Source organism: Nematostella vectensis, chromosome 13, assembly GCF_932526225.1.
Source record: "Nematostella vectensis chromosome 13, jaNemVect1.1, whole genome shotgun sequence".
Taxonomy (NCBI): domain Eukaryota; kingdom Metazoa; phylum Cnidaria; class Anthozoa; order Actiniaria; family Edwardsiidae; genus Nematostella; species Nematostella vectensis.
This window is the reverse complement of record NC_064046.1, coordinates 14,345,810-14,452,645: the sequence shown is the minus strand read 5'-3', so window position 1 is coordinate 14,452,645 and position 106,836 is coordinate 14,345,810. Positions and strand designations below refer to the sequence as shown.

General features: G+C 41.1%; 7 protein-coding genes and 2 long non-coding RNA genes across 12 annotated transcripts; 5 read left to right on the top strand and 4 right to left on the bottom strand.

Annotated features, from left to right (window-relative positions):
* The first annotated feature begins 1,587 nt into the window (after nt 1-1,587).
* On the top strand, nt 1,588-42,209 carry LOC5504201 (integrator complex subunit 8). 2 transcript variants are annotated; one of them, XM_048720999.1, is made up of 22 exons: nt 1,588-1,706; nt 1,843-1,910; nt 2,578-2,690; nt 3,217-3,277; nt 4,729-4,796; nt 5,977-6,033; nt 6,564-6,603; nt 6,924-7,229; nt 7,557-7,643; nt 7,833-8,003; nt 8,730-8,978; nt 9,385-9,473; nt 9,546-9,627; nt 9,730-9,817; nt 10,619-10,740; nt 10,948-11,058; nt 39,917-40,059; nt 40,215-40,267; nt 40,549-40,673; nt 41,203-41,287; nt 41,562-41,652; nt 42,053-42,209. In XM_048720999.1, the coding sequence occupies exons 1-22, from the start codon at nt 1,613-1,615 to the stop codon at nt 42,138-42,140; spliced, it is 2,391 nt and encodes a 796-aa protein (XP_048576956.1). In that variant the 5' UTR covers nt 1,588-1,612; the 3' UTR covers nt 42,141-42,209. The 2 variants fall into 2 exon arrangements, with proteins under 2 accessions (XP_048576956.1, XP_048576957.1); XM_048721000.1 differs by lacking the exon at nt 10,948-11,058.
* Nucleotides 42,210-42,356: 147 nt separating this feature from the next.
* LOC125558946 (integrator complex subunit 8-like) lies at nt 42,357-44,882 on the top strand. Its single transcript, XM_048720484.1, has 7 exons — nt 42,357-42,409; nt 42,716-42,834; nt 42,991-43,094; nt 43,192-43,242; nt 43,733-43,812; nt 44,526-44,569; nt 44,771-44,882. Exons 1-6 carry the CDS (start codon nt 42,357-42,359, stop codon nt 44,554-44,556), a joined length of 438 nt encoding a protein of 145 aa, XP_048576441.1. The 3' UTR covers nt 44,557-44,569; nt 44,771-44,882.
* Nucleotides 44,883-45,606: 724 nt separating this feature from the next.
* On the bottom strand, nt 45,607-49,755 carry LOC116604710 (kinesin-like protein KIN-12E). 2 transcript variants are annotated; one of them, XM_048721001.1, is made up of 14 exons: nt 49,364-49,755; nt 49,046-49,065; nt 48,751-48,816; nt 48,517-48,560; nt 48,116-48,164; nt 47,977-48,011; nt 47,794-47,845; nt 47,550-47,584; nt 47,390-47,432; nt 47,263-47,318; nt 47,134-47,188; nt 46,789-46,935; nt 46,456-46,716; nt 45,607-46,356 (listed from the first exon to the last, which is right to left on the bottom strand). In XM_048721001.1, exons 1-13 carry the CDS (start codon nt 49,425-49,427, stop codon nt 46,615-46,617), a joined length of 768 nt encoding a protein of 255 aa, XP_048576958.1. In that variant the 5' UTR covers nt 49,428-49,755; the 3' UTR covers nt 45,607-46,356; nt 46,456-46,614. The 2 variants fall into 2 exon arrangements, with proteins under 2 accessions (XP_048576958.1, XP_048576959.1); XM_048721002.1 differs by lacking the exon at nt 49,364-49,755 and adding an exon at nt 49,158-49,348.
* Nucleotides 49,756-49,898: 143 nt separating this feature from the next.
* LOC116611857 lies at nt 49,899-52,039 on the top strand. Its single transcript, XR_004293691.2, has 2 exons — nt 49,899-50,535; nt 51,062-52,039. It is a non-coding gene; the product is annotated as an uncharacterized LOC116611857 (long non-coding RNA).
* A 1,215-nt stretch (nt 52,040-53,254) lies between these two features.
* On the bottom strand, nt 53,255-55,629 carry LOC125559162. Its single transcript, XR_007306396.1, has 4 exons — nt 55,497-55,629; nt 55,271-55,400; nt 54,305-54,325; nt 53,255-53,432 (listed from the first exon to the last, which is right to left on the bottom strand). It is a non-coding gene; the product is annotated as an uncharacterized LOC125559162 (long non-coding RNA).
* A 55-nt stretch (nt 55,630-55,684) lies between these two features.
* LOC5504206 (EKC/KEOPS complex subunit TP53RK) lies at nt 55,685-57,017 on the top strand. The gene has a single exon (XM_001625076.3). The coding sequence runs from the start codon at nt 55,705-55,707 to the stop codon at nt 56,371-56,373; it is 669 nt and encodes a 222-aa protein (XP_001625126.2). The 5' UTR covers nt 55,685-55,704; the 3' UTR covers nt 56,374-57,017.
* A 16-nt stretch (nt 57,018-57,033) lies between these two features.
* Nucleotides 57,034-65,403, bottom strand: LOC5504213 (dehydrogenase/reductase SDR family member 4). The gene is made up of 9 exons (XM_032372466.2): nt 65,219-65,403; nt 64,972-65,149; nt 64,449-64,526; nt 63,780-63,803; nt 62,950-63,020; nt 59,993-60,044; nt 59,382-59,516; nt 58,795-58,850; nt 57,034-58,169 (listed from the first exon to the last, which is right to left on the bottom strand). The coding sequence occupies exons 1-9, from the start codon at nt 65,341-65,343 to the stop codon at nt 58,055-58,057; spliced, it is 834 nt and encodes a 277-aa protein (XP_032228357.2). The 5' UTR covers nt 65,344-65,403; the 3' UTR covers nt 57,034-58,054.
* A 593-nt stretch (nt 65,404-65,996) lies between these two features.
* Nucleotides 65,997-86,587, bottom strand: LOC5504214 (cleft lip and palate transmembrane protein 1-like protein). Of its 2 annotated transcripts, XM_032372463.2 has the most exons (17): nt 86,366-86,586; nt 86,097-86,197; nt 83,697-83,883; nt 82,925-83,049; nt 82,244-82,316; nt 79,872-79,989; nt 79,059-79,153; nt 78,371-78,455; nt 77,855-77,958; nt 76,787-76,852; nt 76,636-76,686; nt 76,298-76,380; nt 74,246-74,280; nt 74,032-74,087; nt 73,426-73,470; nt 67,358-67,473; nt 65,997-66,258 (listed from the first exon to the last, which is right to left on the bottom strand). In XM_032372463.2, exons 1-17 carry the CDS (start codon nt 86,522-86,524, stop codon nt 66,168-66,170), a joined length of 1,590 nt encoding a protein of 529 aa, XP_032228354.2. In that variant the 5' UTR covers nt 86,525-86,586; the 3' UTR covers nt 65,997-66,167. The 2 variants fall into 2 exon arrangements, 1 of the variants encoding a protein (XP_032228354.2); XR_007306395.1 differs by lacking the exon at nt 65,997-66,258 and having other exon boundaries at nt 67,377-67,473; nt 74,246-74,282; nt 76,299-76,380; nt 86,366-86,587.
* Nucleotides 86,588-86,629: 42 nt separating this feature from the next.
* Nucleotides 86,630-99,574, top strand: LOC5504217 (nucleolar protein 9). Its single transcript, XM_048721211.1, has 8 exons — nt 86,630-87,355; nt 87,705-88,026; nt 88,888-89,083; nt 89,699-89,992; nt 90,431-90,661; nt 91,510-91,659; nt 97,602-97,835; nt 98,821-99,574. Exons 1-8 carry the CDS (start codon nt 86,737-86,739, stop codon nt 99,028-99,030), a joined length of 2,256 nt encoding a protein of 751 aa, XP_048577168.1. The 5' UTR covers nt 86,630-86,736; the 3' UTR covers nt 99,031-99,574.
* The last annotated feature ends 7,262 nt before the right edge of the window (nt 99,575-106,836 follow it).

The window sequence follows — 106,836 nt, the reverse complement described above, 5'->3', positions numbered from 1 at the left end:
GTCCCTGATATGATGCCATTGTGAGCGCCGGACACCGTCTTTGTATTGGATCAGATGAGCCCCGTCGGCATGCTCGAAGTTAAGTAAGTGGTCGGTAAGTGGCTTCTTCACGGTCGCGGACTACGATCGAGGACTCGTCGCCATGGCGAGCGCACTTGCCTACGAAACGGACAGCGAGATCTTGACCCGCAGGATACTGCGAGTCTTCGCCGCCGGGACGGCGCGCGATGGAGTGGGGGGAACTTGATGGAGCCCTTTTTTCCGACGCTATACAACACCTCCCTCGCCTTGGCCACGACGATTTCACCCGAGTCTAACAGGTCCTTAAGCTCTGGCGTGGTGATCCAACCCTCGTTGTGTTTCAAGTGCTGCCCTACCCTCCCGGAAGTGTAGGGGTGGCAGGCCTCAGAGAACTCCCACTCGGTCAGCTGAATGGCCCCGGTTAGTTGAAGAACCTCGCTCAATGGTCGTCCCACAACATCCGCGATACGATACACGTTCGTAGGGAAGCCGTATTTCCGTACCAAATCAATGGCGTCCGAGGCGCCGCCGGAGAGACTGTCCTCGCATCCTAGGTACGCCGCACGCATGTCGATGTGCGCATGAGGCTACGCCCCTAAGTTTTCCTTGCTATTCCACACTTTGGACTCAACCTGCGCAGCTCGCCAGACGTCCCTGTATTTAAGAGGCGTTGGCCTGATGTTCTCTCTTTGGGTCCACTTCTTGAAGCGATACCCTATTGCGCCGCCCATCGAGTGCGTAGCTTCGGTGTACTCTTGGTAGGCTGGGTGATCGTCAGGGAGCCATTGAGGGTCATATCCTGTCTCGTCTGTAAACGCCCTGTCCCGATCGGTACAGTTCTGTCGGGAGCTCCGCCCAGGCGTGGTTATTGTGGCAAGGGATAGTGACCCTCGCCTTAGTCTTGTACTTCCCCGAGTCCCACAGAACGTTACCCAGGGCGTCCACGGCTACTAGCTTTACCTCGAGCTTCTTTTCCATCTCAAAGAGGTCTTCTTTGGTGCATCCAGTAGTGGCCAGCTTCTTGTCATATCGCTCGAGGATCTTGCCTCGTGTTTTGGTTAGATCAAGGGAGCGCGAGGTGCCGCGATTCCTCAAGAAGTCGGCAACATAACTCACAGCACAGTTAGCGAGGGTGTCACCCCCCTCTCGCTCAAACATTGGCCCAGGCTCACCATTTTGCTCAGGTAAAGGGCGAAGCTCGTATCTCACGTAGACAAGGTACTCTCGTCCTTTCTCCCAAATACCCGCATCGATGCCTTCATTCCGGAGAGGCACTTATTTCAAGAACCGTTTTATTTGTAGGCAAAAAATGCTGTTTTGACAACTGGCAAGGTGCAAATTTCGACCCCAACCATAAGAAAACAAGCTTTTTATGACAAAATTATGGGGGCAAGTTTTTTCCCTTTAACAGTCTCTCTCGTCATCGAGTCTAAAAAGTGAAATACGTTTAGGCGTGGCTATTACTCTGGGAGGTGGGGAGGGGGGGTGTTTACATTTTTCATGTCTGTTTGTCTGGACTGTCTTTTGGGAAAGGCACCACAGGAAACCCGTTGAAGATTACCGCTGTCAGCGCAGGCTCAACAGTAAAAATATGGCGGAGGTAAAGCATCCTCTCGCATGGTTTGAGTTCGTCTTTGATCCCACGGGAACTCTGTTAGAAAATCATCTCAAAGATGCCTTCGCAGGTGAGGATAATGGTATATTCATAATGATATATTTATATTATTAATTACGATTTGGCTATTGCGAAGGAAAGGTACTATTCATGTCCATGTTTCGCTGTACTAATGTGAAGGTGTTATTTTCCCTCCTCTGTGACAGTTCCTAGTGCTGCACAACTCATTGTACAGTTCCTGGAGCGTTCCAAAGTGCCACCATCTACAAACACGGTAACAATAAAAAATAACTTCACTAAATAAAATAACTTTGCCCAGTTCTCGAATGACAAAATTTGTTTATTAAATATTTTTTTGTGTAAATGTAATTTGTCATCAATTCATTTAGTAGTATACTATTTGAAAAGCACTAGTAAAAAAATATATTTGATACTGTATTGGACTATCTGATGAAGTTTGGCCGTCTGACAGTCACAAAACAAGTAAGTATGCTTTTTGGTGAAAAGATTCTCCCTTCTTTTAGCATTGTAATTCCAGTTTCAGATTAAATTTTCTGTGTTAAAAGTATTATGCTAATGCTGCTCAAGAAAACTAATAAAAGCATCATTTGATGCTGTGTTACATGGGCAATTTTTCCTGCAACTTGCAATGCAATAATAAAAAAACCCATGATGCACAGGGCAGTAGAAAGTACCAATACTGGTGCTTATTTCTTCCTGCTTGCAATACAACAAAACATTGCATTCTCAGTTGCAAAAAAGGAAAGTTAAATGCATAATTTACTTGCAACTTGCAATGCAACAAAACATTGCATTCTCAGTTGCAAAAAAGGAGAGTTAAATGCATAATTTACTTGCAACTTGCAATGCAACAAAAGTTGTGTTGCAAGTTTCAGGAAAAAGCTACCAAATGTAACATTTCTAAACATTTATTTCACCAGCCTGTCCCTGATGGGAGCCTGCCAACAGAGTCCAAGAGAAGCAGGCATTTGAAGCAACTTGCTTTACAGGTTGCCTATCATTTGGACTGGAACTTGGAAGCTCTGGAAAATGGGTGAGTCCAGTGGAACAAACAAAGCACATCTTCCAGGGTTTAACCCTGGAAAATAAAATACAAATAAATGTTGCATGCAGAAATCAAAAGTCCTTGAAAGTATCAAAGGATATTTTTCTAGTTTCATGGTATTTGGTCTGAATTACAAATAAATCTGCGATTCTGTTTGGGAACTGACTTACCAGCCGAACAGGTTTATATACATCACAACATGTGTTCAAACATCAGGGAAGTTGTAGATTTGATGATTGGTTTATCACATGATTTTGAGACAATAATTGTTCAAACATGCACACTATTGTAAGGGCATGTTGTACAGTATTTAAAATAAACGCAATTAGTGTAAATTTCTAGCTCTCATTTGATAAAAGTATAAAGCACAGCCGGCTAGTCATGATTGAAACCTTTTGAATACCTTACTAAGTAGGTTACTAATCACATGAATATGTACATCAAACAAAATGTTTGATAAGCCAGGCCTGAGAGGGAGTAAAACTAATAATACATCATACACTTCTTTTTATAGTTTAACATTGCAGTGGCAGGATTATCTGTTTTCTCAGCTTCTGAAGATTATACCCTCTGCTGTAAGTTGATCATTGAATAGTTCAAATCTTGTTAACTGGTTTCATTGTCCAGATCAATCGCCATGTACCAGATCACTCACCATGTACCAGATTACTCACCATGTACCAGATCACTCACCATGTACCAGATCACTCACCGTGTACCAGATCACTCACCGTGTACCAGATCGCTCACCATGTACCAGATCGCTCACCATGTACCAGATCGCTCACCATGTACCAGATCACTCACCATGTACCAGATCACTTACCATGTACCAGATTACTCACCATGTACCAGATCACTCACCGTGTACCAGATCACTCACCCACTCACCATGTACCAGATCACTCACCCACTCACCATGTACCAGATTACTCACCATGTACCAGATCTCTCACCATGTACCAGATCACTCACCATGTACCAAATCACTCACCATGTACCAGATCACTCACCGTGTACCAGATCACTCACCATGTACCAGATCACTCACCGTGTACCAGATCACTCACCATGTACCAGATCACTCACCATGTACCAGATTACTCACCATGTACCAGATCTCTCACCATGTACCAGATCACTCACCGTGTACCAGATCACTCACCGTGTACCAGATCACTCACCATGTACCAGATTACTCACCATGTACCAGATCACTCACCATGTACCAGATCACTCACCATGTACCAGATTACTCACCATGTACCAGATCACTCACCATGTACCAGATCACTCACCATGTACCAGATTACTCACCATGTACCAGATCTCTCACCATGTACCAGATCACTCACCATGTACCAGATCACTCACCGTGTACCAGATCGCTCACCATGTACCAGATCACTCACCATGTACCAGATCACTCACCATGTACCAGATCACTCACCGTGTACCAGATCTCTCACCATGTACCAGATCACTCACCATGTACCAGATCACTCACCATGTACCAGATCACTCACCATGTACCAGATCACTCACCATGTACCAGATTACTCACCATGTACCAGACCGCTCACCATGTACCAGATCACTCACCATGTACCAAATCACTCACCATGTACCAGATTATTCACCATGTACCAGATCTCTCACCATGTTCCAGATCACTCACCATGTACCAGATCACTCACCATGTACCAGATCACTTACCATGTACCAGATCACTCACCATGTACCAGATCACTCACCATGTTACTCACCATGTACCAGATCGTTTACCATGTACCAGATCACTCACCATGTACCAGATCACTCACCATGTACCAGATCGCTCACCATGTACCAGATCACTCACCATGTACCAGATCACTCACCGTGTACCAGATCACTCACCATGTACCAGATCACTCACCATGTACCAGATCACTCACCATGTACCAGATCACTCATCGTGTACCAAGATAACCCATTGTGTATCAGATTTCTTACCATGTACCCTTTCTTTCCTGGTAAATCCCAGTGTATAGATGGTGATCTGAATAGCATTGATCTCCGGTCAGCCATGGCGCTTATTATCTACCACAGATGGTAAGTAAACCTGACACAGTTTAAGAATGAAAGCAATTCTGCACTTTTTGTGTATTGTCATAATTTGGTTTTCTTAAAAGTACGGGTAACCAGGATCTGCCTGGGGGGATGCCCAGTGATGGAAGTGCTTCTGCAGGGATCAAAATCATATGGAGCACGATACAGAAACATATAAACATTGGAGGCACAGCCACGCCCTTACTGGTCATTTCCATATAGTGGGGCACATGCGCCTAGTGCCTCGGCCCCTGCTACGGCCAGGCCTAGGTAGATATCGTATGGGGACAAGTATAATTGTCCTAAAAAGGCCTTTTTTGCTGCTTGGTTGCTTGTACCCCTTAGCTAAGCACCTGGGGCCGGTTGCACAAAGCTTGGATAAGTTATCCGCCGGATAGGCGCTAACTGCCGGATAAAATTCTTATCCAGAGAATAGTTATCCGGCGGATAAAGTAGCATTGCACAAAGCCTGGATAGAAGGCTGCATAACTATCTGCTGAATAGCCATCATTACCACTAAATGACTTCCTGTTTCCATGGTAGATATGCAGAGCACTCGCTGTTTTTCCTTCGAACAAAATGGCAACCGTTGAAAGAGCTACTAAAGGTGTCACAAAACAAACAGTTTATCGAGGCAAAGTGCATGTAAATCACGGAATGATCACAGGGGATAGTGTTTTAGCCTCTTCCTGTCTTTGGGAGTCACATTTCTCGACAGAACAGACAATATAGTTTGATTTTAGTCCTGCCAAAGCTGCATGTAAGTTTGTAGTTCATTGTAAATTTACCAACAGTAAAATTCGTCGTTTGCATGTGTTTCAACTTTCACTGCGTCTAAAATTAATCTTAATTCTGACAAAAAAATTTGAAAGCAAGACGCCATTTTGTTTTTTCTTCACATTTATTTGGTAGATAAGATTTTATCCAACCTTTATCATCCAGATAACTTTATCCACTGGATAACTTTTATTCAGGCTTTGTGCAACCGAATCACGCCACTTGCATAACTTTTATCCGCTGGATAAGGATTTAACCGGTGGATAAGACTTATCCAGGATTTGTGCAACCGACCCCTGGTAAGTTACATGTTGAAAAGAATTATGCAAGCAGTGGCAGTTAAGGACAACCTTCATTCATCATTTCTACATCTAATATTAATTAATTATCCTTTTTATTACTCAAGGGTCATTAGGACTTTGGCACAGCACTTCCTTCCAAATGTGGGAAAAGTAAAAAACGGGTAAGATTCCATATACAATGTCCATTTTTAGGTACTCAAGAAGACTAACGAGAGGAAAGTTTGTTGAATAAAAGGCAATTGCAGGAAAAGTCAGTTAAATTCAATTAGACTACTTCCCATTAAAAAAAATAAATTGGCTGCCACAGATATTAATTATCCATACAAAAGAATAAATTGATATTAGTAATTATTAATAAATTCATATAGTAACTATTAATAGATATTGATATATTCAAAGAATTATTCTGTTTGATGGATTACCCTAAAATTTCCATTTTTCTGAGTAGTTGAAGACAAAAATGGTGCCAGGCATTTCTTTAGATACAGCTCCTTTGCAAAATTATTTTCTTATTCTGTTTTTAAAAGAGCTGAGATAAACTTTGTTATCATGTTATTAAGTGACAAAGCAATTATTGATAAGAAATGAGCTTTACAGAAACAGAAAAGTATTTTTTTGTTGTGCCAAGTATGCCCATAAAGACGGCTGGTATGGAGTGGGGACTAACTTGTAGAGTTCTTCTTTGCATCAGGACTTTGGAGGCTGCAACAAATGATGTCATTCTCAAAACGGTAGGTGATTTGAGTAAAGATAGTCCAAGGAAAAGGGCGGAGGAGGGGAATGCTTGGATATAACCATAACAGGCGGTGCAAGAGAACCGTACATCATTCCCCCTCAACCCCTCCTGATTATTATTTTTTGGAGAGGGCCTTGGCCCCCATTCACCCACAAACTATGTTATTGATTATTATACCTTTTGGTTGACTATTCTTCTCAGCCATGTTGTTGTGGGTCAACTCCTTACTTCTCTAAGTCTTATCCCAACTCATACACACCATCAATACACACCATCTTACTGTAGGATTGACTTAATGTATGTTTTATTTTTCAGTTGAAAGATCAGTTGCCTTCATCAATTCAGATCCTAGAGAAAGCCCTCACCATCACACAAGACTTGGAATTACCCTGCTCCCCTCAGCAGCAACAAGTGTCCCCCCAGATGACTCCGCCTTCCTTGTCTAGTTTAGCTGCTGCCCAGACAACACAGGGGGGTGCAACACATGGTGGTGCAACACAGGGTGAGAAGGAAGGAAAAGCTTCTTGTAATGGCATTGCAGATGGTGAGGTAGTGAAGTCAACTGTTAATGGAACAACCAGTAAGGTCAAGCAAGTAAAGAAGGAAGATATTATCGCACAGGCAAGTTTAAGATTGTTCATTTTTATATTTCACTGACAGATTTAGCTTCATAAGTGTACTTTTATGCAAAAGTACTCAATTGTATAAGGTAAATTAAATAGAACAAACTCAATTTCCTTACATAGAGAAATGTCATACAGAGCATTGTGTTTCAGTGTTCCAGGACCTGGGACTTGGCTGCTGCTGGCAAAAAAAAAAAAAAAAATGTCTGGCGACGTCAATTGTACAATACAAATACTAAACATTTCTAGCTACAGTACAGTTCTAAGTTAACTTTATCTCTGAGTGATTGCCTGTTATAAGAGGGATGTTGTCTGTTATTTTTAGGTGTCATTTGATTTGGGCACCTTGTACTTCTACCAGGAGAAGTTTGGAGATGCTCTAAAACTCTTCCAACACTGCAAAGAGGCAAAGGTAATTTATTAGATTACACATACAGCAAAATACAGTAAAAATGCTTCAGATGCTGTTGCAGGTATTTTGGATGAACAAGTTATAGATATAATGGATTTGTCATTGTATTAAAATATGAGATCCTAGAGGTTATTTTTTTTATATAACTTGGATTTGATGATTCAAATAAATGATCCTTTTCTCTTATAGCGCTGTAAGTCATCCTTGTATACAGTAGACGAATGCGAGCTGCATGGCTACCACATGGCTTGCTGTGGCATCCTTGGTGAAGATGTGAGGCACCAGTGGTCAAGGGTGGCAAGTCAGGGGAAGGTGCCCCTCCTGGAACAGGTGGAGCAAAGCAAGCGGTCTGGAAACAAGGTAAGAAATCTACCATCCAATGCACGCGTATCCATACCAGAGGTGGGGGGTGTTTAAGGGTGGCAAGTCAGGAGAAGGTGCCCCTCCTGGAACAGGTGGAGCAAAGCAAGCGGTCTGGAAACAAGGTAAGAAATCTACCATCCAATGCACGCGTATCCATACCAGAGGTGGGGGGTGTTTAAGGGTGGCAAGTCAGGGGAAGGTTCCCCTCCTGGAATAGGTGGAGCAAAGCAAGCGGTCTGGAAACAAGGTAAGAAATCTACCATCCAATGCAGGCGTATCCATACCAGTGGTGGGGGGAGGTGGGGGGGGTGTAAGGGTGGCAAGTCAGGGGAAGGTGCGGCTCCTGGAACAGCAAGAGCAAAGCAAGCAGAAAAGTTAGAATCTACCATCAAATGTGGAAGTACCTGTACCTGGGGGATTAAGTTGGGGCTCAGAGGAGGCAAGTCAAGGGAACGTTCCACTGTTGGAAAGAGTGAAAAAGAAACAATCAAGAAACAGTGGACACAAATTACCATCCAACACGTCTGAGGGCGATTATCAGGGGTGTTGTTTGAGGGGGTGGGTGGGGGGTTCTGGGTGAATAAGAAAAGTTCAAAGCTGGACTTCATCATTTTAGTTGGATACAGTAGCTAATGAGTGTACAAAAGTTTAGAAATGAAATTAGAAATTAAGACTATTTTCTTGATTTTCTTTAGTAACTCATCTAACTCCATCTGTTTTCAGGACCTGGTGACCCTGCTGCTTCAAGACAACATCCATACTGAGCTCCCTATGGACTACCGGCTCTACCTTGCTGCAGAAGTCCCAAAGTCCCCTGCTGACAGCCTTGCCACGGGAGAGTCTGTTACGCTAGCATGTCAGGTTCAAGCATGTAACACACTCAGACTTATCATGGAAGGGAAAGCCATTCAGCATGAATTCTGGGACAGCTTGAAAACCTGTTCAACAGAAGAGCTTCGGTGTTTATTATCGGTAAGTTGGGAATTGCACCTCTTTTTGTTTTGGTCACACATCTTCAAAACGGTCCTTCTTTCATAGTTTATTTTGACATCAGTACTTTATTGGATGCTATTAGATTGAGTTACTGTACACTTGAAAATCATATTTAAGAGTCCATTTGGTATTGTATAGCTGAAGGGGACATCTTAGCTGCAATCTTTTGTTTTGTTTTCTTTACAATGGCTCGAGACTGGAATAATGCTTCTGTTGATTATACGGAAAAATCTACTTTGATCGATTTTAATATTTTCAAATGAATGCTAATAGCTTCAACCAAAACCATCTAGAAATTATTGTTATCTGAACTTTCCCACCTGATTTGCTTCCTAATACATTTTTTTTTACACTTTTTGATAATTCTAAATTTCTTTCTCGCTAGCTCTGTGTCAAGTCTACAGAAATTATCAAGTCAACCCCTTTAATAGCAGATAAAGACCAACATATAAGAGTTTTGAAATCGTTTGTCAGGTAGGATTATTTTCAGAAGAAAAAGCCTAGATGATGTCACAAAGGGTTGAATTTTGTTAGCCTGTTTTTCAGTCTTGTTTGTAACAGTGCAACAAAAGTGAATGGTGCTGAAGTACTTCAGGATGAGAAATTCAGTTTGTTTGCTCCAGCAAAGGTATTTAAGTTTGAACTTATTTTGCAGTTTATTTAAAGGGAAATTAGTCCTACATCAGCTTGCCCTCTCACCTTTTTACAATGATTTTACATTTTCCTATAGAAACCTGATGAGGTTGGTGATCTCAAGAGAAAAATGCCAAGGGAACCATTACAATTCAAACAATTACTGGAAGATTTTGTGTCAACAGGTATGCTTAACATTAAACATTTTGTTAAATAGGATGTATTGTAGATGGGTTCATCAACCTGTCTGCTATTTACTGTAGCTTCAACATCTCCCGTTTTGACTCACTTCCCTTGATCAATGGATAATAGTAGCTCATTGAAAACTGCTTCTTATCTTTTCTCAGCTTGTACTTGTCCTCTTTTCACCTAACCTTCACCACACCTTACTCCTCTTGTCATATCTTACTCACTTCTAACAACCTTGCTTCAATTAAGTCCTCTCATCTTACTCCCTTTTATCAACTATCTTTGCTTGACCTTATCATCTTCTTACAGTTGTTCCTCACTACAACTTGTCTCACATCAAGTTGTATCACTTCTCATTTCACCTTCCTTCTTTTCATTACTTCACCTCACATCAGCTCGCCTCGCCTCACCTCACCATACTTACAACTCACCTAATCTCAAACTTGCACCTCTTATCAACCTACTTCTCCACACCATGCCCCACCTTATATCTTTTCACCTTACATTACAGAACCTCTTCTCACTTCTATTGCCTTAAATCATTATTTCTTGCCCCACCTGATATTATCACCTCATTTTACATTTTCCCTTGCCACCTCACATCATCCCTTTTTGTTCCACCTCTCTTTTACCTTTTCTCACTTCAACTAACCTCAACTTAACTTAACTCACTATACATCATAGTTTCACCTCGCTTTTACCTGACTTCACCATCACACTCTAAAATACCTCTATCACAGCTCACTACAGTGGGTTCAACACAGCTAATTTTATTTTGTTATAATTATTATTCTCAGGCGCTGATCTAGAGTATAGTAATGCAATAGCCAGACTTAGAGCATGTTATGATGCACAGGAAATTTCCGCTTTAGTGGACAAGCTGCGTCAGCTCAAACCCAACAGAAACCTACACAATGAGGTATGTAGTCGGTTTCTTTTGTTATATAGCTTGACAAATAAAAATATAATCGTGGTACTGTGACATAGCTTTTGTGGCTTTCTAGTTCCTACAAAGTTCATATAACCTTTATTTAAACGTAATCTGACAAAGAATGGGATCCTTTTTGAGACATGGATAAGACTCAGGTTCAAGCCAGAACACCATCTAACAACATTTTACCCACAGAATTTCACATGCATGCTGTACAAAGCCTCGTTAGATGAAGTCAAAGACTCAAAACTGCAAGATATTCTTCATGTGTTGCTGACGAAAGCGATTCACTGCTCTACTATCAAGGTTACCTTAACATACCATGTCATTGAAAATACAGTCAATAATAATAAAAATAATCATCATAATAATCATACTTTAGTAGGCACAGATAATCTGGCAGGTTAGCCCATACAGGAGATGCATATTTCGAGGATAGGCCTCACAATACTACAATAAACTAGGACAATATCAGACTTAGGGGCGCCAGGATAGGGCTCACAATACTACAATAAACTAGAACAATATCAGACTTAGGGGCGACAGGATAGGGCTCACAATACTATAATAAACTAGGACAATATCAGACTTAGGGGCGCCAGGATAGGGCTCACAATACCACAATAAACTAGGACAATATCAGACTTAGGGGCGCCAGGATAGGCCTCACAATACTACAATAAACTAGGACAATATCAGACTTAGGGGCGCCAGGATAGGGCTCACAATACTACAATAAACTAGGACAATATCAGACTTAGGGGCGCCAGGATTGGGCTCACAATACTACAATAAACTAGGACAATATCAGACTTAGGGGCGCCAGGATAGGGCTCACAATACTACAATAAACTAGGACAATATCAGGCTTAGGGGCGCCAGGATAGGGCTCACAATACTACAATAAACTAGGACAATATCAGACTTAGGGGCACCAGGATAGGGCTCACAATACTACAATAAACTAGGACAATATCAGACTTAGGGGCGCCAGGATAGGGCTCACAATACCACAATAAACTAGGACAATATCAGACTTAGGGGCGCCAGGATAGGGCTCACAATACTACAATAAACTAGGACAATATCAGACTTAGGGGCACCAGGATAGGCCTCACAATACTACAATAAACTAGGACAATATCAGACTTAGGGGCGCCAGGGTAGGGCTCACAATACTACAATAAACTAGGACAATATCAGGCTTAGGGGCGCCAGGATAGGCCTCACAATACTACAATAAACTAGGACAATATCAGACTTAGGGGCACCAGGATAGGCCTCACAATACTACAATAAACTAGGACAATATCAGACTTAGGGGCGCCAGGATAGGGCTCACAATACTACAATAAACTAGGACAATATCAGACTTAGGGGCGCCAGGATAGGGCTCACAATACTACAATAAACTAGGACAATATCAGACTTAGGGGCGCCAGGATAGGCCTCACAATACTACAATAAACTAGGACAATATCAGACTTAGGGGCGCCAGGATAGGGCTCACAATACTACAATAAACTAGGACAATATCAGACTTAGGGGCGCCAGGATAGGCCTCACAATACTACAATAAACTAGGACAATATCAGACTTAGGGGCGCCAGGATAGGGCTCACAATACTACAATAAACTAGGACAATATCAGACTTAGGGGCGCCAGGATAGGGCTCACAATACTACAATAAACTAGGACAATATCAGACTTAGGGGCGCCAGGATAGGGCTCACAATACTACAATAAACTAGGACAATATCAGGCTTAGGGGCGCCAGGATAGGGCTCACAATACTACAATAAACTAGGACAATATCAGACTTAGGGGCACCAGGATAGGGCTCACAATACTACAATAAACTAGGACAATATCAGACTTAGGGGCGCCAGGATAGGGCTCACAATACCACAATAAACTAGGACAATATCAGACTTAGGGGCGCCAGGATAGGCCTCACTATACTACAATAAACTAGGACAATATCAGACTTAGGGGCACCAGGATAGGCCTCACAATACTACAATAAACTAGGACAATATCAGACTTAGGGGCGCCAGGATAGGGCTCACAATACTACAATAAACTAGGACAATATCAGACTTAGGGGCGCCAGGATAGGCCTCACAATACTACAATAAACTAGGACAATATCAGACTTAGGGGCGCCAGGATAGGGCTCACAATACTACAATAAACTAGGACAATATCAGACTTAGGGGCGCCAGGATAGGCCTCACAATACTACAATAAACTAGGACAATATCAGACTTAGGGGCACCAGGATAGGCCTCACAATACTACAATAAACTAGGACAATATCAGACTTAGGGGGGCCAGGATAGGGCTCACAATACTACAATAAACTAGGACAATATCAGACTTAGGGGCGCCAGGATAGGGCTCACAATACTACAATAAACTAGGACAATATCAGACTTAGGGGCGCCAGGATAGGGCTCACAATACTACAATAAACTAGGACAATATCAGACTTAGGGGCGCCAGGGTAGGCCTCACAATACTACAATAAACTAGGACAATATCAGACTTAGGGGCGCCAGGATAGGCCTCACAATACTACAATAAACTAGGACAATATCAGGCTTAGGGGCGCCAGGATAGGGCTCACAATACCACAATAAACTAGGACAATATCAGGCTTAGGGGCGCCAGGATAGGCCTCACAATACTACAATAAACTAGGACAATATCAGACTTAGGGGGGCCAGGATAGGCCTCACAATACTACAATAAACTAGGACAATATCAGACTTAGGGGCGCCAGGATAGGGCTCACAATACTACAATAGACTAGGACAATATCAGACTTAGGGGCGCCAGGATAGGCCTCACAATACTACAATAAACTATGACAATATCAGACTTAGGGGCGCCAGGATAGGGCTCACAATACTACAATAAACTAGGACAATATCAGACTTAGGGGGGCCAGGATAGGGCTCACAATACTACAATAAACTAGGACAATATCAGACTTAGGGGGGGCAGGATAGGCCTCACAATACTACAATAAACTAGGACAATATCAGACTTAAGGGCACCAGGATAGGGCTCACAATACTACAATAAACTAGGACAATATCAGGCTTAGGGGCGCCAGGATAGGCCTCACAATACTACAATAAACTAGGACAATATCAGACTTAGGGGCGCCAGGATAGGGCTCACAATACTACAATAAACTAGGACAATATCAGACTTAGGGGCGCCAGGATAGGGCTCACAATACTACAATAAACTAGGACAATATCAGACTTAGGGGCACCAGGATAGGCCTCACAATACTACAATAAACTAGGACAATATCAGACTTAGGGGTGCCAGGATAGGGCTCACAATACTACAATAAACTAGGACAATATCAGACTTAGAGGCACCAGGACAGGGCTCACAATACTACAATAAACTAGGACAATATCAGACTTAGGGGCGCCAGGATAGGGCTCACAATACTACAATAAACTAGGACAATATCAGACTTAGGGGCGCCAGGATAGGGCTCACAATACTACAATAAACTAGGACAATATCAGACTTAGGGGCACCAGGATAGGGCTTACAATACTACAATAAACTAGGACAATATCAGGCTTAGGGGCACCAGGATAGGGCTCACAATACTACAATAAACTAGGACAATATCAGACTTAGGGGCGCCAGGATAGGCCTCACAATACTACAATAAACTAGGACAATATCAGGCTTAGGGGCACCAGGATAGGGCTCACAATACTACAATAAACTAGGACAATATCAGACTTAGAGGCACCAGGACAGGGCTCACAATACTACAATAAACTAGGACAATATCAGACTTAGGGGCGCCAGGATAGGCCTCACAATACTACAATAAACTAGGACAATATCAGACTTAGGGGGGCCAGGATAGGGCCCACAATACTACAATAAACTAGGACAATATCAGACTTAGGGGCGCCAGGATAGGGCTCACAATACTACAATAAACTAGGACAATATCAGGCTTAGGGGCGCCAGGATAGGGCTCACAATACTACAATAAACTAGGACAATATCAGACTTAGGGGCGCCAGGATAGGCCTCACAATACTACAATAAACTAGGACAATATCAGACTTAGGGGGGGCAGGATAGGCCTCACAATACTACAATAAACTAGGACAATATCAGACTTAGGGGCGCCAGGATAGGGCTCACAATACTACAATAAACTAGGACAATATCAGACTTAGGGGGGGCAGGATAGGCCTCACAATACTACAATAAACTAGGACAATATCAGACGTAGGGGCGCCAGGATAGGGCTCACAATACTACAATAAACTAGGACAATATCAGACTTAGGGGCGCCAGGATAGGCCTCACAATACTACAATAAACTAGGACAATATCAGACTTAGGGGCACCAGGATAGGCCTCACAATACTACAATAAACTAGGACAATATCAGACTTAGGGGCACCAGGATAGGCCTCACAATACTACAATAAACTAGGACAATATCAGACTTAGGGGCGCAAAGATAGGCCTCACAATACTACAATAAACTAGGACAATATCAGGCTTAGGGGCGCCAGGATAGGCCTCACAATACTACAATAAACTAGGACAATATCAGGCTTAGGGGCGCCAGTATAGGGCTCACAATACTACAATAAACTAGGACAATATCAGACTTAGGGGCGCCAGGATAGGGCTCACAATACTACAATAAACTAGGACAATATCAGACTTAGGGGCGCCAGGATAGGGCTCACAATACTACAATAAACTAGGACAATATCAGGCTTAGGGGCGCCAGGATAGGCCTCACAATACTACAATAAACTAGGACAATATCAGACTTAGGGGCACCAGGATAGGCCTCACAATACTACAATAAACTAGGACAATATCAGACTTAGGGGCGCCAGGATAGGGCTCACAATACTACAATAAACTAGGACAATATCAGACTTAGGGGCACCAGGATAGGCCTCACAATACTACAATAAACTAGGACAATATCAGGCTTAGGGGGGCCAGGATAGGCCTCACAATACTACAATAAACTAGGACAATATCAGACTTAGGGGCGCCAGGATAGGGCTCACAATACTACAATAGACTAGGACAATATCAGACTTAGGGGCGCCAGGATAGGGCTCACAATACTACAATAGACTAGGACAATATCAGACTTAGGGGCACCAGGATAGGCCTCACAATACTACAATAAACTAGGACAATATCAGACTTAGGGGCGCCAGGATAGGCCTCACAATACTACAATAAACTAGGACAATATCAGACTTAGGGGCACCAGGATAGGCCTCACAATACTACAATAAACTAGGACAATATCAGACTTAGGGGCGCCAGGATAGGCCTCACAATACTACAATAAACTAGGACAATATCAGACTTAGGGACACCAGGATAGGGCTCACAATACTACAATAGACTAGGACAATATCAGACTTAGGGGCGCCAGGATAGGGCTCACAATACTACAATAGACTAGGACAATATCAGACTTAGGGGCGCCAGGATAGGGCTCACAATACTACAATAGACTAGGACAATATCAGACTTAGGGGGGCCAGGATAGGCCTCACAATACTACAATAAACTAGGACAATATCAGACTTAGGGGCGCCAGGATAGGCCTCACAATACTACAATAGACTAGGACAATATCAGACTTAGGGACACCAGGATAGGGCTCACAATACTACAATAAACTAGGACAATATCAGACTTAGGGGCGCCAGGATAGGGCTCACAATACTACAATAAACTAGGACAATATCAGACTTAGGGGCGCCAGGATAGGGCTCACAATACTACAATAAACTAGGACAATATCAGACTTAGAGGCACCAGGATAGGCCTCACAATACTACAATAAACTAGGACAATATCAGACTTAGGGGGGCCAGGATAGGGCTCACAATACTACAATAAACTAGGACAATATCAGACTTAGGGGCGCCAGGATAGGGCTCACAATACTACAATAAACTAGGACAATATCAGACTTAGGGGCGCCAGGATAGGGCTCACAATACTACAATAAACTAGGACAATATCAGACTTAGGGGCGCCAGGATAGGCCTCACAATACTACAATAAACTAGGACAATATCAGACTTAGGGGCGCCAGGATAGGCCTCACAATACTACAATAAACTAGGACAATATCAGACTTAGGGGGGGCAGGATAGGCCTCACAATACTACAATAAACTAGGACAATATCAGACTTAGGGGCACCAGGATAGGCCTCACAATACTACAATAAACTAGGACAATATCAGACTTAGGGGCAACAGGATAGGGCTCACAATACTACAATAAACTAGGACAATATCAGACTTAAGGGCGCCAGGATAGGGCTCACAATACTACAATAAACTAGGACAATATCAGGCTTAGGGGGGCCAGGATAGGCCTCACAATACTACAATAAACTAGGACAATATCAGGCTTAGGGGTACCAGGATAGGCCTCACAATACTACAATAAACTAGGACAATATCAGACTTAGGGGCACCAGGATAGGCCTCACAATACTACAATAAACTAGGACAATATCAGACTTAGGGGCACCAGGATGGGGCTCACAATACTACAATAAACTAGGACAATATCAGACTTAGGGGCGCCAGGATAGGCCTCACAATACTACAATAAACTAGGACAATATCAGGCTTAGGGGCGCCAGGATAGGCCTCACAATACTACAATAAACTAGGACAATATCAGACTTACGGGCGCCAGGATAGGCCTCACAATACTACAATAAACTAGGACAATATCAGACCTAGGGGCGCCAGGATAGGCCTCACAATACTACAATAAACTAGGACAATATCAGACTTAGGGGCGCCAGGATATGGCTCACAATACTACAATAAACTAGGACAATATCAGACTTAGGGGCACCAGGATAGGCCTCACAATACTACAATAAACTAGGACAATATCAGACTTAGGGGGGCCAGGATAGGGCTCACAATACTACAATAAACTAGGACAATATCAGGCTTAGGGGCGCCAGGATAGGGCTCACAATACTACAATAAACTAGGACAATATCAGACTTAGGGGTACCAGGATAGGCCTCACAATACTACAATAAACTAGGACAATATCAGACTTAGGGGCGCCAGGATAGGGCTCACAATACTACAATAAACTAGGACAATATCAGACTTAGGGGCACCAGGATAGGGCTCACAATACTACAATAAACTAGGACAATATCAGGCTTAGGGGCGCCAGGATAGGGCTCACAATACTACAATAAACTAGGACAATATCAGACTTAGGGGCGCCAGGATAGGGCTCACAATACTACAATAAACTAGGACAATATCAGGCTTAGGGGCGCCAGGATAGGCCTCACAATACTACAATAAACTAGGACAATATCAGACTTAGGGGCGCCAGGATAGGCCTCACAATACTACAATAAACTAAGACAATATCAGACTTAGGGGCGCCAGGATAGGCCTCACAATACTACAATAAACTAGGACAATATCAGACTTAGGGGGGCCAGGATAGGGCTCACAATACTACAATAGACTAGGACAATATCAGGCTTAGGGGCGCCAGGATAGGCCTCACAATACTACAATAAACTAGGACAATATCAGGCTTAGGGGCGCCAGGATAGGGCTCACAATACTACAATAAACTAGGACAATATCAGACTTAGGGGGGCCAGGATAAGCCTCACAATACTACAATAAACTAGGACAATATCAGACTTAGGGGCGCCAGGATAGGCCTCACAATACTACAATAGACTAGGACAATATCAGACTTAGGGGCACCAGGATAGGCCTCACAATACTACAATAAACTAGGACAATATCAGACTTAGGGGGGCCAGGATAGGCCTCACAATACTACAATAAACTAGGACAATATCAGGCTTAGGGGCGCCAGGATAGGGCTTACAATACTACAATAAACTAGGACAATATCAGACTTAGGGGGGCCAGGATAGGCCTCACAATACTACAATAAACTAGGACAATATCAGACTTAGGGGGGCCAGGATAGGCCTCACAATACTACAATAAACTAGGACAATATCAGGCTTAGGGGCGCCAGGATAGGGCTTACAATACTACAATAAACTAGGACAATATCAGACTTAGGGGGGCCAGGATAGGCCTCACAATACTACAATAAACTAGGACAATATCAGACTTAGGGGCGCCAGGATAGGGCTTACAATACTACAATAAACTAGGACAATATCAGACTTAGGGGGGCCAGGATAGGGCTCACAATACTACAATAAACTAGGACAATATCAGGCTTAGGGGCGCCAGGATAGGGCTTACAATACTACAATAAACTAGGACAATATCAGACTTAGGGGCGCCAGGATAGGGCTCACAATACTACAATAAACTAGGACAATATCAGGCTTAGAGGCGCCAGGATAGGGCTCACAATACTACAATAAACTAGGACAATATCAGACTTAGGGGCGCCAGGATAGGGCTTACAATACTACAATAAACTAGGACAATATCAGACTTAGGGGGGCCAGGATAGGCCTCACAATACTACAATAAACTAGGACAATATCAGACTTAGGGGCGCCAGGATAGGGCTCACAATACTACAATAAACTAGGACAATATCAGACTTAGGGGCGCCAGGATAGGGCTCACAATACTACAATAAACTAGGACAATATCAGACTTAGGGGCGCCAGGATAGGGCTCACAATACTACAATAAACTAGGACAATATCAGACATAGGGGCGCCAGGATAGGGCTCACAATACTACAATAAACTAGGACAATATCAGACTTAGGGGCACCAGGATAGGCCTCACAATACTACAATAAACTAGGACAATATCAGACTTAGGGGCGCCAGGATAGGCCTCACAATACTACAATAAACTAGGACAATATCAGACTTAGAGGCGCCAGGATAGGGCTCACAATACTACAATAAACTAGGACAATATCAGACTTAGGGGGGCCAGGATAGGCCTCACAATATTACAATAGACTAGGACAATATCAGACTTAGGGGCGCCAGGATAGGCCTCACAATACTACAATAAACTAGGACAATATCAGACTTAGGGGCGCCAGGATAGGGCTCACAATACTACAATAAACTAGGACAATATCAGACTTAGGGGCGACAGGATAGGCCTCACAATACTACAATAGACTAGGACAATATCAGACTTAGGGGGGCCAGGATAGGCCTCACAATATTACAATAGACTAGGACAATATCAGACTTAGGGGCGCCAGGATAGGCCTCACAATACTACAATAAACTAGGACAATATCAGACTTAGGGGCGACAGGATAGGCCTCACAATACTACAATAGACTAGGACAATATCAGACTTAGGGGCACCAGGATAGGCCTCACAATACTACAATAGACTAGGACAATATCAGACTTAGGGGCGACAGGATAGGCCTCACAATACTACAATAGACTAGGACAATATCAGACTTAGGGGGGCCAGGATAGGCCTCACAATACTACAATAAACTAGGACAATATCAGACTTAGGGGCGACAGGATAGGCCTCACAATACTACAATAGACTAGGACAATATCAGACTTTGGGGGGCCAGGATAGGCCTCACAATATTACAATAGACTAGGACAATATCAGACTTAGGGGCGCCAGGATAGGGCTCACAATACTACAATAAACTAGGACAATATCAGACTTAGGGGCACCAGGATAGGGCTCACAATACTACAATAGACTAGGACAATATCAGACTTAGGGGCACCAGGATAGGGCTCACAATACTACAATAAACTAGGACAATATCAGACTTAGGGGCGCCAGGATAGGCCTCACAATACTACAATAAACTAGGACAATATCAGACTTAGGGGCGCCAGGATAGGGCTCACAATACTACAATAAACTAGGACAATATCAGACTTAGGGGCGCCAGGATAGGCCTCACAATACTACAATAAACTAGGACAATATCAGACTTAGGGGCACCAGGATAGGCCTCACAATACTACAATAAACTAGGACAATATCAGACTTAGGGGGGCCAGGATAGGGCTCACAATACTACAATAAACTAGGACAATATCAGACTTAGGGGCGCCAGGATAGGGCTCACAATACTACAATAAACTAGGACAATATCAGACTTAGGGGCGCCAGGATAGGGCTCACAATACTACAATAAACTAGGACAATATCAGACTTAGGGGCGCCAGGGTAGGCCTCACAATACTACAATAAACTAGGACAATATCAGACTTAGGGGCGCCAGGATAGGCCTCACAATACTACAATAAACTAGGACAATATCAGGCTTAGGGGCGCCAGGATAGGGCTCACAATACCACAATAAACTAGGACAATATCAGGCTTAGGGGCGCCAGGATAGGCCTCACAATACTACAATAAACTAGGACAATATCAGACTTAGGGGGGCCAGGATAGGCCTCACAATACTACAATAAACTAGGACAATATCAGACTTAGGGGCGCCAGGATAGGGCTCACAATACTACAATAGACTAGGACAATATCAGACTTAGGGGCGCCAGGATAGGCCTCACAATACTACAATAAACTATGACAATATCAGACTTAGGGGCGCCAGGATAGGGCTCACAATACTACAATAAACTAGGACAATATCAGACTTAGGGGCGCCAGGATAGGCCTCACAATACTACAATAAACTAGGACAATATCAGACTTAGGGGCGCCAGGATAGGGCTCACAATACTACAATAAACTAGGACAATATCAGGCTTAGGGGCACCAGGATAGGGCTCACAATACTACAATAAACTAGGACAATATCAGACTTAGGGGCGCCAGGATAGGCCTCACAATACTACAATAAACTAGGACAATATCAGACTTAGGGGCGCCAGGATAGGGCTCACAATACTACAATAAACTAGGACAATATCAGACTTAGGGGGGCCAGGATAGGGCTCACAATACTACAATAAACTAGGACAATATCAGACTTAGGGGCACCAGGATAGGCCTCACAATACTACAATAAACTAGGACAATATCAGACTTAGGGGCGCCAGGATAGGCCTCACAATACTACAATAAACTAGGACAATATCAGACTTAGGGGCGCCAGGATAGGGCTCACAATACTACAATAAACTAGGACAATATCAGACTTAGGGGGGCCAGGATAGGGCTCACAATACTACAATAAACTAGGACAATATCAGACTTAGGGGGGGCAGGATAGGCCTCACAATACTACAATAAACTAGGACAATATCAGACTTAGGGGCGCCAGGATAGGCCTCACAATACTACAATAAACTAGGACAATATCAGACTTAAGGGCACCAGGATAGGGCTCACAATACTACAATAAACTAGGACAATATCAGGCTTAGGGGCGCCAGGATAGGCCTCACAATACTACAATAAACTAGGACAATATCAGACTTAGGGGCGCCAGGATAGGGCTCACAATACTACAATAAACTAGGACAATATCAGACTTAGGGGCGCCAGGATAGGGCTCACAATACTACAATAAACTAGGACAATATCAGACTTAGGGGCACCAGGATAGGCCTCACAATACTACAATAAACTAGGACAATATCAGACTTAGGGGTGCCAGGATAGGGCTCACAATACTACAATAAACTAGGACAATATCAGACTTACGGGCGCCAGGATAGGGCTCACAATACTACAATAAACTAGGACAATATCAGGCTTAGGGGCGCCAGGATAGGCCTCACAATACTACAATAAACTAGGACAATATCAGACTTAGGGGCGCCAGGATAGGGCTCACAATATTACAATAAACTAGGACAATATCAGACTTAGGGGCGCCAGGATAGGGCTCACAATACTACAATAGACTAGGACAATATCAGGCTTAGGGGCGACAGGATAGGCCTCACAATACTACAATTAACTAGGACAATATCAGACTTAGGGGCGCCAGGATAGGCCTCACAATACTACAATAAACTAGGACAATATCAGACTTAGGGGCGCCAGGATAGGCCTCACAATACTACAATAAACTAGGACAATATCAGGCTTAGGGGCGCCAGGATAGGCCTCACAATACTACAATAAACTAGGACAATATCAGGCTTAGGGGCACCAGGATAGGGCTCACAATACTACAATAAACTAGGACAATATCAGACTTAGAGGCACCAGGACAGGGCTCACAATACTACAATAAACTAGGACAATATCAGACTTAGGGGCGCCAGGATAGGCCTCACAATACTACAATAAACTAGGACAATATCAGACTTAGGGGCGCCAGGATAGGGCTCACAATACTACAATAAACTAGGACAATATCAGACTTAGGGGCACCAGGATAGGGCTTACAATACTACAATAAACTAGGACAATATCAGGCTTAGGGGCACCAGGATAGGGCTCACAATACTACAATAAACTAGGACAATATCAGACTTAGGGGCGCCAGGATAGGCCTCACAATACTACAATAAACTAGGACAATATCAGGCTTAGGGGCACCAGGATAGGGCTCACAATACTACAATAAACTAGGACAATATCAGACTTAGAGGCACCAGGACAGGGCTCACAATACTACAATAAACTAGGACAATATCAGACTTAGGGGCGCCAGGATAGGCCTCACAATACTACAATAAACTAGGACAATATCAGACTTAGGGGGGCCAGGATAGGGCCCACAATACTACAATAAACTAGGACAATATCAGACTTAGGGGCGCCAGGATAGGGCTCACAATACTACAATAAACTAGGACAATATCAGGCTTAGGGGCGCCAGGATAGGGCTCACAATACTACAATAAACTAGGACAATATCAGACTTAGGGGCGCCAGGATAGGCCTCACAATACTACAATAAACTAGGACAATATCAGACTTAGGGGGGGCAGGATAGGCCTCACAATACTACAATAAACTAGGACAATATCAGACTTAGGGGCGCCAGGATAGGGCTCACAATACTACAATAAACTAGGACAATATCAGACTTAGGGGGGGCAGGATAGGCCTCACAATACTACAATAAACTAGGACAATATCAGACGTAGGGGCGCCAGGATAGGGCTCACAATACTACAATAAACTAGGACAATATCAGACTTAGGGGCGCCAGGATAGGCCTCACAATACTACAATAAACTAGGACAATATCAGACTTAGGGGCACCAGGATAGGCCTCACAATACTACAATAAACTAGGACAATATCAGACTTAGGGGCACCAGGATAGGCCTCACAATACTACAATAAACTAGGACAATATCAGACTTAGGGGCGCCAGGATAGGCCTCACAATACTACAATAAACTAGGACAATATCAGACTTAGAGGCGCCAGGATAGGGCTCACAATACTACAATAAACTAGGACAATATCAGACTTAGGGGGGCCAGGATAGGCCTCACAATATTACAATAGACTAGGACAATATCAGACTTAGGGGCGCCAGGATAGGCCTCACAATACTACAATAAACTAGGACAATATCAGACTTAGGGGCGCCAGGATAGGGCTCACAATACTACAATAAACTAGGACAATATCAGACTTAGGGGCGACAGGATAGGCCTCACAATACTACAATAGACTAGGACAATATCAGACTTAGGGGGGCCAGGATAGGCCTCACAATATTACAATAGACTAGGACAATATCAGACTTAGGGGCGCCAGGATAGGCCTCACAATACTACAATAAACTAGGACAATATCAGACTTAGGGGCGACAGGATAGGCCTCACAATACTACAATAGACTAGGACAATATCAGACTTAGGGGCACCAGGATAGGCCTCACAATACTACAATAGACTAGGACAATATCAGACTTAGGGGCGACAGGATAGGCCTCACAATACTACAATAGACTAGGACAATATCAGACTTAGGGGGGCCAGGATAGGCCTCACAATACTACAATAAACTAGGACAATATCAGACTTAGGGGCGACAGGATAGGCCTCACAATACTACAATAGACTAGGACAATATCAGACTTTGGGGGGCCAGGATAGGCCTCACAATATTACAATAGACTAGGACAATATCAGACTTAGGGGCGCCAGGATAGGGCTCACAATACTACAATAAACTAGGACAATATCAGACTTAGGGGCACCAGGATAGGGCTCACAATACTACAATAGACTAGGACAATATCAGACTTAGGGGGGCCAGGATAGGCCTCACAATACTACAATAAACTAGGACAATATCAGACTTAGGGGCGCCAGGATAGGGCTCACAATACTACAATAAACTAGGACAATATCAGACTTAGGGGCGCAAAGATAGGCCTCACAATACTACAATAAACTAGGACAATATCAGACTTAGGGGCGCCAGGATAGGGCTCACAATACTACAATAAACTAGGACAATATCAGGCTTAGGGGCACCAGGATAGGGCTCACAATACTACAATAAACTAGGACAATATCAGACTTAGGGGCGCCAGGATAGGCCTCACAATACTACAATAAACTAGGACAATATCAGACTTAGGGGCACCAGGATAGGCCTCACAATACTACAATAAACTAGGACAATATCAGACTTAGGGGCGCCAGGATAGGCCTCACAATACTACAATAAACTAGGACAATATCAGACTTAGGGGGGCCAGGATAGGCCTCACAATACTACAATAAACTAGGACAATATCAGGCTTAGGGGCGCCAGGATAGGGCTCACAATACTACAATAGACTAGGACAATATCAGACTTAGGGGGGCCAGGATAGGCCTCACAATACTACAATAAACTAGGACAATATCAGACTTAGGGGCACCAGGATAGGCCTCACAATACTACAATAAACTAGGACAATATCAGACTTAGGGGCGCCAGGATAGGCCTCACAATACTACAATAAACTAGGACAATATCAGACTTAGGGGGGCCAGGATAGGCCTCACAATACTACAATAAACTAGGACAATATCAGGCTTAGGGGCGCCAGGATAGGGCTCACAATACTACAATAGACTAGGACAATATCAGACTTAGGGGGGCCAGGATAGGCCTCACAATATTACAATAGACTAGGACAATATCAGACTTAGGGGCGCCAGGATAGGCCTCACAATACTACAATAAACTAGGACAATATCAGACTTAGGGGCGACAGGATAGGCCTCACAATACTACAATAGACTAGGACAATATCAGACTTAGGGGCACCAGGATAGGCAACAACAACAACAACAACAACAACAACAATATAACTTTATTTATACCACACACAGAAATTACAGTAAGAAAATAAATAATAATTACAGATTTTGGGTATTGGCTGCCTAGAAGTAACTAAAAAGCTAATCTGGCTAGGCAGCACAAAATAGTTCAATTAAATGGAGCGTATAGCAAGGACGTACAAGGCACGAATACAAAATACATGAAAGCAGCAGCAAAATAAAATGCAATAGGCCTCACAATACTACAATAAACTAGGACAATATCAGACTTAGGGGGGCCAGGATAGGCCTCACAATACTACAATAAACTAGGACAATATCAGGCTTAGGGGCGCCAGGATAGGGCTTACAATACTACAATAAACTAGGACAATATCAGACTTAGGGGGGCCAGGATAGGCCTCACAATACTACAATAAACTAGGACAATATCAGACTTAGGGGCGCCAGGATAGGGCTTACAATACTACAATAAACTAGGACAATATCAGACTTAGGGGGGCCAGGATAGGGCTCACAATACTACAATAAACTAGGACAATATCAGGCTTAGGGGCGCCAGGATAGGGCTTACAATACTACAATAAACTAGGACAATATCAGACTTAGGGGCGCCAGGATAGGGCTCACAATACTACAATAAACTAGGACAATATCAGGCTTAGAGGCGCCAGGATAGGGCTCACAATACTACAATAAACTAGGACAATATTAGTCTTAGGGGCGCCAGGATAGGGCTTACAATACTACAATAAACTAGGACAATATCAGACTTAGGGGGGCCAGGATAGGCCTCACAATACTACAATAAACTAGGACAATATCAGACTTAGGGGCGCCAGGATAGGGCTCACAATACTACAATAAACTAGGACAATATCAGACTTAGGGGCGCCAGGATAGGGCTCACAATACTACAATAAACTAGGACAATATCAGACTTAGGGGCGCCAGGATAGGGCTCACAATACTACAATAAACTAGGACAATATCAGACATAGGGGCGCCAGGATAGGGCTCACAATACTACAATAAACTAGGACAATATCAGACTTAGGGGCACCAGGATAGGCCTCACAATACTACAATAAACTAGGACAATATCAGACTTAGGGGCGCCAGGATAGGGCTTACAATACTACAATAAACTAGGACAATATCAGACTTAGGGGGGCCAGGATAGGCCTCACAATACTACAATAAACTAGGACAATATCAGACTTAGGGGCGCCAGGATAGGGCTTACAATACTACAATAAACTAGGACAATATCAGACTTAGGGGGGCCAGGATAGGGCTCACAATACTACAATAAACTAGGACAATATCAGGCTTAGGGGCGCCAGGATAGGGCTTACAATACTTTAATAAACTAGGACAATATCAGACTTAGGGGCGCCAGGATAGGGCTCACAATACTACAATAAACTAGGACAATATCAGGCTTAGAGGCGCCAGGATAGGGCTCACAATACTACAATAAACTAGGACAATATTAGTCTTAGGGGCGCCAGGATAGGGCTTACAATACTACAATAAACTAGGACAATATCAGACTTAGGGGGGCCAGGATAGGCCTCACAATACTACAATAAACTAGGACAATATCAGACTTAGGGGCGCCAGGATAGGGCTCACAATACTACAATAAACTAGGACAATATCAGACTTAGGGGCGCCAGGATAGGGCTCACAATACTACAATAAACTAGGACAATATCAGACTTAGGGGCGCCAGGATAGGGCTCACAATACTACAATAAACTAGGACAATATCAGACATAGGGGCGCCAGGATAGGGCTCACAATACTACAATAAACTAGGACAATATCAGACTTAGGGGCACCAGGATAGGCCTCACAATACTACAATAAACTAGGACAATATCAGACTTAGGGGCACCAGGATAGGGCTCACAATACTACAATAAACTAGGACAATATCAGACTTAGGGGGGCCAGGATAGGGCTCACAATACTACAATAAACTAGGACAATATCAGGCTTAGGGGCACCAGGATAGGGCTCACAATACTACAATAAACTAGGACAATATCAGACTTAGGGGGGCCAGGATAAGCCTCACAATACTACAATAAACTAGGACAATATCAGGCTTAGGGGCGCCAGGATAGGGCTCACAATCCTACAATAAACTAGGACAATATCAGACTTAGGGGCGCCAGGATAGGGCTCACAATACTACAATAAACTAGGACAATATCAGGCTTAGGGGCGCCAGGATAGGGCTCACAATACTACAATAAACTAGGACAATATCAGACTTAGGGGCACCAGGATAGGCCTCACAATAACAATACTACAATAAACTAGGACAATATCAGACTTAGGGGCGCCAGGATAGGGCTCACAATACTACAATAAACTAGGACAATATCAGACTTAGGGGCACCAGGATAGGGCTCACAATACTACAATAAACTAGGACAATATCAGGCTTAGGGGCACCAGGATAGGGCTCACAATACTACAATAAACTAGGACAATATCAGACTTAGGGGCACCAGGATAGGGCTCACAATACTACAATAAACTAGGACAATATCAGGCTTAGGGGCACCAGGATAGGGCTCACAATACTACAATAAACTAGGACAATATCAGACTTAGGGGCACCAGGATAGGGCTCACAATACTACAATAAACTAGGACAATATCAGGCTTAGGGGCGCCAGGATAGGGCTCACAATACTACAATAAACTAGGACAATATCAGACTTAGGGGCGCCAGGGTAGGCCTCACAATACTACAATAAACTAGGACAATATCAGGCTTAGGGGCGCAAAGATAGGCCTCACAATACTACAATAAACTAGGACAATATCAGACTTAGGGGCGCCAGGATAGGGCTCACAATACTACAATAGACTAGGACAATATCAGACTTAGGGGCGCCAGGATAGGCCTCACAATACTACAATAAACTAGGACAATATCAGACTTAGGGGTGCCAGGATAGGGCTCACAATACTGCAATAAACTAGGACAATATCAGGCTTAGGGGCGCCAGGATAGGGCTCACAATACTACAATAGACTAGGACAATATCAGACTTAGGGGCGCCAGGATAGGCCTCACAATACTACAATAAACTAGGACAATATCAGACTTAGGGGCGCCAGGATAGGGCTCACAATACTACAATAAACTAGGACAATATCAGACTTAGGGGCGCCAGGAAAGGCCTCACAATACTACAATAAACTAGGACAATATCAGACTTAGGGGGGCAAAGATAGGCCTCACAATACTACAATAAACTAGGACAATATCAGACTTAGGGGCGCAAAGATAGGCTTCACAATACTACAATAAACTAGGACAATATCAGACTTAGGGGCGCCAGGGTAGGCCTCACAATACTACAATAAACTAGGACAATATCAGACTTAGGGGCGCCAGGATAGGGCTCACAATACTACAATAAACTAGGACAATATCAGGCTTAGGGGCACCAGGATAGGCCTCACAATACTACAATAAACTAGGACAATATCAGACTTAGGGGGGCAAAGATAGGCCTCACAATACTACAATAAACTAGGACAATATCAGACTTAGGGGCACCAGGATAGGCCTCACAATACTACAATAAACTAGGACAATATCAGACTTAGGGGCGCCAGGATAGGGCTCACAATACTACAATAAACTAGGACAATATCAGACTTAGGGGCGCCAGGATAGGGCTCACAATACTACAATAAACTAGGACAATATCAGACTTAGGGGCACCAGGATAGGCCTCACAATACTACAATAAACTAGGACAATATCAGACTTAGGGGCGCCAGGATAGGGCTCACAATACTACAATAAACTAGGACAATATCAGACTTAGGGGCGCCAGGATAGGCCTCACAATACTACAATAAACTAGGACAATATCAGACTTAGGGGGGCCAGGATAGGCCTCACAATACTACAATAGACTAGGACAATATCAGACTTAGGGGCGCCAGGATAGGGCTCACAATACTACAATAAACTAGGACAATATCAGACTTAGGGGCGCCAGGATAGGCCTCACAATACTACAATAAACTAGGACAATATCAGACTTAGGGGCCCCAGATTAGGGCTCACAATACTACAATAAACTAGGACAATATCAGACATAGGGGCGCCAGGATAGGCCTCACAATACTACAATAAACTAGTACAATATCAGACTTAGGGGCGCCAGGATAGGGCTCACAATACTACAATAAACTAGGACAATATCAGGCTTAGGGGCGCCAGGGATGGGGCTCACAATACTACAATAAACTAGGACAATATCAGGCTTAGGGGCGCCAGGATAGGCCTCACAATACTACAATAAACTAGGACAATATCAGACTTAGGGGCACCAGGATAGGGCTCACAATACTACAATAAACTAGGACAATATCAGACTTAGGGGCGCCAGGATAGGCCTCACAATACTACAATAAACTAGGACAATATCAGGATTAGGGGCGCCAGGATAGGCCTCACAATACTACAATAGACTAGGACAATATCAGACTTAGGGGCGCCAGGATAGGGCTCACAATACTACAATAAACTAGGACAATATCAGACTTAGGGGCACCAGGATAGGCCTCACAATACTACAATAAACTAGGACAATATCAGGCTTAGGGGCGCCAGGATAGGCCTCACAATACTACAATAAACTAGGACAATATCAGACTTAGGGGCACCAGGATAGGCCTCACAATACTACAATAAACTAGGACAATATCAGACTTAGGGGCACCAGGATAGGCCTCACAATACTACAATAAACTAGGACAATATCAGACTTAGGGGCACCAGGATAGGGCTCACAATACTACAATAAACTAGGACAATATCAGGATTAGGGGCGCCAGGATAGGGCTCACAATACTACAATAAACTAGGACAATATCAGACTTACGGGCACCAGGATAGGCCTCACAATACTACAATAGACTAGGACAATATCAGACTTAGGGGCACCAGGATAGGCCTCACAATACTACAATAGACTAGGACAATATCAGACTTAGGGGCACCAGGATAGGGCTCACAATACTACAATAAACTAGGACAATATCAGACTTAGGGGCGCCAGGATAGGCCTCACAATACTACAATAGACTAGGACAATATCAGACTTAGGGGCACCAGGATAGGGCTCACAATACTACAATAAACTAGGACAATATCAGACTTAGGGGCGCCAGGATAGGCCTCACAATACTACAATAAACTAGGACAATATCAGACTTAGGGGCGCCAGGATAGGGCTCACAATACTACAATAAACTAGGACAATATCAGGCTTAGGGGGGCCAGGATAGGCCTCACAATACTACAATAAACTAGGACAATATCAGGCTTAGGGGCGCCAGGATAGGCCTCACAATACTACAATAAACTAGGACAATATCAGACTTAGGGGCGCCAGGATAGGGCTCACAATACTACAATAAACTAGGACAATATCAGACTTAGGGGCACCAGGATAGGCCTCACAATACTACAATAGACTAGGACAATATCAGACTTAGGGGCACCAGGATAGGGCTCACAATACTACAATAAACTAGGACAATATCAGACTTAGGGGCGCCAGGATAGGCCTCACAATACTACAATAGACTAGGACAATATCAGACTTAGGGGCACCAGGATAGGGCTCACAATACTACAATAAACTAGGACAATATCAGACTTAGGGGCGCCAGGATAGGCCTCACAATACTACAATAAACTAGGACAATATCAGACTTAGGGGCGCCAGGATAGGGCTCACAATACTACAATAAACTAGGACAATATCAGGCTTAGGGGGGCCAGGATAGGCCTCACAATACTACAATAAACTAGGACAATATCAGGCTTAGGGGCGCCAGGATAGGCCTCACAATACTACAATAAACTATGACAATATCAGACTTAGGGGCGCCAGGATAGGGCTCACAATACTACAATAAACTAGGACAATATCAGACTTAGGGGCGCCAGGATAGGGCTCACAATACTACAATAAACTAGGACAATATCAGACTTAGGGGCGCCAGGATAGGGCTCACAATACTACAATAAACTAGGACAATATCAGGCTTAGGGGCGCCAGGATAGGGCTCACAATACTACAATAAACTAGGACAATATCAGACTTAGGGGCGCCAGGATAGGCCTCACAATACTACAATAAACTAGGACAATATCAGGCTTAGGGGCGCCAGGATAGGGCTCACAATACTACAATAAACTAGGACAATATCAGACTTAGGGGCGCCAGGATAGGGCTCACAATACTACAATAAACTAGGACAATATCAGACTTAGGGGCGCAAAGATAGGCCTCACAATACTACAATAAACTAGGACAATATCAGGCTTAGGGGCGCCAGGATAGGGCTCACAATACTACAATAAACTAGGACAATATCAGGCTTAGGGGCGCCAGGATAGGCCTCACAATACTACAATAAACTAGGACAATATCAGGCTTAGGGGCGCCAGGATAGGGCTCACAATACTACAATAAACTAGGACAATATCAGACTTAGGGGCGCCAGGATAGGGCTCACAATACTACAATAAACTAGGACAATATCAGACTTAGACGCACCAGGATAGGGCTCACAATACTACAATAAACTAGGACAATATCAGGATTAGGGGCGCCAAGATAGGGCTCACAATACTACAATAAACTAGGACAATATCAGACTTAGGGGCGCCAGGATAGGCCTCACAATACTACAATAAACTAGGACAATATCAGACTTAGGGGCGCCAGGATAGGGCTCACAATACTACAATAGACTAGGACAATATCAGGATTAGGGGCGCCAGGATAGGGCTCACAATACTACAATAAACTAGGACAATATCAGGATTAGGGGCGCCAGGATAGGCCTCACAATACTACAATAAACTAGGACAATATCAGGATTAGGGGCGCCAGGATAGGCCTCACAATACTACAATAAACTAGGACAATATCAGGCTTAGTGGCACCAGGATAGGCCTCACAATACTACAATAAACTAGGACAATATCAGGATTAGGGGGGCCAGGATAGGCCTCACAATACTACAATAAACTAGGACAATATCAGACTTAGGGGCGCCAGGATAGGCCTCACAATACTACAATAAACTAGGACAATATCAGACTTAGGGGCGCCAGGATAGGGCTCACAATACTACAATAAACTAGGACAATATCAGGCTTAGGGAAGCCAGGATAGGCCTCACAATACTACAATAAACTAGGACAATATCAGACTTAGGGGCACCAGGATAGGGCTCACAATACTACAATAAACTAGGACAATATCAGACTTAGGGGCGCCAGGATAGGCCTCACAATACTACAATAAACTAGGACAATATCAGACTTAGGGGCGCCAGGATAGGGCTCACAATACTACAATAAACTAGGACAATATCAGACTAGGGGCGCCAGGATAGGCCTCACAATACTACAATAAACTAGGACAATATCAGACCTAGGGGCGCCAGGATAGGGCTCACAATACTACAATAAACTAGGACAATATCAGACTTAGGGGCGCCAGGATAGGGCTCACAATACTACAATAAACTAGGACAATATCAGACTTAGGGGCGCCAGGATAGGGCTCACAATACTACAATAAACTAGGACAATATCAGACTTAGGGGCGCCAGGACAGAGCTCACAATACTACAATAAACTAGGACAATATCAGACTTAGGGACGCCAGGATAGGGCCCACAATACTACAATAAACTAGGACAATATCAGGCTTAGGGGCGCCAGGATAGGCCTCACAATACTACAATAAACTAGGACAATATCAGACTTAGGGGCGCCAGGATAGGGCTCACAATACTACAATAAACTAGGACAATATCAGACTTAGGGGCGCCAGGATAGGGCCCACAATACTACAATAAACTAGGACAATATCAGACTTAGGGGCGCCAGGATAGGCCTCACAATACTACAATAAACTAGGACAATATCAGACTTAGGGGCGCCAGGATAAGGCTCACAATACTACAATAAACTAGGACAATATCAGACTTAGGGGCGCCAGGATAGGGCTCACAATACTACAATAAACTAGGACAATATCAGGCTTAGGGGCGCCAGGATAGGGCTCACAATACTACAATAAACTAGGACAATATCAGACTTAGGGGCGCCAGGATAGGCCTCACAATACTACAATAAACTAGGACAATATCAGGCTTAGGGGCGCCAGGATAGGGCTCACAATACTACAATAAACTAGGACAATATCAGACTTAGGGGCGCCAGGATAGGGCTCACAATACTACAATAAACTAGGACAATATCAGACTTAGGGGCGCAAAGATAGGCCTCACAATACTACAATAAACTAGGACAATATCAGGCTTAGGGGCGCCAGGATAGGGCTCACAATACTACAATAAACTAGGACAATATCAGGCTTAGGGGCGCCAGGATAGGCCTCACAATACTACAATAAACTAGGACAATATCAGGCTTAGGGGCGCCAGGATAGGGCTCACAATACTACAATAAACTAGGACAATATCAGACTTAGGGGCGCCAGGATAGGGCTCACAATACTACAATAAACTAGGACAATATCAGACTTAGACGCACCAGGATAGGGCTCACAATACTACAATAAACTAGGACAATATCAGGATTAGGGGCGCCAAGATAGGGCTCACAATACTACAATAAACTAGGACAATATCAGACTTAGGGGCGCCAGGATAGGCCTCACAATACTACAATAAACTAGGACAATATCAGACTTAGGGGCGCCAGGATAGGGCTCACAATACTACAATAGACTAGGACAATATCAGGATTAGGGGCGCCAGGATAGGGCTCACAATACTACAATAAACTAGGACAATATCAGACTTAGGGGCGCCAGGATAGGCCTCACAATACTACAATAAACTAGGACAATATCAGGATTAGGGGCGCCAGGATAGGCCTCACAATACTACAATAAACTAGGACAATATCAGGATTAGGGGGGCCAGGATAGGCCTCACAATACTACAATAAACTAGGACAATATCAGACTTAGGGGCGCCAGGATAGGCCTCACAATACTACAATAAACTAGGACAATATCAGACTTAGGGGCGCCAGGATAGGGCTCACAATACTACAATAAACTAGGACAATATCAGGCTTAGGGAAGCCAGGATAGGCCTCACAATACTACAATAAACTAGGACAATATCAGACTTAGGGGCACCAGGATAGGGCTCACAATACTACAATAAACTAGGACAATATCAGACTTAGGGGCGCCAGGATAGGCCTCACAATACTACAATAAACTAGGACAATATCAGACTTAGGGGCGCCAGGATAGGGCTCACAATACTACAATAAACTAGGACAATATCAGACTAGGGGCGCCAGGATAGGCCTCACAATACTACAATAAACTAGGACAATATCAGACCTAGGGGCGCCAGGATAGGGCTCACAATACTACAATAAACTAGGACAATATCAGACTTAGGGGCGCCAGGATAGGGCTCACAATACTACAATAAACTAGGACAATATCAGACTTAGGGGCGCCAGGATAGGGCTCACAATACTACAATAAACTAGGACAATATCAGACTTAGGGGCGCCAGGACAGAGCTCACAATACTACAATAAACTAGGACAATATCAGACTTAGGGACGCCAGGATAGGGCCCACAATACTACAATAAACTAGGACAATATCAGGCTTAGGGGCGCCAGGATAGGCCTCACAATACTACAATAAACTAGGACAATATCAGACTTAGGGGCGCCAGGATAGGGCTCACAATACTACAATAAACTAGGACAATATCAGACTTAGGGGCGCCAGGATAGGGCCCACAATACTACAATAAACTAGGACAATATCAGGATTAGGGGCGCCAGGATAGGCCTCACAATACTACAATAAACTAGGACAATATCAGACTTAGGGGTGCCAGGATAGGGCTCACAATACTACAATAAACTAGGACAATATCAGACTTAGGGGCACCAGGATAGGGCTCACAATACTACAATAAACTAGGACAATATCAGACTTAGGGGCGCCAGGATAGGGCTCACAATACTACAATAAACTAGGACAATATCAGACTTAGGGGCGCCAGGATAGGGCTCACAATACTACAATAAACTAGGACAATATCAGACTTAGGGGCGCCAGGATAGGCCTCACAATACTACAATAAACTAGGACAATATCAGGCTTAGGGGGGCCAGGATAGGCCTCACAGTACTACAATAAACTAGGACAATATCAGACTTAGGGGCACCAGGATAGGCCTCACAATACTACAATGAACTAGGACAATATCAGACTTAGGGGCGCCAGGATAGGGCTCACAATACTACAATAAACTAGGACAATATCAGGATTAGGGGCGCCAGGATAGGCCTCACAATACTACAATAAACTAGGACAATATCAGACTTAGGGGCGCCAGGATAGGGCCCACAATACTACAATAAACTAGGACAATATCAGGATTAGGGGCGCCAGGATAGGCCTCACAATACTACAATAAACTAGGACAATATCAGACTTAGGGGCGCCAGGATAGGGCTCACAATACTACAATAAACTAGGACAATATCAGACTTAGGGGCACCAGGATAGGGCTCACAATACTACAATAAACTAGGACAATATCAGACTTAGGGGCGCCAGGATAGGCCTCACAATACTACAATAGACTAGGACAATATCAGACTTAGGGGTGCCAGGATAGGGCTCACAGTACTACAATAAACTAGGACAATATCAGACTTAGGGGCACCAGGATAGGCCTCACAATACTACAATAAACTAGGACAATATCAGACTTAGGGGCACCAGGATAGGGCTCACAGTACTACAATAAACTAGGACAATATCAGACTTAGGGGCACCAGGATAGGCCTCACAATACTACAATAAACTAGGACAATATCAGACTTAGGGGCGCCAGGATAGGCCTCACAATACTACAATAAACTAGGACAATATCAGACTTAGGGGCGCCAGGATAGGGCTCACAATACTACAATAAACTAGGACAATATCAGACTTAGGGGCGCCAGGATAGGGCTCACAATACTACAATAGACTAGGACAATATCAGACTTAGGGGCGCAAAGATAGGCCTCACAATACTACAATAAACTAGGACAATATCAGGCTTAGGGGCACCAGGATAGGGCTCACAATACTACAATAAACTAGGACAATATCAGGCTTAGGGGCACCAGGATAGGCCTCACAATACTACAATAAACTAGGACAATATCAGGCTTAGGGGCACCAGGATAGGCCTCACAATACTACAATAAACTAGGACAATATCAGGCTTAGGGGCGCCAGGATAGGGCTCACAATACTACAATAGACTAGGACAATATCAGACTTAGGGGCGCAAAGATAGGCCTCACAATACTACAATAAACTAGGACAATATCAGACTTAGGGGCACCAGGATAGGCCTCACAATACTACAATAAACTAGGACAATATCAGACTTAGGGGCACCAGGATAGGCCTCACAATACTACAATAGACTAGGACAATATCAGACTTAGGGGCACCAGGATAGGCCTCACAATACTACAATAAACTAGGACAATATCAGACTTAGGGGCACCAGGATAGGGCTCACAATACTACAATAGACTAGGACAATATCAGACTTAGGGGCACCAGGATAGGGCTCACAATACTACAATAAACTAGGACAATATCAGGCTTAGGGGCACCAGCTTTCTTTAAGACGCATAAGGCATAAAGTCGTTTACGAGCTCTTTTAAAAATATAGTCAATGTGATGTCTCCAGGACAGATTACTGGACAGGTGCACACCTAGGATCTTATAAGTTGCTACTCGTTCAATAACTTGACCTGCTAGTTGTAAATGTAATTGAATGTACTTGCATCATGTTAGAAACAATAGCTCACTTCATTTTAACTAACTTCAACTTGCTTACCTCACTTAAACATGCCTAAGCTCACCTCATTTCAACTTACCTTATTTATCCTCACTTCAACTTACCTTAGCTCTACTGTCCTCTCGTGCTGATAAAACTTCGTAACCACTTTGCTGACATTAGTATCTGTACATTATCAGGATTTTCTGTTGTACATATTAGTCCATATGAAATTTCAGTAGGCGAAATTACAGGGAAATTCGGCTAGAACACGTTTGCCGTAAAATCGTGGCTTAGACGAAAATCGCCGAAATTCAGGCACATGTAAGACAAAAGAATTTCGGTACAGCCAAATTCTGATGAATTTCTGGTATTTTCGGATGTGTTCGAGGTAATTATGTGAACTTCAGCCAATGTCTTTTGCTTACTTTCCGTCAGTACTGTACCTCATTTCACCCCAGTTCAACTTACCTTAGCTCAACTTACTTCAACTTACCTTAGCTCACCACACTTAAACTTACCTTAGCTTACCTAACTTAAACTTGCCTAAGCTCACCTCACTTTAACTTACGTTAGCTCACCCCACTTTAACTTACCTTAGCTCACCTTACTTAAACTTACCTTAGCTTACCTCGCATAAACTATCCTTAGCTCACCTCACTTCAACTTAACAAAGCCCACCCCTATCAGCCGCCATTTTGTCATCCTTGCAAAGTATCAGGTGTGAAAAAGCATCCATTTCCATCGGCTGGTATGGGGAAGCCAATGCAATATTTTCGATTGAATTTGGTAAATAAAGTATTAGACTTTGTTTTTAAATGGTTATTCCGAGGTTTTAGCACATTATGTGCCTTCCAATTTTAAATAAATACAATAAGAAATGTATGGCTGACACCAAGGGCTCTTTAACTTTCCTTAGCACACTTCACTTTAACTAACCTTAGCTCAGCTCACTTCAAATTACCTTCAACTTAGCTTACCTCAGTTCAACTTACCTTAGTTCACCTCAATTTACTTTACCTTAACTTACCTCACTTCATCTTACCTTAGCTCAGCTCACTTAAACTTTAAATTAATTTAGCTCACCTCAACTTACCTTCAACTTAGCTTACCTCAGTTCAACTTACCTTAGCTCACCTCAATTTACTTTACCTTAACTTACCTCACTTCATCTTACCTTAGCTCAACTCACTTAAACTTTAAATTAATTTAGCTCACCTCAACTTACCTTCAACTTAGCTTACCTCAGTTCAACTTTTCATGGCTAACCTCAATTCAACTTACCATAGCTCACCTCAATTCAACTTACCTTAGCTCACCTCACTTTAACATACCTTAGCTCAGCTCACTTCAAATTACCTTCAACTTAGCTTACCTCAGTTAAACTTTTCATGGCTTACCTCACTTCACTTACCATAGCTCACCTCACTTTAACATACCTTAGCTCAGCTCACTTCAAATAACCTTCAACTTAGCTTCCCTCAGTTCAACTTTTCATGGCTAACCTCAATTCAACTTACCATAGCTCATCTCAATTCAACTTACCTTAGCTCACCTCACTTTAACATACCTTAGCTCAGCTCAATTCAAATTACCTTCAACTTAGCTTACCTCAGTTCAACTTTTGATGGCTTACCTCACTTCAATTACCATAGCTCACCTCACTTCACTTACCATAGCTCACCTCACTTCAACTTACCTTAGCTCAGCTCACTTCAACTTACCTTAGCTCACCTCACTTTAACATACCTTAGCTCAGCTCACTTCAAATAACCTTCAACTTAGCTTACCTCGGTTCAACTTTTCATGGCTTACCTCACTTCACTTACCATAGCTCACCTCACTTCAACTTACCTTAGCTCACCTCACTTTAACATACCATAGCTCAGCTCACTTCAAATAACCTTCAACTTAGCTTCCCTCAGTTCAACTTACCTTAGCTCACCTCACTTTAACTTTAACTTAATTTAGCTGAATTCTCCTAATCCCTATTTCTTGTCTCAGGAGTATAAAATTTCAGTGAGCCTTTTAAGGTATGCACTTGAGCAGATTGAAGGATTAACCTTGGGCCCTGTGGAAAGGATTAGGAACAGTCTACATCAAGAGCTTCTTGTGCTGGACATCAAACTAAACTCAGGGAAAAACAAGTATGAGAAAATTCTAGACTTCTTAAAGACTCTGAAGCTGACTTTTGCAAATAATTTAGTTCAGGAAACAAGATGTTGCTATTGAGATCCATATTTTATTAGAGATACTTCTGCACTGTTTGTTAATTGCTTATTTCATCAATTGCCTTTGGCAGGAATGAGGACCTTTCTGAGCAAGTCAAGTCTTACATTTGGCAGACTGGCAAACGTGAGTGCATTGTATATAGTTCTGTAATTATTGATAGTTGAGCTAATTAATCAAAACCAAGATTGTTATACCGCATCTAAAATGTATAGCTTCAATTTTACTCATGTTTGGTACGTATGTTAATCACCTTTAGTTTTCCTTTTCCAAGAACTGATTTTTAACCTTTAAGATTTCTGAAAGTATAGTTTCCATTTACTGGAGTTTTTGTCATCTGAAAGTTTGGCTTTATTTGTGTGTGGTACTGTACTTATGTTGCTCCTCTTTTGTTTTCTCTCTGCAAGGTACTGATCTCCAGCCTTCCATTGAAAGACACACAGTGGCATACCTCCTAAACAACAAGGAGACTGCCTTCTTGACAAATTTGATGAACGAAATGGAAGATGTCCACAACACTGATTATAGACTGGTATATTACCCTTTATTGAATCAGAAAGTTGAGATACTGATGATAATGATAGTGGCTGTGTTTTGGTTAAAGTTGACACTGGTGATGATAATTGTTGCTGAAGTGATGATAATCATGATGGTAGTGGTAGTGGTGTTTTTGTGTTAATGTTGTGCTGATGATGATAATTGATAATGGTAATAATGATGATGATGGAAGTGTTTTTTGTGGTGATGTTGAGGCTGATGATAATAATGATGTTAGTGGTTGTGTATTGTGTTATGATAATAATAATTATAATCATAGTTGTGCTGTCGGTAGCATTATGTGATGCCCATTCTATAATTGAATCTCATGATGCCCATTCTACTATATAAGGAGATCATGATAAGTGATTTCTGTGCAGAAAAAAATGCTTGTCATATTAACACTCTGCTTTCCAAACAAGGGACAAGAAATCAAGGAATTTGTGAAAGTATTACAGCATCTCCCCTTGTTAGTTTAATAGTGACAACTGGGTGATAAGTGTGTTCATTACCTCTCTTCTTAGTTGGGTGGACTTTTAGCTACAACCTGTTCTTCCATCACCAAGCCTCAGGGCTGGAGGAAACCAGTCCGTCAGCTTTGGGATGGAGGTATGTCAAAATACAGTTAATTATGATATTCATTTATAGGCAAAATGATTATATGGGGCTCTGTCAGCCTTGGTTTGCTGCAGTGTGACCTTTGTCATACCCTGGGCTTCAATTTATAGCGTTTGTGTGTTTGAGGGTACAGCAAAATTCTTTTATTAATGATGTTAACTGATAATTTGGACACCCAGTAAGTATCTGTAATTGGTTGTGTCAGTAGAGTTTAGAAATAACTACATTGCATACTTACCCAAGCTTTGCCGTTTATTTCCTACAGTCTTAAGAGTTTTTTCTTCAACGACACAACAGAAGCGACCTCAGGAAGGTCCTGGCATCTCTATTCGGCGCGATGCAACCAACATTAATTTGTAAGTATACCTTTAGTTACTACCAGCAAATGTTTTTTCACCCATACCCTTTTTGCATTCTGCACTGCATGAAAAATTATCCAAATTTGTAGACATAATACTGGCTGTTATTATTATTGACTAGTAATTGCCATAGTTTAATATTCCTGACATTATTCGATATCACTGATGACTATAGATGCAAGATCTCTGTGTAGATATTGGATTTCCCAAGTGGGTCACCATCCAATAAGGGGCAGGAAGCAGAAGTATATAAAACATATAAGAGGCAAATGTGCTGATTTTAGCTCCCATACATTTGTTTCTAAAATTTCAGCATGAGAACAAGGAGCATCAGACCTCCTCCTTCATTCACAACTGTAATTATTATATTATTTACCTTATTGCCATTGCCTTTCAGATCAGGTTTTCTATGCTTTGTGGACAAAATTAAGGTAAGTTTTTGCAAAGGTGTGCACCGCTCTATGTTGTGTACCTATTTACCTTGAGCAACTATAAAAGTCTGTGTATTCCAGGGCTGTGTAGCATGCTATTTTTTTTTTCTTCTTCAGGAGTCATCATCACTTGATCTCCTTATCTCTTGTCTCGTCCGGCTCCATAACTTGGCAAAGGTAAGACACCTCTGCCATCTTGGAAAAGGTTATAAATTTTATAATTCCATGCAGAAAGGTTTATTTTCCCTTGTTTCTGTTTGAAGGAAGGGAATGACAACCACAGAGAAGTATTCAGCTCCTTGTCACACCTATGGCCAACTTCAGTAACGAAGTAAGTTATCATGATAGATAATGTTATGGGTTTGTAGTTTTACCTATTTCTACCTGAACAAGCTCATCATAGTTATTTCTGTGCTTGGAGACTGTGTTCTCTACCGCATGACTTCACTGCCAAAGAAAGAAAGAAAGCTTGTAGTTATTCCAGTTGGAAGTGTACAGTAGCAAAAACATTCCCCCCATAGTGGAAGCCTCTTATTTTGTATTTTGTTTGGCTTGTTGGTGGAAGAGAGGTGAGGAAGCAGGAAGGCAAAAATAATGAATGCCTTTCCTTCTTTTTTATTTGTTTGCAGTCGCAGTGATGTTAACTTTGAGCAGATTGACATTGCCCTTTCCCATGTGACAAACCATGCAATAACGGTGGAACCACACAACACAACTTGGCTTCACACCCAGGGGGACTTGTATCTCGGTAAGCAAGGCTTGGTGGGGTACCAGAAGCATTTTCTTCATGTTTCATTGCCATCACCATCCAAAGGCACTTATCAACATCATTATCATTCATTTTATTGTAATCATTAGTAAAACCAGTCATCATCATACTGATTGTTGTTATTATCATTTCCAGATTCACGAAACTACTCAGCAGCCTTGAAGTGCTACTTGAAAGCTGGTTCTATTTCGTCCCTGTCATTCAATCAGCCAGTCCCTCCCACTGTTTGGGACACACAGGTAACCCATGCTTTTGTGAGATTTTGTCACAAAAGTATTTTACACACCTAAGCCATCTTTTGCATGTGTGATCACATCTTTTTGTTTATTTGGATAGGTTTTTAAAAAGATGGTGATCTGTTGCATGAGCCTCAAAGCTCACATTCAGGTATGATAGTTATACTGTAAGTGATGTGCATAAGAACAAATTTAGTTATTAATAATTGTATTATCAGCTTAGCCATATTGCACTACCAATGGATGCTTATTTGCTTTTAAGCGCATTTGTTAATATGTATGTTTTTAGAATAAAAAATATCAATGAGAAAAGCATGGTAAAATATTTTTATAGTGTTATGCAAGCAGTTTTGAATGACACAGACTTCATAATTTGAAGGATTCTGAGATGCTCTGATAAGCATTTGTTGTATCGCTGGTTGGCTAGTAAAATTCATGTCAATCAAGTAATATGTTTTTCACATCCACATTTGTTTTAATTGTCTACTTTATAAAACTGTCCAGGTAAGCCTGCTAACACAAGTGCACTCACTGTAAGCAGGAACCGGAGGAAGCAAGGGAAAGCATGCATCGAACTGAGACAAGTTTGCTACCAAAGAATGCAAACTAACTTTGCAAATACTTTTTCCTTGTATTTTCAGGCGGCACTTCTTTGTCAATGTGTTGATCCTGTGGACTTTATGACAGCATTTAAGGCCTTTCAGCTGGCTGTAGTTAGCAGGTACTAACAATCTTTTTGGCTTGAAATAAGTTATGGATGGACTGTTAGCATTCTTGAAGACCAAGCCGTCTTTGTGGACACTCCCATAGAATGAAAGTGCTATTCTTTAAGCATGGGCCATTAGATATTCTAGGCATTCCTCCCTTCAAATAATTCCATAAATTTCTCTGTCATATTTTGTGGACCTTAATCACACCACACCCCTCTCCCATAATTGATAAGTACAACAGTAAGACATATTAGTGATAAAACAGGAGATAGAAATACTGTTGAGAGGGGGGGGGGATACAGAGAAAACTTGAGGGTCAAGACCACACTTGTTATTTTCTTATCATTTTATAAAAAAAAAAAAACTACCCCAGGCCTAGACATAACAGCACTGCAAGAGGCAAACCTATGCTGCAAAGAGCTTTTTTTGCTCACTAAGTAATCCCTTGGAATGTTGGGGCTTCTTGAGTAAGAGTTGTGATTTTATTATATATTTTTTTATAGTGAAGATGCAATGGATAAATACTACAGTATGTTCTGGGATGTCACTATGTTGGAATACCTTATTTGTATCCTTTCACTAGCAATGAAAAAATGACAACCAGTAAAACCATAAACACCTAGAAATGTGTATGAAGTGTTTGTTCCCACCAATCACTTGCAAAAGCCCTTACACTTTAAGCACCCTTTTTTTATGCCACTGTTTGCCTTGAATCCATTACTAGATACCCATGCAAAGCGGGGCCAACAGGATAAAAAACACCAAGCAGTAAGTCAATTAGCTTACAGTAGGTGATTTCAGCACAGCGTGATACCTGCCCTAGCACCTACCCACCTCAGGTCCACAGATAGATAAATGTTGTAAAATTTAAAAAATGTTATAAAATTTAAAAAATTTAGAAAATTTATAAACCACCATTTATAAAGCCAGGCTTTTGTCCAAGGGGTAATAGCCTTTTTTGTGTTTCAGATGCAAGCCATTAGTCAAGTTGACATTAACATGTACAACAGTCCTGATGTGCTACAACATGCAGAGCAAACCAGGAAATCAGCTCTTTTCAGGTCTCTGGCAAAGCAGTACTTAAAACCAGAACTTGCACACTAGACCCTTGTTATGGAATGTAAAGGGCTCAAAACAGGGGCTTAACCAGGATTTGCTGAGGAGGGTCTAGTCATAGGTATCATATAGGAAAATGATTGTACTTGATGATCTTTCAAAAAGAAATACCCTCTTTTGGTGGTCAAGGGAGGGCATGCTGCTCCCTGTACACCTCTCTTAGTGTGCACCTGCCACAATTCATCTTATATTATTTAATTTTCTCTACTACATGTATGGTACTTTTGAAGGACTAAAACTATGATCAATTTATAATATAATAAAATTTGTTATTTGAGAAATTTGGCATAATCATCTGATTGTTTGCATGTCTGTATAATACACCAGAAAAACAAAATTACGAGGCGAAACTTTTTTTTTAAAAGGCGAGGACACTTCTCATATACACTTCTCATATACTTTAACATGTCACTGTTAAAGGTAAAACAATTGAAAAATATCTTACTGGGGAAGGGTATTGTATGGTTGTTACCAGCTCATCAAACTCATTAGGCAATACTGACAGATTTTTAATGTCAGCGAAAAGGAGCTAGAAAAGGGGAACAGGAATAAATTCCCCCTAACCATAACAAATCCAGGCAATGAGCTTGGCAAAGCAAACTTTTTGTTGTGTGGTAACAGGATGGTTTTCATGGAAATGATAGGGAATAAACAAATATTTCCCCCAGTAATGAGCTGCATACAAAGAATAGGGTTTACAGTCTTTTTATTCAATATATATTCAAAGTTATGATGCAATTCTATAGTTAGACTGCAAATTTATATGTTTTATCTCTATTTACAGTTCTATGTACATCATGACACTGGCTATGATTAAAGTCATCTCAGTTCTTTTTTTCCTACTTACAGACATGAATTTGCCTGTAATACACTCACATTTAATGTTAGGCATTTCATTCATGTGGCTGTGCAACGGGGTGATAAGTCAATACTAGAGAGGCCACACCCAACTCTGAATCATGGGGGCCCATGAAAACATGGTGTCGCGGAACCCTTTCCCGCCTTAACCCCCATTCATCAGGAACACCTGTGCAGCCAATGCCCTAAGGTGGACGGCAGAGCGCACAGGTGCTTTGGGTGTGGCCCTCAAGATAGCATAGTTACCACAGGATGGTTCTGAGCAAAACTGCAGACTGTGTGAGTGTAAAACAGCAAAAAGTGATGGAATTATTCGTATGCTAGAACATACATTGTTTTTTAGGTAAAAATTTAAGATGTCTTCACGTTGAAAAGCTGATACTAGAGCGAGATGTCTAATGTCAGCTTAACCCTTTGGCGCATCATTAGGTAATGACAATTATCATATTTTTTAACAAAAAACTAGCATCCATCTGGATTGGTCCAGAAGTAATAATTAAGTTATTTGATAAGATTAATAATTGATTGATAAGATTAATAATAGATAATAATTATATAACAAAAGGAAATTCAACAGACCCCTGCAAACAGAAAAAAGGGGAGTAATGTTAGAACTATCGGCTTGGTGTCAAATTATCATAAAACACATAAGCTGTTGAATTAGCAATAGCAGTACTTACAGTCTGGCAAAGGTATGCCAGTCCCGGTAGCTAGCACAACAAGGTGGAAAGACCATCTTACTGGAGGTCACTTTGGTAGTAAGGCTGCTTCCCTACATACTCGGCAGATGTGTTGATGTGTAGGGCTCGTTCAAGCTGTGCTAGCTACCTCCAGGCACCTTACTGCGCAGCAGCGGCAGCACCAGGAAAGAGGCGGTCTCGGAGACTGCGCACTCTCTCCCTCAAGCGCCGCCAGGCGCGGCTCACAGGGTTACCCTGCCTCTGAAGTAGGACAAATAAACATGGTAAGAACATGGTATAAGAGTCTGAGTTATTATGATTCTAGGTGCTGACCTCTGGAAGTGAGTCAGTCTGAGTCTCTTGGGTGACTTTGATGGTGATCATGATCTCTGTCTGGGTCTCACATTCGTTTGTCGAGGCACAAGTTGTTTGCACCTCAGAGTTTGACATCTCGATTGATGCTTGACATGCAATCTCAGCCTATAGAATGACAATCAAATCAAGTTATTATGATGACAGGGTATAATAGTGACTGGCCTATAAAGACTGCAAGTTAATAGGCCTGCTTTCACTTCTAACTTCTGTGGGGTAACAAACTGCTATTTGCAATGATTACTAAAATGATCATTTTTTAGCAGAATAGAATAAGAACATTGGAAGAATATTCAATTTACTTACAGTGGCTGGCTTTGCCTTGGCTACTTCCAATTGGCGTTGCAGCTGGGAAATTTCCCTAAAGGTTGACAGTAAGGTATTAGTTTCAAGGTTTTTGTCAGTGTTGTACAAGAAAAAGTATATGGAGTTTACCTGTCTAGGTCATCCCCTGTTTTCTTCATGTTGTTGAGAATTTCTTGTTGCTCAACCTGGTATAAATCATGTTGAGTTGATAAGTGAGTATGTTTTGATAGACATCAATTAACAAATAGTTTTTTACCAGCTCTATTGATGCTTTCTTTGAGTGTAGTTCATCGATAGCCCTAAAAAATTCCAGAAAAAGTTTCATGGGACAAACATTTACAAATAAAAGATCTTTCATTTACAAATTTTATTCCACAGTTTGCTTACTGTAAGATAAGCATGATGTTATTTTGTACCTGTCTTTTTCGCATGTATCACACATGTTGACTGTCTGGAAAAAAGATTATAGTAAACTAGGAGTTACTCATTTGGCATTATATTTTAGTTGCTGGGAATTTATTTCATGTAGTGATCTGCGATCTACACCAGTCACTAAACCTGTTAGGGGTGGGCCTGTGAACCACATTAACCTCTGAAAAGATTTCTCTTATGCAACAAATTTTCAACACCTATGCCTGCATACTCCCTTGGCAAACTTACTTTGTCGACCAACTGCGAGACAGTTAAGGACGCAATGTATAAGCACATCTCACTGTTGGCAGATAAAGACAGTTAATGGCGACTGTATATTACTATTGCATCTGTAAGTACTGTAAAAAATGAACAGCACAAATAGTATTTTTGTACATTTTTTTGCATAATTTAGTCATTATTAATACTTACTTCTCTCTATCCTCCATAAGCTTGTCTCGCTCCTCCTAAATAACAAACAAAATTATGTTTATTATTATTTTTAGATTTGGATGCGAAAAATCTACAGTAAGTTTCTCATTTTATAATGACCTTTCTTATTAGCACTCACCTGTTCTTTTAACAAATCCTCCATAAGTTTTCTGTTCTCAGAAATAGACCTGTTTGAGAAACAAAGACATGTAACCAATTTTACCCAATAGGGATAAGAACTGTGACATTGTAACAAGAGAATGCCCCTTTCCCATGTCCATCCCTCTTCCCAGGCGTGAAGGATTGGCCAAGGGGGGGGGGGGGGGGGGGGGTTCGGAGTCATAGGTATCATATGGAAAAAGCATAGTATTTTAAGATTTGTTTATGAGAAATGACTCACTTTTTGTAAGCACCTGCCCCACCCTCTTTTTTACCCGCCCTCTTACTGTTGAAATTACAGTAAGGGATCTTGATTGCCAATATCCTATTAACTAGGCTAAACATGTGACCCATGTGACATAAAAATAGAAAATCACATACTTGTTTACTTCCTCAAGCATTTTCTTTTTGTTGTTGTTTTCCTCCTAGAATTTATGTCAACACAGATGATCAGTAATGACAATAAGAGCTCACAGTTCTCTAGATGTGTCATGTATACACCCATTTTGATTAAGGTCCTTAGTGGAGAAGCGATGTATGCGTGAAAACCGTATGAGCGATTAAAAAACGAATTTGACTCACAAAACAACCTGATTTGGACAACGTCTCTGATACCTTTTGTGTTTTGACTTGCATCTCTAGCCTTTTCATCTCTTGCATTGCTTCGTCGAGTTCCTCGGTCTGAAAAAATATTTTAAAACTTAATTATGAATAACAAATTCGCATGGGAATGAGTGGAAAGATTCGAAGGGTAAAATTTCTTGTTAGATGAAAGAAAGGCTTGAATTTCTTTCTTAGTTTGCGTTTCACTGAGCCCCCATATTTGTTTTTGAAATCTATTTTTTTTTTCACCCCGCACTATCAAACTTTTCCACCACAATTATTCAACACGAATCAGTAATAAGCTCACCTTTTGCCGAAGAATGATATCTAAAGAAAAAAAAAACAAGAATTACTTAGCGGAAAAAACTTCAGACAGTAGCGGTTTTAAACATAGAACTAAGCTTATAGATAAATTTAACCTCTTTTTGACAGTGTTGTCAGTTGGCTACCGCCCATGGTTCGTTTTACCCGAATCTCTGTGTTAGTGTTTTAAAAGTAAATTTTTGTTAATTTTGTGAATCTTTTTGTATGCCGTCTTCTCTTGTAAGACTTCTTCTATCTTCTTTTTTAATTTTTTTTATTTTATACTCTTTGATCACGTGACATTTGTGATCACGTGACTTACCTTTGTCTTTGCTTGATAAATTCTTCATCGAGCCGCCCCGATAAACTGGGTTCCTATGAGACATTTTTAAGAAAAGTAGAAGAGCGAAAAAATGTCTCCCGATCAGTTCGGCGTGTGTAGAAAATCTGGCGGGAAACCTTAGCAACCTTTGTTACGTCATTATGGAAAAGTTACTTCATTTCGTTATAGCGCGCGTACTGGGAGTTACCGCTGTGGCTAAGCTGAGCCCGCATTAGAGTGGTTCTTGAACAGCATTCGTTTGATTTATCGCGAATTTTAGTTATCGCCGATCGTGATTTCAACAGACGAAAGCAGCCAGTTTTTAATGTAGACTCTGTATTCCTTACTTCCGAAGTTCCACACTGTTCTATGCTGGGACCACTCCTGTGACCTGCAACGAGTACGAAGTAGCTAACGCATGTACTCAGACGGGAAAGGACTGGTGCAGGGGTTGCGGAGAACAAAAAGCCCCTGGGGGGGGGGGACTCCGGTAAAAACAGACGGGGTGATCGGCGGCAAAATCAATTATAACACTAAGGGATAGCACTTTGGGTGTGGTCAACAAAAATTCTTACAAATAAGAGATAGCAGAATCCGAAAAACAGTCAAACACCCCTTAAAGAATAGCAGTTGGTCGAATTTTAAAACCTAAGAGATAACAGAGTCGGAAAAACCGTTAAACACCCCCTAAAGGATAGCAGTTGGCCAAAATTTTTCACCCTAAAAGATGGGATGACCAGCGCCGTCTACTTCTCTGGAGCTCCTGCGTACGATTCCCTTCGATCGCTCAAAGCCAAAGATTATTTCCTAAAATACTTCATTGACTGTGCTCTTTCATGTGAGCTAGTTCTTGTACGCGCCTGGGAAAAACGCAAAGCAAGAATTAAACACGAAGGCGCGGTATAAAAGGGTGCTTCCATTGGAAGCATCGGCTCATTTGTCAATCAACCGCCGTGGAGTGAGGAGCAAATTCAAGATGGCGGCAAAAGTCAAGTACAAAACACAGAGGGGAGAGGTTTCAAAGCGCGTCCTGATGTATAAAAATGCCAACTCTACCTTCTAGTCCGATAGAATGTGTAAAAAAAGAAACAAAGCTAAGAAACCAACGTGGTTTATGCAAAAAAGGAGCAAACGCATGATCGGAAAACAACGATTCCAAACCTCGACAAAAGGTGAGTTTTATGCCTAAAATTTACTATTCATAGCTTTAAAACTCAGAAAACAGGATTTAAATTAGTCATCATAAGCTTATAGGTACTTAAAGTGGCGGGGAAACTCTGTTTTGCTAGAAAATGCATCTTGACTTTGTCTTCATTACTGCCCGATAGAAGTAATGCAGGCCTTCTATAGAAAAGATGTTGTTTGTAGATCAAATCTTGCTTTCCTCTTGTTTGTTTTTATTTTTACATCGCCTCGAGCTCGGACAAGATTGTTTTGTGGTGTATGAAGTTTTATCTCTATTTACAAGCTACTATAAGTTGGAATTTAAGTATAAATATGTAATAAATGGTAGAGTTTTTTTATTGTTGTTGGGATCTTTCTAATACACATAACTTAAATCATCAAAGAAAGCAGTCCATTATTTGTATTCTAGTAATGTTAACTAAACAGTTTAGTAAATCTCTGTCTGAATGAAATGGGGGCCAAACTTGCATGTTGAATCTATTATTTCTAATTAGTTATATGATTTCATCCTAGCTATACCCAAGAAGCAAGTCATAGTGACATCTGAATAATCAACAAGATATAATCCTCAAGAAAAAGCAGATACATAGACATATACAGTATTACATTTTCCATGTGATTTTTAATCATAAACATTCCTTTATAAAGGAAACATGTTTTGTTGCTATCAAGTTGATTTATGTGTTTTGAAGTGTATAAAGCAACCAGTCATATTTAATAAACTGCATTATAGATTATACTTTTGAATAAACCAAAATGCTTTCTCATTCAGTTCAAGGCTTTTCATTCTTACAGTAAAAGCAAGTGTAAATACAGGGAGGATATCAATTGTAAAAGTCATGTCTCTATTTTGTATAATTAACTTATAAAGTATAAAACATTTGTTTGGGTAAACTCTTTTAAAACCAAAGATCCAGGCCGTTTTTTGACAAATAGAAACAAAGCTAATTCAATTGCTATTATTTCTACATTATTTGTGGTCATCATAGATCGCAAGATAAAAACAAAATACTATACAGGTGCATTCTGATCCAAAAAGTAGAAAGACTCAATTATGGCTCAATCTCACTTAGATGGATATCAGGCATTTCTTTAGTAGCCCTTCAGTGGTTTGGTGTACATATATGTGTAAGTATACAAGCTGATATATTGTACAAAGGGTTATCTGCTGTTTCTGTGAGCCAGCTATGCACTAAAAAAAATATTGAAACAAATGTTATCTTATATTGTATACCCCTCCCTTGTTTTTTACAGTTTCTGTGAGCCAGTTATGCACTATAAAAAAACAAATATTGAAACAAATGTTTTCTTTTATTGTATACCACTCCCTTGTTTTGTGCAGAAAAATAGTAAGTGTTGCATTTTATTGGGATGGTACTAAGCCCTACTTTTAACCCAGTCAGTTGCTGAAGCCTGATCATGGTAAACATGTATTGATCAACTATTAAATTTGGTAAAAAGATAATAAAGACAAATTGACTTTCTGTCAAATAAGAAGTAGAAGTCAACTGGGGGTTCAACATCCCCTGACCTGCCCACCACACCAAATTTTCTTCCTGCTCAGGTAAATGTCAAAACACTTAATGGATTTTTGGTTAATTCTTGAACAGATGTACAACAGCAGATAGGCACACTTTGCATTTTTGTTTTACACCTGTTGCAGCAACAAAAAAAGTAGAAATAATGGTTTCACTAGAATAAGTTTTACTGAAGTGTCCTCTTGCACTACAGCTGTAAAGTGACTTATGAATAATAAAATATATATATGATGTATCTTGACTTTATACCTGATGTTTGCTGCTTACGTTTAGTTCTAATGTCCTGCTTTTTCAGTACTTACAAAAACACATTATGCTCTTCATATTTCCCCGAATGTCTGATTGAAATACGAATCATGCTACCGGCCAAGAAAAATGCAAAGAAATGAGGCAAAATCGCTACACGAAACATGTTTTTTAAACACACTAAGAATGGCAAAATTTAGCTCTGTTTACACCCCATTGCACGCATAATCCCTTAGGATAGACTGCTAAGCAATGACTGTGGTCATTGCGGGCCCAAGTTCACCAAACCCTTCCTAGGAGAGTCGGGAAGGTATACATACTATAAATAGCGGGAGAAAAAAGGGAAAGGCGGGAGATTTGAAATCGCGCCGTAAATGTACAAATTCTAAGACAAATATGCATTTCACGCTGCCAAGAAAGGCTTGAGATACAAATCAAACATACCTTTCTTTCATTTGGGAAATTATTAATTCGTTGGATATCAAATCATTAGATTTGGGGGCATTCTTTCTTGACTGGGCTCGTAACAGTAATGGCGGCCATGTTGGACTTTCTCTCCATTTGAAAAATGGGGGCGGGGCTTAGGCCCTTTTATACCGCGCCTTCGTGTTAAATTCGTTCCCAATATCCCCATAGAACACTCATGGCCACTACATAACCCTTACAAAGTGTGTTCTACGGATTTATGACAACCAGTATAATGCTATATAGTAATTCTAAGAAACAGCCTTCTACATTGTACTACCTTAAAAATGGTACAACCTAAAAAATATTGTCAATTATATAGAACTTGCAGACAGGGAAGTCTATGTAACTTGCCAAACAATAAACAATCTGGCAAATGCATATATAGAACATTTATATAGAAAATCATTTCAAGTATACAAAATGTATGATAATAAAATTACAAAAGATAACTAGATCGAGTTTCTGTCAAATTTAATATCACCTCATTGCACAACCTTTTTACAAATACAAACAAATATGACTTTTAAAATGTCCATCCAAGTATTATTGACATCTGTCCTGAATTTCTCCAATCCCTTCCAGATGCAACAGCACACATACTCCAGGAAGTCATATTCAATGATGCGAAGAGCCTGCAACGAGATATGCAGTAGCCATATAAACAAGCCCTATGAAATGATCAAAGTAACAGCTACTTGTACACAAACACTATATGTCATGAATTCCCTTTACAAAGGGCTCACTCTGAGTGACAGTGGAAGGTCTGAGTCAATAGAATCAAATGTCAATAACATTTTGAAGCTGATACACCATCGTGACTAGTATTTTACTCTAATAACTGACCTTGAAAAGGTCCACCAAAAGAAACATTTCAAAAGTTAGAAAGTCGCATTATATTTTCACTTTCTGCACATGTAAGTAGAATATTAGGTGTACCACATAGTTACAGTAGACTACATACAAAACATACAAAGTGCAGTAAACTCAAAATGCAACAATTTCTTTACAAAATAGTGAATTTATAGTGAGTCATGTGAATTTTTTAACATTGGAAACTTTTCACAATCAGCTGCATATCCACTTTTCACCTTATGTAAATGGAACATGGACCATGAAAATTGGAACACGAAACATGATAAAAAAAAAAGAAAAAAAAAAGTCCACTGCAGCAGTCTGTAATACTGCTGTACATGCTCAAAATACAGAATGGTAGCTAGCAGGGAAGCAATTCGACAATTAACATATTAGAGCAATTACAGTGACTGAGCCTTGCCCTAACAAACAAAAATTTCCAGCTTTGGATCTGAAAGGTGAATATAGTCTAATGACATTCCTAAGATTGGAATTATCCTTTTAAGTGGACAACCTTTCCTAGATCAGCTCTACATCAAAAGCAAGTCCAAGGCTCTGGAAATCAAGGTCTTTCTTACATGCTTTTGATACCAATAGCTGGTATCTGCTTACCATTGTCAGGCACTTTGCATGGGGGGGGGGTCTTACTCACCTTCAATAGCTTTCTTTTGACCTAAAAGAAATCAAACTTTAGCAAATTAACTCCCAATAAACAATGAACAGTAATCAATCAAAATTGAAGATTTCTGGAGGAGAAGCAGTTTACATTATTGCACTATTGACACTTAAAATTATTTTTTTAATGTTCAAAATGTCTTCAGTGCCAAACATATTCTATCCAACCCTTGTGCCTTGGAAGGTTGTGGGTTCAAGTCCTGTTCTATGTATGCTTAACCCATTTGCTCCTATACCGCCCTGAAACGCCCGGCGGAAAAACTGTCATATTTCCCTATACGGCCCTGTACCGCCCGGCTTTCGCGCTCGCAAGAAAAAAACCCCTCTAGCTCCCCTCCGAGAGAAAACGAGAGTATCGTTTTGTTAAAAAATGACGGGAAACAGTGCATAAAGACATCAGAATTCAAGTCTTTTCAGACAGCACTGTCAAATTTGTCACCTAAATAGTTAACAAATAGATCTTATTTTTACGTGTGCCTGTCCTCTAATAGATGCACAGATCAAGAAATTGTTGTTTATACAACAATATAATGTTTTCTTACTTAGCAATCTAGTTTTTTGGAAGCATGCACACATGCTGACGCCAAGCGTGCATGTGTCCACTAATAACACATGGGCCCTTAACCAATCAGAGCACACAAGTTGCAAGTGTCGTCGTATAAAGTGTCATATTTTCTTCCACTAGAGCAAGCTAGACCGAGGAGTCCATCATAATGTTTCAGTTTTGATTGAAAACTCTACTGCCCCCAATTTACACAGTTGTTTCGATAAGACCCTGTGGTATACATTACTAATTCAATGAAGAAGAACTAAGGCTATTGGTTTCAGTTTAATTTCTAGCTATTAAAAGGCTAATAGCTCTACACCGGGCTTAAATTAGGGAAATAACAATAAATATATATATCAATCAAAAGCGATTTATTTGCATCTCTTAAAAACCTACCTGATTTCTGTATCTTGTAAATTCCGTAGTATACGATCCCCATTCCTGCGAGTAGAAACCTTAGCTCGTATAAATGCGGGACTGTAGCTCGGAAATGGTTCATGACTCGTGCGGCTAAAGGCTGCATTTTCTACAGGTTAACAATACAAATAATGCGTTTACAAGCCTCATACTAACATAGCAAATTGAACATGAGATACTGATTTCATGTGGTTGTCGTATTTACCTTGGACTTAGAGCTAAAGTGAAGAAAATTACTAGGTTTTGCTCCCGGCTTTACCGAGGCAAGTCAAAAAATCCAAGATGGCGGTGAAGTGTGAAGCGCATACATTTCTCCAAGTAACCGCATGCCAAAAGAATGGAAGGCGTTACAAATCAGACACGCATGCGTGAGAAGAGAAGACCGCTTACAACTTTCCAGGCACAGAAACAAGATGGCGGACGGATGGGAGCTGGTGAAACAGGGGGCGGAAGCTAAGATATTCTTGACAGAGTTCTACAATCGGCCAACTGTGGTAAAGCAGAGGTTTTGTAAGTGTTACAGACACCCTTCTCTCGACGAGAAGCTCACACGAAGACGCACAACCCAAGAAGTCCGTTCCATGTTGCGATGCCGAAAAGTCGGGATTTCTACTCCAACAGTCTATTTTGTGGATTATGAAGCTTTCTGTATTTACATGGAGAGAATAGAAGACTGTATGACCGTGAGAGATGTCGTTAATGGCCTTTTAGAAGATTCTTCTTTGCAAGCGACTGAAAAGTTGTACGAGCTAGCAAAAGAAATTGGAGTGTTATTGGCGAAGATGCATCAAGTTGATTGCATACACGGAGACCTCACCACTTCAAACTTGCTGACTAAAAATTCAAGCAATGCAATCACCATTATTGACTTTGGTTTGAGTTCTGTGTCGTCTTTGGCGGAGGATAAAGGTGTGGATCTGTATGTCTTGGAAAGAGCTTTTCTGAGCACCCACCCTAACACCGAGAAGATCTTTGAAGCCATTCTAGATGCTTACAGAAAGAATGCTAGGAATGCGACTGAAGTAATCAAGAAGTTAGATGAGATTAGGATGAGAGGTAGAAAAAGAACAATGGTAGGTTAAAAGTAGAGGCAGCAAACATAGTTATATTTTACTGCCCACCCACACCTAACAACTTTAGTCTAGCCGAAAGTCTCCATGTTTCATTCTTGGTCCCAGCAAAGTGTTATAGTCAAAGTGTACGTAGTTGGCAAACCAGTACAAAGACCTGGCGAACTAGCACAAAGACCAGGGCAAAGACCAGCACAAAGACCAGCAGAAGGCCAGGACAAAGACCAGCACAAAGAACAGTGCAGAGACCAGCACAAAGACCAGGGCAAACCAGCACAAAGACCAGGGCAAACCAGCACAAAGACCAGGGCATTATAAAGAGTGTATTAGTGCTAAACCAGCCTATAGTGTATTCCACAAGTTTATGAAAAACACTTAATTATGGACTTTTTGATACAATATAACTTGATTAGAGCAGATCATGCCAATCTGGTCTTTTTTTGATTGGCCCACATTCTTTTTCTTGGTAACTATGCTCATTATGCCATGTGTAGATATAAATAAATGTGTCAATGTTTTAGTAATTACTTTTTATTTTTAAAACTGAAGTAACAACATAATGTCTATACAAAGTCACATATTTTTTCAAATGTTTTATACTGCTAATATTTATTTAGTTTTAGAAACTAGAGGATAATATAAAGACTATTTCTGTATTTTACTTTGGTTTAACTGGTGTCCACTAATAACCCCTATCACAATACTGACAACTTTCTTTTATAAAAAAAAGATAAAATTGATGGCTTCTGTTATAAAAAGCATATTGTATACAAACCCATAGCTAGGGCCTGGGAGGTCTTTTCCAGGGGCATGTCCAGAAGTTCCAGTATGGGAGAGAGGGATCAAGAGCAAATAACTTTTAAAAAAGATAAAGGGGATACATGGATTTCTTCACATAATAACCTATTCTCAGCTCAAACCTATCTGTATGTGCACTGAAAATGAACCCCTCGATGAAAAAATAGATACCTAAGAAAAATGTAAATGGCATCCTGAATATTTGAGAATGGATCTCCTGGTTATGGGCCTGTTATCGACAGGGTGGAAGATATTGTATCTTAGCCTCTTCTAGCTATTCACATAGGATTACAAGAAATGATAATATGTATTATACTCTAAAAGAATTCTTAAGAATGTGGGCATGCACCTTCTAGAGTAATTCTAAGAGTAAGAAAAGTTTGACCCATTATAATATTCCTGGTTCCTACAATTGTAAAGTGACCTAGAGAAAAAAAACGTTTGGCCCACACAATTCTGAATACATCTTCTTCTTTTACATATAGAGCTATAGTGAAACTTCGATTTTATCCCGATCTTAAAGATGTCATTGATTCTTTGTTCTTCTTTCTAAAATATTATTTTGGATACACTGTCATTTTCAGAAGTTATCTAGTTCCATCAATATGATGTGAGAAATATACAATTTGCTAGTTGGTATGAGCCTCACTATCCAACCACTGAGGCAAAGAAATGCTCGATAGCATGTCAGAGCATGACAGAATGCTCTTAGAAATGGAGTTCATGTTGTCGGCCCAAACTATGACTTTCTTATGATAAATGACTTTCCTAAAACTCTGTTCAGGTTGCACACACCAACCTGATTAAACTCATCGCACTGATTAAAAAATACATCTATTCCCCTGAGGCAATATAAAATCGAGGTTTCACTGAATCCATAACCCTGCACTATTCCTCAAAGCCTTGCAGTCATGCCGCCACCAATCACTATTGTTTCTCCTGTGATGTATGAAGCTTGATCTGAACAGAGGAAGGACACTGCTCCTCCAATTTCCTCTGATGTACCTAGCCTGTGGAATGAATTGATGCAACAGTGAGAACTGAAACCTCAACAAGTGCTGCCCAACAGGGCCAGTTGCACATCAAAAACATGGCTTCTTTAGAAAACTATTTTGGTGTATTTTGCGAAGTTCCAGCTATGTGAGCATAACGTATGCCTTTAGCTAGAACAAGCTTTCTATTAAGCAATCACAAACTACCGGTTTCACTAGCTTTTTATGCCACAAAATGGCAAACTTGTTAGTTTTTTTCACATGAACTGCCATACTCTAAGTGCTATCCACCAGATTGTTATCCAGTGGATAAAGCTTATCCAAGTATGTGTTGCACAATGCCTGAATCGTTTTTCAATCAACAGTTATGCAGCAGTATATCTGTGCTTTGTAACAAACCATTTTATCTTGCAGATAACTATCCACTAGAAAGGGATGTTCTATCAATAAAAGCAATAGGGGAATAAAGAGTAAACAGAGAGTTGTAAAAAAAAAAAAAACATGCAAGCCATTAGATTCCCTATACAGGGAGGGACCAGGGTTTACTCAATTCTGTTTCAAATTTTGAAGCAAATCCTCCTCCAAGAATAGGGGGACCATTCTCTTCTTGATCCCCATTTGCCAAAATACTGTACCTCCTCACCGTTTCATGGGGATTCTTTCTTTAACTTTTTGATGCATTGCCTCATTTTTCCAGAGCTGTGAAGCAAAATTATCATCTTGATAAGAATGCCTTGGTATTCTACCGTTATTTACATCCCAAATATGTATGGAGGGATTATGCACCTATCAATGTTAAGCCTGTGGGAAGAGGTGCGGCAAGGGATGGGGATTGAACAGTTAAACTGGCACATAGGTAGGGGAAAGGATATTTCTCAAGAATTGGCTCCAAAATTTGGCCCAAGGGTAGGTAATTGGACTGAAAAAATTGCAAAAATGTCTAGTCCCCACCCCTTGCCGAACCTCCCCCCAACCAGCTTAACATTCCTGATTGCTACACTACATCTTGTCCCTTCCCCTCCTTACCACTGCACTACATCTTGTCCCTCCCCCTCTGTACCACTGCACTACATCTTGTCCCTCCCCCTCCGTACCACTGCACTACATCTTGTCCCTCCCCATCCTTACCACTGCACTACATCTTGTCCCTCCCCCTCCTTACCACTGCACTACATCTTGTCCCTCCCCCTCCTTACCACTGCACTACATCTTGTCCCTCCCCCTCCTTACCGCTGCACTGAATCTTGTTTTAATGACCCCTGGTGCCACGCAGTTGACCCTAATTCCGATATCAGCACACTCATCCGCTAGCGCCTTGGTCAGACCAAGCAGTGTGGTCTTGCTTATAGAGTATGCACCAAGTCCCTTTATATTGAAAAAATCTTGGTCAAAATAGAAATGAGGACATTATCAAAAGTTAAAGTGTTCACCAACATTGAAAAAGTATAACCATCCCAGGAAGCAATACACCAAAAGCTGGTAATCGACTTTGCCAAATTTCCATCTTTAATAACTAAGCCCTCTTCAGGGTGATACAGTCATATCCCATTGTCGCCAGTCCCAGTCCCCTTCCTCGCTCCCTTCCCATACAACGTGCCCTTGACCCTGTGGCGAGAATAAAACAGTTTTGTACTTGGACTCAAACGCTTTGCTTGCTTGCTTGTGTCCTCACTAATACTGTAATATGTCTAGGAAAGTACCGCTAAACACAACAACAATTTACATACTATGAGCACTAAATCCCCAAGTTACCTTTTTTAAAATAATAACCTTCCCCCTCCTTGCCTTCAAAAGCCCCTAGTTGTAAGGGTTTCAGTCAATTTTCAAACTATTGTCATCACCTGTAATGGTTGATATCCACCTATAGAAGATATATACACTATGTTCCCACCACTGTAAAAAAAAACACATATATAATTATTAAATGCAGATCAACTTTGTTTAACTGATAGATCAGCCTTAATGTCTCACACAAAAGGTAAATAAATACAAAACACAGCTTTTGAATCTTGGCTCATAATGAGAGGGGGGGAGTGAATAGGATTTTGCATCTATCAAATATGGGCCTAGACCATGACACAAAAAATACATAAGCTTTTATAACAAAATATAGCTATCGATGTTTGGTGTGCGCTTATTGATTATAGGAATTTTTGTAATCGTGTTTTAAAAATGTCTTTTCTTGGTGACTTTTTTTGATTGGCTGACATCAAGACTGGTACACACTTGATTGGGTTCCAGTTGAACTTTGCTTGCCATTGTAGATTTGTAAAGATATAGATGTGCATAGCTCTTGTTTTTATCTATTTCCTTGCTTTTCAACTTGGTAAAGAAAGATAATTACAATGTTCAAACAATGGATCTAAGAATATCTTTTTCCGCTAAGATAGGGGTTTTATCTAACATCTAATAATGAAGGGAATGGAAAGAAAAGACATCTCTGGAGTGTTTGCCAGTTCAAGTTGATCGGTTTATTCAAGCATATGAAATTCAACCGGATTATTTTGGCTTGTTTTGAGCACTATGCTTCATTTTTACCAGTAAGGATGATTATTAAAATATGTTCTATTGGATTGGACTTCATTTTCTTGCATTTTTATTCACAAACTGAGTTGTAGATATATGATTTCTTCCACATGCGAATGGGAACAGCCAAAAAACCATAAAGACAGCGAACAACTTCACAACTTCACAGCCCGGGGTGGGAAATGTTGAAAGATTACCATGCAATTGTATTACTGATTCACTGATTGTATTACTAATTCACTGATTGTATTACTGATTCACTGATTGTATTACTGATTCACTGTATTACTGATTCACTGATTGTATTACTGATTCACTGTATTACTGATTCACTGATTGTATTACTGATTCACTGATTGTATTACTGATTCACTGATTGTATTACTGATTCACTGATTGTATTACTGATTCACTGATTGTATTACTGATTCACTGATTGTATTACTGATTCACTGATTGTATTACTGATTCACTGTTGAGCCTCACAGTACAACAAATTGGCAAACAGGAAAAGCGAAATATCTTGTTTTACCGTGTCAATTGACAGGATTTCATTCAGTCATTCAAGGCTTATTTCTCTGCAAAACGTACAGTAAAATTATCGACAATAATCTGTCCTTACAATCAGGAGGAAGGGTAAACATAAAATTTGAATTTGTTCTAGAGCCAAGAAAAGCATGGTGAAGAGTAGTGCAAATTTTCTTGTGAGTGTGTGTTTTCTTATCACTCCGTACACTTTCTTTTGCTAGTAAATGTAGATCTGTGCGATTGTTGTGCATTCTCTTTCACATACAGTACCAAGTCTTGATGGCAGTTTTCTTAAAAAAAAACATTTGAACTTCAGGATTATAATGCTACTGTAGTACCATCTACTGCATTTGTTTGTTTGTTAATTAAAAGAGAATTAAAAACAATTGAGTTTTTTTTGCCGTTCACTCATTAATGAGTTTTAGTTCACTCATTGATGAGTTTGATATCTTGATGTTTTTTTATCTCTTTGTGTAGATGATTTTAGCTTGCTTCCCTTTTAATCTATAGGTTTTATTATTTAGTGCATTGTTTAGTGCGTAAACATGTTCTTCTAAGAGTGTGTTTTGTTCTTGTGACAATTGGCAATGAATTTGACAAAAAAGATAATAAACATTTTCTTTTCTGAATTTCTGTATGCATAGATGCATTTGATTTTTACCTTGTAATATCGTTCACAATTATTTACAGCATATACATATCTTTTTGCTTTGATCACAATTGTGATCGAAAAAGGTGTTCAAAACCGTATTAGGTAATAGTAATAAAAATCACAGCTCCAATTGCTGCAGGATTCCTTTTGGATACTGTGCTCAGGTTACACTCAGCTACTTTCTGGGGAAGGTCCAGGCTCCACGCTCAACTACATGTGTCTATTGTGTGGGAGCGTCCTATTTTGTACGTCTAATGTTTATCACCCACTTGAACAACTCTTGGCTTCACAAGTCATATGCAAATTAGATATTCAGATTTTGCCAGTTTTATGGGAGAATTTGCCAAAATTGCTCATTTTAGAAGGATTAAAAATCAGGTTTGCATTTAAACCAAGTATAAAAATTTGGAAGAATTAATGTAGAGATATTACGCTACTATACTAACTAGTCAATTTGTCAAAATAAGCAAAAGAGAATGTTGTGTCAGGTTATTAAATGGCACACTTATAATAGATTTTAAGAATAAATAGAGCAAATTGTCACTGGCAATAATTTGTCACAGTCACATACCTGTCAACTCTCACGCATTAGGTGGGAGTCTCAAGATTTTGGACCCGTTCTCCCGCTCTCCCGCGTTGAGCACCAATTCCCCCACTTTCTAGCGATTTACAGCTTCCGAAAAATTATTCTATAGAAAATCGTCATTTTGCCTATTTCATATTAAAATACTTGAAACAATAATTCCTTTGCGTAGCGCAATTTATCTAACACCCTCATGATATCTATAAGTGGATTTGTTCGTGAGAGCTATCTATGTGGCAAAGGCCTGCAAGGTTAAACCCACCTCTCCCCCCCCCCCCCAAAAAAAAATGAATATACTCCACCCCTTCCCCCAAAAAATTCTCAAGCCTTGAGATTTTCGGAGGTTGACAGGTATGCAGTCAATAACCAAGGGAGATATATGGCAAGGGAGACTAGAAGAACCATGCCTGGATAAGGTTCAAACACAAAATAGAAAGACAAAAAAAATATTTTGCTGAGTTTTAAGTCTTTTCATAAAAACAAATCCCACTTTCCATTTTTTCACTCACCCCCTTTTTTCCATGTGTGGAATCACATCTTTACTGAGGAGAAAACTTGCTTTGACATTTACTTCAAATATCTAAAAACATAATTTTGCTAAATTGTGTTATAAATTATATATACTACAAATTAACTATGTATGAACTACAGATTTTTTTTCTGAAGCTATGAAACCATAAAACGTTGTGAGCTCCCATAACAACTATTAGCTCATTACAACAATAAGCTCAAGCCTCCATTACCATAGCTGTCAACCCAAATTGGACAAAAATCTTGTGAAATCGGGTGATATACCGTAAATATGGGAAAAAGCCCAAGAGAGCTTGGTGGGTGAATACAGGGAATGTATAAACATTCGCCCAAAAATCAGGCTTGTGACGATGTCTAAAATCTTGTGATACCCACCTATGATATTACAACCATAAGCTCAAGTGTATATAGTACTATGAGAATAACAGTAAAAGTGTAAAATACTATGAGGAATAACAGTAAAAGTGTAAAATACTATGAGAATAACAGTAAAAGTGTAAAATACTATGAGAATAACAGTAAAAGTGTAAAATACTATGAGAATAACAGCAAAAGTGTAAAATACTATGAGAATAACAGTAAAAGTGTAAAATACTATGAGAATAACAGTAAAAGTGTAAAATACTATGAGAATAACAGTAAAAGTGTAAAATACTATGAGAATAACAGTAAAAGTGTAAAATACTATGTGATCGACAATAATCAGATACAAGCCCTGGGCTAGGGTGTAGAATACATGTGTAGTGTTGACACTTTGAATAATGAGGAAGGTAGTAATAAAGGTTTATTATACTTTACAGTACTGTACCTTATCCCATGCATCTTCAGTAGTCTGTAAACAGCAAAACAGTAAATATTAAAATATTAAAAATGGAAAAAAATATGCAGCATTAAAGTAGCAAATGACCAGTTAAGTTTCAGTCAATTACGAAACAACCTCCAATGATTTTTCAAAATTGTTAAAGCAGTGTGTCTACTGAAACTTTCTTCAAGGATGTGACTGATAATTTAAAGTCGATGACCTGTAAAATAGTGCAGATTCATTCTGTGATTGCCATTTAAAAAAAAAACAGTAAAGAGCAGCAACATTGAATAATACAGTAGAAGACTCTAAATGCTTCTGTTCTTTAAAACTTTCAATACACCAAAAACTGGAGTTCGACTTTGCCAAATTTTCATCTTTAATAAGACTTCTTCAGAGTGTATTGTACTTTTTGTTCTGGTACGAGATCACAACAGTTTGGGCTTTTTAAAAACTTTCAATTGATAGTTAATCGTTTTTCTGTATTTTGTTACAGGATGGCAATTGACTTCTTATTATCTTATTCCATTTCTTTTAATATTGTTCTATAAATAATGGTAAAAGCCTATAGTATTGTTACATCTTCCCCCTCCCCTCCCCCACCAAACATCCAATCCAAAGACTTCTGAAACCCTTGTCATAGCCAGTGCCAGATAACAATAGAGCAAAGCGTACCTGTAATAAAGGCCCAAAGACTGGGTTGGTTGCTGCATTTGACACTAATATATCAATGCCACCAAAGTGATTTATAGTCTAAATTAACAACAACAAAAAAAACAAATTAATTTAACTGGAGCCTGATAGAATTGTAAGATAAATCTGATATACTGTATCTTGTAACTCAGCTAATGTTGTGTGGTCTACATACAGTAGGCAGATCTAGAGGTGGTACTATTGGACCTAGCCCCATATTTTCAGACATTCATATAAATCCATGAAAGAAAGTTAATCCAACCTCCCGACCCCCATCATGAAATCCTTGCTTTGGTCCCCTTTTTGTGGAAATTCTGGTCACTGCCCACACCCTCCCACCCCCCCTCCCCCCCCCCCCCCCCCCCCCCCCCCCCCCCCCGGTGTATGTGCCTAGGTTGATGCCAAAAAACAATTCTGCCGTGGATATCAGCTAAACCAGAGGATCAGGTAGAGGTATGCTACAGCATGTAACATCAAGCTACAAGTGCAATATCTGAATATTCACCCTATTTATCAGGTTTTGCCGATGCTCTGGTTTCCCAACATGGCACATGACACCCATTACGTCAATACCCGCATTTTCCAGGAAATTTGCAGCTTTGATGACATTATCTTGTTTACGGCTGCTAACGACAACCTTAGCCCCATCTTTACCAAGTTGCTGTGCTATGGCCAGGCCGATTCTTATAGAACAGGAGCAATAGTAAGTGTGAAATCATATGAACGTGAATAAGTAATATTTTCTAACTCACCCATCAGTAGAGGCCGTCACAATGGCCACTTTACCATCCAGGCTTCGACTAACAGCCCCTGTGCTACTCATGCTTATACTTCTACGGCAAACGGCTTGGAGATTTCGACATAAAATAGAATGCATGGCCGATCCAACACGGGTTTACACAAACTTTTCGCTTTTACAAATTTGACAAGGCGTTCCTTGCACGAGGGTCGCGAAGGACCGGGTAGAAACTTTTGGGCTACCTGTGTAAAAAGGACTGGACCGTAAAAAGCAGGAGGGGGATAGAGTTTGTTAGGCTAAATTTTGGCAATAAGCCACAAAAATGAGATATTTTTTGCGACGCGCTCTTAGCTACCCAAACACTCCCGGCGGACCTCCAGCCTCTCTAAATATTATTTAGAGCACTTGTTTTAGTCGACTCTATTTCCAACCGTCGTTATTGATAGGAGAACGGATCACAGTCTCACGAAAGAGCTGGAAATCGAGGCTATTCTATCTTGTCTGATGAGATGGCCCTGCCATCGTTCCCAGATCCCTTTCTGGAAAACCCTATACGAAAGGGAGTGCCCTGGGAACAGGGTTGCCATTAGATATTTTTTAACACAGTGTAAAAGGGGGGTTTGTGCCCCCTTATTTGTGGGCGTTGCCGGACGTTTCGTAGCAGGGGCAAGCTCCCCCAAGCTCATGTCAATGTTTTTCAGACCACAGACAGCCCAAGGCTAGTCACAAGCTTGCCATCAATGAAACCCCCTTTCTAGATTATCTCCCCTTAGACATCAAAGACAACATGGTGATGTTTATTTGACCTTTACTCTATGACATGAAAAATTGAGATCCGTTCTGTCAAGTCAATGATGGCGCAGTTTTTGCTAGCTTTTAAGACTGAATTAGGGGCCGCGAAAAGTAAAGGAACTGGGGGGGGGGGGGTAAATGAACCTTGTTGCTGTAATTCTTTTTCCTATTTAATCTGCATGAAGCTTGTCTTGTTTTTGCTTTTCCTCGGCATACGACACACCGAACTCATTGACTCTAGCCATGTCGACAGGATAAAGCCTACAAGATTAATAATAAAAAGAAGATAATTCAAATCACTTGCGGCAGAGAGTTGGTTTATTTATTTGTATTTTTCTTGGAAATTAATACGAATCTGTCGTTCGGTCTGATAGTTTTACTTCTATCGTACTTATTGTAGGCCGTAGCTCCCCATATCCGTCCTGTCCCCTTGCTTGCCCCACTTCACGCGGTCTTCCTGTGGTCAGCGCAGTGCATTATGGGATTGTAAAAGGCCAACATGGCGGCCATTGTGTTGACATGTTTAGCTATTCATTAAAATAGTGTGAAGGAAGTCTCCAATTAAAATAAAATAAAAACAGAAAACTAAATGTTATAAACCAGGGGCTCATAAGTAGGGGCAATCAACTTCCCCATGTTCTGGTACTATATAGGTGTCACGGCGTTTCCTAGGATCAGACTATTTTTAGACGCGCGGATGAGCCAATCAAATTCAACCTTTGTGTTGACGTTTTGGCTGAGCTCAACTGCACGCGCAGTCTCAGGCAAAAAGCTCTGTTCTCTCTTCGGTACTTTGACTTTTTGTTGCTCTCTTCTTTAATATGAATCCAACCCTACCTATGACTTTGAATTCTAGCTTGTAATTCTTTTGGTAAAAAAACAAAACCGACGGATGATAGATAAAAATGTATTCTTCCTAACTGCAATTTGCGCATGCAGCCTCACGTCACTCGCGCGCGCGACCAACGTCAAAGTAGCTGATTGGCCAGTTCGTGCGCGCGCGTCTAGAAATAGCCTGATCCTAGGAAACGCTGTGACATTTATACTACAGATGATTGCCCCTACTTATGAGCCCCTGTATACACATATTTCAAATAAGGTTGCACCCGGAAATCTATGTGTCGTAACCCGCAGTGCTTCATGGGTATCAAATAAACAATATAAGCGAAAATCATAACAAGGTTTAAAAAACATTAGCATTCTTGTTTATCTACCTCTAAACGATCACACGGCTTTTAGAGACTAGGACCCAGCCATTCATACATTACCCACGAACCACTGCGGGTTACGCTACATCCATTCGCGGGGGCAACCTTAATTGAAATAGGTGTATATTACTGATGTCTCGTCTGATTCCTACCATCGTTGATAAAGATATATGACAAAGATGAAGTCATCGCGAAAACACGCCAGTCGATGCGCCGTAGGCATGGTAATGATGAATGCGAATACGTCGTCGATAAATGTGTTGAACGCCTGTACAAGAGAGGAACAATTTTCAATCATCAAACACAAAATACTAAACAATCCTATATTTCTACTCCTCTTATATCCAGTAGTCAGAATAATGTGAAAATTGACCAAGTTCGCAAGCTGGATTTAGCAATGAACTCGTCCTCAATATTTCGGGGATAAATGCGCCTCGACATTCGATTGAATGAAAAGTGCGTTTTATAGACATCGAACGACAGACAGGCAATGAGCAATGGCGCATACACGAGGGTATTTTATATGCTTTTCAACAGCTTTCAAGTATAAACAGTATTTATTATAAACAGTATTTATTATAAACAGTATTTATTATAAACAGTATTTATTATAAACAGTATTTATTATAAACAGTATTTATTATAAACAGTATTTATTATAAACAGTATTTATTTTCTATGCCTGAAAGTGCATAGGGTTTGATTTCCAGGCAGTGATCACGGGTGCAGTGGTTGGACAGCACCTGACAGTACACACACTTCAGATGAAAAACATCGCGATAACAACTAGGAGAGGGCGCAAGGGGAGCCGTAAGTAAAAGCGCAAGACCGGGTAAAATTTTGACAAAAACCGCATTACAGCATTATATTTGTCCAAACTGCCGTCACCACATTCTTAAAATTCTCGCGAAATCGTGTAGCCGTTTTGTGTTGTACACAAAACCTGATAATTTATGTAGCTAACGTAATATACAGCAAACCGCGTAGCTTCGTAAAACCGCACGTTCAAAATAGAATTACCGGATAACCGCGTGTAAAAAGGAACGAAATCGCGTCACCACAAACTTTTACGCCCATCTCAACTAGGGAAGATTTTGAAAAGAGTTAAAGGATACAAAACGAATGTCCTTTGCGATGAAACCAAGGGAGCAGGTAGTGAAGGTAAAAAGGTAACTTTGGAGAAACAAATATTCGACTTGTAATCGAAAATTACTAAACTTAAAGGGGAGAGAAGGAGTAACTCAAGTAGTGTGGGTGTGGTATTTACTGAATTGGGTTAGAATAAATAATCAGAATGCCAAACCAGCAGAACTAAGCACCTTCTACTAGTGCGCATGCTTGAAGGTCCAGCTTTTTTTTCTCGGCCACGAAAGGTGACGACCTTTGGTAGCGCTCGCAAAGTACGCTGGATCTTCGAGCATGACTAGAGCGTGGGTCGTCATAATAATACCAACTGTCAATTTTCACTATTGGATGGAGAATGTACAAATAGAAGTTTCTGAAAGTTTACCAAGTACATATATGTTAACCAATTTCAGAAACACGTTACAGATCAATGAAAGCCACGTTTCCACTAATTTCAGAAACACGTTACAGATCAATCAAAGCCATGTTTCCACTAATTTCAGAAACACGTTACAGATCAATCAAAGCCATGTTTCCACTAATTTCAGAAACACGTTACAGATCAATCAAAGCCATGTTTCCACTAATTTTAGAAACACGTTACAGATCAATCAAAGCCATGTTTCCACTAATTTCAGAAACACGTTACAGATCAATCAAAGCCATGTTTCCACTAATTTCAGAAACACGTTACAGATCAATCAAAGCCATGTTTTCACTAATTTTAGAAACACGTTACAGATCAATCAAAGCCATGTTTCCACTAATTTCAGAAACACGTTACAGATCAATCAAAGCCATGTTTCCACTAATTTCAGAAACACGTTACAGATCAATCAAAGCCATGTTTTCACTAATTTTAGAAACACGTTACAGATCAATCAAAGCCATGTTTCCACTAATTTTAGAAACACGTTACAGATCAATCAAAGCCATGTTTCCACTAATTTTAGAAACACGTTACAGATCAATCAAAGCCACGTTTCCACTAATTTCAGAAACACGTTACAGATCAATCAAAGCCATGTTTCCACTAATTTCAGAAACACGTTACAGATCAATCAAAGCCATGTTTCCACTAATTTTAGAAACACGTTACAGATCAATCAAAGCCATGTTTCCACTAATTTCAGATACACGTTACAGATCAATCAAAGCCATGTTTCCACTAATTTCAGAAACACGTTACAGATCAATCAAAGCCATGTTTCCACTAATTTCAGAAAGACGTTACAGATCAATCAAAGCCATGTTTCCACTAATTTCAGAAACACGTTACAGATCAATCAAAGCCATGTTTCCACTAATTTTAGAAACACGTTACAGATCAATCAAAGCCATGTTTCCACTAATTTCAGATACACGTTACAGATCAATCAAAGCCATGTTTCCACTAATTTCAGAAACACGTTACAGATCAATCAAAGCCATATTTCCACTAATTTCAGAAACACGTTATAGATCAATCAAAGCCATGTTTCCACTAATCATTAGGACCAAGCGCCACTCCTATTCAAGCGAAATCATTCATCACGATTTGGCAGACAGAGCCTTTGCTTTATTTACAAAATGCCTCCATTTTGGGTTATTGCCTGGACTGGTGGCTTGCGGATCTATATACATTCATTTATGAGCTATTCCTTCACAATGTTCATTACAAAATTCAAGATGGATTTTATTTTGCCAAAAAATCTATGTATACTTACACACACAATACCCAAGGGCGGTAGGAACAGAGTTTGTTAGGCTAAATTCTGAAAATAAACCACGAAATTCTCTCTTATTTGGTTGAAATGTGCCTTTTTGTGACGTCCTCCGTGTTTGATTAGAAAACCCGGTCAGATTACGTTGCGTAATCTGAGCTACTACCCCGTTGCGCGCGGACAGTCCCCGACGTGCTATCCCCAGATTATTTCCGGCTGCGACGCAGGCTATTGACCACGTATGAACCAATGATATGTGAAGTATGATAAAAGTCCCCTAATGTGCAGATAAAAAGTCTTATTGACAGATTCCTTCTTGATATTCTAGCATTTACTTCGATTTGTCCGACTCAGTGAGAGAACAAAGCCTTGTTCTTATGTCTATCAAATTTTTGATGTAATCGTACGACAGCCATCCTTTTAACAGCCCCTTCTCGTTCATCTTCTCGGCCAATTCGCGAAGATTTGATTCCGTCAATGGTGGGTGAGCTTCTTCGTTACGACAGTCTTGCAAATCTTTCATCGTTTCTTCGTATCTCTCGTCCCAATTCAACTCCGTTTTAAGTCGTTGCCAGCGCTCTTCGGCCTTCTTAGCCTCCTCCGTCGTCTTGGGAAGTTTCTTCAAGTCCTTCTTGATGTTTTTAATTTTGTAACCCTTTTTTAAAGGTGTAAAAAACTCAGGAAGGACATACTGGTACATGATAGACTGGATCTCCCAGCAGAGCTGTCCAAATTTGATCATTGCATCATTTTCCATTAACTGTGTTCCCGTTGATAGTTCCAACTGGTTCCAACTCTGTCCCAACAGTCGAGATGCGGGGTGAAAAGTGCGCAATTTCACAACGTCTTCCAATTCTTTTACCCCTTTTCTCAGTTTCGAGTGTTCTTCTTTGGAATCATCAAGCTCTTCTTTGAAGCTTTGTACCTTCGACTCTACCAATGCTAATTTCTCTGCAAGCTTCTGCTTTTCTTCTTCCTGCCTATCGTTCGCATTAGAAAGCGCTTTTACCTCACTCTCTAACGCCGTCAGTTTATATTTCACGCTCGCAAGCTCTTCTTCAAGTCTTTTTTTCTCTTCTTCCAAAACATGAATACGTTCCTTTAGTTTCTTGACTTCGTCGTTTCGAGCTTTGAGGGAAATGTCGAGCTCTTTATTCTTTTCTTCTAAATCCTTCACACTTTTCCTCAGATTATTTATTTCTCTTTCTTTTTGCTCGATCTCTTGTTTGAGCTTTTCGATGTCCTCTCCGTGTCGGTGTCGTTCTTGGTATAAATGTAAACTTGGCTCTAAACCTTGAGAAATACCGGCCGACACCAAAAGTACATCATTATTATGGTACCTCGGTCTTAAATCTTGAATCTCGCGTCTTGAATCCGCCATAATAGAATTTCATTCCCACAATTAGTAACAGATTTATACTCATACGACTAACTTTTATATTACTTATATTACTTGGATTATGGCGTTGATTCTTGGAACTACAGTCAATTGCGCATGCGCGAGTGTATTTGTTTAAATATTTTAAACAGTATTTATCAAACGTGCAAGGGCCTGACTCTTTAATTGGTCACGATCTTGCCACATGATGGTGGCACTAGCATAATGATATTAGTATTGAGTTTTTGATATTGATATTGGTTTTCACATTTATGGATTTAGCATGCACTTAAAGCTGAATGGATATGGAATTAAAACGGGCCTTTGGGAAGCTTTGCGAATTTTGGACCTTTTTGGAGAAGTCCCGGAAAGAATTTAAGGTCATTTTTCAAGAATAATCCGTCTAGGCCTATATCCCTTCCCTATTGAAAGCGTTGGAGCTGAACGCTTTCTGATGTTGATTAATCCCATTGACCCCTCAGACAACCGGCTGTATCGGCTTTGAGAGGTACCCACAACCCCCCCAAAAATCATAAATGAAAAATAAACACACTGAGTTCAAAACACAGGCAAGATAAATGGTCTTGAAGGTAAGCATCCATCCAAGGTGATAGCAACTATTCTTCAATCAAATAATATAGCTCAGGTTCTTAGACAAATTTTTAAATCGATCAAGAAAAACAGCAGAATTCACCCTATCAACAAAACTCTGAAAACCACACCACACTTTTTAAGTCTTTTTAACCCAAAGCCAAACAAAACAATTCCAGGTCATACAGACCTAGCAGTAAACTAATAAACTATCTTGTGATCAATTTGGTTTCAGAAAAGACAGCATTTAGGAGAGCTGTGGTGATTCATTAGAAAATTATTTTCTCGTCCAGGCAAGGCAACCCCCCTCCTTCAAAAAAACCCCCATGAATACACCTTTGCTTGCAAATATCCATAAGCACAGCACTTTATTATGCCCCAATAGACTTAATGATATCCTAAGGCACTCTTCCAATATGCTCATAACTTTGTTTTTTTTTATGAAAAATAGGCAACTATCAACTTGTGCTACGATTAGCACAGTAACAAGGCATTAGAGATGGGACCGCAAAGCACTGTAGTGTTGGGAAGCACTGTTCGATACCGCTGACTAGGTGCAGGGGTGTTTGACTCTGATGGGCGGTTTAAAACTGGGGAGTGGAAGGAGGAATCCGTTTTTAGTCTTTTTTTTTGTAAATTCAGTTAAAAAATAGCAAGGGGTCAATGGGTTAATGGCGGGGATCGGGTTATGAGGAAAAAAATATTCGGGATAACAAAGATTAGGAAACGGGATTTGGAGCCATACAAGACGGATGCTAAAGGCCCTGTCACACGTACGTTTTTTCTCTTGCGACCGGTCTCGCAAAAAATTGTTGCAGGTCGCACGCGCATTTTTTGCGTGTGACACCCCCTTTGCAACTTGTTTTGCATTTCTCAAAGTCGCACGAAAAGTAGAACGCTCTTCTACTTTCTGCAACAAATCGTTTCAAGTCGCAGGAAAAACTTCACGTGTGACAGGGGGCGTGCGACCTGCAACAATTTTTTTTTGCGAGACAAGTTGCAGCCGAAAAGTCGACGTGTGACAGGGCCTTAGGGCTCCCCGCACGCATCAAGGGGTGAGATTTTAACGCAAATGATTATCTTAGTTATATTTTCCCGCTCTTATTCATGAAATGAACTTTGGATGTACATGTATACAATCGTGGTGTTCTTCTTCCCTAGAAACTTATGCAAATAAACCAAGTTAACTGTACCATCTTCATTTGCGCGCATTTGTATTGAATACGGCTCATGGATAATACAACGTGTGAACTAAGCCTGAGGACGATTATGCAAGAGAATATCAAAAATACACTGTTTGTGACCTGAGTGCTAGTATACTGGTATGGTATGGTATCCATCGGGACATAACGTGTGATTCTATTCCATTATCCCAATGTTGTTTTGCTAATCCTGACTTCCTTACTGAGGCAACAGTACTGACCTTGTACATAAACGCTCTCCAGGGCAAATGGGCGACTGACTTCAGCTAAAAGTAAGAACAGTTTATTAAAAATGACTGTTTGATACGCATGTGACGTCACAATGCCATCGCCCCCCAAAAAAGATCGTCAATTTCTCTTTCCTCTCTCACCTTTTTCCTTTCCTCTTTACCCCTGAGTAGCTACGCCCTTCACCCCTGAGTAGCTACGCCCTTCACCCCTGAGTAGCTACGCCCTTCACCCCTGAGTAGCTACGTCCTTCGCCCCTAAGTAGCTACGACCCCATGTACCCTCATTACACAGTAAAAGCTGACGTTCCCCCCACCCAGCTAGTCCCCTACATACCCTTGTTACGGTCATACCCTCGTTGTCTGGTACGTCTTTGCTCACCTAGGATAGTAGTTGCCCCCTTACCCCTCCCCCCCTCCCTTGCTATAGATCCTGCCAGAGCGGTAGCAGGCCTCGAAGTATTGGGGGGGGGGGGATAAAGAAACATTTAGAAATCATCGGGGGTACAGCCACTCCCTTACTGGTCATTTTCGTTGATTTTTTTGAAATTATGGAGGGGCATGTGCACTCACCCCTGCTACGGAGTTTTCGTTACTTACCCGGTAGTTAACAAAGAGCTGAGGCATCATAAAGAGAAACCCTAGTACGTAGATTCCTAAAAAGAAGAAGATAATTGCAGTGAGTGAGGGAGGGAGATATGCACAACTCATAGGTCCACACGAGCCAAATCTCCTAAAGTAGATGTTCTATTTAATATCCAAACACTGGAAGTAGGAAGATTTTAGTCAATATCACTGTAACACAACTACTTACCGTTCACCAGGCTGTTGATAGTCCATGAATACCAGCTGAAAGAGAAAACTCCCTTTTTAGAAGAACGAAAGAAAAAAAGAAAGGGAGGGAGAGAGAGAGAGAGAGAGAGAGAGAGAGAAGAAGAAAGAAAGAAAGAAAGAAAGAAAGAAAGAAAGAAAGAAAGAAAGAAAGATAGAAAGAAAGAGAAGAAGAAAGAGAAGAAGAAAGAAAGAAAGAAAGAAAGAAAGAGAAGAAGAAAAAGAAGAAGAAAGAAAGAAAGCAAGAAAGGAAGGAAGAAAGGAAGGAAGGATGGAAGGAAGGAAGGAAGGAAGAAAGGAAGGAAGAAAGAAAGAAAGAGAGAAAGAAGAAAAAAAGAAAGAAAGAAAGAAAGAAAGAGAGAAAGAAGAAAGAAAAAAAGAAAGAAGGAAAGAAAGAAAGATATGCCCCTGATATGCCCCTCCCCTAACCCTTCATCCCCCCTTCACCTCATTATCTGATATGCCCCTGCCCTAACCCTTCATTCACCCCTTCACCTCATTATCTGATATGCCCCTCCCCTAATCCTTCATCCCCCCCCTTTACCTCATTATCTGATATGCCCCTCCCCTAACCATTCATCCCCCCTTCACCTCATTATCTGATATGCCCCTCCCCTAACCCTTCATCCCCCCTTCACCTCATTATCTGATATGCCCCTCCCCTAACCCTTCATCCCCCCCTTCACCTCATTTTCTGATATGCCCCTCCCCTAACCCTTCACCCCCCCTCTTCACCTCATTATCTGATATGCCCCTCCCCTAACCCTTCATCCCCCCCTTCACCTCATTATCTGATATGCCCCTCCCCTAACCCTTCATCCCCCCTCTTCACCTCATTATCTGATATGCCCCTCCCCTAACCCTTCATCCCCCCCTTCACCTCATTATCTGATATGCCCCTCCCCTAACCCTTCATCCCCCCTCTTCACCTCATTATCTGATATGCCCCTCCCCTAACCCTTCATCCCCCCCTTCACCTCATTATCTGATATGCCCCTCCCCTAACCCTTCATCCCCCCTCTTCACCTCATTATCTGATATGCCCCTCCCCTAACCCTTCATCCCCCCCTTCACCTCATTATCTGATATGCCCCTCCCCTAACCCTTCATTCACCCCTTCACCTCATTATCTGATATGCCCCTCCCCTAATCCTTCATCCCCCCCCTTTACCTCATTATCTGATATGCCCCTCCCCTAACCATTCATCCCCCCTTCACCTCATTATCTGATATGCCCCTCCCCTAACCCTTCATCCCCCCTTCACCTCATTATCTGATATGCCCCTCCCCTAACCCTTCATCCCCCCCTTCACCTCATTTTCTGATATGCCCCTCCCCTAACCCTTCACCCCCCCTCTTCACCTCATTATCTGATATGCCCCTCCCCTAACCCTTCATCCCCCCCTTCACCTCATTATCTGATATGCCCCTCCCCTAACCCTTCATCCCCCCTCTTCACCTCATTATCTGATATGCCCCTCCCCTAACCCTTCATCCCCCCCTTCACCTCATTATCTGATATGCCCCTCCCCTAACCCTTCATCCCCCCCTTCACCTCATTATCTGATATGTTCCTCCCCTAACCCTTCATCCCCCCCTTCACCTCATTATCTGATATGCCCCTCCCCTAACCCTTCATCCCCCCCTTCACCTCATTATCTGATATGCCCCTCCCCTAACCCTTCATCCCCCCTTCACCTCATTATCTGATATGCCCCTCCCCTAACCCTTCATCCCCCCCTTCACCTCATTATCTGATATGCCCCTCCCCTAACCTCATTATCTGATATGCCCCTCCCCTAACCCTTCATCCCCTCCTTCACCTCATTATCTGATATGCCCCTCCCCTAACCCTTCATCCCCCCCTTCACCTCATTATCTGATATGCCCCTCCCCTAACCCTTCATCCCCCCCTTCACCTCATTATCTGATATGTTCCTCCCCTAATCCTTCATTCCCCCCCTTCACCTCATTATCTGATATGCCACCCTTAACACCCCTAAAATTCGCACCTCTTTCAGATGAAACGTGTTACCTTTTTTGTGGATGATACAGAAGAGAATAAACAGCGCTTGCAACGACCAGGGGATACATGACGTATTTAAGGTAATACAGGGCCTGCAGTAAAATGAAATAAACAACTTAATTGAAGTAGTGCAGGGCCTAGCAATATAGACATTGCAAGAGGATCGCAATTTCGAAGTGGGGCGCAATAAACAATAAAAACAAGGGTAACTAAAGGGTGCTAAAAGACTTGCCTTCGGCCATTTTTATTTCTTGTGAGAAAAAGAGAAAAATATTTTATGTCTTAGGGGGCAGTTACTAAAAGCTGACCAAAGGGGTATGAAAACCACTTTAATAAATGGTACATACCTCGCCATCGAATTCATCCGTCTGTTTTTCTTGGGTTGATCTTTCGCCAAACTTGCGAAATTCAGAGACATTCAAAACGAAAATTAGGTGCAAAGACAAGGAACAGACTGAAGTCAAATGTCGGTTCCATTGCAAGTATTGCGTTACAAACCTTCCATGTGGGTTTGGCTCCCCTCCAGATGATTGTCACCTTCAAAGCTTTAGTAAGCTTCCACATCTAGATACGGAGCATGTTAAAATGAGAGAGATTTAAAGCTTATAGTGCTTATATATTCGCCATGAAATTCGCGCGCTAAGGCGGATTTACACAAAGGTACGGTAATACGTTCAATAAAAAAATTGTTTTTTTTTGCAACAAAACTTGTGAATGTTACGTGAATTACTACGACGAACCAACATGTCTAGCGGCAAAATGACGCCACATATCCCAAGCTACATCTCTGACGTTTGTGATCGGCCACACATCTCAAGCTACATCTCTGACGTTTGTGATTGGTTGAAAGCGAGACAAGTTGGATGATTCTGTTGCTCGTATTACCGTACCGGTACCTTGAAAAAGATACTTGCATCGAGTTAACCAAGTTCGAGTTATCAGGATTCACTGTGTCTACACAACATTCTGTCAATTTATCAATTTAGTCCAGTCAGTTTAATGTTTAACCTAAAAGTAATTGCAACACAAATGATTTCGGTCTTAAATGACAAAATAGCATATCCTTAAAAACCACCCAAAAATTATTCAAAGTTCTCTTGGGAGAACATCTCAGAATTCAACAATAAACAATTTCTTTCGTCAGCAATGTTGTATTTTATTGGTGGAGAACACGATACGGGATCGGGAATAGCTCTCATTCAAGGATTTAAAAGAGAAAAAACAAGCTGACATCTCCTCTAACGGCCAATTCGTTATCGGCCAGCCTGGCCGGGTATTTTATCTATTATTATGTTCTACACCCTTCTTCGTAATTCACTGATGCATTAGAAAGAAGGCCAATCAAACCGCCATTTTATGCTCCCGCTCAATGGGCGAGTCACACAAATAATCGGATAATTCAAGCGAGTAACCAGTATATTTTCAATTAAATATGGTCAATAACATATCAGACTTCATTCGTAGATTGTAATTTTGAAGTTTGTTTGCGAATAAACCGCTGTATTTTTTTATTATAGACAATAACAAAGGAGTGGGTCATCGACATTTAATAACCATATTACTGACCTCTATGATAGAGCCTATCCCTTGTGGAAAAAGAACAAGCAGACTGGCCTTTTCGTCCATCAGATAAAGAAAGATGATGATACTGCAAACACAGCGCCATATGACTACAAGATAAGTGATAAAACTGTTAGCAATTAAATGGATCTGCAGTGCTTGCAAAAACATGATTGATTTTGATTAGGACCCAAGTGCAACACCAGAAATGTTTAAATCTCACTTGAATATTACCCCCCCCCCCCCAAAAAAAAATACTTGATTTTGTTTTGCTTCTCACTTCTGTTACTCCCCCCCCCCCCCCCGCAGGCGATTTTAGGCAGGTCACACAATCACACGCGAACCTGCCTAAAAACTACAAATTAACTGTAGAATCTCTGTACTCCATTACATCGCATGTATCTAGGTATCCTCATATAATTGTGAATTGCTTGGAATAGGGTACCTATTCACAACAGGCCAGCATCCCCAGCAGATCTTAATGACCATAAAACAGTTGCTATTTGCTTTAATGTGATTCACCTGTCCGAGATGAGAGACCAACCATAGAATCAGCATTCTGCCAAAAGTTGACATCATTTTTGAATGCCAAGAAATCGAACAAAAGCTGTAGGAAAAAGTAAACTTTAGGAAAAAAAAACATTTCTTGGCATTTTTGAATGCCAAGAAATCGAACAAAAGCTGTAGAAAAAAGTAAAAGGGAAAAAAAACTATCTTAATTCAACCGAGTGGGTTCACATACAAAAAAAGGTGCCTAACTTAGATTTTGCGAATTGTGTCATCTCAATATCATCACATGCCCTTTTTGAATAAGCAAAAAAATAATGGAACAGTGGCCTGCATATATTTTATCAACAAATAATAAAATGCAAACCTGGACAACTCTATAAAAACAAAAACATGCCCCCTGTAAAGTTGCCAGGATTATCTACTTCATTTTCTAAGATTCATTGTGTTTCTGTTCAGTGCTTATCAGATAGCAAGAATTTTAGGATGGTAGCCAGGGATCAAATTGAGTATTATACAAATACTAGAAAATAATTTTGAAACAGTCAAAATGTTTCAAGAACCATCTAAAGTTCCATTCTTCAGTTGGTGCTGGAGAGCACAGGAGACTGGAAACCTTACCCACTTAGTCCCAGACCACAGTTATAGAAAGCAGTTATAGAAGTGAGAGATAAAATAGCACACTTTTGGGGGGTTGACTCACATGAAATATTGAAATAAGAAATGTCAGCCCAAGTAAGTACAAATTGGTGTCTGTGAATAACCCCCTTATCTCGTCCAGATCCTTGTCTTTGAAGCCTGTAAATAAAGATAGATGTATAGATCTCAGGGGTGGATCTGGAAGTCAAAGGCTGATTGGCTTATTTGGAAAAAGGGATGGTAGGGTTAGATAAGTAGTTGCTACAGAGCTAAAGGACTTTTTTGTGAATGTTGACTAAAATATGTACCTCAATATTGCAGATTTTATCTAATAGAAGATATGCATGTCTTTTTGCTATACATATGATCTGGATACCATTTGATACAAGCAAATATGGAGAATCAACTAGTTCTACCAACTCTGAAAGTATATGGATCTCATCCAGTGAAACACAAACCACGATATCCCACAATAGAAGAACCACAATATCCCACTATAGAAGAACCACAATATCCCACTATAGAAGAACCACAATATCCCACTATAGAAGAACCACAATATCCCACTATAGAAGAACCACAATATCCCACTATAGAAGAACCAGACAATATCCCACTATAGAAGAACCACAATATCCCACTATAGAAGAACCACAATATCCCACTATAGAAGAACCACAATATTCCACTATAGAAGAACCACAATATCCCACTATAGAAGAACCACAATATCCCACTATAGAAGAACCACAATATCCCACTATAGAAGAACCACAATATCCCACTATAGAAGAACCACAATATCCAACTATAGAAGAACCACAATATCCCACTATAGAAGATTATGGAGGCCTAATGGAAGCCATCTGTAACTTACCTAAATTTTTCATCATTCCCATGGACTGATGTACAGCAGACCATATGCGCAATTTACCAAGAGATATTGGAGAGTACTTGAGATTAAGAGGCATCTGACGAGAAGTCTTGTTTAGAGGCTGAGGAAAAAAGAGATAAATAGAAAGTGACAAAACTGTCATACAGGGTCTTCAAAAGAATATTGTCAAGGGCAGACCCTTGAAAACCTTCCCTCAGCAAATTCTTGCCATGCCCATGCTTGCCATGTTCAGATTTATTCAGGCAGCAAAGCAAGCAATAGGACCAAGGTACGAACCCAGGTCAGTTCAACTTGGCTCTCTTCACTGGGGACTGTGTATCCCTCGTGCATCCCCCCTTGATGAATATGTCTTTTAATCTTTAAATAACTTAATTGTCATTAGCAAGCTAATCCGGCAATTGGCGGTCAGCGGAGGCTGGCGCGTGAGAACGATAACGGACGACAACATGTACAAAAACAATGATAATACAATGAAAACACTTGTGATGCGCATAACTTAATGTGACATGCAATAGCAAACAAACGGAAAACACGATGAAAGCCCATCATCGGATTAGCTCACTAGGTAAGGCCGCTACAAAGTTGGCTGCATATGGTAGACAGGGAAAAACTGCCTGCGGTAAAGCATTCCAGACGGGGATAGTGCGTGAGTAGAAGGAGAACTGGAAAGCATTAATTTTAGCTCGGAGGAGTGAAAATTGGTAGCTATTACAGGCACTGGTTCTTGTGAAGCAGACGTCAGGCTTAGGTGAAACATCAGGCGGAAAATCAATTTTGACGAGGCCGGAGTTTATCTTATAAAAAAGTGCGAGGTCACTAACTATTCTTCGATGTTGGAGTGACTGCCAGCCTAACACATTAATCATTTGGGTAACGCTACTTGTTCTTTGGTAATCCCCTGTGGTAAAGTTGTGTTTCACGCTGGACAGATTCCAACGTGCTAATATCCCTCTTGGTATGTGGAGACCATGCCACCGAACCGTACTCAAGGATGGGGCAGACGAGGGATGTGTAGGCTCGCTCCTTGATTCGGAACACGATGAACACGATGAAAGGTTCCTCTGTAGCACTCCTAAGACTTGATTCGCCTTCTTTTTAACTTCCTCAGCTTGCATGTCCCAACGAAGGCTTGATGTGATGTAGACGCCTGGGTATTTTTGGCATGTGACGCTCTCGAAGACGGAACCGCATAAGGAGTACTCCCCTACTGATGACACTGTTGATTGGGCGGTATAATACACTGTCGTCGGCAAACAGCCTTACATGCGACTTCAGACAAGTTGGCATGTCGTTGATGAAGAGCAAGAATAAGACCGGGCCTAAGACAGTGCCTTGGGGGACTCCTCATGTCAATGGAGACCATTCTGAACAAGACCCATTCACAACGACACGTTGCCTTCTATCCGTAAGGAAGCAATGAAGCCAAGTGAGTAGTTTCCCCCTGATCCCGTAATATTGAGCTTTAAGGAGGAGACACTGATGGGGAACAGTGTCAAACGCCTTGGCAAAATCCAAAAACACAACATCAACTTGACCATGGGCATTTAAAATGGAGGCACAGTCGTAGATCACTGAAGAAAGTTGAGTCTCACATGAAAGATCTTGCTGAAATCCGTGTTGGAGATGCGTTATTATTTGATTCGCTCAAAGATGGTTTGTAACATGCTTGCAGACTACGTGTTCCATGACTTTAGAGATCAAAGATGTTAAAGATACTGGGCGATAATTCTTGGGGTCCGCTCTGTGGCCTTTCTTGAAGATGGCTGTAACGTTGGCATCCTTCCAGGCGGCAGGTGAGAGCCCGAGTCATAAGACTGGACTGGCAAGTTCGCCAGCGGCTTCTATCAGGATACGTGCTGGCACAGAGTCAGGACCGGGATACGTGCTGGCACAGAGTCGACTAAGCAGTCCTGACTGTGTGACTAAGCAGTCCTGTCTTGCAAAAACCTAGCTAGCCACCCTGTTATTATGGGACATTAAAGAACCACTGAAGAAGGCGGAGTCCATCTTCATCTTCAGTCCTGACTGTGTGACTAAGCAGTCCTTTCTTGCAAAAACCTAGCTAGCCACCCTGTTATTATGGGACATTAAAGAACCACTGAAGAAGGCAGAGTCCATCTTCAGTGTCTGTACTTGACCGCATAATCAAAAAAGACAACACTCTCTCATCCATGTAAACTGCGCGGCAGCACAGTGCGCATATAGCAGTCCGAATAAGACCCCGTGTAATGTAAATTCAGAGTAATTCAGCCTATGGCTGCAATTCTGGGTAAAGTCGGTCCGGCTTCCTTTCCCTAAGGCATTGTAAAACTATGCTTATAGAAGCTTTGTGCTGGCAGTCAGTACACACTGACCTGGATATGTCTGTAGACTACCTGTAGCTCATCTATGTAGACTATTGGAAGGTACTGCTCATTCTCTGTCACTCTGGGGAAAAGCAGAAAGAAATATGACTTTACATGGAAAACATCTATTGGGTTAGAAATACAGCAAATGGCAAATTCCACTCTGAGGAGAAAGCAGAAACAAATGTGACCATGTGATAACGCATCTACAGTACTATGAGTTAGAAATCCTGAGTAAATGGCAAGTGCACAGAAACAGATTCTCTGCCACCCATCTAAGGATAATTCAGGTACATTGTCCAGGAAATAAAACAAAGGGGTTAAAAAAAATTCCAAAAATCTGAGATAAAACTGGTTAGAGGTGACTCAATCCACCCCCTATCCATTTTTTTCTTGGAATGACGACCATCCATATATAGACAGAACTTGACACAATATAATATAATATTGCAGCTTTTATTCTTATATTTTTGTAAAATGTTTAAGAAATACATTTTCTGACCCTTCCTAGTTTTTTCCCAGATTTTTAGAATTCTTTTAAATTTACAAGATCCCTGGGGGGGAGAAAGTTATAAAAATGGGCATCAGACTTGAACATCTTGTAAAGGCAACTCATCACCTTTCCCATCATTCTACTATACCTGAGTAAAGAGAATATTTATCATCACCTTCCCCATCATTCTACTATACCTGAGTAAAGAGAATATTTCTCCTGGAATTGCATATCTATTAAATGCAACTTTCTCTGACATTACATGAAAATTTAGTGTTGGCCTCCAGTGAGAGACAGGCAGATCATCTTTTATAGGTTGACTCTATAAAGAAAATTGTTAACAATGTATTAAAATAATTAACAACAATACTGTTGAGAAAAGCTACTCTCATGGAAAATGGGGTTTTGAAACATTCCCTTTGATTTTTTTGGGTTTCAGCATTTAACCACCCCCATTAAAGGGGCAGCATCATGGCACTGCGCATGTCTGGAGTCAGTGTTTATTGTAGGCTTTCAATTGTCTACACACAGTTGAACTTTAATGTCAATGCCTTGTTAAAATAATATGCAATATTTTAATAAAAACTATGTTTATTGACAGTTTGTGGCCATTTCCTTTGAATTTAAGTCTCCCACAGACCAAAGGCTCATAATTCAATATTAGAATTTGCCTGAAATTCATTGTGTCCACCCCGGAGAGCCATAGCAAAGCTCTTACCATGAAACTGCCCCTTAAAAAAGAATAATTTTTTTGGCAAACACGAAACAGAAGAGTGGTAATTCGGGAACACATTTTATTCAACACTGGATGTTTGGTTACATCATTTAAGACATTGGTAAATGGGAAGGTTTTTTTAGGGGAGGGGGAGGCCAAAAATAGACCCCAACCCTAATCTGCCAACGCTGCGTACCCCACCACTTCCGCCACCTATCATGGACCGCCCAGAACTGAAGAACCTTATTTGATACCTTTTTTCCTCCTGACAAAAGATTGACGACTTCATCCTTTGGGACTGCATATGTTGTTAACGCAGATGATGCATATGATGTCATATAATTATTACGAAATGGTGTCTGACCAACTGGGTACACATACACAGTGATGTACAGCGAGCCGTTGTTTCTAGTGCATCTTGGTATACTTGCATTTAAAATTCTAAAAAGAAATAATTGACCATGTTTTTAAAAACTGATGCAAAGATATTAGCACAGTGCTAGTATCAACAGCATCGACAACCCTAAGACCACATTACATCACATCAATCATTGTCATAAAAATAGTTGTCACCATGAAATTTATAAATTTATTAAGATCAACATCATTAGCCCCGATCATCATCATCAACATATTCATCAACATCTTCATTATCAACAGCATCACAATATCAGCATCATCCTTAATCATCATCAGTATTATTTAACTCAATTCTAGCCCATATCATCATCATCATTCCACTTCATTCTAGCCCATATCATCATCATCATGATCATTTCACTTCATTCTAGCCCATATCATCATCATCATCATCATCATTTCACTTCATTCTATATCATTATCATCATCATCATTTCACTTCATTTTAGCCCATATCATCATCATCATGATCATTTCACTTCATTCTAGCCCATATCATCATTATCATCATGATCATTTCACTTCATTCTAGCCCATATCATCATCATCATTCCACTTCATTCTAGCCCATATCATCATCATCATCATTTCACTTCATTCTATATCATTATCATCATCATCATTTCACTTCATTCTAGCCCATATCATCACATCATCATCATCATCATTTCACTTCATTCTAGCCCATATAATAATCATCATCATCATCATTTTACTTCATTCTAGCCCATATCATCATCATCATCATCATGATCATTTCACTTCATTCTAGCCCATATCATCATTATCATCATGATCATTTCACTTCATTCTAGCCCATATCATCACATCATCATCATCATCATTTCACTTCATTCTAGCCCATATCATAATCATCATCATCATTTCACTTCATTCTAGCCCATATCATCATCATCATCATAATTTCACTTCATTCTAGCCCATATCATCACATCATCATCATCATCATCATTTCACTTCATTCTAGCCCATATAATAATCATCATCATGATCATTTCACTTCATTCTAGCCCATATCATCATCATGATCATTTCACTTCATTCTAGCCCATATCATCACATCATCATCATGATCATTTCACTTCATTCTAGCCCATATCATAATCATCATCATGATGATCATTTCACTTCATTCTAGCCCATATCATCATCATCATCATCATTTCACTTCATTCTAGCCCATATCATCATCATCATGATCATTTCACTTCATTCTAGCCCATATCATCACATCATCATCATCATCATTTCACTTCATTCTAGCCCATATCATCATCATCATCATTTCACTTCATTCTAGCCCATATCATCACATCATCATCATCATCATTTCACTTCATTCTAGCCCATATCATCATCATCATTCCACTTCATTCTAGCCCATATCATCATCATCATGATCATTTCACTTCATTCTAGCCCATATCATCACATCATCATCATCATCATCATTTCACTTCATTCTAGCCCATATAATAATAATCATCATCATCATTTCACTTCATTCTAGCCCATATCATCATCATGATCATTTCACTTCATTCTAGCCCATATCATCACATCATCATCATGATCATTTCACTTCATTCTAGCCCATATCATAATCATCATCATGATGATCATTTCACTTCATTCTAGCCCATATCATCATCATCATCATAATTTCACTTCATTCTAGCCCATATCATCATCGTCATCATCATTTCACTTCATTCTAGCCCATATCATCATCATCATGATCATTTCACTTCATTCTAGCCTATATCATCATCATCATCATCATGATCATTTCACTTCATTCTAGCCCATATCATCATCATTATCATAAAGATCATCACCATAACCATCACCAACTCAAACATTACCACCATCATCATTATTTTCAAGGGTCTGTCCTTGACAATATTCTTTTGAAGACCCTGTATGACAGTTTTGTCACTTTCTATTTATCTCTTTTTTCCTCAGCCTCTAAACAAGACTTCTCGTCAGATGCCTCTTAATCTCAAGTACTCTCCAATATCTCTTGGTAAATTGCGCATATGGTCTGCTGTACATCAGTCCATGGGAATGATGAAAAATTTAGGTAAGTTACAGGTGGCTTCCATTAGGCCTCCATAATCTTCTATAGTGGGATATTGTGGTTTGTGTTTCACTGATGAGATCCATATAAACTTTCAGAGTTGGTAGAACTAGAATAAACGATAGTAACTTACTCAGTAAACGATTCAAATATATCAAAATTACTCTTTTTCCACAAAAGCTCTAAACTGTCGATGCTCCTGGCGTTCGGCTGTGTGGAGGTGTACAATGCAAGCTAACAAAAAAAAATAGAAAAATTATGAGTCAAAGCCATCGGTAATATGAAAATAAAAGAAGGGGGAAAAGGGACAGAGTTGAAAGAGAGGCAAGTAGAGGAACAGTTATAGTATTTCATAAGCTCTGATAAACTTAAAGGATTAGGATATTATTAAAGTCTTATTACCTCCAAATTTTGACCTAAGATAGAGTGCGGGTGCAAACACTCCCTTGAGTTTCCCCGACAGCTGGGCACATAGAATAAATTGTAGACCACGTAAACAGAGTTTAGCATATATAGCCCGAACACCGTCAGTGCTATCGTTGTAAGATTAATCCCAAACATAAGGCTAACTTAAAAGCGAAACCTCTAAAAGGACATGTATATTTTTAAATTCCTAATGGGTGAACCCGCTGGTCAAACCACAGGGAACCCAAGTTTATTTCGGCAGTTCTTGAGGCCTGGTCGCATGGTTTACCCACATGGTCAAAATGGCGGAAATTCTAACATAAATTTCTAACGTTTTACAGAATATCGCAAAAAAAAAGTGTTATAGTATGGAGGAGAAGAAGTCGAAGAAAAAGTACAAGAGTAGTCTGGATGAGGATACGTTAGGCTACTTCAAAAGGGTCGAAAGTGTCATCGAGGAAGACGATTTTGACGACGAGGAATCAAAAACTTTATTTGTCGAAAATGTTTTTACTCAAGTTGAGGGCAACGAACTCGAGCTCTGCTGTGATCAGGGAATGAGTAGAGTTATGGAGAGACTTTTGCGCTTTTTTACAGATACACAAATAAAGACGATATGGCAAAGCCTTACCCCAAACTACAAAACTGTCACAAATGATAAATTTGGTAGCCATGTGATCCAACACTTAGTCAACAGTGTACCAAATATGATTAGAACTGAGCGAACTAAAGTCAGGGAGGTCAACAAAGGAGACGAAAATGTTAGTACTATGGAAGAGCTGTTTTTATCATATTGTAGTGTGATCAGTAAAGACTTGGAGGAACTAATGAGTAGTACTTATGGCAGCCATGTGGTACGCGCTGTTTTTGAGGTGTTGGGAGGTGTGAAGGTTGCTGCATCTGTGCAACGCAGCAGAATGTCTAAGGGGATCAGAGCGGACCGTTATGGTCTGGAGGCTAGCCAGAAGTTTGGGAAAGTTAAAACAGGTAAAGAAAAGCTTTGGCTTTCTCAGATACAACTTAAACCCATCATGTTTTTTTAGTTAAAGGCAGAAATATTTTGCTTTATAAAGTACTGTATGTCATACTTGCTGCTTTCTCACAATTGGTACTTTGATACATTTGAATGAAAAAATAATGACTGGCATATGCTCTTTTGGCAAGCTATCTTTTTTCTGTGCCTTTTCTGCTAGCTCCATGTGCTTTCCTTGTATGGTAACAACAGGAGGCGGGGTGACTTGTGTTTCTTAAGAGGGAACCCTGTAGACCAATGATTGGGATGCATGTATAAGGTGTAAAATGAGATTGATAATCAAAGTTTTTCTAATTTTACTAGTTGGGCAAGCTTTTGGAGCTTCTCAAACGATTACACCATCACAGACCATGGCAGTGCCAGACACTTTTATCCCGGTATTAAAAACCATGGCTTCAGTGGTCTTGAATATGGACATGGAAGCTCAAGTGTTTCACCCTGTTTGCTGTCCTGTCATACAGACCTTGCTATTAGTGCTTCACCAGAAAGATGAGAAACTCTGTTCAAAGCTTGCAAAAAAGATAATGAAGCAGTCTTGTGTGTTTGATAAGAAGAAAAAGAAGGAGAAAAAGGAAGAAAAAAGTGAAAGCGGTGACGAAGATAATGACAATGCAAGCGTTTCAAGGTGAGAAAAAACACTGCCAGGGTTTTTTTTTTACAGTGAGCTGCAAAAAGTGGGTGGTAAGATGTTGTTTGTGAAGTGCCCCACTTTAGAGATTGTATATAGTGCCCCACTTTAGAGATTGTACATAGTGCCCCACTTTAGAGATTGTACATAGTGCCCCACTTTAGAGATTGTACATAGTGCCCCACTTTAGAGATTGTACAAAGTGCCCCACTTTAGAGATTGTACAAAGTGCCCCACTTTAGAGATTGTACATAGTGCCCCACTTTAGAGATTGTACATAGTGCCCCACTTTAGAGATTGTACATAGTGCCCCACTTTAGAGATTGTACATAGTGCCCCACTTTAGAGATTGTACGTAGTGCCCCACTTTAGAGATTGTACATAGTGCCCCACTTTAGAGATTGTACATAGTGCCCCACTTTAGAGATGGTACATAGCGCCCCATTTTAGAGATTGTACATAGTGCCCCATTTTAGAGATTGTACATAGTGCCCCACTTTAGAGATTGTACATAATGTGGGTGTAGGAGGATGATGAACCTCATCAACAAATTGGGAAATCGTTGCCCCTTCAGGAGATCTATTGTGGAAGGGAGGAATGGTAGCGCTAGCATATTAGCAGTAGAAGGGAACCAAGATATGTTTTTGGGTTTGTAAACTTTGGCAAGTATTTTTTTATGTATATATATATTTCTTTTCCACTCATAAAAGTGAGTGGTGGTGGGGGATGGTTGGTGGTAATAAAATGTTTGGTCGAAGATTTAAACCTCCCCCTTTCTTTCTATAGCCACTTCCCCCTACTGTATCTCCCTTTAAGGGGAGGTATCTGTTACACCTTAATAGCATCTTCCGCCTACAGCTATAAAGTTCCACCAATACTATCCCATGAGGTCTCAAGTCATCTGATGGAAAAGCTTCTACATACTGCCCCTCCAAAGCTGTACAAAAAGCTGTACAAGACATTTTTCAAGTCACACCTTGTAACACTCGCTCAACACCCTACATGCAACTTCCTGGTGCAGCACCTGTTGGCAAGCACTACAGACCCTGATCTGGTGAGTAGGTGCCGACTGAAAGGAGTGTCAAATGGTCCTTGAAAAATTTGCCAAATATCTTATAGTTATTTGAAATCTTAGAACAAGGTTTTAAATGAATGTGCACGATTATGCAGTTGTCATTAAAAACTAGGAACAGTATAAAGTTATAGTTCACAGGCAAGGACCCCTTGGCAAAAAAAAATGAATTGAAATTGCAGTCACAAAATATCTTTACCATGACACCCTTAGCAAATCCTGGCCACATGCCTGCTATATGCAAATCACTAGGATACACATATCTATTATCTGTGTATAGCTATATCTTTATCTATAACCTGTTCATAGCCATATCCAGCGGCATAGCCAGGGTATTTAACAGGAGGGGGCACAAAAAAGCACTTTCAAGGCATTCTCTCATGTATTTTAGATAATGTCTTATACATTTACTGTATTTTTGGCTGCTAGAAGGGGGGTCCGGGCCCCTTAGGCCACCCCCCTGTTTACGCCCCTGATATCTTATCTATTATCTGTTTATAGCTATATCGTATCTGTTATCTGTATATGGCTATATCTTATCTATTATCTGTGTATAGCCATATCTTATCTGTGATGACAAATACACAATACTTCTAGGGAGAGGAGATTCTTGAGGAACTGTTACCAGAAATAGAAGACCTCCTAGCTGCAGGGCATGATGGGGTCATAGCTAGGATGGCTGAGTCTTGTGTGCGGCTTGGTATACATCAGGACAGAATGTGTGATGCCATTTTCACGGCCTTCCACTGCACCGGTGCCGAAGAGAAACAAGACTGTGCCACCCTAATTCTCACCGTCACAACACATGATGTTTTCTACGATGTTGAGGAAAGTGTGGAAGACAATGAGAAAAAAGATGAGAAACATGATGAGCAGAAAGATACTAAAGAGGTGAGTGTTTTTTTAACAAAATTCATCGCAGTAACTGTAAGCCAGACTGTAAGTAGACAGTCTGAAGTAGACAGTAAGAAGCCATCAATCTGTATTACTAATGCAATTTTAAGCATTTACTGTAAATTTGATTTTGTTTTGTAATGACACGAGATAAATGAAAAAAATTAATAAAATACATAATAAATAAATCATCAGAATCAGCGTTTTTATTTACATGAACTCCATAACTTGCAGTTTCATCAAAAACTTTTATTTTCTATGCTGGTTGGCTAGTTCATTTTCTTTCATCACAAATTAATAGCCATTGTACTGTAGCATGTGTCACACAGAAATGTCAACTCTAACCATCCGTCTCCACCTGTGAAAAATGCTAGACTGCAAATTCTATGTGTTTATTAATTTGCCTCCAGTGATATTCATCATAATCATCAACAGGTAAAGCAGAAGCCCTGTCTGGAGCGTGTGAACTTCCATGGAGCAGTGTTGATGAAGGCATTGCTAGATTTTGAGCATGTTGCTGTGTTTGCTGACAGTCTCTTACATCTGAGCCAAGATGAGCTGGTCCTTGTATCTTGCAATGCCATGGGGTCCCATGTCATTGAGGCGTACATGAAGAGCAAGACTATCGGGGAGAAAAGGAAACATAAGATGATCAATAAACTAAGGGTGAGGAATTTTGCCGAATTTACCTACCCACTGTCAAAGATAGTCCAGTTTAGAGTTACTACTAGGAGACTTAAGATTCGTGATGGTGGAGGGATGATAACAGCCCACATGTTTCAGCATGAAAGCACAGTTAGCACACGCTGAAATCTTGCTTGTGCCCAGTCCTTGACTCTTGGCCGTCGTAGATCTTAAGGTTTCTTATATGCCTGCAGGACAGATTGACTAAGAATGCTTGAATACAGGGAAAGGCTCAGTTTCAGACAAATTTTATGGGCATACCAGTATCATGTCAGAGGCCTTCAAGATTTTGGAATGTCTCTGATGACCTTGAACAAATGTAGCAATCCATGTTACTAGGGTATTCTATTGGGTGTGTTTTATTCCTTGATCACCAAAATGGAAGAATACATAGGAGGAAGAACGTTTGATAAAAAATTAATTATTTTCTGGTAATCCCTTAGTGTCATAAGTCTGTTTATCTAGCAGCTGCCCTTAGTGCCACACCATCACCCCGTGCGTGACACTCACACCATCACTCCGTGCGTGACACTCACACCATCACTCCGTGCGTGACACTCACACCATCACTCTGTGCATGACACTCACACCATCACTCCGTGCGTGACACTTACTGTATCTGTGAGTTTTTCACAGAATTATGAGCAGTAGTGTGTTGAATCACTCTAGAAATCTCGTTTGTTTGCTCATGTTAAGCTGGTGAGAATTCAGGCAATATTGACATACTACAAATCACTGAACATTCTACCGAATTCTCCTGGCTGAAGGCTACATCCCTGAAATAATGGACTTACAGTGAGGCCTTTTATTTTATGTTCTGTGAATTCCAGGGCGTCTTTGCTAAGTTTGCTGGAGACAAGCAAGCAAGCCATGTGGTGGAGACCTGTTGGCGTGAAGCTGACATGCGACACAGAGCTTACATCACTCAAGAACTAGTGGACGCAGAACACTCACTTATGAAAGACTTCTACGGCAGGAAGGTACTATACATACATAATAGGGATTATTGCATACCGATAAAAAGGGTGTTTAAGTTAAGGATGACTTCAAAAAAGAAGGCTATGGCAGACGACTGGGGGTGATTAAGTAAGTGGAAGCAGTGATGATGATGACGACACCGACGACGACGACAATGTTGTTTATGATGGTCATGATGATGATGTTGTTTATGATGGTCATGGTGATCATGTTGTTTATGATGGTTATGACGATGATGTTGTTTATGATGGTCATAATGATGGTGTTGTTTATGATGGTCATGATGATAATGTTGTTTATGATGGTCATGATGATGATGTAGTTTATGATGGTCATGATGATGATGTTGTTAATGATGGTCATGACGATGTTGTTGTTTATGATGGTCATGATGATGTTGTTTATGATTGTCATGATGATGATGTTGTTAATGATGGTCATGGTGATGATGTTGTTTATGATGGTCATGGTGATCATGTTGTTTATGATGGTTATGACGATGATGTTGTTTATGATGGTCATAATGATGGTGTTGTTTATGATGGTCATGATGATGATGTTGTTTATGATGGTCATGATGATGATGTAGTTTATGATGGTCATGATGATGATGTTGTTTATGATGTTCATGATGATGATGTAGTTTATGATGGTCATGATGATGTTGTTGTTTATGATGGTCATGAAGATGTTGTTGTTAATGATGGTCATGATGATGTTGTTTATGATGGTCATGGTGATGATGTTGTTTATGATGGTGATGGGGATGATGTTTATGATGGTCATGATGATGATGTTGTTAATGATGGTCATGACGATGTTGTTGTTTATGATGGTCATGATGATGTTGTTTATGATTGTCATGATGATGATGTTGTTTATGATGGTCATGATGATGATGTTGTTTATGATTGTCATGATGATGATGTTGTTAATGATGGTCATGGTGATGATGTTGTTTATGATGGTGATGGGGATGATGTTTATGATGGTCATGATGATGATGTTGTTTATGATGGTCATGGTGATGATGTAGTTTATGATGGTCATGATGATGATGTTGTTTATGATGGTCATGATGATGATGTTGTTTATGATGGTCATGATGATGTTGTTTATGATGGTCATAATGATAGTGTTGTTTATGATGGTCATGATGATGATGTTGTTTATGATTGTCATGATGATGATGTTGTTTATGATTGTCATGATGATGATGTTGTTTATGGTGGTCATGGTGATGATGTTGTTTATGATGGTCATGATGATGATGTTGTTTATGATGGTCATGATGATGATGTTGTTTATGATGGTCATGGTGATGATGTAGTTTATGATGGTCATGATGATGATGTTGTTTATGATGGTCATGATGATGATGATGTTTATGATGGTTATGACGATAATGTTGTTTATGATGGTCATGGTGATGATGTTGTTTATGATGGTCATGATGATGATGTTGTTTATGATTGTCATGATGATGATGTTGTTAATGATGGTCATGGTGATGATGATGTTTATGGTGGTCATGGTGATGATGTTGTTTATGATGGTCATGATGATGATGTTGTTTATGATGGTCATGACGATAATGTTGTTTATGATGGTCATGATGATGATGTTGTTTATGATGGTCATGGTGACGATGTTGTTAATGATGGTCATGACGATGATGCTGTTTATGATGGTCATGATGATGATGCTGTTTATGATAGTCAAGGTGACGATGTTGTTAATGATGGTCATGATTTTGTTTATGATGGTCATGATGATGATGTTGTTTATGATTTTCATGGTGATGATGTTGTTTATGATGGTCATGGTGATGATGTTGTTTATGATGGTCATGATGATGTTGTTTATGATTTTCATGGTGATGATGTTGTTTATGATGGTCATGGTGATGATGTTGTTTATGATGGTTATGATGATATTGTTTATGATGGTCATGTTGATGATGTTGTTTATGATGGTTATGGTGATGATGTTGTTTATGATGGTCATGATGATGATGGTCATGATGATGGTCATGGTGACGATGTTGTTTATGATGGTCATGATGATGATGTTGTTTATGATGGTCATGATGATGATGTTGTTTATGATGGTCATGGTGACGATGTTGTTAATGATGGTAATGACGATGATGTTGTTTATGGTGGTCATGATGATGATGCTGTTTATGATGGTCATGGTGATGATGTTGTTTATGATGGTCATAATGATGGTGTTGTTTATGATGGTCATGATGATGATGTTGTTTATGATGGTCATGGTGACAATGTTGTTTATGATGGTCATGATGATGATGTTGTTTATGATGGTCATGATGATGATGTTGTTAATGATGGTCATGATGATGATGTTGTTTATGATGGTCATGGTGACGATGTTGTTAATGATGGTAATGACGATGATGTTGTTTATGGTGGTCATGATGATGATGCTGTTTATGATGGTCATGGTGATGATGTTGTTTATGATGGTCATAATGATGGTGTTGTTTATGATGGTCATGATGATGATGTTGTTTATGATGGTCATGGTGACGATGTTGTTTATGATGGTCATGATGATGATGATGTTTATGATGGTTATGACGATAATGTTGTTTATGATGGTCATGGTGATGATGTTGTTTATGATGGTCATGATGATGATGTTGTTTATGATGGTCATGGTGACGATGTTGTTAATGATGGTCATGTTGATGATGTTGTTTATGATGGTCATGACGATGATGTTGTTTATGATGGTCATGACGATGATGTTGTTTATGATGGTCATGACGATGATGTTCTTTATGATGGTCATGGTGACGATGTTGTTTATGATGGTCATGATGATGATGATGTTTATGATGGTTATGACGATAATGTTGTTTATGATGGTCATGGTGATGATGTTGTTTATGATGGTCATGATGATGATGTTGTTTATGATGGTCATGTTGATGATGTTGTTTATGATGGTCATGACGATGATGTTGTTTATGATGGTCATGACGATGATGTTGTTTATGATGGTCATGACGATGATGTTGTTTATGATGGTCATGACGATGATGTTGTTTATGGTGGTCATGATGATGATGCTGTTTATGATGGTCATGATGATGTTGTTTATGATGGTCATGGGGATGTTGTTTATGATGGTCATGGTGATGATGTTGTTAATGATGGTCATGATGATGATGTTGTTTATGATGGTCATGGTGATGATGTTCTTTATGATGGTCATGGTGACGATGTTGTTTATGATGGTCATGATGATGATGATGTTTATGATGGTTATGACGATAATGTTGTTTATGATGGTCATGGTGATGATGTTGTTTATGATGGTCATGATGATGATGTTGTTTATGATGGTCATGATGATGATGTTGTTTATGATTTTCATGGTGATGATGTTGTTTATGATGGTCATGGTGATGATGTTGTTTATGATGGTTATGATGATATTGTTTATGATGGTCATGTTGATGATGTTGTTTATGATGGTTATGGTGATGATGTTGTTTGTGATGGTCATGATGATGATGGTCATGATGATGGTCATGGTGACGATGTTGTTTATGATGGTCATGATGATGATGTTGTTTATGATGGTCATGATGATGATGTTGTTTATGATGGTCATGGTGACGATGTTGTTAATGATGGTAATGACGATGATGTTGTTTATGGTGGTCATGATGATGATGCTGTTTATGATGGTCATGGTGATGATGTTGTTTATGATGGTCATAATGATGGTGTTGTTTATGACGGTCATGATGATGATGTTGTTTATGATGGTCATGGTGACGATGTTGTTAATGATGGTCATGTTGATGATGTTGTTTATGATGGTCATGACGATGATGTTGTTTATGATGGTCATGACGATGATGTTGTTTATGATGGTCATGACGATGATGTTGTTTATGATGGTCATGACGATGATGTTGTTTATGATGGTCATGACGATGATGTTGTTTATGATGGTCATGGTTATGATGTTGTTTATGATGGTCATGATGATGATGTTGTTTATGATGGCCATGGTGACGATGTTGTTAATGATGGTCATGTTGATGATGTTGTTTATGATGGTCATGACGATGATGTTGTTTATGATGGTCATGACGATGATGTTGTTTATGATGGTCATGACGATGATGTTGTTTATGATGGTCATGACGATGATGTTGTTTATGATGGTCATGACGATGATGCTGTTTATGATGGTCATGATGATGTTGTTGTTTATGATGGTCATGTTGATGATGTTGTTTATGATGGTCATGACGATGATGTTGTTTATGATGGTCATGACGATGATGTTGTTTATGATGGTCATGACGATGATGTTGTTTATGATGGTCATGACGATGATGCTGTTTATGATGGTCATGACGATGATGCTGTTTATGATGGTCATGACGATGATGCTGTTTATGATAGTCAAGGTGACGATGGTCATGATGATGGTGTTGTTTATGATAGTCAAGGTGATGATGTTGTTAATGATGGTCATGATTTTGTTTATGATTGTCATGATGATGATGTTGTTTATGATTGTCGTGATGATGATGTTGTTTATGATGGTCATGATGATGATGTTGTTTATGATTGTCGTGATGATGATGTTGTTAATGATGGTCATGATGATGATGTTGTTTATGATTTTCATGGTGATGATGTTGTTTATGATGGTTATGATGATATTGTTTATGATGGTCATGTTGATGATGTTGTTTATGATGGTTATGTTGATGATGTTGTTTATGATGGTCATGGTGATGATGTAGTTTATGATTGTCATGGTGATGATGTTGTTAATGATGGTCATGATGATGATGTTGTTTATGATGGTCATGGTGATGATGTTGTTTATGATGGTCAAGGTGATAATGTTGTTTATGATGGTCATGGTGATGATGTTGTTTATGATGGTCATGGTGACGATGTTGTTAATGATGGTCATGACGATGATGTTGTTTTGATGGTCATGGTGATGATGTTGTTTATGATGGTCATGGTGACGATGTTGTTAATGATGGTCATGACGATGTTGTTGTTTATGATGGTCATGATGATGATGCTGATTATGATGGTCATTATTATGATGTTGTTTATGATAGTCATGGTGACGATGTTGTTTATGATGGTTATGATGATATTGTTTATGATGGCCATGTTGATGATGTTGTTTATGATGGTTATGATGATATTGTTTATGATTGTCATGTTGATGATGTTGTTTATGATGGTTATGGTGATGATGTTGTTTATGATGGTCATGATGATGATGGTCATGATGATGGTGTTGTTTATGATGGTTATGGTGATGATATTGTTTATGATGGTCATGGTGATGATGTTGTTTATGATGGTTATGGTGATGATGTTGTTTATGATGGTCATGATGATGATGTTGTTTATGATGGTCATGGTGATGATGTTGTTTATGATGGTCATTATGATGATGTTTATGATAGTCATGGTGATGATGTTGTTTATGATTGTAATGATGATGATGTTGTTAATGATAGTCATGGTGATGATGTTGTTTATGATGGTCATGATGATAATGTTGTTTATGATAGTCATGGTGATGGTGTTGTTTATGATGGTCATGACGACAATGTTGTTTATGATGGTCATGGTGATGATGTTGTTTATGATGGTCATGATGATGATGGTCATGATGATGGGGTTGTTTATGACGGTCATGATGATTCTATTATAGTTCCGGTTCTTCTTGTGGTGATAGTTTTGTTGGTGGCTATTTTAATGATGGCGATAATGGTGTTGGTGGTTATGGTGGTGATAGAAATAGTGGTTCTCTGTATAACCTTGGTCTTGTGAGTTGTGTCGATATTGACTTTGATTTCGTTGGTGACGACGGTACTAGATAGAAAAATGATGATCTCCATCAATTCTCTCAATTCTAGGTACTAAAAACTTGTGGTGTTGACGCTTCCAAAGTAAAGAAATCTGGAATGGGTGAGGATTTAGATCTTGGTGTACGCAAACGGAAGATGCTTAATGAGATTCTTGATGACACCAAGGCCGTGCACAAACGAAAGTCTCCTGCCAGCAAGACAGATAATGGCTCAGCCAAGTATTCGGTGGAAATGGCCATATTAGGGTTCAACGCCAAAGACGAAGAAAGGCAAAACAATAAGGTAATCTAGAAAAATTGTAGTAAAACTAATACTAACATTAATTTTGAAAAGAAAGAGAGTAATTTTGTCCTTTGACCGCTTGATAACGTTGTCTCAGCTCAAATTTGATATTCTGACTGCTCAGGTATTGCAGAACCGAGTTGAGCTTCCAAGACATCAACCCCGGGGGGAAGACCTTTCCATGTTATTCAGTTATTTACATTAGAGCGGACCTCCTCCCCAATCACAGCAAGCCCAAGCTCTCTATTTGTATCTATTTATATAATGGTAAATGGAGATTCTTCTAAAGAGCAGCTACGCTGTGAAACGACAAATATACAAAAATTAAACATCATTTTTCTTTTCGGCGAAGTTATTTTTTGAACGTTTTTGTACAATATATGCCGTAATATCAATAGAGATTAATAAAGAGCTTGGGCTACCTGTGTTCGTGTAGGGAGGTTATTTCGAACCCCCTGTACTGTCAGAGCTTGTGATTCACGATTTCGTCTTGTTTTTCAAAGGGCTGTAATGCTTGTGATTCACGATTTCGTCTTGTTTTTCAAAGGGCTGTAATGCTTGTGATTCACGATTTCGTCTTGTTTTTCAAAGGGCTGTAATGCTTTGCGTACATTACAGCCGCATTGTCATCGGTTTACTTCCGGTATATTACGTAACAGTTTCCGATGATTTTTAACGGAAAACGCGAACAATATTAAAAGCAGTGTGTCTATTGAAAGTTTTTTTAGAGCGGATGGCCTATTAAATATCTCGGATTCTCACAGATTCTTTTGTCTTTTAACGGTTGAGGCTTCCATCGGACCTCCGTAAGTAAACTGATGACAATGCGGCATTAACACGCGCAACGTCAATCTCCTTTTAGGATGTTTCCTTCTGCTTTGTAACGTTTTCTCGCAATGTAAAAGGGGCTTCGCTGGGATTCGCTACGCTGTAACTGCGTCCCGGTCTGTCACTTTAAATTTTTCTTTGCTTTTGTTTTCACCAGGAAAAGAAAGAAAACAAAGAGAAGAAACGAGTAGAGAAGCGAAAGCCAAGTAACATGGATGAGATTGATTTAATTTTCAGTAGAAAGTCTGCTGGGAAGAAGGGAAGAATAGGGGTTGAGAAATATTCCAAAAACCCTGCGGATGAAATCCCTGAACAATCGAACTCTGAACAAAGCAAGAAAAAGAAAAGGGGAACTCAAGGAATTTAGATGATTCGCTAGACATAATAGAAAAGCGGATTTTTTTGCTTTCACAATGACAATGTTCTGATATAAACCTAATTATAGGTAACTGGGTACGAATAATCATGTTTACAACTTTTGTTGGATCGTCTCATTCATTTTTAGAATTTTAGAGAGCTATTTTGCCCTTTGGCCGCTTGCTAACGTTGTCTAAGCTCAAATTTGATATTCTGACATCAACCCATCATTAGTCCGAATTTTGGCACGTGACGTTAGTCCTGTGCTCATTGGTCGTTTTTAAGCCAGTGAGATTACTGAAGGAGGGAATGTTAACTATTATATCAGCATTAAAGCTTTCATTTATTTACTAAATCACATCTAGAAGAGATTGATATTTCAAGGCGTTTAGAATATTTGTGGACATGGAGTTTGGCACTACGTTACATCTAGATTGGTTATAGCAAAATACTTAAGTTTTTTTATCGTTCCTAAATGTCACAAAAGAATTTTGTCCTACAATCCATCATTGTCGTCTAATAGATATTGACTATAAATCCTTTTTGTGTTATAACCACTGTCAACATTCCATCGATGTTGCGCTTGCTATCATGGCCTCAAAACATTCAAATGGTCGAATGGCGCTTGGAATGAACAATCCGTCAGCGCCCAGACAAGAGCCTTTAGCTTCCATCTCTTCTTTAGAGGCGTACAGATACGCAAACGATTTTTCTCTCGGCATGGGTATGCTGACGATGACGGGCCCGTGAGGGGTCTGGAACATGTTATGCGCCGTCGAAAAAGGCATTGGTAGGAAATGCGGTGCCGGCATTTGCACATGCGCGTCTAGGGTCTTTGGCACGGACGACATTACTTTGAGCCTTCTCTGCTCGTATCTACCGCTGGGTGAGAAAACTGCGGGCAATGCTGCAGCTGGGTTCGTTGTCAGTAGATGGACCAACTGGAAATTGTTGTCGGCATTAAGGTTGGAAGCCGTTTCTTGAGTTGTAATGTTTTGATTGGGAATGTTTTCTTTTTGATCCATTGAAATTAGTCTCATCGTTGCTGTCACAGAGTGTGTTGCTTCTGTTTCTTTGTAATCGCGTTCTCTTCGTTTCGCTCTTTTATGAGGTCACAGAGGGTTGTCAGATGGCGCGATCACGAACTGCGCGCGCGACCGCGTGATAGGAACTTTCTCCCTCGCGTGTTTTTTTCATTTATTTTTTTCGTGCGAACAGTAAAAAAAAAACCATAAAAAACAGGTGAAAATATAATGGCTTGAGAGGAAATCGCACCCCTACGCCTTCTGAAATAATGGCCAGACGGCTAGCCACGTCTCACTTGGCTAACAGGTTTTAAGTTGTTATACAACATGGCGGGGATTCAGCAGGGATGAATAAAAAAATGATTTTCACAGATTACCACGTGTATGCCAGTTTATCCCTACAGAGTACCACGTGTATGTCAGATTATCCCTACAGATTACCACGTGTATGTCAGTTTATCGCCACAGATTACCACGTGTATGTCAGTTTATCCCCACAGATTACCACGTCTATGTTAGTTTATCCCTACAGATTACCACGTGTATGTCAGTTTATCCCTACAGATTACCACGTGTATGTCAGTTTATCCCTACAGATTACCACGAGTATGTCAGTTTATCCCTACAGATTACCACGTGTATGTCAGTTTATCCCTACAGATTACCACGTGTATGTCAGTTTATCCCTACAGATTACCACGTGTATGTCAGTTTATCCCTACAGATTACCACGTGTATGTCAGTTTCTCTACAGAGTATCACGTGTATGTCAGTTTATCCCTACAGATTACCACGTGTATGTCAGTTTCTCTACAGAGTATCACGTGTTTGTCAGTTTATCCCTACAAATTACCACGTGTATGTCAGTTTATCCCTACAGATTTCCAGGCGTAAGTTATAGATTACCACCCGATGTACATTGTCAACTGAAGAGGAGGGCGCCAGTGGCAGATTCAATGATACCAGAGGCCTGGTATAAAAATGACGCAAGGTGAAACTAAGGACTGTTTTAATTGTTTTAAAACCAAGGATGGTTCAGAAGGATAAGCCAACCACCCGCGTCTAGCGCATGGAACATAACCGAGAACAGAAATGAATGAAAAAAAAAGGATAAAGCCATAAAAAAGTACTGATAAGTTATAGAAAAAAAGGTAGAGCCAATTGCCCGAGGATCGAACCTCTTGAGATCAAATAAAACAAGAAAAAAATAGACAATACTTCCAGACATACGCTGAATCACCGTATGGCAGCTACTGCTTTGCGGCTGGGCGGGAGATTTCGGCCCCAGCACCGCTATCTAGCGAACTGTACAATACAAAGGAACCCGCACATTAATAGGGAGGCAGTAACCAGGATCCCAGGCCTGTCTTAGTCGGTTACGCCACGCACAGCTCACTGAGATTTAGATTGAAAAATATCGGGGTCTTTTTCAGAGTAAGTACGCAGCTGCTTTGTCGTCTATTATCTTTGTTCTACAAAGGAGTTCTTTTGTCTCTATTCTTCTCGTTCTTTGTGTCGAAGTGCGGATATTGTTCTTGCCCAATCAAATTGCAGCTTGTAAGATCTGACCCCTTTTTCACTCTTTCCGCCTTTAACCTTTTCTTCTCCTGCGCTTAGTCGCCCACGTGCATGTGACATCGCTTGTGTCGCCGCCTTTAGCCTTTTCTTCTCTTGTGCTTAGTCGCCCACGTGCATGTGACATCTCTTGTGTCGCCGCCTTTAGCCTTTTCTTCTCCTGTGCTTAGTCGCCCACGTGCATGTGACATCTCTTGTGTCGCCGCCTTTAGCCTTTTCTTCTTCTGTGCTTAGTCGCCCACGTGCATGTGACATCGCTTGTGTCGCCGCCTTTAGCCTTTTCTTCTCCTGTGCTTAGTCGCGCACGTGCATGTGACATCTCTTGTGTCGCCGCCTTTAGCCTTTTCTTCTTCTGTGCTTAGTCGCCCACGTGCATGTGACATCGCTTGTGTCGCCGCCTTTAGCCTTTTCTTCTCCTGTGCTTAGTCGCCCACGTGCATGTGACATCTCTTGTGTCGCCGCCTTTAGCCTTTTCTTCTCCTGTGCTTAGTCGCGTACGTGCATGTGACATCTCTTGTGTCGCCGCCTTTAGCCTTTTCTTCTCCTGTGCTTAGTCGCCCACGTGCATGTGACATCTCTTGTGTCGCCGCCTTTAGCCTTTTCTTCTCCTGTGCTTAGTCGCGCACGTGCATCTGACATCTCTTGTGTCGCCGCCTTTAGCCTTTTCTTCTCCTGTGCTTAGTCGCCCACGTGCATGTGACATCTCTTGTGTCGCCGCCTTTAGCCTTTTCTTCTCCTGTGCTTAGTCGCCCACGTGCATGTGACATCGCTTGTGTCGCCGCCTTTAGCCTTTTCTTCTCCTGTGCTTAGTCGCCCACGTGCATGTGACATCTCTTGTGTCGCCGCCTTTAGCCTTTTCTTCTCCTGTGCTTAGTCGCGCACGTGCATGTGACATCTCTTGTGTCGCCACCTTTAGCCTTTTCTTCTCCTGTGCTTAGTCGCCCACGTGCATGTGACATCTCTTGTGTCGCCGCCTTTAGCCTTTTCTTCTCCTGTGCTTAGTCGCCCACGTGCATGTGACATCGCTTGTGTCGCCGCCTTTAGCCTTTTCTTCTCCTGTGCTTAGTCGCCCACGTGCATGTGACATCTCTTGTGTCGCCGCCTTTAGCCTTTTCTTCTCCTGTGCTTAGTCGCCCACGTGCATGTGACATCGCTTGTGTCGCCGCCTTTAGCCTTTTCTTCTCCTGTGCTTAGTCGCCCACGTGCATGTGATATCTCTTGTGTCGCCGCCTTTAGCCTTTTCTTCTTCTGTGCTTAGTCGCCCACGTGCATGTGACATCGCTTGTGTCGCCGCCTTTAGCCTTTTCTTCTCCTGTGCTTAGTCGCCCACGTGCATGTGACATCTCTTGTGTCGCCGCCTTTAGCCTTTTCTTCTCCTGTGCTTAGTCGCGTACGTGCATGTGACATCTCTTGTGTCGCCGCCTTTAGCCTTTTCTTCTCCTGTGCTTAGTCGCCCACGTGCATGTGACATCTCTTGTGTCGCCGCCTTTAGCCTTTTCTTCTCCTGTGCTTAGTCGCGCACGTGCATCTGACATCTCTTGTGTCGCCGCCTTTAGCCTTTTCTTCTCCTGTGCTTAGTCGCCCACGTGCATGTGACATCTCTTGTGTCGCCGCCTTTAGCCTTTTCTTCTCCTGTGCTTAGTCGCCCACGTGCATGTGACATCGCTTGTGTCGCCGCCTTTAGCCTTTTCTTCTCCTGTGCTTAGTCGCCCACGTGCATGTGACATCTCTTGTGTCGCCGCCTTTAGCCTTTTCTTCTCCTGTGCTTAGTCGCGCACGTGCATGTGACATCTCTTGTGTCGCCACCTTTAGCCTTTTCTTCTCCTGTGCTTAGTCGCCCACGTGCATGTGACATCTCTTGTGTCGCCGCCTTTAGCCTTTTCTTCTCCTGTGCTTAGTCGCCCACGTGCATGTGACATCGCTTGTGTCGCCGCCTTTAGCCTTTTCTTCTCCTGTGCTTAGTCGCCCACGTGCATGTGACATCTCTTGTGTCGCCGCCTTTAGCCTTTTCTTCTCCTGTGCTTAGTCGCCCACGTGCATGTGACATCGCTTGTGTCGCCGCCTTTAGCCTTTTCTTCTCCTGTGCTTAGTCGCCCACGTGCATGTGATATCTCTTGTGTCGCCGCCTTTAGCCTTTTCTTCTCCTGTGCTTAGTCGCGCACGTGCATGTGACATCTCTTGTGTCGCCGCCTTTAGCCTTTTCTTCTCCTGTGCTTAGTCGCCCACGTGCATGTGACATCGCTTGTGTCGCCACCTTTAGCCTTTTCTTCTTCTGTGCTTAGTCGCCCACGTGCATGTGACATCGCTTGTGTCGCCGCCTTTAGCCTTTTCTTCTTCTGTGCTTAGTCGCCCACGTGCATGTGACATCTCTTGTGTCGCCGCCTTTAGCCTTTTCTTCTCCTGTGCTTAGTCGCCCACGTGCATGTGACATCGCTTGTGTCGCCGCCTTTAGCCTTTTCTTCTTCTGTGCTTAGTCGCCCACGTGCATGTGACATCTCTTGTGTCGCCGCCTTTAGCCTTTTCTTCTTCTGTGCTTAGTCGCGCACGTGCATGTGACATCGCTTGTGTCGCCGCCTTTAGCCTTTTCTTCTCCTGTGCTTAGTCGCGCACGTGCATGTGACATCTCTTGTGTCGCCGCCTTTAGCCTTTTCTTCTTCTGTGCTTAGTCGCCCACGTGCATGTGACATCTCTTGTGTCGCCACCTTTAGCCTTTTCTTCTCCTGTGCTTAGTCGCCCACGTGCATGTGACATCTCTTGTGTCGCCGCCTTTAGCCTTTTCTTCTCCTGTGCTTAGTCGCCCACGTGCATGTGACATCTCTTGTGTCGCCGCCTTTAGCCTTTTCTTCTCCTGTGCTTAGTCGCCCACGTGCATGTGACATCTCTTGTGTCGCCGCCTTTAGCCTTTTCTTCTCCTGCGCTTAGTCGCGCACGTGCATGTGACATCTCTTGTGTCGCCACCTTTAGCCTTTTCTTCTCTTGTGCTTAGTCGCCCACGTGCATGTGGCATCTCTTGTGTCGCCGCCTTTAGCCTTTTCTTCTCCTGTGCTTAGTCGCGCACGTGCATGTGACATCTCTTGTGTCGCCGCCTTTAGCCTTTTCTTCTCCTGTGCTTAGTCGCGCACGTGCATGTGACATCTCTTGTTTCGCCGCCTTTAGCCTTTTCTTCTCCTGTGCTTAGTCGCCCACGTGCATGTGACATCGCTTGTGTCGCCGCCTTTAGCCTTTTCTTCTCTTGTGCTTAGTCGCCCACGTGCATGTGGCATCTCTTGTGTCGCCGCCTTTAGCCTTTTCTTCTCCTGTGCTTAGTCGCCCACGTGCATGTGACATCTCTTGTGTCGCCGCCTTTAGCCTTTTCTTCTCCTGTGCTTAGTCGCGCACGTGCATGTGACATCTCTTGTGTCGCCGCCTTTAGCCTTTTCTTCTTCTGTGCTTAGTCGCCCACGTGCATGTGACATCGCTTGTGTCGCCGCCTTTAGCCTTTTCTTCTCCTGTGCTTAGTCGCGCACGTGCATGTGACATCTCTTGTGTCGCCGCCTTTAGCCTTTTCTTCTTCTGTGCTTAGTCGCCCACGTGCATGTGACATCTCTTGTGTCGCCGCCTTTAGCCTTTTCTTCTCCTGTGCTTAGTCGCCCACGTGCATGTGACATCTCTTGTGTCGCCGCCTTTAGCCTTTTCTTCTCCTGTGCTTAGTCGCCCACGTGCATGTGACATCTCTTGTGTCGCCGCCTTTAACCTTTTCTTCTCCTGTGCTTAGTCGCGCACGTGCATGTGACATCTCTTGTGTCGCCACCTTTAGCCTTTTCTTCTCCTGTGCTTAGTCGCGTACGTGCATGTGACATCTCTTGTGTCGCCGCCTTTAGCCTTTTCTTCTCCTGTGCTTAGTCGCCCACGTGCATGTGACATCTCTTGTGTCGCCGCCTTTAGCCTTTTCTTCTCCTGTGCTTAGTCGCGCACGTGCATCTGACATCTCTTGTGTCGCCGCCTTTAGCCTTTTCTTCTCCTGTGCTTAGTCGCCCACGTGCATGTGACATCTCTTGTGTCGCCGCCTTTAGCCTTTTCTTCTCCTGTGCTTAGTCGCCCACGTGCATGTGACATCGCTTGTGTCGCCGCCTTTAACCTTTTCTTCTCCTGTGCTTAGTCGCGCACGTGCATGTGACATCTCTAGTGTCGCCACCTTTAGCCTTTTCTTCTCCTGTGCTTAGTCGCCCACGTGCATGTGACATCTCTTGTGTCGCCGCCTTTAGCCTTTTCTTCTCCTGTGCTTAGTCGCGCACGTGCATGTGACATCTCTTGTGTCGCCACCTTTAGCCTTTTCTTCTCCTGTGCTTAGTCGCCCACGTGCATGTGACATCTCTTGTGTCGCCGCCTTTAGCCTTTTCTTCTTCTGTGCTTAGTCGCGCACGTGCATGTGACATCTCTTGTGTCGCCGCCTTTAGCCTTTTCTTCTCCTGTGCTTAGTCGCCCACGTGCATGTGACATCGCTTGTGTCGCCGCCTTTAGCCTTTTCTTCTCCTGTGCTTAGTCGCCCACGTGCATGTGACATCTCTTGTGTCGCCGCCTTTAGCCTTTTCTTCTTCTGTGCTTAGTCGCCCACGTGCATGTGACATCTCTTGTGTCGCCGCCTTTAGCCTTTTCTTCTTCTGTGCTTAGTCGCGCACGTGCATGTGACATCGCTTGTGTCGCCGCCTTTAGCCTTTTCTTCTCCTGTGCTTAGTCGCGCACGTGCATGTGACATCTCTTGTGTCGCCGCCTTTAGCCTTTTCTTCTTCTGTGCTTAGTCGCCCACGTGCATGTGACATCTCTTGTGTCGCCACCTTTAGCCTTTTCTTCTCCTGTGCTTAGTCGCGCACGTGCATGTGACATCTCTTGTGTCGCCGCCTTTAGCCTTTTCTTCTCCTGTGCTTAGTCGCCCACGTGCATGTGACATCTCTTGTGTCGCCGCCTTTAGCCTTTTCTTCTCCTGTGCTTAGTCGCCCACGTGCATGTGACATCTCTTGTGTCGCCGCCTTTAGCCTTTTCTTCTCCTGCGCTTAGTCGCGCACGTGCATGTGACATCTCTTGTGTCGCCACCTTTAGCCTTTTCTTCTCTTGTGCTTAGTCGCCCACGTGCATGTGGCATCTCTTGTGTCGCCGCCTTTAGCCTTTTCTTCTCCTGTGCTTAGTCGCGCACGTGCATGTGACATCTCTTGTGTCGCCGCCTTTAGCCTTTTCTTCTC

What these genes read in the sequence shown, in the direction of transcription:
- LOC5504201 (XM_048720999.1), top strand. Translation starts at nt 1,613, where the DNA reads ATGGCGGAGGTAAAGCATCCTCTCGCATGGTTTGAGTTCGTCTTTGAT. An exon ending in AACACTGCAAAGAGGCAAAG is followed by an intron (nt 7,644 to 7,832) that starts GTAATTTATTAG and finishes TTTCTCTTATAG; the next exon opens with CGCTGTAAGTCATCCTTGTA. An exon ending in ACAACACTGATTATAGACTG is followed by an intron (nt 40,674 to 41,202) that starts GTATATTACCCT and finishes CTCTCTTCTTAG; the next exon opens with TTGGGTGGACTTTTAGCTAC.
- LOC125558946 (XM_048720484.1), top strand. Translation starts at nt 42,357, where the DNA reads ATGACAACCACAGAGAAGTATTCAGCTCCTTGTCACACCTATGGCCAA. An exon ending in CCACTGTTTGGGACACACAG is followed by an intron (nt 43,095 to 43,191) that starts GTAACCCATGCT and finishes TTATTTGGATAG; the next exon opens with GTTTTTAAAAAGATGGTGAT. An exon ending in CAGCTGGCTGTAGTTAGCAG is followed by an intron (nt 43,813 to 44,525) that starts GTACTAACAATC and finishes ATCCATTACTAG; the next exon opens with ATACCCATGCAAAGCGGGGC.
- LOC5504217 (XM_048721211.1), top strand. Translation starts at nt 86,737, where the DNA reads ATGGAGGAGAAGAAGTCGAAGAAAAAGTACAAGAGTAGTCTGGATGAG. An exon ending in GCACTACAGACCCTGATCTG is followed by an intron (nt 89,084 to 89,698) that starts GTGAGTAGGTGC and finishes CAATACTTCTAG; the next exon opens with GGAGAGGAGATTCTTGAGGA. An exon ending in AAGACTTCTACGGCAGGAAG is followed by an intron (nt 91,660 to 97,601) that starts GTACTATACATA and finishes TCTCAATTCTAG; the next exon opens with GTACTAAAAACTTGTGGTGT.
- LOC116604710 (XM_048721001.1), bottom strand. Translation starts at nt 49,427, where the DNA reads ATGTCTCATAGGAACCCAGTTTATCGGGGCGGCTCGATGAAGAATTTA. An exon ending in TGCAAGTCAAAACACAAAAG is followed by an intron (nt 48,561 to 48,750) that starts GTATCAGAGACG and finishes CATAAATTCTAG; the next exon opens with GAGGAAAACAACAACAAAAA. An exon ending in AGGATTTGTTAAAAGAACAG is followed by an intron (nt 48,012 to 48,115) that starts GTGAGTGCTAAT and finishes TTTGTTATTTAG; the next exon opens with GAGGAGCGAGACAAGCTTAT.
- LOC5504213 (XM_032372466.2), bottom strand. Translation starts at nt 65,343, where the DNA reads ATGCATTCTATTTTATGTCGAAATCTCCAAGCCGTTTGCCGTAGAAGT. An exon ending in GTGGATATCAACCATTACAG is followed by an intron (nt 59,517 to 59,992) that starts GTGATGACAATA and finishes TTCAATATAAAG; the next exon opens with GGACTTGGTGCATACTCTAT. An exon ending in GAAAGAATCCCCATGAAACG is followed by an intron (nt 58,170 to 58,794) that starts GTGAGGAGGTAC and finishes TTCATTCCACAG; the next exon opens with GCTAGGTACATCAGAGGAAA.
- LOC5504206 (XM_001625076.3), top strand. Translation starts at nt 55,705, where the DNA reads ATGGCGGACGGATGGGAGCTGGTGAAACAGGGGGCGGAAGCTAAGATA.
- LOC5504214 (XM_032372463.2), bottom strand. Translation starts at nt 86,524, where the DNA reads ATGTTTGGGATTAATCTTACAACGATAGCACTGACGGTGTTCGGGCTA. An exon ending in TGGTCTCTCATCTCGGACAG is followed by an intron (nt 77,959 to 78,370) that starts GTGAATCACATT and finishes CTTATCTTGTAG; the next exon opens with TCATATGGCGCTGTGTTTGC. An exon ending in CGGATGAATTCGATGGCGAG is followed by an intron (nt 76,381 to 76,635) that starts GTATGTACCATT and finishes ATTTTACTGCAG; the next exon opens with GCCCTGTATTACCTTAAATA.